This window comes from Rhineura floridana, chromosome 3, assembly GCF_030035675.1.
Source record: "Rhineura floridana isolate rRhiFlo1 chromosome 3, rRhiFlo1.hap2, whole genome shotgun sequence".
Classification (NCBI taxonomy): domain Eukaryota; kingdom Metazoa; phylum Chordata; class Lepidosauria; order Squamata; family Rhineuridae; genus Rhineura; species Rhineura floridana.
The window spans coordinates 10,302,223-10,446,401 of NC_084482.1; the positions used below are offsets into that span (position 1 = coordinate 10,302,223).

The 144,179-nt window shown below is 43.4% G+C and overlaps 4 protein-coding genes across 33 annotated transcripts in view; all 4 read right to left on the reverse strand.

The window, feature by feature from the left end:
* Positions 1-40,339, reverse strand: part of MBD1 (methyl-CpG binding domain protein 1) — a 98,354-nt gene extending 58,015 nt beyond the window's left edge. For 13 of the 20 annotated variants that reach the window (XM_061614384.1, XM_061614382.1, XM_061614381.1 and 10 more), the window contains exon 1: positions 3,451-3,532. Coding sequence is in view for 2 of the 20 variants with exons in the window: in XM_061614373.1 (XP_061470357.1) it covers positions 3,451-3,532; positions 33,478-33,495 (100 nt within the window). In the remaining 18 variants the exon portion in view is untranslated. The other 7 variants (XM_061614369.1, XM_061614373.1, XM_061614363.1 and 4 more) reach the window with 7 other exon arrangements.
* A 13,701-nt stretch (positions 40,340-54,040) lies between these two features.
* CXXC1 (CXXC finger protein 1) lies at positions 54,041-89,542 on the reverse strand. 5 transcript variants are annotated; one of them, XM_061614386.1, is made up of 16 exons: positions 89,151-89,542; positions 88,498-88,613; positions 87,233-87,333; positions 86,528-86,670; positions 73,936-74,091; positions 73,743-73,769; positions 72,635-72,784; positions 70,481-70,588; positions 60,743-60,927; positions 59,863-60,070; positions 58,200-58,310; positions 57,212-57,261; positions 55,635-55,731; positions 54,923-55,075; positions 54,612-54,762; positions 54,041-54,167 (listed from the first exon to the last, which is right to left on the reverse strand). In XM_061614386.1, exons 1-15 carry the CDS (start codon positions 89,151-89,153, stop codon positions 54,616-54,618), a joined length of 1,755 nt encoding a protein of 584 aa, XP_061470370.1. In that variant the 5' UTR covers positions 89,154-89,542; the 3' UTR covers positions 54,041-54,167; positions 54,612-54,615. The 5 variants fall into 5 exon arrangements, with proteins under 5 accessions (XP_061470370.1, XP_061470369.1, XP_061470372.1 ...); XM_061614385.1 differs by having other exon boundaries at positions 73,936-74,094; positions 89,151-89,541; XM_061614388.1 differs by lacking the exon at positions 72,635-72,784 and having other exon boundaries at positions 73,936-74,094; positions 89,151-89,541.
* Positions 89,543-93,596: 4,054 nt separating this feature from the next.
* Positions 93,597-114,686, reverse strand: SYCE1 (synaptonemal complex central element protein 1). The gene is made up of 12 exons (XM_061621738.1): positions 114,683-114,686; positions 113,021-113,083; positions 111,887-111,946; positions 106,826-106,900; positions 104,884-104,931; positions 103,383-103,437; positions 102,304-102,393; positions 100,804-100,867; positions 99,578-99,635; positions 98,443-98,557; positions 94,964-95,053; positions 93,597-94,225 (listed from the first exon to the last, which is right to left on the reverse strand). The coding sequence occupies exons 1-12, from the start codon at positions 114,684-114,686 to the stop codon at positions 94,174-94,176; spliced, it is 774 nt and encodes a 257-aa protein (XP_061477722.1). The 3' UTR covers positions 93,597-94,173.
* A 5,476-nt stretch (positions 114,687-120,162) lies between these two features.
* On the reverse strand, positions 120,163-137,099 carry MON1B (MON1 homolog B, secretory trafficking associated). Of its 7 annotated transcripts, none has more exons than XM_061614395.1 (6): positions 136,996-137,099; positions 132,306-132,410; positions 131,130-131,585; positions 126,701-127,499; positions 124,483-124,630; positions 120,163-122,412 (listed from the first exon to the last, which is right to left on the reverse strand). In XM_061614395.1, exons 2-6 carry the CDS (start codon positions 132,388-132,390, stop codon positions 122,194-122,196), a joined length of 1,707 nt encoding a protein of 568 aa, XP_061470379.1. In that variant the 5' UTR covers positions 132,391-132,410; positions 136,996-137,099; the 3' UTR covers positions 120,163-122,193. The 7 variants fall into 7 exon arrangements, with proteins under 7 accessions (XP_061470379.1, XP_061470375.1, XP_061470374.1 ...); XM_061614391.1 differs by lacking the exon at positions 136,996-137,099 and adding an exon at positions 136,734-136,832; XM_061614390.1 differs by lacking the exon at positions 136,996-137,099 and adding an exon at positions 136,712-136,809.
* Positions 137,100-144,179: the final 7,080 nt, after the last annotated feature.

Sequence of the window (144,179 nt, forward strand, 5' to 3'; positions counted from 1 at the left end):
AAAGATCAAATCTCCCCCTGACAACTTAGTCCTGGTTTGCCAACGTCCTCGCACCCAGTCACTGTTATCTCATGGAATGTTGCGGGTTGGGCAAATAAGTTGCTAGATGTTTCATTTCGGGACTTCTGTGTTCAACCACAGGTATTATGTCTCCAGGAAACCTGGGCAATTGATGTAGGTCCTTCCCTCCCGGGTTATGAGTCGTTTTTCTGTCCAGCAACTCCGTCGCCTAAGGGTGGCAGACCACTAGGTGGCTTGGTCACAATGATCTCTTCTGATTTAAACTTATCTATTACGCAGCTTTCATCCTCATCCATTAATAATATCCTGGTCATTCAGATGGTATGGCCATCAAATTTTAAATTATTCCTTATAAACATTTATGCCCCCCCTGTAAACAACAAGCAAAAAGCTGTGGCATTCTGGTCAGATTTAGACTCGACCCTTAGTGAAATTTTTCAGTCAGAGAGCGACCCTTTTATACTTATGACCGGGGATTTCAACACTCGACTGGGGGCAAATAATTTGGCCATTGGGGAGAAACTAGGCCTATCTCCAGAGGACCTGTCTTTTTCCCCACCAAGATTTTCCTGTGATTCAGTAATATCATCGTTGGGATGTTCACTTTTTGCTCTTCTTGTCAAATTTCTTTTTTTATTTGTAACAGTTTTTCTAAAAACATGGGTGCTGATTCATATACTTTCTTTGGCCCTAGAGGGCTGAGCGTTATTGATTTTACATTCCTTTCACCAGCATTATGTGGTTCCTTTGTGAACTTCACAGTTCTCTCTAGACCTGAAAGTGACCACATGCCCATATGCACTCTTCTTTCTCTCCCCACCCCTTTGAAAATTCCCAGTGGCATCCCTACGGGAAACCTTACTTTAGTTGGGCCCAGGAGGTTACGCTGGGATAGGAGGCTTCAAGACGGTTTGATAGCCTTTCTTTATTCCCCAGCATTACTCTCTTGGAGAGATCAACTCTTAAGTACAGGTGTTCCTCTTGCTTTATATGAGGACCTTATTGAGGTCTTGAGACCTCTGGTATCTTCTTCTCGACCCCACGCCAAGAGGCAGTATGGTTGGTTTGATGGTCAATGTGCGCAACTTAAAAGGTTGTTAGCTAGCGCCATTAGATCCCTGAGAAAAGTTGATTCCTCTGATAACTTTAGTCGCTTTATTTCTCTTCGTAGGATGTCCAAAAATCTGTTGCGCAAAAAGAAAGTATATTTTGCCCGCCAACAATGGTTGGATTTGACCCACTCTTTGGCTGATCACAACTCCACTAAATTTTGGGCCCTGATTTCTCGAGGGTTAAAAGGGGATTATTCTACAATAGACAACCAAATTATTCCTTCTCAATGGTGTCAACGTTTTAGGGATCTTTTTGCAGTGGCCCCTTCATTGGAAACCCCTTTTAGTACAGTGGAAGTGGCCTTGCGGGCTTGTAAAGAATGGACTCCTGTGAGTCCACATGAAGTCTCTTTGTTGATTAAGGCATTACCTCTTAAGAAAGCCCCGGGACAGGATATGATCCCTGCCGAACTTTTTAAAGCTGCCCCAGATTGGTGGGCTCCTATTTTTGCTGAACTATTTACCTTGATAAATCAGTTTGGCATTATCCCTAAGGGCTGGACGGAAAGTATTGTGATTCCAATTCACAAAAATGGATCCAAAGCTGACCCCAAAAACTATAGACCCATTAGTCTTATTGATATCGCTGCAAAATTGTACGCTAGATATTTACTAGGGAAACTACAGCATTGGGCCCGTGAAAACAAGAGCATTGCAGAGGAGCAAGCGGGTTTTGAGAAGGGTAAGTCTACTTTAGACCATTGTTTTACTCTTGCTCATTTAGTCCAGAAATATGCTCTCCGTAAGAGAAGAGAGCTGTTTGTAACGTTTGTGGACTTTTCGTCAGCATTCAACTTAATTGATAGAGCGAGACTTTGGCAAAAACTGGCCTCTACAAATATTGATCGCCGTCTCCTTTGCTTGCTTCAATTATTCCACCATAACACGTCCCTTAGAGTCAGAGTTGGTGCGCACGGGTTTCTTTCTGAATCAGTACCTGTAAGGAGAGGTGTACGGCAGGGGTGTCTTTTGGCGCCGTTGCTTTTTAACTTATATGTAAACAACATTGTTGATGTTCTGGCTGGACCAGATTTTTTTCCTCCCTCGATCTTAGATGTAAGGCTGTCAGTACTCCTCTATGCCGACGATTTAGCGTTGATTTCTACTACCCTAGTCGGCATGAGAAGATTACTGTGCACCCTTGGTTCCTTCTGTCAGAAGGAACAGCTTTCCATTAACTACTCCAAAACGGTTATAGTGGTTTTTGGTAAAAAGATCAAGCAACATGTCTGGAAATTAAACGGAAGGACCATCCAACAGCAACGCCAATTCCGTTATCTGGGTCTTACCTTTACTGCTCCCCTCTCCTGGAATCCCCATGTTTCAGCAACAAACTTAAAGACTTTTTACTCCATGCAACTACTTTTCCGCTTTTTTCAATTTAAAGGCAGAAGGTTAGTTCCCCCCGCGATTGAGGTTTTCCAAAAGAAACTTACCCCTATGTTACTTTATGGTGCTGAGATTTGGGGCTATGTGAAGATACCATCTTTAGAGAAACTTCAAAACGCCTTTATACGAAGGATCCTGGCCCTACCAAAGGGGACCCTGACGGTCTTTATGAGACTGGAAACTGGGTTACAGCCCTTAGAAGCATTGGCCCATGCGGCCCTTGCCTCTTACTGGCTAAGATTAGTGGCTATGGATGACTCTAGGTTGCCAAAGAAATGTTTTCTTGAGCAACTTCGAAATTCAGGGGAAAATAACTGGTTGAGTAGGACCAAAGGGATTTTAGCGTTCTATGGGATTAGCATTGAATCTGCCCCAATTTATGTCTCAGCTAGTGCAAAGGCTCGGCTGAGAGACAGAATATTTGCCCATGCTAAAAGGTGGGACTTGGTGGCTGCTACCCAATCCTCCTTCTCATATTGGTTTCCTATGTATAAAACTAACTCTCTATTGGAGCCCTACCTCTCTTCCTTACATCTGCCGTGGCTAAGAACTGTGTTTACTGCCCTGCGTTTCCAGACAATGCCTTTGGCACTCCTGGAGGGGAGATATAGACGTATTCTGTTACATCTCCGTTGCTGCTTGTGCAACTTGGGGGAAGTGGAGGATATTTCCCATTATATACTGAGTTGCTCCCTTTATAATGAGCCACGGATCAAATTTTTATCCCCTATCAGCAACCATATAAAGGATAGGCCCTTACTTGAGCAAGTTTGTTTCTTATTAACGGGAAACAATAATTTTATTATGCGTCAAGTCGCTAAGTTTGCTGTCGCTGCGGCGAAAATAAGAGCAAACCTTTTAAAACAGTCTCATCTTTTAGCTGTTTAAAATTGTTTATATTTCGTATGTATTCCTTTTTATGACTTACCTGTGTTTTCTTTTAATTTTGCACCGGTGGAATTCGTATTGTCTGGATGAACTTTTGATATGTATTTGCGGTGGTCTTTGGGCTGTGAGCAATAAAGTATAAATAAATCTATCTATCTTATCATACATACACAGCAGTGCACAGAAGAAAAAGGAGCAAACATGAAAAAAAAACTCCAGTGCTCCATGTTCATACCAGGCTCCACCACACATGCATCCCCCTCTCATCTGCACCCACTTACTACCAGACCACTATGGTAATGTGGTATATGACAGTACAATTTGGCAGCCTGACAACTCCAACTAATAGACCTTTTAAGGCAGCAGGTTTCTAGCCCTTATGCCTAAAAGACACACAGATATATTGGTGAAGTCTCAGAAATCTGAGGAATGAAAAGCTTCCAATGGACAAAGGGAAGGCTTTTAGAGCCTTCTGCAACTCCTTGTTCCTCCATCCTGGCTGCTACTCTTTGTCCATACAGCCCACCTGCTCCTTATGTATGTATTTTTGTAAACCAAGCATTTGCTCCTTAATGGTTGTTTGGCTGGAGTTATCTATAAGGTTTGTGGGAATTAATAAGAGTGGGGTTTGGACATGGAGGCCTGCTAAGGACATATTTGGGAAGGGTTGCAACTCCTATTTTACTTATTTTTAATCACTAACAATGCTGTTTCGTGGCGTTTGATGTGTTTTTGTATCTGATTTTTATTCATAATGTTTATGTTTAAAAGAATTTTTATTTTTTTCTGTTCGTTATGCTGTTTTGAATGTGTCTTTTACATTTGACCTGTATCTGTAATTTTAAAAAATATTTTGTGATGCTTTTGTTTGATGCTGTAATCTAGGTTGTAAACAGCTTTGAGATTCCCTCCCCCAACATATATAAGGTAGTACAGAAATTACTTAAATACATAATAAAATAAATATACGTTGCAGAGAAACAGCTCTAAAACTCAAGGCCCATGTAGTCTTAACTTAAATAAACATTATTCTATTCCCCTCCAAGTTGCAAACAGAACCCAAGAATTCTACATTTGGAATTTGTAACCTAGACTTTAAAGCTTTAAAGAAGGGAGGGAAGGCAAAGAAGCTGACTCTGAGACTATAGCAGAGCTGGATAGGAATGATTAGTCAGTCTTTTTTTCAATGTTTTTAAATTGAAAATGCAATTTCTCTTCACATAACCTATAACAAAGAAGGCAGTACGAGAGAATGAGAGAAAAAGAGGCCCTCCTCTTGCTAAGCTTCCCCTGCTTAGGACAGCTGACCAGACCATGTCAGTAAGGCTCCTATTCGCACTTGCATCCATGAAGGCAGGCAGGCAGATGAAGATCACAGGAGACTAGCAAGGGAAAAAGCCCTGTTCTCACTGGTACCATCTGATGCTTGCCTTCTCTCCCACCCTTCCTACTGAGGAATGTAAGCAGAAGAACACCAAAGGTGGTTACACCAGATTCATAAACTCATCTTAGTGAAAAACTAGACTCTTTCTCAAACCCACGTTTACTTTAACAGGACACAAATGTGGGGAAGAGGAACATTTTTAGAAGGAAACTGGCCAGGGGTGAGAAGAGTTAAGTACCCTCCCTTCCATCTTGCCCATTCTACCCTGTAAGTACATGCACACAGGGCACATTAGCCTACAAGACAAATATGGGTTTGAGAAGCCCACGTTTTCCTCTAATGCAGAATCCTTCCTAATATAGGAAGCTGTTTCAAGCAGTATGGAAGAAACGTTAGCAGAAGGAAGGGTTCCAGGGGCTCACAAGATCAGCAACTACACCTTCAACACTCATTTGCAGGGCTGAACTCTTATTCTACAAATGCAAATATGTCTTGGCCGGGGGGGGGTATTACTACCGTTCAGGAGTACATAATCCTGTGTGCTATAGCAACTCTACATGTAGAATACAGCGGAAAGGAGACAGGAGCACACATCAGGTTCCTGAGCTGGTGCTAGAAGGCCACAGCTGAGTGGATGGGTGAATCTGAAGACGATTGAGGCCATGCTGGCTGGTGATCATGGTAAATTGGAGGGGGTGGATTTGTCAAAATGGATGCCATCACCCCACCCCTGGTAAGACATACAAAGCCTTCTTCCACATCTTTGTGGAGCCTTTCAGGCCACCTATTATAGGGCATTCTGAGAGTGCAGCTGCCCTTGAAGACAGCCCGGAAGTCTGGTGCAAAAACTGCTGCTGTTCACCTCCTGACAAGCACAGGAAAGAGGGGGCACATTTTATTGACTGCACAAGGCAACTGGCAGTCAGTGCACCAAAATCTAATTCAATGTGCTATTCCTGACCTATATAAAGCCCAACAAAGCTAGGTCTGGCATATCTCAAGAATGTCTCCTCAATGCAAGCCCTCCATCCTTTGACATCTGCAGCAGCAGCGCAACTATTTTAACAATGCCTGGTGTTATTTTTTTTTAATTGCATTATTTTTTGCCTATAAGGATGCAAACCTATGATCCCTGGGGGGGCGTCCCATGGGCCAATGGACAAAGCAGCATTTCTTAAATGATGGAGGTGATGTACTTATTTTCCCCTCCATTGAGGCCAATGGGAGGAAAAATCTGGGAAAACCCCACAGCCAATGGGGGGAGACAAGAAAAGGTGAGGTGGAAACCACTGCCCCCACCTTCTGCCTTGCCAACGTGAGCCTATCAGAGTTTTGGAGTTGGTGGTTATTCCATTTTGGATTCTTCCTCTCATGCCTCTTTTGGATTGCTCTGCCCATTGGTTTGTGCACCAGCTGACAAGGCACCCAAGTAGTAAATAAAAATAAGGTCCCTTTGTAGAGAGATGTAACACTGGCAGGACTTCAGGGAAGCACTCTCTGAGCTATGGAATCAGTTTCATTAAAGCCATTCACGACAATTAAAATGGTGCCCAATTATTTTCTTAATTCTAGTACTTACAAAACCATGATTGTCAAGCGCCATCTTCGAAGAGGCACTCCTTCTCTCACACAGGAGGGAATGCAGTCTCTGAGATGGCACCTACTACAACACATGAATGCATCATACAAAACTAAAACACGTATTTTTCACCTCCCCAAAATTGTTTTTTTAATCTGCATTAACATACCTGTATAATTAAAATTACGATTTATTTTTTAATTGGATCCTAGCTTAAAGGCTGCAGTGTTTTGGTTTGTGTCTTAAATTGTATCTTATTTTTGCAAACATTCTCTCAAGTGCATGGCAAACAGGAAGTACTGTATTTGTTTTTGTTTGAATAATTCATATAAGTTGTCATGTTTATTAGTAACACGTGTTCTTGCCCTGGCCTTGCTCTGAAGAAATGGGGGGGGGGGAGTAGTAGTAAACAGATGCCTGCTCTGTAGCTGGCCATTGCCTGCTTTGATGAAACAATCGCGTGCACAAACAGCTGCAGAGCAAGCAGTACTTTGGCTCAAGGACAAAAACGCCCACACAAACCTTGTTCTCTACAGAAGGCAAGGGCTGCATTCAAATTTATTATTAAGCAGGGCTGTGTGTGCACTAGACTAGAAATATCTATATTTTGCAATCAAAATTAGATGGCAAACACACACTGGCATATATCTGCTTACAATTTAGCCTGCTTCCATCATCCAAAAATGTCAAAGGATGTAAATTTTTGGGAAAGAACTGTCTGGGGGGGGGGCAACAGAGACACAATGGGCAGAAACAAAGCAAGGTGTATTCAACCTAGATCTAGGACCTTCCAGGAGAGCCTAGATCTGCTCTGTTGGAAGGTACTATTTTGTTTAAAGACCTGCAAAAATGTGATGTCAGAAATACAACAGACATATGCTTATCTCCAAAAAAAGGCACAGAGAACAAAACAGTTATGGAATTCATATCTAGTCTCCTATATGATCCATACTGTTTTCATAGACTGTTAAGACACAGGTACAAGTTGAAATTATGCCTACACCTTTCACTGCAACTAAAGCATTATTTATGACGAAGGCTGAAGGCCACCCAAGAAATGTTTTTGTGTGTGCACACCTGGCAATAAATATCAAAACTACACTTCAGGCCTACCACTCTATACACCAAGGATGGGGAGCCTATGGCCCTCCAGATGCCTCCTTCATCCTTGGCCATTGGTCATGCTCATTGGAGTTCATGGGGGAGTTGGGGGTCCAACAACATCTGGTGCTTCACAGGTTCTCCATCCTAGCTGCAGTGGCAAACCTATCCAGCATAGCTCTATTTCCAAGGGATCATTTCCACATAATCCATCTTTTTGTGGAGGCCTGTCATACTTCTTCCCCAAAGGGCAGCACAACCACCTGCTAAACTAGGCCCAAGCCCAACAAGGCTGCCAAAAAGTTGGTCTTTCACAAACCACAACAGGCTTCATGAGTCCATCACTCTCAGGTTTCCACAAATGCCTTGCTCCTTAAAATACTGCAGACTTTTATCCATTTTAATCTCAATTCCATTTTCTAGCCCTCACAATTGGTGAAAATATTTTTAACACCATCTGATTTCAATACTGAGGGCACTTAGATAGAACTTCACCACCAAAACAAACATCTCCGCACTATAGCACTTCACTTTTTCAACTCTTTGCCTACAAAATGCCTTTTACCACAGCTGCAGCTGGTAAGACAGCTGTGGCCATTTCTGGACTGGGATAGCCTGACCACTATTGTCCATGCACTGATAACCTCCAGGCCGGACTGTAATGCGCTCTGTGTGGGGTTACCCTTGAGGTTGGTCCGGAAGCTGCAGCTGGTGCAAAATGCAGCAGTGAAACTGCTCATTGTGGCAGGGTATCGCCAACATGTCACCCTGCTGCTGAAATAATTGCACTGACTACCTATAAGCTACTGGGCTAAGTTCAAGGTTCTAGTTTTAGTGAACAAAGCCCTATGTAGCTTGGGACTAGGATACCTGAAAAACCATCTTATCCCTTATATACCCAGTCGATCATTGCGCTCTGCAGGTGAGGGCCTCCTGCAAACACCATCTTATCAGGAGGTCTGTTCTGCACAACATAGGAAATGGACCTTTAGTGTAGTGGCACCTACCCTTTGGAATTCCCTCCCCTTAAATAGTAGACAAGTGCCATCTCTGATATCTTTTCAGCACCTACTGAAGACCTTCCTCTTTCAACAAGCCTTTTAAGTAGAGACCTTATCCCAGTCTGCGTCTGTGTTGGAATTACGGTTTAAAAATATATTAATGTTTTTAAAGCTTTAAAAAAAATGTTTTTAAAGATGTTTTGTTTTAATATGTTTTTAATGGTTGTTTTGTTCTAATATATTTTAAAGTCAGTTTTTATGATGATTTAAAGTGTTTTTAGTGCTTTTGTTTGCCTCCCTGGGCTCCTATTGGGAGAAAGGGTGGGATATATTAAATAAGTAATAAATAAATAAAACCACAATGAAAAGTCCCAGACCAGGGATGAAAGTGGAGGCAATCCATCATTCAAATCCAACTGTTCTCACTCCATGTCTGACCCAGAAGTAAGACTTAACCTTCCTTCACCCAAATCAGAAACACATGCTTTTCCTCACCCAAGCAAGCTCCACCACTCAAACTGAAACCCTCCCCCACTATGGGGTGTTTTTTCTTGTTGGAAATGTTGAGATGAAATTCAGCTTCATAGGGTTTGCCTGGTCCTCCCTTCTTCTTCCCACCTTAGGAGAGGAAACCGCCCCTCTCTCTCCCTCTCCTGCAGAGATGAAAGAGCATGTGTAGCTCTTTGCATCTCCAACTCTAGTTGGGTAGAACTAGGATCTTTTCTACGAAGTATGTATTTCCTGAAATAAACACAAGCTCTCTTAGTTTCCTAAACCCACAGTCTCAGTAGGATTATATTCAGGGAAAGATGTGCTCCTTCAATCAAGATTTCACACCCAGCTCAGTTATTACTATCGTTTGTTGTTGTTTTGCTATTCTGCTAACGTTTCTTTCACTAGGTATATGTCCCGAAGACCAAAGCAGTTGACACTACACATGTTCTATAATCAAGTGGTTATTTTCAGTGGCATATTCCAAGAGAGGTAATCTGAAGAGCCAACTGAGGCCACCCTCCTTTACATAAGTTAATGTCTGAAATGATATGACACCAGCAGTGACTGGTTGGTTGTATGCTACTGATCCATTACCACCAATAGCATGCATGCAGATTGACCACAGGAATGTTCACCAAATAACAGGAGTTATTAGGAACAGTAATAACTACTGTGATCACATGTCTATTTCTAAAAAGAAGTTAATACTGGTGATTATGTACTACAAGTGACATGATAAAGGTTATATATTAGAGGCCTAGATGGCAGATACTGGTTATACCGACATTCCTATATTATACGCTAGTGTGCTGCTCTGAACACTACATAAAATGTCTTTCATTTTAAATCACCTCACTAGTTATTGGCAACTACTGTACACATCACAGCTCTGTGCTCCATGTTAATCCAAAATAATTATCACTTTCCGATTACATAAAATCATTAATAAGAATTAGCATACTTGGGGAAGGGGGGGAAGAAGAGAAGTCTGTGCACTTACTACTCTATCCACCATGACTGAACACACAACAGGATGATTAACAAAAAAGCTAAAACCCACTAAATGCTTGCCCAGCTTCTGTTCCAAAAATAAAAGCCGCTTTCTCTCTCTGTCAATGTAAACAGCAGCAGCTTGCAAAAGCCACACAATAAACAAACTGTACAACCTTGTGGGGTGGACTGAATGAACAGCATACGTTGGCAAACCACGCTGCTGTTCTCAGTACACTATCTCTCAAGACATTGCGATCTGACCAGTGGAAAAACAGGATGTGGTTAACTTTATGGCTGTAAACGATACTGACATCTGTAGTGGTTAAATAACTGCCTGCATATTGCCACGTAGATAATGCTGTTGTACTATGTATGTACGTGATGTTATACAATAGTTAAAGGTCATAGGCTGTTTATGGAGAGAAAATAATCCACGCCTCCAAGCGGAGGTAAAATAAAAGCGGAGACGAGAATTACGAGGGGGGCTCCGAAATTGAACTCTGGTCTCACCGTGTCTCACTGTGTCTGGCCACCAAAGAGGAGTGGCTGGCACAAGTGTTGTTTACCATTAATCATTTAAATTTGTCTCAATCTCCCAATACTCATTTTTCCTTTTCTACTCGAGCGCAGCGGCATTTTCAGCAGTCGGAGTCTCTACCTGCCCCGCGGGTGCAGTTTCGGCAACTACCAAATCCAGAGTGGAAAGGCCCAGTTCCGCTTATAACGTGGGGTCGAGGTTACGCGGCTGTGTCTACGCCTGACGGTCCTGTGTGGGTACCTGCTAGGTGTATCCGGCCCTGGAAAGACGATGTCCTGGCACGATAATCTTAAGAATCCCATCCCTAATTTTTCTCTGCAACTCCAGGATACTGGGATGTCTTCCAGGAAGCGTGGTCGGAATGTTCCGCAACCTCCCGTGACTTGGGGCCAAATAAAGAACTTAGCAACACAAGCAGAAAAAGCAATGGAACAAGCCGGGGTGGACAAGACAACTGAGAATACCATTCTTGCTTTAATTGCGTCTTTAAATACAAATTCTATTTTTGTACTTTGCATTTGTTGGATTTTAGGAAGCGCCGGGGCTGACAGGTTGGGGCAGGAGTTGGGGATGCGGTTTCAACACAATATCTGGGTTCAGTTAGCAAGAATGACAAATGTGAGTGACTTTTGCATGACTGAACATGTACAGGAAATGGGTATGTTGGGAACATGTTTAATACCCGTATGCAAAGCACCTGGGGATATTGGGAACATTACAGGACTTGGGCGGTTCATGAATACTTCAGAGATTAAATATCATACTGTTTCGAATTGGGGAACTCCAACCTTCCAGCTGCCTGTTAATGCTTTTCAATTATTTACATCACATGTTGCAAATTCCATTAATAATACGTGTGCTCGGATGGTTAATTGTAGTCGACATAAGGTGCAGAAGGGATGTCTAAAGGTTGGGAGACCCACATGGAATTGTACACAGCACATTAACATATCCAGTATGTACGGACACATTCCTTTACCAGGTGGATGGTTTTGGACATGTGGAGAAACCACTTTTAATTATGTTCCCGCTAATATTTCTGATACCATCTGTTGCCTGAGTCGACTGGTTCCCATTTTCCTTCATAAAAGGGAGTTGCTAGCCCAACGTAGGAAAAGAGAAGCTGTTGCCATGCCGGCTGATTGTAATGACAAGGTGGAATTGCTTAATAAAGCAGAAAGTGTATCACTAGCCATCTCCCTTGTTGGACTTCCTGCATTGGCAGTAAGTAACAGCAATCAATTACATAAATTAGCCTGTAATTATGTTAAGATGATAAATGCCACCTCTCGAGCCATTGCTTTGTTAAATGAAGAGCAGGGTATATTAAGACAAGCTATCTTGGATAATCGTGCAGCTATAGATTACCTGCTATTACAACATCAGTTGGGGTGCGAAACTATAAAGAATATGTGCTGTTTTAATTTAACTGACAACAGTTTTGAAATCAGAACACAGGTAAAAAACTTGAAGGATCTAGCTAATAACATTTTGCAGGACGCCCCTACAACTTGGTGGCAGTGGCTTTGGAGTTGGCTGCCCACTGGATGGCTAAGTCAGATTCTTAGATATGCTATTCTTTTACTCATTTTAAGTATAGGCTTATGCTGTTTTTTACAATACCTTTTCCAGACGTGTACACCTGTTGCTCCGCGACCATTACGTAGTAATTACTTTTTGCTAAAAAATAAAAAAGGGGGAGATGTGGGGTGGACTGAATGAACAGCATACGTTGGCAAACCACGCTGCTGTTCTCAGTACACTATCTCTCAAGACATTGCGATCTGACCAGTGGAAAAACAGGATGTGGTTAACTTTATGGCTGTAAACGATACTGACATCTGTAGTGGTTAAATAACTGCCTGCATATTGCCACGTAGATAATGCTGTTGTACTATGTATGTACGTGATGTTATACAATAGTTAAAGGTCATAGGCTGTTTATGGAGAGAAAATAATCCACGCCTCCAAGCGGAGGTAAAATAAAAGCGGAGACGAGAATTACGAGGGGGGCTCCGAAATTGAACTCTGGTCTCACCGTGTCTCACTGTGTCGTGATATCTACACAACCTAAATCAAGCTTCTTAAGAGACAGGATGCAAGAATTATTTCAGATGCAACACTAGCACTGCCCAACATCTCTACATTTAGGTACACCAAATAGTCGGTACAGATCCCTGTGGAAGAAAACAAGCCTTCACTCTTTGTTTTGGGTTGTAACCAAGCCAGAGACACTTCATTCGAGCAATGCAAGGGAAGACAGCAACCTGACAGAGTGTCCCCTGTCCTTGAGTAGATCTTCATCAATGTAATATTTTAGGCAAGTATTTATACATGTAGGTTATCATAGTTGCAGCATCAGCTGTGTGTGCCCTGGCTATGGGCTTCCAGGTTTTAGGGATACCAAGGAAACAATAAGCCAGATCCAGGTTTGCTTACAAGGAGAGTTTTATTGAGTAACTTACACACAGGTGTACCCAATAGCTGGATCAGACTGCAAGATCCTGCACAAACCGTTGACCAGTCTGAACCCCAAACTGGGCAACAAGAATGGTTTATATAGTAGTTTACAGGCACAGTGGTGATATTATATAAGTGATTAATTGCTACAAAGTGTTGTCATTGCTTTCTCAGCATAGCAACTTGATTGATTTTCTTATTAATAAGGCACTTTCTCAGAATGATACAGCATAGCAATAACTGATATCGCTAATAAGCAAAGCATCCTGGCGTCCTGGGGCTTGTTTTCTGGCACAGCATCAGACTGCTCCTTGGAATGTAAGCTCATTAGCCCTTTAGATAAGGTACCAGGTGCGCTATCAGCTAACTATTTACACTGAGCATTCTTTGACCTATCTTTCTGCCAGAAAGATGCTAAGTGCTAAAGGATGCCTGGAGGAGATACAGGCCTCCATGCCTAAAAGTGGCTATACATTTATCTGTCGTCCTGCTACATTGCTATACATTTGCCTGCCAGCCTACTACAAGCTGTTATTTCCTGTTAAACATGTACCTAACCAGGCGTTACTCACTATCTTCCTGAAACATAACTGAACAGCACACTCTGCAGTTTCTTTGACTCAAAAACAAGTTCTTTTTCATTGCACATACAAGTCATCCAACATCTACCTGTGTGAGTTTCTGCAAGACCTGCTCCCTGCATTTCTGGCTGATTTCCACCTGGCCTGGAAGGGCGGGGCCCTGTCTCTCTCCAGCTACAAAAGCAGCAACTGCTCGGGATGTCTATAGACTACTGGGGTTTTGTTTAGTATTATATGTTATATTTTACTCTATGTTATATTTTAGTCTATGTATGCCGCCTAGAGTGGCCGTTAATTCGGCCAGATAGGTGGCCTAGAAATAAAATTTTATTATTATTATTATTATAACATGGTTGCACTTAGGTCATTTCATTCTCTTCTAGTTCCACGCTTCCTTCTTCTGTATTTTTAGTACAACCACCACACTCAGACCTTTATTTCCACACCCCCATGTATAAACATACAGAAGTAGTCCAAATGCAATGCCAAGCCATGGCTTTGCACTATGGGAATGAGCCTTCAAAAAGCCTCAGACTTGCATGCTCCCTTCTTTTTCTACAGCTTGCTGTTTCACAAACCCAGAGAATCAGCATCAAACCTAGTCCCAGTTCGCAAGACTCACAAAAACAGTCATAGTTGAGACAAAACAGCAAACAACCATTTGCCTCAAACTAGGAAAGGGGAAAGGAGGGAGTGTCTTACTGTGCACAAGAGGAGACAGGAGCACACAAGTTGACTATGCTTTAATACTTCTTCACATTGCATCAAAACATCATTTTGTATTCCGTATGAATCACCCCATAGGTGGAGTTATTGTCGCGTACAAGCTTAAAAACATCTCCAAAAACAATGGTGTGGAGTGAGAAATTTGGAAAATGTTCCATTTCATAAGTTAATTAGTAACAATGAAAGGATGCCAACTGCAAATACAATAGTATGTGAGCTTGGCCGTTTCAAAGTTGTAATTAATGTTTTTCAGGTGATTATCCCTAGCAAGTATGTGAGTCACCATATTGTACAGAGTTGCTGAAATTTATTAGCATGTCAGCTTTCAGTGCCTTTTTTATTAAATTCAAAAATGAAAGGGAAGTAACATGCTATTGTCTTTAAATTTTTAGAAGAACAATATATATCATTCAAACCATATTAAATGTGAACTAATTTTCCCCTCAAATATTTCAGGTCAAATATTTGTCATGTATTGGAACAAAAAAGTAACATGGGGCACTTTTTACTTTGTTCACTAAATACAAGTAAACCAAACGTGCTGTTAAATCACTCTCCTTAGGGCATCAGAAAAAAATCCCCAATGCAAATTAACATAATTTGCATGAGAATTTTCAGAAAAACCACCATCCAAAACAGAAGGAAGAAACAGAGCAGATATAGTCCAACTTTATCCCACAGGACAAACATGCTTCCACGTAGAATTTGCTTTTAAGCACCTTAAATGTCAATTAGCAAAAATGACTAAAACTCCCCTTCTCACAAAGGTTCCAAACCAGAATGATTTTGTTTCAAGGATTTGGCTATTGTAAAGGTATATGTTTCCAACAATATTAGAAAACAAATTCATTTCAGAATTAGTAATTCCAAGTACACCTAAATCTCACAGGAGCATTTAGCTAGAAAGTTTAGATCACTTTCACTAACTTATTCTCAACACATCCTTAAACAAACCTTTACTTATGAGGATTTTCATGGTGTTCTGCACATATTCCTCACAAGTCTAAGAGATTAACTACAATGTATTTTTTTTTAAAAAAAAATCAAGAAATTTGAGAGCATCTTAAAATAAAGAGGTATTTGCCTCATCTTTTCAGGATGGTTTTGTCAACAGATATTGGGGATTCTTTTTAACATTATCAACTACTGGAGATGCAAGCATAAAACAACTGAGTCTTAACAGTACACCTTGGTAGGTATATGCTGGTACATTACTCACTTGGGTGAAAAAGTTACCTGTCTCCAACACAATGCAAAAGCCATGGCTTCCCTAATGAATAGCAATCCCTGTTTCCAAAGGCCTATGAAAACAACGCTCCCTTATTTACAAGTGTTCAAAAGTGGCCAATTCTACCCCAGATTGAACATGTTCCAGCTGTTTGTTTATCTACTGCATTTATATCCCACCTTGTCTCCAAGGAGCTCAAGGTGGTGTACATGGTTCTCCCCTTCCCCATTTAAACCCCACAACAACCCTGTGAGGTAGGTTAGGCTGAGAGGCAGTGACTGGCCCAATGTCACCCAGTGAGCTTCATGGGCGAGTGGGGATGCGAACCCTGGTCTCCCAGGCCGTAGTACGACACTCTAACCGCTACACCACACTGGCTCAAGGAGGAATGGGTGAAAGAGCCAGGAGACATCTTGTTAAGTTCCTGGATAATTCTACTGAAGGTACTCACAAGCTATCTGCATAACTTCAAGGAGATGAAAACTCCTTCCCGATTTTGTAGCAGCTTTTGTAGCCTCTACCCTTAACTGCTGCAATTAACCCAACAAGCCAGTTCCAGCAGCCTAACATTATACTCTGCTTAACAGTTCTTGAATAGACTGCAAGCAGCTGTCACAGGAAGTCACTTGGCTCAATGTGGAGGAGGGAAGTCCTTTTGTTTGCAAACCAGATTTCCAATTTACTACTCATTTAGAAGCATCATGTCCCTCCCACACACACACCTCCAAAACACAAAAAGAGCAAAGGCTAGAGATGTGAAGGCCAAGAAAAAAGGGGGGAAATCGGAAAACTGAGGGAGAGGGTGTGAAGTTCCTATATTAATGTATATATGGTAAGTGTTGTTTTAGAAGATACATGGTAAGTGGAGTGAAAGAGGAGGGGGAGTGAATGGGCAGTAGAATGCGAGATGATTGGCTGCGTGTTTAAAATGGCTGAACGTATAAAAGGAAGAGTGAGAATGGAATCGGGGGGGAGAAGAGAAAGAGTGGATTGCTTGGTGGGGTTTAGAGAGTTGTTTACCAGGAGGGAGGTGGAGTTCGGATTAGTATTGAGTAAAACCATTGCTTATGTGCCTTAAGAAGAAATCTTGTTAATCTTGTTAGCTTTGTTATCTTTAATAAATACTTAATTTGGTTTACCAAAGGCCTGATCCTTGGCTGGGGTTTCACAGACCAGAAGGGAGGGTAAGGTAATGACCAAGGCTGAAGGAGAACTGTAACAAATGGTGGCAGCGGTGAAGAGAATAACAATACCAGTATTCAGAGTCTCTGGGAATACTAGTATTGGGACGTTACTGGTGGTTGCCTAGCAGGGGGATCTGTTGAGATCTGTGCTAGAGCGGGGAGAGAAACCATAAGAGAGAGCGGTCCGGACTGGTGGAGTCCCTGGTGGTGCCTAGAGACAGGCAGTAACCACGAGCAGGTAGGAACCTGACAGGGAGAGCCAGGGAAGGACGCATCACATGTGGTGGTAGCGGTGGGATATGAACAACAGAGAATCCAGATACAGTGGTGTGGCAAACAGAAATAACAAAACAAGATTTCTTGTGAGAGTGACTGGCAAAGAGTGTATGGCAAAGAGTGAGTGAACTCAAACACCATGGCTGAATACATAAAAATGAAAAGAGAGGAGCTGGTGGAGAACTGCATAACATTCAATTTACCTCACGAGGGTAAAGGGGTAGATGAATTGAGGGTAGCACTTATAGGATTTGCAACTGCCCAGCAAAAACAACCTGTCAGGGAAGAGACCCCAGAAGGATATTTAAGCAATCCCGCTTATATAGAGTACTTGAGAGAGAAGTTAAGATGGGAGGCTGAGGAAAAAGACAAGCAGAGGGAGTTGGAAGCTGAGAGATTGAAGATGGAAGCTGAGAGATTGAGGATGGGAGCTGAGGAAAAAGACAAGCAGAGGGAGTTGGCAGCTGAGAGATTGAGGATGGAAGGTGCAGAGAAGGAAAAACAGAGGGAGTTGGAATTTGAGAGAATGAGAGTGGATGCGGAATTACAGGCAGAAAAGTTAAAATTTGAAAGAGAGAAGTTTCATTCTGATGAGACAAGGAAAGACAGAGATGGAGCAAACATAAAAATTACTCCAAAGGACTTTGCTGTCTATGAGCCTGGTCAAGATCCTCAAATTTATCTCACAACCTTTGAAAAGGCAGCTCAGTTGTGGGGGCTACCTGAAGATAAATACATGCAGTATTTATCAAACCTGATTAAAGGGGAATTGGCTGAGGTATACCAATATTTCCCCTCAGACAGGCCCGTCACCTATGCTGAATTCAAAGAAGCAGTGTTTAAAAGATTCAGACTGGGGCCTGATTATTTTAGAAAGCTTTTCAGAAACTGCCAGATACAGACAGGGGGGTCTTTTGTGGAACTGGGAGCAAAGTTGATGGATATATTTGGAAAGTGGATGAGTAGTGCCAAAGCTCAGTCAGTGGAAGAGGTGAAAAGCCTCATGATACTGGATCAATTATACCATCAGTTACCACCAGAAATAAGGCTCCTGGTCAAAGACCGTTCCCCTACATCTGTGCAGGAGGCCGCAGAGTTGGCGGATCACTTCGCCTCCAATAGAACTGGCTGGGTGGGGAAAGCATCAAGAGAGTTTAAACCCAGACCATATAACGCTGGCAGAAGGGATGTGGTACCACAGCGAGTGAGTCCTCCATTAAAATCTGAAGGGCACAGGACACCCCAGAGTGGATCTGTGTACCCTAAAAGTGAGAAGAAATTATGCTACAAATGTGGTAGACCGGGGCACCTACGTTTTCAATGTGAGGTTGCCAACCCCATTAGTAATCCTGCTCAGACAAGGACAGTGAAAACAGAGCCCAAGGCTTTAGAAACAGCGAAAACGGTTCAGTTCTGCCAGATAAACTGGACAGAAGTAACAGACCTTGATTCAAGTCTGAGAGAGGAAGTGAGTGTACAAGGGGCAAATGATTGGGCATTGCTTGATACTGGTGCCGCTCAGACATTACTGAGGCCAGATTTAATAAAATCTGAGGTAATATTACCTCAGGAAACTGTGACTATCCAAGGAGTGAGGGGTCAACCAGAAAGTTTGCCTGTGGCCCTGGTGGAAATGACTTGGAGAGGCCGAGAGGGCCGATATAAAGTAGGCATTAATGCCCAGCAACAAGAACCAGTAATACTGGGAAGGGATGTAATGGGCGCCCAAGGAAACATCTATGTAGTGACCAGACAGCAAATTGGCAGAGAGAAAGAAGCCATATTAAGGGGGGCTGAAACAAACAGGGTGAAATCTGTTAGCCAGCCTCAGGTCACCATAGCAACCACTAGCAGGCCTGGTGAAGGAGACAGACTGTATCAAGTGGTCTCTGGGAAAGAAGCAGATCAATTCAGGGAAGAGCTGCATAAAGATATAAGTTTGAAGCAGATAAAGGAACAAGCTCTGACCCAACAGATTCCTTTCACTGACAAACTGAGGAATCAAGTTGTGTGGGAGAATGGGATTTTATATAGACTGTGGATGCCTGCTGAGAGAAAGGATGAATGTGAACCAGTGAAGCAATTGATAGTACCTAGCAAATACAGAACCAGATTGCTAGAGGTAGCCCACGATGTCCCATGTGCAGGACATCTGGGAATAAAAAAGACCAAGAGGAGATTGGCTGCACATTATTATTGGCCAAATATCTCCAAGGATGTAAAACAACATTGTCTATCTTGTGGAATATGCCAAAAGGTGGGAAAGAGTGCAGTAAAGACCAAGGCACCCTTAAAGCCCCTTCCTATAATTGGACAACCCTTTTATAGAGTGGGAATAGATTTGGTGGGCCCTTTTTCCAAACCCACAAGGCATGGCAAGAAATATCTAGTGGTGGTGGTGGATTTTGCCACCAGGTACCCAGACGCAGAAGCACTGAGATCTGTAGAAGCCCCTGTAGTGGCAGAGGCTTTATTAAAAATCTTTATGAGGCTGGGTTTCCCTCATGAAGTGCTGACAGATCAAGGCAGTGTATTCATGGGAGAAGTGATGCAATGTATGTGGAAATGTTGTGGTCTAAAACATCTAAAGACCACTACTTACCATCCTGCCACTAATGGGCTAACTGAGAGATTCAATGGAGTTTTGAAGGGCATGATCAGAAGCTATGTTCAAGATCACCCACAAGACTGGGATGAACGGTTGGGATGCTTCTTATTTGCGTATAGAGAAGTCCCTCAAGAGTCAACAGGCTTCTCATCCTTTGAACTCATGTTCACTAGAAAAGTGAGGGGACCTTTGGAACTATTAAAAAATTCATGGGAAGGAACCCTGGGAGAGTACAAAACTTCTGTAGTAGATTTTGTATTGGAATTCCGCAATAAATTAACATCAATGATGGAAGTAGTGAAAGAGAATTTGAGTCATGCACAGGAGAAGCAAAGTTACTGGTATGACAGAACAGCCAGAGAACGTGTGTATGATGTGGGAGATATGGTTATGGCGTTCATACCCAGGAAACATGACAAATTACAGGCTAACTGGGAAGGACCATATACCATCAGAGAAAGGCTTGACACAGTGACATATGTAATCACCACAGACCAATTAAACAAAAGCAAAGTGGTTCATGTAAATGTGTTAAAGCCTTACCATACCAGGGATGCAAAGGTGTTGCAAGTTACCTTATTCCCTGAGGGAAGTGGGCCTGAACTTTCGGAGTTCTTTCTCTCTCACTAAGCACCCTGTCCAGACGGCGACTGGTTTGGAGTGTCTTCATCTTGTACTGGGCCAAGGAGACAGATTGGGAATACTATTGGTGTACCGCCCACCTTGCTGCCCAATGGCTTCCCTAGCTGAGCTGACGGAGATAGTCTCGGAGGTATTGTTGAGATCCCCCAGACTGTGGTACTGGGGGATGTCAACATTCATGCCGAGGCTGTCTTGTTCGGGGCAGCTCAGGACTTCATGGCCTCCATGACAACCATGGGGCTGTCTCAAGTTGCTACTGGCCCGACGCATGTATCAGGACATACTCTTGATTTGATCTTCGCCACTGGTCATGGAGATGGTGATCTGAGGGTGGGGTATTTTTCATCTACTCCATTGTCATGGACAGATCACCACTTGCTGAGCTTTAGACTCACGGCAACCCTTTCCCTCTGCAGAGGTGGGGGACCTATTAAGTTGGTCCGCTCCCGGAGGCTTATGGATCCTGTTGCTTTCCAGAGCGCTCTGGGAGTTTTTCCGGCTGATAGCACTGGCGCTCCTGTCGAGGCCATGGTTGATCTGTGGAATGCGGAGATGACCCGGGCCATTGACATGATCGCTCCCACGCGCCCCCTTCGGTGCAGAACTCAAACAGCACCGTGGTATACCCCGGAGCTGAGAGTGATGAAGCAAGAGAGAAGGAGGCTAGAGTGCAGGTGGAGGCGAACTCCTGACGGATGTAGTCATTCTTTGGTGAGTGCTTCCACTAAGTTGTATGTAAAAGCGGTTAGGGCGGCAAAAAAGTCATATTTTGCTGCCACCATTAGATCATCTCTTTGCCGCCCAGCGGAGCTTTTTAGGGTGGTACGAGGGCTTTTACATTCTGGCCCTCCTGATACTAAGGAAACATTGGAAGCTCGCTGCAACGAATTTGCGGAGCACTTCCAGGATAAGATTGCTTGCATCCGTCGGGACTTAGATTCTGATGTTATGACAGATGACTCCATTGAAGTGTCCAGAGCGCGGTCTTGTCCTTCATTGTTGGATGAGTTTCAGTTGGTGCAGCTCGAGGAAGTGGACAAGGTGCTTGGAATGGTGCGGGTGACCACGTCTGCCCTTGATCCTTGCCCATCTTGGCTGGTGAAGGCCAGCAGGGCTGTAACCACCGGCTGGGCCAAAGAGGTGATAAACGCCTCCTTGAAAGAGGGAGTAGTCCCTGGTAGTCTCAAGGAGGCAGTAGAGAGACCTCTTCTAAAGAAACCTTCTTTGGACCCAGATATTTTGAACAACTATAGACCGGTGGCAAATGTCCCTTTTTTGGGCAAGGTCCTGGAGCGGGTGGTCGCCGGCCAGCTCCAGGCGCTCTTGGATGAAACCGATTATCTGGATCCGTTTCAATCTGGTTTTAGGCCTGGTTTTGGCACTGAAACAGCGGCGTTTGATACCATCGACCATGGTATCCTTCTGGGGAGGCTCGCGGAGTTGGGAGTTGGGGGCACTGCTTGGCAGTGGCTCTGCTCCTACTTAGCGGATCGTCGCCAGAAGGTAGTGCTTGGGGAACATTGCTCGACACCCTGGACTCTCCATTGTGAAGTTTTAGGTTGTTAAAAAGATTTACAATATTTCCCTGGGGTAAGAAGGCATACCTAGCAGCCGAGGACGGAGTTAGGACTTCCAACAAGCTGGGCTGAAAAAAAGCGAGACGTTTTTTCTTTTAAACGATCCACAACGGGCGAGCTTTCTTCTGTCTAATCTTATCATTTGGCTTAAATTACTACAGTAAAAGAGATTTGTTTAAGAATCAGCAATTAAGATACCTGGGTGAGTTACACTTCTCTCTTTTATACAAGGAATTAAGGAGGAGGAAAGAAAATTTTAAAAGCTTATCTTATTTTTTATGGCAAAAAGCTGGCCTGAATTTGGAAACTATAAAGATTAAAACGGATGAGGGGCAACTTACCCGAAGAGAAAATCTGATTTAGATGATTATTTGATTGATATATGTCTGGAACTACTTTTTCTTGGAATACTTTCTTTAGACGAATCTGCTGTTCGTGTATGTTACTAATTGTTCGGCGCTGTGAACCAAATTTGTTTTGCATTCTTGGATGTGCGGGAGATAAGAACTGTGCTGGCCAGATGATGTCAACAGGCCTGGAATATTAACTCCCCTATTGCTGGAAAAAGAAGCAAATTACTCTTTGCTTGGGAATTGTGGCTATATTGGAAATTTGAAGGGTTTTTTTTTTTTTGGCTTTAAGAATGACAATCAAAGAAGTGGCAGAGACCCTGGATATACCCCTGGAAGGGTTTTCCCCTCTGGATATGTTTCAGAAGATAATGGATGAGATTAAGATAACAAAACAAGAACTGGGACAGAGTAGACAAGAGATGGCAACTGAATTGGGTAAAGTGAAACAGGAGCTGAAAGAAATAAAGGATTATATGAGAAAAAAAGCAGATGGACAAGCAATAGAAGATGAAAAAGAAATTAAAGGGAAGGAGCAAATTCTGGAGATTGGATCAGATATATCAAATGTGGAATTGGAAAAAGATTTGGACTTTATGGCAAAAATTGAAGGGAGGATGCAAGTCCTGGAGATTGGAACAGATATATCAAGTGTGGAACTGGAAAAATATTTGGAGTTTGTGGATCCTGGAGATAAAGATTACTGTTTGGAATTCGGCGTTGTCTCTGGAGAAATTGATGAAGATATCAGAGATAAAGCTATCAATGTTTCAATGGAATTTCTGGACTGGAATGATTTGATGGAACTTGAAATAGAGAAAATTTATAGAATTAATTCCAGATATGTGACAATGGAAAAACTCTCAAGAGATGTGCTAGTGCATTTCGTAAAAAAGAGGAACAGAGCTATGACCTTACAACAATATTTCAGCAACACATTCAGAATTGATGGCAAGGAAATATTTGTGATGAAGGAAATTCCCATCAGACTCTTACTATATGACTATGACTATGACAGCAAGATTATTACGGGTGCAAGGATGGAAGTTGGAAGATGGAATTAACACTGATAATGGAAAAATGGCTATTGAAATTATTGGACCTAGCAGACTTGATGAGATGGATTAATTGACATGTTTATTTGGAGAAAAATCGATGGATATATTTCTCAAGGAGTGGAAACCTCTCTTTGACTTTTTGCGGAAAGAATAAAGCGATGTTAATGACATTTGATGATTAATTAAGATAACTACTGGAGGAAAGTGATTTTGTAATATGTTAAGAGACAGGTTTGTTATATATCATAGACCTATGGCTGATCTGCGACAAATTTTATTGTTTGATTTGTTTCTTTTTTGTTTTGTTTTGTTTTGTGTTTGAAAATTTGAATAAAATTAATGATAAAAAAAAAGATTTACAATATTGAAAGCCCTTCAAAGGAGGGAAGAAACAAGTTGACAAATAAAGTTCTGGATCAAGGTCTTTTGCTATTGCTATCAGCTTGTTTGGGGGGATACCAACTCACAGACACACAGGACATCCTAAAGCCATCCCAAAAGAATACCCAAGTAGCACTAGCAGACTATGCAAACTTTTGTGGATAAGCACCAAAGCCCTGACTTTCTAAGCAAAAGTTTGATGATCAAAAACAAATTTACTGAGAAAAAGTGCACGCGTCTCTTTCCACCCCCACACACACCAAAAGAACAGGCCACAACCAAAGGTTAAGTGTCCTTTTCTTGCTAAGCAAGTGTACGTAAACAGGGGAATGGTGCTACTGTAAGTATGTTCGTACTCGCGAGTGTCCTTAAAGTGAAGGTCCGTATAGCGGAGTATTCCTGTACACAGCGGTGTGATTTTATAACAGCACAAGTCCCCCCCTTTTCTGCCAGAATGAAATCAAGGGCCATCCAATTCTGAAGAATCAAGGTCCTTATGGTCACCATTTCAGCATTTACCGCCTTAAGGGACTCAGCAGTATTATTTGCAATAGCCTCAGTGATGCTTGACAATTGCCTTAATTCGTGTAAAGCATATGGTACCCCAAAGTTCGGAAAGAAGAATCCAAACACATTCAGCCACAGAAGTAAATTTGGGTGCAAACCAATACCTAGCAATTTCCTTTGCCATTCCATTCTTACCCATGTGGGCAAGGCCATGGCTTATTCTGGCAAGGTAGGAGAGAAGCGACTCTGGAGCAACCAGGCGGCTGATCTGATCAAACCAGAGACCACCATTCTCTCCCACTGTACACCCTTCTCTGCTCCAAGCTTTCCTTTCATGATATGGGGCTGAATTCTGCATTTTGGCCAAATCTTGCATGTCTGCCACTGGCCACTGAGCAAGGCTAAGCGCTGCAGCACAAGTCATCAAAGGGACTGGTTTGAACTGTGCCACCACTCTCACAGCTGAATCAGCCAAGACATTCCCTTTGGAGACATCATCTTGACTCTTAGAATGCGCTTCACATTTTATAACTGCTATTTGTGCTGGCATCTGGATAGCGTCCAGCAAAGCTGCACTGTGTAGACAGTGTTTAATAGGACCTCCTGATGACATGAGACATCACCTGAACTTCCAGATTTGACCAAAATCATGTACAACCCCAAATGCATATGCTGAATCTGTGTAAATGTTAACCATCTTTTGTGTGGCTAAAATGCATGCTCTGGTGACAGCAGTCACCTTCAGCCAACTGTGCCAAATACACATCTGGAAGGACACCATTTCCCACTATTTCAAACTGTGTGCACACTGCATAAATAGCTACTAACTGTCCATTGTCATCTCTCCCACATGACCCATCCACATACAAAACCACGTCAGGATTCAAAAGAGGGTCATCCTTAAGATCTATCCACAACATGCACAAAAGTGAAGTTTCTAAAAGACAGTCATGAGGAATCGAGTGAGGCTGGCCCTCTGATGGATGAGGGAGCAAAGTGGCTGGATTTAAAGTTAAACACCTCTGCAAAGTGATATGGCTTGACACCAGCAGCAAGTTCTCATAATTTGTTAGCCTATGATTTGAAAGATGATGTGTTTTAGATTTCAAAATCAAAGAGGCCACCGCATGGGGAACTGAGACATTAGCACAAGAGATTCAGAAGCTTCCACAAAGGTGGCTGCTGCAGCCACTGCCCTCAAAGAAGGAGGAAACCCTGCTGCCACCGCATTCAATGCTTTGCTGTAATAGGCAACAGGACACTGTTTTGAGCCATGAACCTGTGTAAGAACACCAAGTGCGAATCCCCCCCTTCATGGCAAAACGGCGTAAAAAGTTTGTCATAATCTGGGAACCCAAGTGCTGGGGCAGAACGGAGAGCTTGTTTGATGGCAAGAAAGGCTTTTCACATTCCTCAGTCCATTCTACATGTTCAGGAGAGTTCTGAAGAGTAACATTTTTAAAGGTTTCAGTAATGGTGAATAACCCAACACCCAAGAACTACAATAAGAAGTCATACCCAGAAAAGATTGGACCTGAGTCTTTGTCTCAGGCTGAGGCATATTCAGGATGCTCTGCACTCTGTCTGCTGACAAAGACCTACTGTTAGCTGAGAAATCATGGCCTTTTCCGGAAACAACTGCAATTTTTCCTTAGAAGCTTTGTGGCCCTTGGATGCAAGGGCACACAAGAGGATGTCAGAGTCCTTTTTACACGCGTCTAAAGAGGAAGATGCTAATAAAAGATCATCAACATACTGAATCAACGTAGAGCCATGCACACATTTAATATCATCTAACTCTTTCTTCAATGTCTGGGAAAAGATGGAGAGGGAGTTTAAGAATCTCTGGGGGAGTCTCTGCCATGTATACTGACAGTCCCCATGAGAAAAAGCAAAAAGAAATTGGCTGTCTGGATGAATGGGGATAGAGAAGGCTGAGCACAAATCAATTACTGTGAAATGTGTTGTATTTGCAGGGATGTGACTCAAGATCGTGTTAGGATTGGGATCACTGGAAAAGTGGGCAAAACCACCTGTACAAGGCTTGTACAAACCTCCATTCGCCGTTCGGTTTCTGGACCCCCATGATAGGTGTATTGCAAGGACTCCTAGCTGCAGTAATGATGCTTTGCTCTAGAAGAAAATAAATGATTTCTCGCAAGCCTTTCTTTGCTTCAGGCCAAAGTGTATATTGTGGCACTCTGAGCAGAGGTTTGTTTGGATTCAATTGTATTTTAACAGGTTCTGCTGTTAGAATCTGCCCAACCTCATTAGGGTGTGTGGACCATAATGAAGTGGGGAACTGAGATATGATTTCTTCCTGAATGTCAGTCAAAGCTATAATGAAACATGGTACACTGGGGTCCGGGAGTGGTGATTCTGAAATGAAGAGTTTCATTTTGATTTTCTTGAGGCACATCAAGGAAAAACCCAAACAGGGTGCAATAGACGGTACTGCCAAGACAGCACAACAAATCCAGCCCCAAGAGATTTACAGGGGAACAGGAACTAAGAAGGAAAGCATGATCGACAGAAATGAGGCCAATGGAGATGTTCATGGGTTCAGAAACTGGGTGTCACACGGGGCGGTTAAAGACCCCAACGTGGATGAGCGTGGGGCAGAAGGAAAATCAGCCTGCCTAAGAAGGAATTTATATGCTTCAGTATCGACCAGGAAAGGCACAGGCCATCCCCCAACCATGCATTGAATATTTAATTCAGAGTCATCTAAAGCAAACATAGGGGCAAGCAAAGGGCCTTGCACCTTTCTGGGTCGGCCCTCATGTCACTTCATGTCCTCAAAGCCCATCAGGTTGTTAACTGTCTCTTCCCTGACAGGGTACAAAGGGCTCCGAGAGGCAGGCTGGGGCCATGAGATGTGTGGAACTAGTCATGGGTGCGCCAGCATCGGGTACAAAGCCAGCGCAGCCAGGCCTCCTTGAGGAGTCCGAGACAGTGAGGAAGAGGGAGCTCCATTCCAACCCTGTGCGAGTTGTTCCAAATGGAGATTCTGGTGTCAATGGCCAGCCTGCCTGCAATTATGGCAGACTGACCCTCAGCCCCCTTTGCCTCCTCCCTGGCTGTCCCTGAACCTGCCTCGGAGGCCCCCTGCACCTCACCCCTGCTGAGGCACATTCTGGATGTGTACATGGTTTCATTCATTTTCTTCAAAGCACCCATATAATGATTTGCTGCATCAATAATTTCATGCGTCTTCTTATTTTGCCAACCCAAAGTGTGAGTCCAGATGGGCTCACCCACTTTGGGAAGCAAACCCTGCACAAATGCTGACACAATGGCCTGTTCCACTGTGTTTTGAGCATCCGTTATGCCTGAATGGTGCTCAAAAACCCTTTTAGCCGTTCCATGTAATTGGCTGGGTTTTCATTATCTTCCTGTTTGCAACTATTTATTTTGATCCAGTCTGCTTTTCTGGGGCAGACAACTGGTATAGCATCCAAAAGCAGCTATCGTTTCTGCTGCAACTCTTCATCCATAGCTGGCTCAGTGTTCAACCGTTCAGTCTTAGCCTTAAACCATTCTCGCACCTCAGTGGGAAGAATCACTCTTAAAAGTTGATTCATGTCTGCCCATAGCATGTTATAGCCGTTTCTAATTCTTCCTGAAACTTCACTGGCTCTTCCCTGATGTTTGGGAAAGTCTTAGCCAAATTCGTAAGGTCCCGAGGGGACCAGGGGGCATGGATGGTGACTAAGCCCCCATTTGTCCCTGGCAGCTGCCGAAGCGGGGTCACCTAGACTCAGGCATATACTCTTGTCTCAAACTATTTGCCCACTCTGAAGCAGCCTAATCTCTCCAAACTCTCCAGGATCCCTGGAGAGGTCTGCAAGGCAGCATGGAGAGAAGCACTAGATGTCTCAGATGCCTGCCTAGGTACAGGGTGGGGAGCGCTGTCAGCAGGGATGGTGGAGGTGGAGAGGCTGGGTGCACGCTGTGGATTGTGGCAGCAGCCCCGGCAGCAGAAGGAAGATCCAATATATCCTCCGATGGCTCCGGCCCAACGTCTTGGAAAGCAGCTTTCGCCTCTTTCAGAGCCCTCAAAGGATATAAGGAGGAGTTGGTACCAGAAAAAGCTTGTGGTGTGTTTAATTTCTCTTGGGCTTGTCTCAATTTCAATTTTAACTTCCCCTGAGAGTCCTTCAGATTCCTAATACGAGATTAGTTTTTCGTCAATCTTATTTCATTCTCCCACATAGCGAAGGCATCCCACTGTTCCCTCAGAACTTGGGTGCCATCTGTTTTTTAAAATTTTCTAAGTTGTTCTAAGCACTCTGAGTCAAAGGTCCCATCCAAGGGAAACTGAAGTTTCCTCTGGGGCCACTTGTATGGGCATGCCAAAGTGGTAAAAATTTAATGGCCGCCATGCGGTACTTTTTGTACATGTGAAAAGCTGGGGTACCCCATTCTGGTGTTGTGGACAACTTTGAATTTTGAATTCCCATGTTTATTTTTCACAAGCATGTGCCCTCAACACTGCCCACTTTCTATGCCTGCTAAGGACTCTCTTTCTTCGGATTACCTTAGCCTAAGTCACCAGACCTCCTCAACTCACTGGTTTGTGCCAACAACACCAGGCATCACAGACAGACAGAACGGACTTAGACCACAGTTGTCCCCACCCGTACTTGGAGCCTGGCTTTACAATGCCTTGGTGCTACTCAATCACAGGAAATCAGTATCAGTAGTGTCGGACAGCACAGACCACATACAGCATGGACTTAGACCACAGTTGCCCACATGCAAGTCTCACCGCCAGCCACCAGCGCTGTACCAACAGAGCTGGACTTAGGCCACTCAGCTGCCATGCCACTCAGGACACAGTTTCCCCAAACAAGAAGTTCAGAAAGGGCAAAGGGAGGTGGGAAAGTCAAGACTCAAACATCCATGCAGGGTAACCTGAGAGCGAGGGTCTCTGCTAACTCCCTCAAGCACCCTGGAGCAATAAACACCAGAATGTGAGCTGATTAAGCCACTGGTTCAATCAGCCATGTTCAGATTAATACTGACAAGGGGGAAGAGTTTTGAGAAATCAGCACCACATTCCAGGGACTCTCCTTAATACATACACATTCAGTTCCCCACTCCCTACCGTTATTGGCACTGACCTCAGCTGTGTCCACCCGGACCTCCTGCCAGCATTCTCACGTTTCCTCTAGGCGCCTTCACACCTTTTCCTATATAAACAAAATACCTCCCTTCTTCTGTCCACGCAGTCTCTCTAACAAAGTTTCTGGATGGAGTCAACCAAAGCAGCCCTCCCTGCAACTCCAGGCCACACCTCAAGCTCCCTTTGGAATAGTTTGAATAGAGGCCTCCAACCTCCTTTGACAGCACCGGTAGGTTGGCCGCTGAGCCGAAAGTCACACAGAGGACTCACCAGGTTTTATCTATTCCACTGCACTGTCTTTCACACTCCAATCCACTTCCTGTGTAGCTTGGAAGAATTTGGTAACATGTGCCTCTGAGCATATGGTGAGTGGTGGCAACACCTGCAATCAGCCCACATGCTCATCTTGTTTTAACAGGGGGAAGCAACAATATTAAGACAGCTAATATAGTTCAGATAGTCACTTTAAATATGTTTGATTTACTTTGCAATTTTAGTAAAGTTTCCTATAGTAAATCATTTTCTTTTGCTTCTGTTTCTGTGAATATGTGAAGTACAGCAACACCTTGCAACCCTAAAAAAATTCCAAAAACAATTGTGCAATAATGGCACTGACTATTCTGCAGAATAATCTCCAATGGACATGAGGACTGTCTCAATTTGCGCAAGATAAAACAGTGGGAGATGAAATATATTCTATCAAAATTCTAGGTGTGCTCTATGTCTTTAATTGACCATACCAATCTTTCCTTCAGTGGAGAGATTTAAGCATAGCAGGCTGAACACATGCATCTCAGGCAGGCCAAGTTTTTTTTCCCCAACAGCTAGTCATTGCTTAAGCAGCAACATATCGTAATCAATCTAATTTTACATCAAACTGCAGTTTCAAATTCAACTGTTAATGCACCCAAAATAGAAATAGAACATAACCTCCAGTTTGAAACACAAAAGGCTGTCTTTACCATCATATGACTTTGACCAATAAAAAGGCTTTGATATTAATAAAAATTTGACACAGATTTCTAGGATGAATAACAACAGAAATATAATTTTCTAGGTTAGATTCTCTGTAGAAACAGTAGTAACATAGGAAAGAAGCAAAGTAAGAACACCAACAACAACCATACAAAAATGTAATTCTCCATCTTTGGAGATGGCAGGTGTTGCCACCGTTCACCATATGCCCAGAGGCATATGTTACCAAATTCTTCCAAGCTACACAGGAAGTGGATTGGATTGTCAAAGACCAACCCAAATGGTGTTTCCATTTTGACAAATTTGTAGGGCAGTACAATATCTCAGAGAGGAGTTCAGGTCTCCTACTCCCCTGGTGCATTCACTACAGCTGCCCAATTTCCCCGCTTTTTAAAGTTTGATAGAAATACCTGTTGGCTATAGGTATGTTCTTAAACCGCAAATCTGATTTGGATTTTTCCCCCAGAACGCCTTTATCTTATATTCAATAATCTGAGTTGCTGTGTTTGTTATATCAAAAATATATCAGTTGGTTGCAGTGTTTGGCATAAAAGAGGAAGCATATTCATTTGGATGCTGTTTGTATCTGTTTGTTGAGAAAGTAGTGGTTTGTGGTTGATGTGTTTCCTGAAATTCAATGTCAGGGTAACATTGTACTAAAAGAGGAACTAGTACAAAAAGAATGTTGTTTGCAGAGAAGTTGCATATTATAATTATATATTGGGTTTAGTTTGAAGCTTTTCAGAACTGTTTCTAGTCATCTCTTGTTGTACCTTGTGGGATGTCATAATAGGGGTCAAGAACGCATAAAGTCCTTCCTAAACCACTGGTATGAGCATGCCATAGAGGCAAAAACTTTACTGGGAGCATGCCATATTTTTCATACATTTTAGACACTGGCGTGCCCTTTTGTGGAGGCACAGTCAACTTTGAATTTACTTCTCCGATATCTGCGGTAAATACAGGATAGGGTGCCCAACAACAAGTGGGTAGAACTGACCACACTCTGGCACCCTTTACCCGTTTCTTCTCTAAATGTTCCCTTTCTCCACAACAGCAGATTCTTTGTAAATCATGCAACCCAAACATGGACCCTTTACAGGATCCACAAGAGGTGTTGTGGGGTATATATACGTATCTGAGGATAACTAGGGTGCAATACCTTTGGTCTAAAACCTAACTTTCTAATCTGTTGAAGGGCCCACCTCCTATGCTGGGTCCCCCTCTGCAAATCCCCCTGCCTTTCCAACAACTTTCTCCACCTTTCGGTATGGCATCTCTTGGGGCGCCTTCTCCTTTTCTACCGTGAATAGGACAGCTGAGGAATGAAATAATCGGCCGCCGTCCAAACGTTAGGAGGCGGTCTTAATTTCCACCTATAAAAGTAAAATGAATATACTGAAAGGCGGGAACCACCTTCTTCCAGGTCTATCGTATTCCTGCTTCCCTGACTTTCTATGGAACTTCCTGTGGCTGCGGACATTACCCAGGGATCCTGGACTTCATCCACCCTCCTTGGTTAGATTTCTCCGAAGGGATCCCCTAAATTTCTCTCCGACGGGACCTAGATCCTGGTCTGCTACTCCGAGAGGACCTAGATCCTAGACAAAAATTTTCTCTCCGACAGGACCTAGACCCCTGCCTATTACTCCGAGGGGATCTAGATCTTGGACAAATTATTCTCCGAATTATTCTTGGCCATTGGTCTGAATCCCGGTCTGTTTCCTCTAGAAGGGAACGTGGCCCTGGCCTATTTCTCTGACAGGGTCACCTCCCTGGTCCGTTTGTCCTTCACCACCCTTCCTACAGTTATCCACTTTCCTCTACGTCCTTTTATAACCAACACCAATCGCACCAGGCGAATATTCAAACCTGGATTTGCAGTGAGAACCCACTCAGTCTGTATTGTGAATCTCTGTTGAGGTCCCCCCCTGGCTTCTGAGGACACCACGAACTCAAGGTTCTGACCTCCTTCAAGGCTTACAGAATTCCGTGAGCCGGAGCCTTGAGGGCAACCCCAACAGCGACCCACAACCTCTTATTTCAACAGACAAGGGGAGAAAGGATGGGGAGACTGTTTCCCAGGCATGCAGGGCCATTTGACTGCTTGAGGGGTCTACAAACTCCTTCATTCACAGTAAGGTGGTATACGCCACTATGCAAACTTGCTGACCACTGAGTTCAATCGGCTGTGTTCATAATAGAAGCCTCCTTTCAGGGGTCTCCCAGGGCTGACACAGGGGAAGAGTCTTGAGAGCGAGTTCACATAGCAGGGACCCCTATGCCAACATTCACATGCACTCTTTCACTTGCTCTACATTTTTTACGATTGGAATTTTCCACTTAAAACCCTAATAAAATTTATACTCACCCGTTCCTCAGGAGCTCTTGAGCTCGAAGTTTTTATTGATGTCTAGGGAGAAGTTTTGGAAACACAGATATACACACAAGACAACACAAACAAAATTCTTATGTCCTAGGGAGCAATCAATCTGGTGATCTTTTTGGCAGGAGCCAACAGGCCAGCCCTTAGTGCCTCCCCTGAGGAGGCTACCAGGGCCTGGTCCTGTTTTTGTCCTGCCCACCCAGGGATGCCGAATTGTGGAAGGAAAAACTTTCCAGACAGATAGATTGTGCTCCAAAGGACAGAGTTTATTGATCAACAATAAAGGAAAACCAGTAGCGCTAGTGGGACAGCCAGTTCTCATGAACTTCACTCTGCCAATATCAGATAATACACAAACTTTTATAATAATCCATATGTCATACATACATTGGGCCTTGTGACCCTTGTATACCAATCCATACCCTGGTACCTTCCTTTGAGGGTGGACCTTTGGCACATGTATATCTAAATCTATTCATGTGCCAATCCAAAAAGAAGGACTTTATGCATTCTTGACCCCTATTATGACATCCCACAAGGTACAACAAGAGATAACTAGAAACAGTTCTGAAAAGCTTCAAACTAAACCCAATATATAATTATAATATGCAACTTCTCTGCAAACAACATCCTTTTTGTACTAGTTCCTCTTTTAGTACAATGTTACCCTGACACTGAATTTCAGGAAACACATCAACCACAAACCACTACTTTCTCAACAAACAGATACAAACAGCATCCAAATGAATATGCTTCCTCTTTTATGCCAAACACTGCAACCAACTGATATATTTTTGATATAACAAACACAGCAACTCAGATTATTGAATATAAGATAAAGGCGTTCTGGGGGGAAAATCCAAATCAGAAATCAACTTCCACACCTGTTACTGAATATTTACTGCTCACCTTTTTACCCCCTTGCATATCACAAAGGGGGGAGGGGAGAGGACGTCTCTGCTTTTGTTCAACCACACCATTGGTCCAACTTGTTCAGTATTGTTGACACTGACTATCAGTAGCTGTCCAGGATTTTAGGCAAGAGTGCTTCCAGCGCTATCTTGAGATTCAGGAAAACCTGGGACCTTTTCCACACAAAGCATATTTATTTATTTATTTATTTTATTTAATTAAGCTTATATACCGCCCGACTAGCAACAGCTCTCTGGGCGGTGAACATTAAAAATACAATAAAATTAACACAATACAGTATATCACAATACAAAACTGTACAAAAAACTGTACAGTCTAAAATCAAAATATAATAATTTAGAATTAACAGGAATTAAAATGCCTCAGAGAAGAGAAAGGTTTTAACCTGGCGCCGAAAAGATGATAGTGTCGGCGCCAGGCGCACCTCCTCGGAAAGACCATTCCATAGTTTGGGGACCACCACTGAGAAGGCCCTAGATCTTGTCACCACTCTCCGGGCTTCCCTATGAGTCGGAACCCGGAGGAGGGCCTTCGTAGTAGACCGTAGTGTACGGGCCGGTTGATATCGGGAGAGGCGTTCCGACAGATATTGTGGTCCCACGCCGTATAAGGCTTTATAGGTAAGTACCAACACTTTGAATCTGGCCCGGAAGCATATTGGAAGCCAGTACAAATGGGCTAGCACAGGTGTTATATGCTCAGACCGCTTAGTTCTTGTTAGCAGTCTGGCCGCTGCATTTTGCACTAGCTGTAGCTTCCAAATCGTCTTCAAAGGTAGCCCTACGTAAAGCGCATTGCAGTAGTCCAGACACAAGGTTACCATAGCATGTACCACTGATGTGAGGTCCTCCTTACTCAGATAGGGACGTAGCTGGGCTACCAACCGAAGTTGGTAGAACGCATTCCGGGCCACCGAGGCTACATGAGCCTCAAGTGTGAGGGAAGAATCTAAGATGACTCCCAGACTACGCACCTGTTCCTTTAGGGGGAGTGTAACCCCATCCAGGACAGGGTATATTATCCACCATCCGATCAGAGAAACCATCCACCAACAGCATCTCAGTCTTGTCAGGATTGAGTCTCAGTTTGTTAGTTCTCATCCAGTCCATTGTCGCAGCCAGGCAACGGTTCAGCACGTCAACTGCCTCACCTGAAGAAGATGTAAAGGAGAAGTAGAGCTGCTTGTCATCAGCATACTGATGACAACGCACTCCAAAACTCCTGATGACCGCCCCCAGCGGCTTCATATAAATGTTAAAAAGCATGGGAGACAGAACCGAACCCTGCGGGACCCCACATTGGAGTACCCACGGTGTCGAGCAATGTTCCCCAAGCACTATCTTCTGGAGACGACCCACCAAGTAGGAGCGGAACCACTGCCAAGCAGTGCCTCCAACTCCCAACTCCGCAAGCCTCTCCAGAAGGATACCATGGTCGATGGTATCAAAAGCCGCTGAGAGGTCAAGGAGAATCAACAGAGTTACACTCCCTCTGTCTCTCTCCCGACATAGGTCATCAAACAGGGCGACCAAGGCAGTCTCAGTGCCAAAACTAGGCCTGAACCCCGATTGAAATGGATCTAGATAATCAGTTTCATCCAATAGCGCCTGGGGCTGGTCAGCAACCACACGTTCCAGGATCTTGCCCAGGAACGGAACATTGGCTACTGGTCTGTAGCTGCTGAAATCCTCTGGGTCCAAGGAAGGTTTTTTCAGGAGTGGTCTCACTGCCACCTCTTTCAGACAGCCAGGGACCACTCCCTCTCGTAAAGAGGCATTAATCACTTCCTTGGCCCAGCCAACTGTTCCTTCCTTGCTAGTTTTAATTAGCCAAGAGGGGCAAGGATCCAGTACCGAAGTGGTCGCACGAACCTGTCCAAGCACCTTGTCCATGTCCTCGAACTGAACCAACTGAAACTCATCCAACAAAACATGACAAGACTGTGCTCCGGACACCTCAGTAGGATTAACTGCTATTAAATAGGAGTCTAAGTCCCGGCGAATGCATGAGATCTTATGCTGGAAGTGTTCAGCAAATTTATTACATCGAGCTACCAATGTATCTGCCGTATCTTGTAGGCCTGGATGGAGTAGGCCACGAACCACTTTAAAAAGCTCCTGTGGGCGTGAGAGAGATGACTGAATAGTGGCGGCGAAATGTTGTTTTTTTGCCGCCCTCACCGCTCCTACATAGAGCTTAGTAGAAGCACGAACCAGCTCATAATTGCATTCGTCGGGAGTTCATCTCCATCTCCACTCAAGCCGCCTCCTGTCTTGTTTCATCGCTCTCAGCTCCGGAGTATACCAAGGAGCTGTATGAGCTCTACATAGGAAAGGGCGTGCAGGAGCGATCGTGTCAACAGCCCGGGTCATCTCTGTATTCCACAGATCGGCCAGGGCTTTGACAGGAGCGCCAGTCTTATCAGCCGGAAAAAACCCCAGAGCCTTTTGAAAACCTTCAGAATTCATTAGTCTCCGGGGGTGGACCAATTTAATAGGTCCCCCACCCTTGCAGAGGGAAAAGGCTACTGACTGTCCATGACAACGGGAGAGATGTAAAACTCCCCACATCCAGATCACTATCCCCATGTCCGGTAGCAAAGACCAGGTCAAGAGTATGCCCCGATGTATGTGTTGGGCCACTAACATATTGAGACAGCCCCATGGTTGTCATGGCGGCCATGAAGTCCTGAGCTGCCCCAGACAAAGCAGCCTCAGCATGAATGTTGAGATCTCCCAGTACTAATAGTCTGGGGGATCTCAACAGTACCTCCGAGACCACTTCCGTCAGCTCAGTTAGGGAAGCCATTGGGCAGCAAGGTGGGCGGTACACCAAAAGGATTCCCAGTCTGTCCCTCTGGCCCAGCACAAGGTGCAAACACTCCAGACCAGTGATTGCATGGACATGGTGCTTGGTGAGTGAGATGGAACTCTTATAGACCACAGCAACCCCACCTCCCCGACCCTCAGATCTACCATGATGCTGAACCAGATACCCCGGTGGGCAGAGCTGGGAGAGACTAACTCCTCCCTGTTCGCCCACCCAGGTCTCGGTAATACATGCCAGATCGGCCACCTCGTCCACAATCAAATCATGGACGAGGGAGGTTTTATTATGTACCGATCTGGCATTAAAGAGCAGCAACTGGAGATCTGAGAGTTGGCTGATAGGACAACCAACAACCCTGCGGGTATGAGAAGGACCAGAACGCGGCACAGCCACTACATGTCTGGGCCGCGTTCTCCTTACCTGGCACGTCCCTCTCATATCACCATACCTCCCTCTACCCGTCACTACGGCAATTGGGGCCCCCTCAGGTCTCCCCTCTTGATGATAAAATCTCTTCCCGAGGCACATGATAAACTATAAATACATATGTTCTACCACTGAGCTGCAGCCCTTCAGTTCAAAGATTAAGCCCATCAAAACTTTATCCTACATCCATCTCTTTGATCACTTCAATATACACTACAAAAAGGAATGCCATAATGTTCTTCACCTTTCTGGGGGAGAAAGACACAAAGTTAAACGAAGTTTCCCCTGTGACATATAATGTAATATTCAACAGATGAAGCATTTAAGTTGAGGCATCATACAACAGAAGATTAGGCTCTTTGGAACCATCAAAAGTTTTACCAACAAGGCCAAGAATCAGGTAATGTAGTATCCTATCAAAGTTGAAATGTGAAGGCCCAGGGGAAAAAAACAGGGTGAGGAAATGTTTTTCCCCAAATCCTTCCACACCTTCACATCTCTGTAGCAGAGAACTCACTTAAACCCATGAACTCTACTCAAAGGTTAGACTGCTAAAACAATAGCCTAACTTGCCTGAGAAAGACAGAAATGGGAAGTTAACAACACTGCTATCCTTTCAAAACCAGGCTGAGAATATCTGTTTAGCAATAGATGTTCAGCATCTTTTCCCTTCAGCCATCACTGCTCCCAGCATCTCAACACATATGCTAAATGTGGAATAATCAAAGCCTACCCAGAGGGCTATTGTGAAGGTGGGGGAGGGAGAAATACTGCGGTGCTCCCCCCCCCCCTTTCAGCAAACCAAAGATTTTGAGTCACAACTTGCATGTACTGTATGTTGCATGGCTAATTCCACAGGAAGAACTTTCATATTTCCCCATCTCGCCTCAACTGCAGTGTGGAACCAATTCACACATTCAGCTGTAGATTCAAAGACCTCATTTGCACATACATAGATCACTCACTTTCTCTACACCTGAGAATGAGACCTGAATACACAAAACAGCCCCATTAAAGAGCACTGAGCTTAAGGTACTGCAAACATTCCCTCAGTGCTGAGATGGTCAGTGCACAGACTGCATATTACTTGATGTCACAGTCATCAAGTGAATGAATAATGTCAAGATCTAAATGAAAGTAATACATTTCTATCACATATGCATGTAAAAATTTAAAAACATTACAAATATAGATCTATGGCTGATAGCTAACAGAATGTACAATAATGACTCAAAACATCTTACATACCTTACAACACTGTAATGAAAATGCCCTGTGTAATACAACATAAATATGTTCTGAAATATCTAGCTGTGTTGATTTAATATGTATATCAAATAATTATACCACAGCAATGGAATACAAAGGAGTGATAACCTTGAAGTCCAACAGATGAAAAATGGTTACAAAAACGTATTTCAAATAACCTGTCAAATATATTTTGACTTCAACAGTCTTCATCAGTGGCATCTAGTTGAAGGGCATCTCCTTGCGCATGGACTCAGAAAATCAGTTCGAGTAATATACTTTGCTGCTGCAGATTCAAAAGTTGAGAAAAGTGATCTAAAGCTCTTCTGCAATACAGCAAAACACATGTCCCAATAACTCTCAGTCTTCACATATACACTATATGCTGCTCTATACACAGATTGTACATCACTTGATGTCACAGTTATCAAGTGACAATTATGCAAGCGTGAACCAGCTCCAGATACATAGCAGTGAAATGTAGAAAATTCCAAGTAAGTTCTCTCCATCCAAGGAATCGACCCCCAGGGGTGTAGTCGTCCAGGGTCTTAGGGGGTCTTAGACCCTTTACTTTTTTGGGAGCAGACTCCCAATATCTTCAGCATCTTATGAGACAATCAGCATGAAAGGGGATTGTGCTAGCTGCCGATAAGAGTCTTCTAACATGCTTCCTTGTCCTTTTCTGCTGATTGGAGCCAATCAGAGTGAAAGGAGGTGGATCTGCCATTGAAAATACTCTTCTCAGCAGTTAACACTCTCCCCTTTCATGCTTATTGGCTCCTAGGGATATCTGTTCTTGTGGGAGAAGACACTAAGAAAGATCTCATTCTCAACCCACCAGCAAAATATGGGGGCGTGACTATGACTAACATGAAGGGACCCTGCACTTCTGAATTTGCCATTATACTATTGTCAACCCCTCAACAATAAGAGTTAACATCCAGCAAATAAAGATAGTAATAATGTTGATCACCCCCCCTTATAAGACTGTTATCGACATGACCACTTTGTTTTGAGTTCAGCCTTGATGCTTTGTCACATACACCGTATACATAATATACTCAAGTGCAGAAAACTCACACCTAGAACAGTGTTCTACAATCATAAGAACACAAGAGCCTGCTGGATCAGGCCAGTAGCACATTTAGTGCAGCATCCCTTTCTCACAGTGGCCAACCATATGCCTACGGGAAGCCCACAATCTTCCAATAAAGGAGGCACATCTCACACACACAAAAAAGAGGTGCACTTTATTCTTACAGAGAAACTCTTACAGTGCAAGCAAATTAGTAACTCAAAGGGTAATTACCGTAATCAGATCCTCTCCGTAAATATAACAAATTTACCTACCCACCCACCAGCAGAGACTGGCAAGGAAGGGTCAGAGAGGTGCATAATACAGAGGCGCAACAGGCACCCTTCGCTGGAGATAGGGATGAGGTATCAGGAGCCTATAATAAAGTTTAATCCTTATGCAGCCCACTAGCGAGCCTCAACAGCTCGGGAATGACGGGCTAAAGAAGAAGAACCTCCAAAACATATAGTCCAGCCACCGTCACCTCATGTAACCACGTCAGTCATGATTCTCGCCAACCCAAAGGCCTGTCTTCTTCATCCCGCGTCGTAAAAGGCCCAGCTACCGCCCCAGCTCGTGGTGTCACCAGGCGCGTCACTTACCGGCGTCTCCCTCCCTGCCTCTCTCGGGCGCGACGGAAACCGGACCAGGCCTCGCCGCAGAGACTCTGCATGCGTCAACAAGAAAGTACCCGCGCCCCTTTCCTCGCCTCACAGACGGAAGAGGGGAACACCCCCCTTTCAGACGCAAACGACTCCTCGCGAGATGACCCGGAAGCAGAAGCGATTTCTTAGACGATGGCGAAAGAACAGCCCTAACGTCCGAGAGAGCACTCACACCCCGCACGTGATAGAGGCCAGAAAGGCATGCGTTAAAAACAAGGAAGACCCAACCAGAGATAGAAAGTATAGAGCCACACAAAATTTTGCAGTGCGAGCTAAATAGCGTCTACTCAGATGGAAGTCCCTCCTTATTTCTGTAGTCTTACTCCCAGGTAAGTGAATTAGGATCGCAGCATCGGTTTTATGCTTGGCGGGAGGAGGACGCATCTTCACGCAAGTGAATGAAACCCCACATTTCTGTATGCAGCTGAACTCTAATATTTGGGCTGAGCTTTAACTGTACTGAGCTTTGCAGCAGCAACCTGCAGTGGGGATGGGCGGCGGGAAGGTTTTTTCTCTCGTTTGTATCCAAAATGGATGTGCCTCGAACTTCATATGACGCCGGAAGAGCCGGGGTCGATCTGCTGGCGTTTCGGAATGCGCGCGGGAGAAGGCAGGTGTCTGTAAAATTGATTGCAGCAACGGAGGAGGAGGGGTGAAGTTAAACATCTCCTGGTGGGCTGTTTTTGACGGGACGGTGTAAAAGTCGGAACGGAACGGGCCCTTCATAAAAGAAATTGATGCCAAAAACACTGGAATGTGTTAGAGACACTTGAGAACAACATTTAGGAACAAAAACCTTTCCGATAGGAATTTTATTAACCCTTTAACAACCAAAGTGCCCTCCGAAACGGAATGAAACAGCCCGGAATGGCGACTTCCCAGCGAGCCAGACCTCCGAAATTCACCAGTCCCACATGACTACATGGGGTGCATGCAATAAGACACAAAACTTCCACAAAAACCATGTTCCGATACCCATTCTGGGCTATAATATGCTTTTACATAAAACAGCCCGGAACAGCAACTTCCCAATGAGCCAGACCCACCAAATTCACCAGTCCAACATGTCTCCATGGGATTCATGCAAAAAGTCACAAAACTTCCACATAAGCCGCGTTCCATGCAGTAATACATCTTTCTGAATAGAGCCCAGAACAATATCTGAACCAGCCAAGTCAATCAAATGCACCAGTCATGCATAACTGTATGAGTCAATGCTCTGGGCCACAAGCTTTCACAGCAACCACATTACAAGGCCCATTTTCATTGGGAAAATGGCCCAGAATGGCAACTTTCTAGGTAGGCAGGCCAACTAAATTCACAGAAGACTTTGAGTTAGCCAAAGCAACAAAATACGTCTGTTACAATATGGCACAAAATGTCTGCAAAAACCATGATCTATTTCAAGCAAGAAACTGTATTTTTGAAAAATGGACTGGAATGCCCACTTCCCAAGATGGAAAAGCAATGAAATTCACACATTGGACTAGGCTGAAAAGAATGTTGTTGTTATCTCCCATTTCCCAACAAAAGGAGAGGCAGCAACATGTGTGGTTGGTGAATTTGGTAGGTCTGGCTCATTGGGAAGTCACTGTTCTGGGCTGTTTTACATAAAAGTGTATTATAGCCCAGAACAGGTATCAGAACGTGGTTTGCGTGGAGGTTTTGTGGCTTACTGCATGAATCCCATGTAGTCATGTGGGACTGGAGAATTTCAGAGGTCTGACTCACTGGGAAGTCGCCGTTCCGGGCTGTTCCGGAGGGCATTTTGGTTGTTAAAGGGTTAATAAAATCCTATCGGAATGGTTTTTGTTCCTAAATGTTGTTCTCAAGTGTTTCTAACATATCCCAGTGTTTTTGGCATCAATTTCTTTTATGAAGGGCCCGTTCCAGCCTGTTCCGTTCCAGCTTTTACACCGTCCTGTTTTTGCCATCATAATCACAGCCTTAACTTCCCAGCGCCTCCCCCCACCCATGCATAGGTGTAAACTTCAGAGGTGGGGTTGAGGGGCTCAACCAACCAACCCCCCCTCGGTAGCCAGTGCCAAGCAGTATTGACAGGCTAGTTACAACAGCAGTTGCAGCACAGGACCTACCTATCCCTCTGTTGTGTCAACTACAAATTCCATGATTGTTTGGGGCTTTGTTCCTCTTTGCCAGTGTTTGTTTGTGTGCAGCAGCTTGGTGGCAAATTTGGAAGTGCGAGGTCCCTTCATGGTAGTCACGCCATGCCCCCCTTTTCCACTTTCCTTTGGCACCCTTTGAATTGTCTCCAAGTGCACACTGCTACAACAGACGCCCCTAGGAGCCAATCAGCATGAAAGGGGTGCCCGTATGTTCACTACTGAGAAGTCTTCTCAGTGGCTGACTCCTTTTACTCTGATTGGCTTCAATCAGCACGACAGGACAAGGATTCTTCTTAGTGGCTAACGCACTTCCCTTTCATGCTGATTTGCTCGTACATGCAGACCTGGTTGGGACCCTATTCCCAAAAAAGTAAGGGGTCCTCTTCCCTTCTCAACCCTGGATGATTACACTCCTATTTGTATGTGTTTATTAAGAATTTATAACCTGGTTAAAAGGGCCTATGGCCCTCATAAAGTGGATTAGGGCTCATCTCCATGGGGATTTACTATGTGTCTGATGCTACTCAAAGCCCCTTTTAATTCTCATGGTTCACATAACATTACTGGCAAACAGAAGTTATCACAGAGTTTCCCTCTTGTAAACAGAAACTATCACACATTTCCCCCCAATCCCCTGATAATCTGAAAAGGGAAGGAAAAAACATCTTCACTCCGTATCTCTCATGCTTGCAGATGCTGTGCTCTGATGCTTTTAATTGTCAATCATCCCCTGTCCACGCCCACTCCCTCCTCTTCCCTTCATTCATTTCATTTCCTGTGGGCTCAAGAGAAACTTTCAGCTGCTGTCTCCTATTTTTCAAGCCTTTTTTATGTTGTTGCAATTGGTGCTTTATTTTTATTTTTCCCCTAACTTGTGCACAAAAACATAACACTGTTTGAACAAAGATTTGTATTTCAGCTACACTGCACCAGTGAAAATACAAATAATTGCACTTCTGTTTTGTTTTAAATGAAACTTACTGGTAGAACAAACTGAGCGTGTTTGGTTGCCAGGTAACCAGAGGGAGTGGAAATGTCCCAGGCTATGGTCTGAAGACACATAAAGCCAGCTCCCTGCTGAAGCTAAGCAGGGTCAGGTCTGGTCAGTGCCTGGATGGGAGACTGCCTGGGAACCATATGTAAGCCGCCTTGGGTTTCTATCGTGAAAAGAAAGGCAGAGTATAAATGTAATAAATAAAGAAATGATAAATGAGAAGGCGTGGTCATTCGGAAGCTGCGTGATTGATCCTTCCCTTCAGTGTGAATAGAAAACACAGTGTTTGCAGCTGGTATTGAGCCTTTATTCTGGACGGTGCAAACAGAAAATGGAGGTAAAAGCAGGATCTTTAACATGAAGTTATGCTTCCATGTGGATAAGCCCTTAGTCCTTAACCCTAGCTCCACCCACTTTTTTGGAGCAACAGACTGCAAAGACCCAGTGGGGTCCAGCAGACTGCAAATCTGTAAAAAAGACTGAACTAGGTAAGTCGAGAGCCGTCATAATATTAAGAATAAATAAAATCTTCAACATACCTTACAGGGACAATAACCATTTGTCACAGTTGGAGGGGTGTCTCAATCACCATGAAAAACAACAAAGAGTTTAACTACTTTAAACAACTTTAACAACTGCTTTTATTCTGGCGTAAGCTTTTGTAGGCAAGAGCCTACTATCATATTGAGTTTTAAATAATAACATTTTACAATAAACAAAGAAACAATAATAAACAATCATCCAGAAATCTAGAGTATGTTGCCAGCAATATGCAATATTGCAATACGACTTTCTCCTTTCCATCTCCAGGTGTGGCAGTGGATGTGCTAAACCGATGTCTGGCCTCGGTAACAGATTGGATGAGAATCAATGAACTGAAGCTCAGTTCAGACAAGATTGAGGCACTCTTAGTGGGTGGTTCGCTTGACCAGATGGAAAAGATGTGACTTGCTCTTGACTGGATCCATTACTGTTGCTTGAGACTCAAGTGGCTTCGGTAACAGCTACAACCCCATCTGAACAGGGATAGCCTGACTTCTGTTGTCTACACCATGGTAACCTCTAAGCTAATTACTGCAATGTGTTATATTTGGGGCTGCCTTTGAAGACAGTATGGAACATTGTAACATCATAACCAGTGGAGCATACATAGATGAGATTCACCAAGGCAATCAGTAGTGAAAGTACAGGTTTGCCACTGATCGTACAAATGAATGCCACCTGGTGGGGTTAAGGGAAATTGGGAAGGATAGATGGGGTATGGTAGGGGGGCTAGGGATGGATACAGAGGTTTGGGGGTATAAGGGAGGAGAAGGATGCTTATAGGAGGAGGGGAGGACATAGGCAATTTGTTTGACTTTGTTGTAATTTTTAAAAAAATAAATAGAAGATGGTTTGCATTGTTAATTAAAAATGAAAGACTATTTCAGCTCTCTGAAGATCTTTTGTTAAAGCCGTATGTGTTTTACAAATTGAACCTATACAGCAGGAATAAGCTCCACTTATTTCAATGGTACTTACTCCCAGATAACTATACACATCCAAATAGAAAATTTCTGTACTTCCGAAGACTCAAGAATTCTTGAGTGGGATCTCCTCTATTCTCCACCTACACTAGACAGCTGCTGTTGATAACCTGGAAGTTTAGGTGATGTAATGTTAGACATACAAGGATTCTATGTAGACACAGAGGAAGGGACAAAGCTGATGGGGAATTTTGGGATCCGTTGGACCGGGGGTCCTTGAGGAAACTGAAGACACAAGCTTGCAGCAAAGGTAGGCCTTTGTTGCTGACATGCACACAGTCAGTCTCCCTTGAGTGTGGTGGAGCACTGCAACATGGCACTGTTCACCTGGGGTTTCTATACATTCCAGGACAAAGACATTTGCATTTCCCAATCATGGAGTTACACATAAGCATTACATAGAGGTTACACTGTCTACATAATTTTCTAGCCAATCAGGTAATGTTAAGCAATTATAATACCAGCACATTTCTACTGTGAGCTAATACATTCCAGCAGTAATTCCTGTCATGACTTGGGGAGGACAGAGACTTTCAGTACCAGTGTTCTGTTCCCCTTATCGTCTTGAGCTAGGCTGTACCTAGCATACCATGCATACCAGTTACCATAGATACATTTGCATCACAGGCAGAGATGTCAGTACCAAGGAGAGGATCACATCTCTGGCCTGCTGCTCCTTTATAAAGTTATTATCCTTATACTTTCTAAAAGAATATATTTTGCCTACTTTTTGTATATTATTTAGTTAGTTAGTTTAATTTATATACCGCCCTAAGCCCGAAGGCTCTCTGGGCGGTGTACAAAAAGATAAAAACAAGCACAATATATAAATACAATAAATACAATAAATAATAATAAAAAACAAACAAACAATAACGAACCAAACAACATCCAAAATACGGAAATGCTGTTTAAAATACACTTTAAAATGCCTGGGAGTATAAAAAGGTTTTCACCTGGCGCCGAAAAGATAGTAGCGTCGGCGCCAGGCGCACCTCATCAAGGACACTGTTCCACAGTTCGGGGGCCACTACTGAAAAGGCCCTGGTTCTAGTCATCACCCTCCGAGCATCTCGATGGGATGGTACTCAGAGGAGGGCCTTAGATGTTGAGCGTAGTGTACGGGTAGGTTCATATTGGGAGAGGCGTTCCACCAGGTATTGCGGTCCCATGCCGTATAGGGCTTTATAGGTCAAAACCAGCACTGAATCTAGCCCGGAAACAAATAGGAAGCCAGTGCAGACGGGCCAGAACAGGTGTTATATGAGCGGACCTTCTGGTCCGCGTCAACAATCTGGCCGCTGCATTCTGGACTAGCTGTAGTTTCCGAACAGTCTTCAAGGGCAGCCCCACGTAGAGCGCGTTGCAGTAGTCCAATCTAGAAGTTACCAGAGCATGAACAACTGAAGCGAGGTCGTCACTGTCCAGATAGGGACGTAGCTGGGCTACCAATCGAAGATGGTAAAAAGCATTCCGTGCCACCGAGGCCACCTGGGCCTCAAGAGACAGGGAAGGATCGAAAAGAACTCCCAAGCTACGAACCTGTTCCTTCAAGGGGAGTGTAACCCCATCAAGAACAGGATGAACATCCACGATCTGAGCAGAGAAGGCACTCACCAACAGCGTCTCAGTCTTGTCTGGATTGAGCTTCAGTCTGTTAGCTCCCATCCAGTCCATTATCGCGGTCAGGCAACGGTTTAGCACGTTAACAGCCTCACCTGAGGAGGATGAAAAGGAGAAATAGAGCTGCGTGTCATCAGCGTACTGATGACAACGCAGCCCAAAACTCCTGATGACCGCACCCAGCGGCTTCATGTAGATGTTGAAAAGCATGGGGGACAGTACCGATCCCTGCGGGACTCCACAATGGAGAGTCCAGGGTATCGAGCAATGTTCCCCAAGCACTACCTTCTGGTGGCGACCCACCAAGTAGGAGCGGAGCCACTGCCAAGCAGTACCCCCAACTCCGTGAGTCTTCCCAGAAGGATACCATGGTCGATGGTATCAAAAGCAGCTGAGAGATCAAGGAGAATCAACAGAGTCACACTCCCCCTGTCCCTCTCCCGACAAAGGTCATCGTACAGGGCGACCAAGGCTGTTTCCCATTAAAATTAAAAATTCCCCATTAAAGCAAGAACCCTCGACCCTGTGCATTCACTGGCAAGGGGGCTAGTCTCGCCGGTAACATGACGTTTTATTGTTCCTCACCAACCTGGAGGGCACTACTCCAGAGTTAAAGATTGTCCTTGGAGAGTTTCAGACTACATCAGATCTTGAAGTACCAGAAATTCTCATTATTGTATCTGGCCACCCCCTTTGAAATCCCACATCAACTCACACAAGACACTGGTCTATCATTGCAGCCCAGCAGTATCTGGTATCTAGGCATCACATTCAGAAAGGACTTACCGCAGCTGAAGATGAGTTTTGTTTTGTTAATGAAAGGCATGAAGCAGGAACTACAAGGCTCGTCTAAACTCCATCTCTTGTGGCTTGGTAGAGTTGCAGGGGTGAAAATTACTGTTCTGCCGTGCTTCCTTTATTTGTTCAAGATGCTTCCAATATTGCTGAACTCTAAAGACCTTGCTAATCAGCAGCGTTTATTAAATGGATTCATTAATTATGGGAGGAGGGCTAGAGTTTATAATACTGTTTTGCATAAACTGCAAGCAGAGGGGCACCTGGGGGTTCTCCACCTCCAATATTATGATGATGCTTGTAATTTGAAACAGTTGCTCCAGGTTATAAAAAGTAATTATGACGTGGCTTGGATGGGAATGGAAGTTCCTAAATCTTGATCCTCAGACAGAGGTATCCTTTTTTGTAAGCTGACCTCAGCAGGTCTACAAAAGGTCCAGAAACTGTACTATAGGACAGCCCTGACAGTCTGGAGGCGGTGGGTTACTAAATTAGCCATGTCTGATTTGCCTCTTTCCCCCTCTTTAGAGCACCCTCATTTTCCTGATTCTGATCAATATAACCAATACAAGAAATGGGAAGCAAGGGATCTATAGGTTGCTGGATTTGTTAGATGTACTGCCTTCAAGTCGATTCCGACTTATGGCAACCCTATGAATAGGGTTTTCATGAGGCTGAGAGGTAGTGACTGGCCCAAGGTCACCCAGTGAGTTTCATGGCTGTGTGGGGATTCGAACCGTGGTCTCCCGGGTTGTAGTGCAACACCTTAACCACTACACCACACTGGCTCTCATTTGTTAGAAGATGGTGTTTCTCTCTCAGTAGAGCAGAGCAGTTACAAGCTCGACTGGGTGATGTACAATTTATATGGTTACAGACTATGCAAATTCTTTCATTTAGTAAACATGTTTTGTGTTCACAGTTGACATTGTATGAAAGTATTTGTGCTAAGTCAGATGAGAATCTCAAGGGCATGGTCTCAATCATTTATAAATGTCTTCTTTCTGCCCAATATGAGTTGATGGTAGGGTTAAAATCAGTATGGGAAGATGATCTTGGAGAGCAAATTGATTTGGCAGTTGGAATGGGCAATGGCGCAGGCCCGCTTCCTGCTCTGCCCTTCAGCATGTGTAAAGGAATCGCTTATGAAAATAACATTTTGTTGGTATTGCACTCCTGTGAAATTGAATAGAATTAATCTTGCTTTATTGGCCAACTGCTGGAGGGATTGACAGGAGTGGGGGACATATTTCCACATGTGGTGGGCATGCCTAGTGGTGATGGCCTTTTGCCTTACAATATTTCAGGAAATCTCTGCTATAATTGCTCAAATTCTCCCCCCAAAACCAAGAATGGTGTTGTCTATAGTGCCTGCAGAACTACGGGGTCTGTTGTACAAAGACCTTATTTATCTCCTGTTGCTTGTGGCAAAACTAGAGACAGCACAGTATTGGCATTCTAACCAGCCCTTTATAACTGATGTGGTTATGAATGGTTTGGCAGCTTGCCTTGATGGAAAGGCTGACTGATGAATGTCACATTGCTAAGGTATACCAGTGAAGGTTTCATTTGAGGAGACTTGGTGGCCGCTCTTACAATTTGTCAGTACTCCACAATGTATTTACAAACCTCAGGGACTATCAGCTGCCTTTTGAACTGGTTATATTCAAAGGTGATATACAATCTAACAGTTGTGCTTGCCTATACAGTGTGACTGTTTTAACCTGCCGTGCCTGACGTCTTTCAACCATATATGTGCTTATTATAATTATGCACCAGATGAATGGGATTTTTTTTCTTTCCATTCCTGGGGTTTTTTTGTGTTTAGTTCTGCTGTTACAATTTGAAAAACACACAGATTTTTTTAAAAATGGAGTTAGAAATAGCACCTGGTTCGTACTCTACATTGGCTCAGAGACTACAACTATGCCTTTACCAAATAAAGGCATCCATGATGCTATAATGTAGTCAATTTCATATTGCTAAGTCACCCTTCTGAATGGAGAAAAAGGATTCCTGCAACTGAATGACCAAGATTAAAATCTACAGACTTTTCAGTGTTACCTTTTTTAATGTTAAATTTGTGTCCATTCTCTAGTGTAGACTGTCCACTTTGTCCTATGTATATTTGCAGATCTTAAAGTGACTATCCTAAAAGTGAATTTCAAAGCCCCCCCCCGTTGAATTGCAAGTCTACATCCCTGCCTCCATGCTATGTTGTCCTAATTAATAAAACCATATGCATCATAAGTCTTTTGAACCTGATTCTAATACAAAATGAGTTATGGTGTGTTGTAAGTTGCTAAGTACGTAATATACTGTAGGGTTGCCATAAACTATTCTCTCATCCTTACTTCAAACCTGCACTATTAGGTTATGTGGCTACATTACAGGACTGTTGTAACTCAGCTGCAGTCTTGCACCCACCCTCTTAACAATGTTAAGGACAGTGGAGGACTTTAGTGCTGGACTGTGACCACAGTTTACTGAATATGACAACTGTGGCCCGTGTTTGCAGTAGAAAAGCATTTAGTGTTTAGCAACTGCTATACAAGAAATGGCTTAAGCTGAAAGATTGTGTGCTTCAGTCTTTGCTTCTGCCTTTAATTTGGGGGATAGACATGCTGTTACCCAATCACAGCAACACTAAAATAATGGTTTTGGGACTTGTTTCATATGAATAGCTGACACAAGCAAATGGTGTCAAAAGGAGCCAAGAATAGTCCTACCTGCTGACATTGGAATTGGGAAGCTTGTTTTTAAAGTCTCATAAATGAACTTTGTTTTGGAAATTAGAGTGGAACATAATAAATTTAAAACACCTCTAGCCTGACAATTTCGACAATGCTGTAGATTCTCCTCAACAGGGAGAACCAAATTCAGTTTCAAATTCAGAGAAAAGCAAGGGTGACCAACTCTAAAAAGGGAAGTGGCAATAGAATGTGATCCAGTTGGAGTCATGACTATATAGGGGTCTTTGGGAGCAATTAGTTTTGAACATATTAAAATTTCTTCCTACCATACCCTTAAAAAGAATTCAAGGAGTGGGAGATCAGTCCGGTTGCACTACACAAACTTTTGCATTTGCATGGGAGGGAGTAACTGAATTTAGTGGAATTTATTTCTGAGTAAACATGGCTACAGCACCTTGTTAATTATAAAGGGTAATATCCAATATTTGTCATACTCATTATTATTTCAGTGGGTTAGCTGAATATCATTCAAATTATTTTACAACTGAAAAAATTGTACACAAAGCTTTTATAATTTTGAATGATGGGACACAAATATATTAATAAATAAAATGAGCCCCCAAAACTGTTTGACAGCAACAGCATGCTATCTGTCCCAAAACCTGATAGGTGCTGCAGGAAGCACACTTATTATGAGGAAAACAACTAGTAATAAGGTTTAGGTTTTTTATTGGACATGGGGCTAACCCTATCACCAAATATGCTATAAGAAAATTTCCACCCAGAAAGTGCTAGTATCCAAGTCACAAGAAACAAAGAGAAGTGTTTTTGGGTAGAGAAGCCTACCCAAACTTCTCTGGAAACCTATCAACTTTCATAACAGGGCTTGCTTTCCAAAATGACTATATCCTGTCAAACTAATCTCATCTCTTTTTTTGATCGGGTCACTAGCTTAGTAGATGGTGGAAATGCTATAGATGTCATCTATCTAGATTTCAGCAAAGCGTTTGACAAAGTCTCCCACGACCTTTTGATTAGCAAACTGGTTAAATGCGGACTACATGGAAATACTGTCAGGTGGATTAACAACTGGTTGGAAAACTGTACTCAAAGAGTGGTCGTCGGTGGCTCTGCTTCGGACTGGAAGGAGGTTTCGAGTGGAGTGCCACAGGGTTCTGTCCTGGGGCCGATACTCTTCAACATTTTTATCAGTGACTTAGATGATGGGGTGGAGGGAAGCCTTATGAAGTTTGCGGATGATACGAAACTGGGAGGGATAGCTAACACAAAGGAATAAAATCCAAAGGGACCTGGATAGACTAGAAAATTGGGCTGAAATTAATAAAATGACATTCAATAAAGACAAATGCAAGATTCTGCATTTAGGCCACAAAAACAAAATGCACGGGTACAGGATGGGAAATACCCGGCTTAGCAGTAGTGCATGTGAGAAGGACCTTGGAATTGTAGTGGATCGCAAGTTGAACATGACCCAGTAGTGTGATGCTGCGGCAAAAAAGGCAAACGCGGTTTTGGGCTGCATAAACAGAGCTACAGTTTCCAGGTCGAGGGAAGTAATAGTCCCACTATATTCTGCATTAGTCAGGCCTCATCTGGAATACTGCATTCAGTTCTGGGCGCCTCATTTTAAGAAAGATATAGACAAGTTAGAGCGGGTTCAGAAGAGGGCGACGAGGATGATAGCTGGTATGGAGAACAAGTCTTATGAGGAAAGGTTGAAGGAACTTGGCATGTTCAGTCTGGTGAAGAGAAGGCTGAGGGTGACATGATTCCACCCTTTAAGTACCTGAAGGGCTGTCACATAGAGGAAGGTACAGATTTGTTCTCTGCTGCCCCAGAGGGTAGGACTAGGTCTAATGGTTTTAAGTTGCAGGAGCGTAGATTCAGACTGGACATTAGAAGGAACTTCTTGACAGTAAGGGCAGTTCGGCAATGGAACCGACTGCCTAGGGAGGTGGTGGGATCCCCTTCGCTGGATGTCTTCAAGCAGAGGCTGGACAGCTACTGCGGGAGATGCTCTAGCTGTGGATTTCCTGCTGTGAGCAGGGGGTTGGACTCGATGGCCTACAAGGCCCCTGCCAACTCTATGATTCTATGATTCAGTTGCTTATGAGCAAAGAAGAACAAGTGATTGAGCAATAAGCCTGATGCTATAGGAAGGCAAAGAGGGGGAACTCATCCTCATAGGAGGGTAAGAAGGGAGGCTGTAGCAACAGATGGTAAGTGTTCATAGGCATTTAGCCCATCAAACCCAGGCCAAAGCTCAATTTGTAATGGGGTGGAGAATCAAGATATATCAAATGCCCTGTCCCTCCTCTCAAATACCTAACTGACAAGTAGAACAGAAGGGCACTCTCTATTCAGGAGACTATTCCAGAAATATTTTTTTAAAATCCTTTAGGCGCTACCAGAGTGGAGAGAAGAGCACAGAACAGAGCTGAGGAATTAGGGTTAGCAATCTTATGCATGCATTCAATAGGGCTATTTATTCAGAATACATACATCCTGTTGTGTAGCCTTGAAAGACAGCCAAAAGTGGTTTACAAAAGATTCTCAAAATCAAACTCTATTCTAGTACAGGAACAGAAGTTGCATGGCGTCCATATGCAGGCAGAATTATTCAGGCTCTCATCCTCTCCCCCCCCCCCCAACTAGCAGCTGTTCCTACCCAAAATCCTCTAAGGAGGTGGGGCTGAGTATTTATTTATTTATTTATTAAATTTATTAGTCGTCCATCTGGCTGGTTATCCAGCCACTCTGGGCGACATACAACATAAAAACATACAAATTACAATTGAGCATTAAAAATCTCAAAACGATAATAAAACCTAACCCACCCCAAAAGCCTGCCTGAAGAGCCAGGTCTTCAAGGCCCGGCAGAAGCTCATCATAGAGGGGGCATGGCAGAGATCATTTGAGAGGGAATTCCAGAGTGGGGCCACGACTGAAAAAGCCCTGTCACTCAGGGTCTCACTCAGCCCATGATCCAGTGCTGTTAGGTATCAAGTGCTAAATTAAAGTGCTGTATTATATTACTATTATTTACACTCAAGCAAATGCAAACACATTTGTAGAATTAATGTAGCTAGATACGAGGAAGAAACCAAGAGGCAGCACAAGCCTATTATTACCTCTAAGCTTCCTCCTGAATGCCAGCTAGTTTTAACCATCAAAAGTGAAAGGAATAACTTAGAAGATCCTACTTCAAAGAAGAAACAGAAATGGAGAATTCTGGGTAACAGGCACAAGTAGACTTCACAAGACACAGCCATTGCATCTAAACATGAAGACCCAACATGAAGATACCTGCTACATGCATGAAGCGGTAGTAGAGAGCTGTTTCTATAGAGAAGGTATAAGCAGTGTGGTATCCTCCAGATGTTGTTGGACTATAACTTCCATCATTCTTGACTACTCACCATGCTGGGTCGTGCTGATGGGAGTTGTAATCCAAAAACATCTTGGGAGGGCACCACGTTGATTACCTCTGCAATATTATGGTAGTGACACTTCTCAGTTCAAAGTTACTTTACTTAAGACTAGCTGGATACTATTGAGATGGACTTTGGAGAATTAACTAGACATAACTTCTCAAAATCAGAATGGAGAAAGGAAGCATGACAGTAGTTTGATTCTTAGATGCAATGCAGAGATTGCACATGTGTACACAGATAGAAATCATTCTCCAATGAAGTTAAGCTTGGATCACTGCCCTTGTACTTTCTGGGGTTGACTTTCACTGACGTCTTTTTTTCTTGTGGTGGGATGGGGAGACAGACAACGCAAGGAAGGGAAGAGACGCACATGGACAGGCTTCACAAATAAGGACTATAGAAGGTTGATAAATCAGGCACTCTAGCAGTATTCAGGCAAGGATGGATGGTAGACAGCATACCTCTAGCACCTCTTGCAAACATAAAAGGAGAAGGTTGCGCTGCTAGGAGAGATCTGGGTTAGCAGCAAGGACAGAGAGAGGGAGGAAGCAGCAGCAGATGAAATAGTAATTCACACTTTCAAGACATCAGCCCTAACTAACACACACACACAGAACATTTCAAGGTACTTTTTATTCGATTATTTTCTGCCTCCAGGCAGCAGCACACAATGAAATGGTATGTTTGTGCATGGCTGTCTCCCTTGCCCTGATTCAACAGCCTTTTCTCCCTACTTCCCAAGTCTCTTAGCCAACAGCAGCTATGTGGAAAGGCGATGGGTACTTAATGCCTAGAAAGGTCTTTGCTGCAATACAGCATCACAAATCTAATCAATATCCTGCTTACAGAAGTAGGTGCTGTCCTAAGTCAGTAGCAGGGAAAACAGATTTCCTTTTTTTGGGGGGGGGAGAACAGGAAAGAAGAACCATCACTAATTTCCCTACTCCCAAACCCTATTGCCAGGTCTCACCTAGAACCACATGAATATTTTTCAAAAGACTATATACAGACAAGGCTAACAGCCACTGGCACAGGGGTTAGGTCAAAGGCATCTAGATTCTACAGGATCAAGAAGGGGCTCACAGCCAAAACAACAAACCACTTTAATTAATAAAAAAGAAAGAGCATATGAAAAATCATTTCTTAAAAAAGATTCTGGTTCAAATTGGCACTGAATCATGAAGGTCTCATAATCAGCAGTCAGGAAGCACCTGCAGAGGGAAAAAAGATGAGCATTAGGAAAGGGAAGATACAACACAGGGCTCTACCAATCTTTCCCTTAAGTGAGCCAGACATTCCATCTCATGCTCTTCTATAGAAAAGAGCAGGCCCACTTGCAGGTGAGCTGTTCAATGTCTTGATCAGGCCCAGGGAAAAATCCACTTTGTGGCCACAGCAACCAAGAAAAGCTTCTACCCTCCACCTCAGCAGTGGATGTGCACTGGTGCATCCCTACAAGGAAAGGCACCACAGCATGTTCCCAGAGCCCATGGTCAGTGCCAGACACTGGCAGAGGTTCATTAACTGAAGAAATGGAGTCCTTCTTGGTCAAATTAACCAAGATCCCCAAGAAGCTGGAGCCTGCCCTGTATGAACCTTCTTTCCCAACCCAGAGCCAGCAGGGTCCTGGATCAACACTGGCCCCACAAACTCACCAGCTCAGCGATCAGTGGTTGTGCGCAGATCTGTGGTTAGCGGATCATGCTGGATCGTCTGATGCAACATGAGGGCGAGCAGCCCAGCACGGTTGGTCATGGCCATACGGACATTTCGCTCCTGCTCAAACAGCTCATCTAGCTTGTACCACTGCCAAAGGATTAAGATGAAAGTAATCACACCCACCCATAGCCAAAGGATTTCCATCAGCTGCAACTCCTCCTGAAATCAACCAGCCTATTTCATATGCAACATGACAGGTCCTTTGCTGTTCACCCACCCCAGCCAAATTTGAGTTCCTGGTTCATACCACGCGCACTCGCTCTAGGTCCACTTCAGCCCGGCGTAGTTTCTCCCAGCAGTAGTGTCTGTTGCATTTGCGCTTGGGCACACGGCAGAATTCCCCAGTGAGCTCAAACACATCTTTTACCATGGGGCAGCCACATACCTCATCTGCTGACACCTAGGGAAAAGTCACAGTCAAGACTGAGATTGAAGCCAGAGTTCTCTGTGTGTACTCTGGCTAAAAAAAAATAATATTCTGCACCAAGATAATCAAAATGCAGCACAACAAAAGGGCAATTCTACAATCTGTAAAAATTATGCACATGTGTTCATTTTGTATATGTCATTCTGGCTTCACTAGTCAGAGGGAAGTGGGAAGATGTCATGCAGGACAATGAAGTCCTTTCCCCTCTGGAAATCTTATTTAGCTATGCTCCTGGACTGTGATACTTCAGCAAGCATTCCCCACAAGCTTTCAAGTGTATCCTTGCGGTCATATTGGCTAGAAACTTGCTTTTATTCTTAAAATGATAGCCATTTTAAGATAGCCATGATAGTTCAGTGTCACATGCCATGCTTTTTCTGTGCTCTTACCAAAGCACACAGCCCTCGATGAGTAGTATATCATATTCCAAATAATGGCCATTCCCCTCATAGATCTGAAAGATAGCCTGTCCTAGCCTCTTCCTAAACTAGAGTGCGGCAGGACCTCAAGGGAATGCCATTCTATTTCTTACCTTAGGATCACGGGAATGCTCTGGGCACAGGACCTGCAAGCGTTTGCAGTAGGTCTTGCTTTGTGGGTTGTAGACATCACAGAAAAGACGGGTTGCCCTGAAGAAAGAACACACGTAGGCAAGGGAAAAAGTCACGGCATTGTCCTCAGTGAACTGGATGAGTAAGAAATGGATTTAAATTTAAAATGTCAGTTAAACTTAAAACATTAAAGAAGAGCCAGTTCTGGTTAAATGCTAGGAAAGTGAGGTTACTTGCTTGTAAGCAGTGCTGGACAGATCAAGCTGACTCGTATAGTCAGACCACTGGTCCATCTAACTTAGTACTTGCTAACTGGCAACAGCTCTCCAGGGTTTCAGACAGGAGTCAATGACAGCAATGCTACCCAAGATCGTTTCAACTGGAGATACTGGGTGGAATTGTGGACTTCCTAGATTCAGAACTGGGAAGGGTAGAGCACATGCTTTGCAAGTTAAATAAGTACTGCCATGTTTCTCTAACTGAGAAGATCAGAGTTACCTAATCAGGCATGCCGGCAGTTGAGAGTTCCCTTTCCCATATACAGACATTCTGAGGTGAGGGAGGATTCCCTCCATAAGCCTCACTCCCACTCTGTTTTCCAGAAGATCCCATCCAGTGCAATGTCAAGTAGCCCAGAACACAGCTCCACCTCGATAACACCCAGAGGTCAACAATGGGCCAAGCTGCTTAGGAAGACTGTGAAAATGAAGATTTTGCAGGCTTTCAAAACAAGATTATGGCCCAAGATTACGGCCCAATTCAGAAAAAGGTAGTCTGAACTGTACCACTTCAGACTACGGGCAGGGGTTCACATGGCCACAAAAAGTTTTCATATAAATTCCCCAGACGTAAGCTTAACACTAGACAGCAGGGAGGATTCTAGCCTAGCTTTCTTCCCAACATTTAGTTTTCCACATGAAGCAGTTTTAACATTTTCTGTAAGAAGGAGCATTCATGTAAGCCCACCTGAAGTATGAAATTGTACAGCCCATAGATGTTTACCACCGTTGTTCCCTCCTGCGTACCTGCTAATAGCAGGAGTAAAAAGGGTGAGTATCAATTTCTCAAAGTTACTGAATAGACCAAAGGCACTCCCACTCACGTGGCATCTAAGACCAACATCAAATTCAGGACTGTATATTCCAAGCAGCCTGCACTAATACCAACCAGCCTCTAATTTTTTTAACCATTTATAGTCATCTTTCTCTGCCTCCCTCACTTTTCCTTTCCCCTTCCCCGCTTTCCTCCAAAAACCCTCTCAAAAATAGTAGAAGTGGTGATGCAGCTTGTACCACCAGCATTGCTACATTAGGATTTATGTCTGGGAGTAGAAAGCCACACTCACACAGCCCCCATGGAAAGTACAGTACAGGAGAACACAGGCTGACAGATTTGGAAAGGGCTACTAGATTGCTTCACAGCCTGTTGTTCATCAGGGTAACTATGGAACAAAGGAGCAGATTTGCAAGACAGACGTCACCAGTGCAAGGAGCCCTAGTGACTAAGGTTTGATAAATATCTCCCAGCAGCAAGGAGCTCAAGGACTGAGATATCTTACCCTTCAATGCGTGTTGGATACATAGACCCAAAGGATGTCTGGCTCTCGTACTGCAGGAGAGAAGACAAGAAAAGAAGAGCCATGAAGTCTCAGCAGAACAAAAGCATTATCAACACCATCAAGTGAAATAACTATCGTCCCCCTAAGTTCAACGAGCTGTTCACAGATGTAGTCGTATGCCTCGTTCCACCCCCTTATTCTTCCAAAATTCTAGAAAGAGGGGTGAGGAACTGGATTTGGCTAGTGAGTTACATCTAAACCTCCCCCAACCCCTACAGGCCACTTTGACAGATGGCCAGGGCCACTATAGAAAAGAGTAGGCTTCCTGTCTCCAACTACAGAAGTTGAGCGTCTAGTTTCTATGGCACATGCAGGTAGATATCAAAAGACCTATCCCCACATATTTATTCAACACATTGGATAAAAATATTTATGGTAATCATAGCATCATGTGACACTCAGTTCCAAAATCATCAACTATGCAGGCTATAGGTTAAGCATGACTGATGTCAAGCTACAGTGAATGACGTCTTGCATTTCAACAACACCCTTCATTCAGAAATGCTTTTCAAGCCAAAGGGGGTAGTGTGTGGGAAGAAGAGTCAGCTCTTGAAAACTTGCATTATTTATTCAGCTTCCAGAATTCAACATTCTTTGTGCAGAATTTACATTCTTTTTGTAGTGCAGTCCTGTGTACAGCTGTAAAGGCTTTGACGAGCAAGTCAGGAAGTTGCTCCACAATCCAGCAGAAGATGCTGTTCAGCTGAGACTTGCATTCCACAACCTGGAGTTACCTATCATTTCTGTAGCACCTTGCCATCTTCATCCACACTCATGCCAGTTTGGAGGCATGCCAGAAACATTCCTGTTTCAGAGGCTGAGCAGCAGCAACTCACTCAAGACGACTCTGAAAGCCTACCCTATGTTCAAACATAGCAGCTGAAATCCAACACCAAGGTCACCCACAGCACAGAGAAGGCAAGAATACCTTGGCGTAGCATCGCTCCATGTGGCGCAGGGCCACCTTAGGGTTGATGGGGTGTCCGCAGGAGACACAGAATATCTGCAAGTCTGTGTCATCGCTGTCTCCTTCGCTGGTCTGAGACAGAGAATAGAGGAAAGGAGGTATCAGGATGTAGTAGCCAGATTTTTAAGGCAAGCAGCATCTCATCCCTGCAACACCAAGAGGGTAGGGCAAGCCTGCAGAGCTTACAGCCCGCCAAGCCCACACACACGAACAGGGCCTGCCAATGCTTGACAATCCCACCACCAGTTTTTGCAGTTCCAGGTAGGCTACAGTACCAGGAGGTTTATTAAGCATTTGGTAGGCCACAAGAGGATGATTGACAGACTGTGTTGGATGAGTAGATCACAAGCTGTATGGGCTTGGGGAACATTTCACTCCAAACACCACTTCTCAGGCTGCACTGAACAATCCTGGCTAGAAGTCAGCCTGGAGGGAGAGTTGTAAAGGTTTCCCTTTGCCTCTCTCTCTCCACGATGCATCCTTTGCCATGTCAGCAAGGAATCCCACTTGGCCCAGCCCACTTTTCTCACCCCTCTTGGAGAGGGAGAAGGGCTTAAGCATTGCACACAACACTGTATGGACACATGGAAAGCTCCAGTCATCATTCACAATGTAACAGTGCCATGTACAGGGCCAGCAGAATATAGCCTACTTGCTGAGATAGGATTATTCAGGGTCCACACCTGTGGTAGAGTTCCTGTAGGCTGACACTAACATAGTTTTAGGAACTCCCAAGTGTTTGCTTACTTAATAAATAAAGGGAAGGGTGCCCTGCTACTTGCCCAAGAAAGCCCTAAGAACAGTTCTAACATGACCTGTCACTGTTATAAAAGAGAACTATATCATTGCTTTGTTTTCTTGCCATAACTCCTAATGGAGATTATAACTTCTTTGTCATACCAAGGACGATTTAAGCAAGCTTTAGCATCAACTGAAATCAGCAAATGATGCCAAGCTAAACACTGTCAGGCAAAAGCAAGCTGGATCAGCTGAATAGGTTATAGCTTATTTATGATAAAGGATTTATACCCTACACTTTTCAAAATATTCCTAGAGCAGTTTAAGCCAATATCATCTTCTTGATTCATTTTGTTCATCAGAAATAAATTGCTGTGGACTAGAGGATCAGGTTTACATATTGCCATGCAGACAATGAATAAGTCACAAGTAAAACATACCCATGAGATTATGGATGCAAGCCCTCTGCTTAATCTGGGAACTGACCCATGCTATTAACAGTCAAAGAACTCTGTGAATTTACATCCAAATTATGAAATAAAACACACAGGGACACAGAAAGATCCCTTAAACAGTGTCAGAACATTGGGTACATCAAGCTCAGTAATGTCTATGCTGATGAAGCAGCTGTCCAGGGTTTCAGACCAGACACACTCCCAGTCCCACCTGAAGATGCCAGGGAAAGAACCTGGGACCTTATGCATACACAGCAGATGGTCTACTGAACAATGGCCCTTCCCAAGTGTATACAACTGGGTGGATTAGACTAGAGCCCTTTTGCAATCCAAGCTCCCGTGTTCTCTCTTGAACGTTAGGAACCTGCTGTTCACAACCAATCAGAAGAGGACGCAGGAGGCCTGGCCCACCAGCAGCACTTTCCCAGCACCTCTTCATCTTCCTTGATGGCTTGCTGCTTGGCCCGGACAATGACAGCTTCCAATTCATGGAATTTGCGCTCCATTTCCTGTAGCTTGAGGCGGGCCTGCTGCTGCTCCCGCCGTATCCGCTCCAACAGCTTCTTGCCGTGCTCTTCTGCCACACATGGGCTTTGCTGCCATTGCTGGATGCGCTGGGGGAGGATCTCATAGATGCGGCTGTGAGTGGAGAGAGACAGCATGCATGTGCACAACTGGAAACTGGCCAATACACTAATATCAGGGTACATCAAACAACAGGCAGCGTCACACAGCACAATGAACGCCTTTGCCACACGAGATCCTGCAACAGCTGATGTCTGAAGGGGCTGGTACGGTGTTACCTTTTCCTTAATAAAGGTACTGCTTACAAGAGTTGGCTGCTTGTAAGGGAACAAAAAAGATAGCATGCAGAGCCCAAAATAGCCTTCCCTTGCACTGGGACAATGTAAGTAAGGAGAAAATGGAGAATCTTCAGATCATAATCATATAGGACTCTCACAACCTCTAACTCAGACTGATCTACTTGCTCCCTTGTTTGGGCCATTACGGGATTCACTATACCTGCTACTGTATAATGGCATTCATCTTCAAAAGTGTCCTTTAAGTTACATCAGAATTACTCCTTTTGTGCAGCTGAAGAATTGAGGCTGAGAGATGGTTAAATGACCAAAGGCCAATGAATGTGTCCATATTTTTGCAGCCCCAAAATCAGCACTCTGGCCCACCACACCAGCTCCATGAAACATACCCATTTGTCACCCAGCTTATTCTGGAAAACAGAGACAAAGCTGATCGGAAAATAAATAGAAAGTAGGGGAGAGGTGGTAACAAGGAGGGTTCACCACTTACTTTGCTGCCAGCTTCATGCCACATTCATCAGAACAGTACTTGGAGTTGGCCCGGGCAGCCTGGATGCAGCCAGGGCCAAGACATTGGTGTAATGAGGATGGGTCTTTGGCATCCACCCGTTCAGCATGCTTTGACCTGTCCCGGTGCTTTTGCTTCTGCTTGTGACGCTTGTATTTCTCCTCCTTCTGCAGGGCAAGAACCACAGCAGACACTAGTTAGAATCAGCACACATGACGGCAGAAGAGACATTAGTTTTTACTCAGGGTCTTCACATGAAGGAAATCCTACTTACTGTCCCTATTTTCTCCTTCTATGATAAAGCCAGTTTGCTCACAGGGCCAATGGTAGATTTTTCCAGCACTGACACTCAGGCAACAGTGAATGGCCAGCTGCCCATTGCCTCCACTCCTTCTGTTACCACCTCCACCACCCTAAGATCCCCTCTGGCAAATATAGGAGGAAGATCGACAAATTAATTCCTATTGTGTGATCTAATTCTTCCTTTAAAGAACATGGGTTCCCCACCTACCCACCCATCCACATGATCCTCACCGCAACCCTGTGAGGAAGATTAGGCTGAGAGAAAGTGACTGCCCCAAGGGTATCCAGTCAGCTTCATAGCTCTGTCTCTCTGTTCCTCAACGAGTGCTATCAGCCACTATACCACCCTGGTTTTGTCACCATCATCATCTAATAAAAGCCATTAACAACATAAGCAATTGCTGAAATGGGTTACTAGACCAGTTACCAGTTTCTTGTATTACTTGTATAACTGCCTGTTATCTATGTGCTTAATATTCTGTTACAACAACAATGCAATAACTCTTGTCTTTCATATATCATTTTGTATCTCCATTCAATCTATTATTGAATACTTTCATAATAAACAAATGTAAATGTACTGCCTTCAAGTCGATTCCGACTTATGGGAGACCCAATGAATAGGGTGTTCATGGTAAGCGGTATTCAGAGGGGGTATACCATTGCCTTCCTCTGAGGCTGAGAGGCAGTGACTGGCTCAAGGTCACCCAGTGAGCTTCATGGCTGTGTGGGGAATCGAACCCTGGTCTCCCAGGTCACAGTCCAACACCTTAACCACTACACCACACTGGCTCTAAATATATAATAATTCAAGACTGTAGCTCAGTGGTAGAGCACATGCTTTGCATGCAATAGGTCCAAGGTTCAATTCCTGGCATCTCCAGTTAAAAGGATCAGGTAGCAGGTGATAGGAAAGGTTTTTTTTTCTGCCTAAGACCTTGGGATATTCACTGCCTGTCAGAGTAGACCACCCAACCTGGTGCCCTCCAGATGTTTTGAACTGTAACTCACAACAGCCCTGGTTACTGACCATGCTGAGTGGTAATGATGGGAGTTGTAGTCCAACAACATCTGGCGGGCACCTGGTTGGGGAAAGCTAGAGTACATAATGCTGGGCTAGATGGATCAATGGTCTGAGCTTGTTTAAGGCAAGCTGCTATAGTTGAATAATAGATCTGCCACAGTGTGCTTTTTTCTTCTCTAGGCGATTCACAGAATCAGAATAGTAGAGTTGGAAAGGACCAATAAGGTCATTGAGTCCAACCCCCTGCTCAATGCAGGAATCCAAATTAAAGCATACCCGACAGGTGGCTCAATCTCTAGACCACCTTTTGTTTAGAATCAACTGTTGATGGTGTTGGAATGTATGAGGTTCAACTCCAACTTGGTGGGTTGAGGCTGCATGGGGTTAATAAGGGTAGCTAGAGAGCTAGACCTCTTGCTGGTTGAGGCTATACCTATCCCTTTGATCCTCTGCCGTCTCTTCCCTTCCTGCTAGACTGATGAGCAACAGGATGTTTGGTCCCAGTTCCTTCCCGCCTCTCTCTGTGTTCTTTTTCTCTCAAGAGGGGAGCAGACATCTTCTCTTTGTCTCTCCTCTCAGCCAGGATGAGGGCGAGTACTGGGACCAGTGCTCGTTGCTCCAGCATAGCTAGTTAGCTAAATATACAACTCTTTCCTATCAAGCACGTACTTCCAGAATAAAGTAGTTGTTTCTTATTTTAAAGCTTAAAGTCTCTGTCTAACTAATTTGCAGGGAAGGTAGAATCTTAGCAAAGATTCAAACACACGCACTAAGCTTGCACTACGCAACTCTGCTATGCAGGTTCTGGGCACCAGCTATGCAAATGGAGATTTGAGCAATTAAAGGAGCTATTGTGTTTGAATCAAGGAAGCTATTAGAGACCTTCAGAGTTTTAGTCAGTGAAGAGTTGAGGCTTTTACTTCAGGATGGCCAGCATGACGGAGGAGCAGCTAGGTCTCCAGAGACTGGAACCCGGAGGATGGAAGCTGTGGGAATTTCGCATGCTAAAACATCTGAAGCAACAGAAGCTGTTAGAAGTGATTACAGGATAGGAACCAGGAGAAGGTGCTTCTCGGGAGGAACAAAGAGTTTGGACTGAGAAAGACGAGAAAGTACAAGACCTCATCACTAAATGCATAAGTGACTCTCAGATTCCACTGATCATAACTTGTAAAAATGCCAGACAGATGTGATCTGCGCTGGAATCGAGCCTTCAGCCCAGAGGCCAGGCACATCTGATTGCAATGTTAAGAAGTCTTATTAATTTGCAAATGAGGGATGATTTTTTTTGAGGAACATCTTACAAAATTCATGGTGCTAGCCAAGGGATAGAGGAAGCAGGAACAGAGCTACATGAACCAGTTAAAATAGCTTTATTTCTGGACTCTCTTCCAAAATATATGGAGACTTTTGTACTTATAATGCAACAACAGAACAAAACTCTAAACGAGATTATTTCAGAAGTGAGAGAGCAGTTCTCTCAGAAAGCAGCTAGGAAAAAGGACAGCTCTCCTCTTTCCTAAGTAAAGAAGCTAGCAAAGAAGCTGCTGGACAGGCAGTCAAATGCAGATTTCGGGAACAAAGAGAATCCAAAGGTGTGAAAGCCAAGCATTGCTATCTATGCAATTCAGAAAAACACCTTAAAGACCAATGTGACAAGAAAGGGAAGCCCGAAAGAAATAAAGAATTTAAAGGGACAGAAAAGAAAAGTGCAAAGGGCTTTCAAGTAACTCATGCTGAAAAATGTTACAATGAAAATAAATTCTATATTGATTCAGGGGCAAGCGCTCATTTAATAAATGAAAAAAGTATGTTTGAGAAATTAACCCCACGTGGAGGATCAGTCAAGATGGCAGATTCGAGGGGGGTGCCCATAAAAGTGCAAGGGGATGCTAAGCTGTTTTGCCAGACTCCAAGCAGCACTGAGGAAATTTATCTCAAGAATGCGCTCTGGACCCCAGGAATCTCAAACAACTTAGTGTCTGTTAGTGAAGCAACAAATAATGGATGCAAAGCGCTATTTGAACAAGATTCTTGCATAATTTCTAGAGATGGTGAAATTTTATGCACAGCTACCAAGAGAAAAGGCATGTATGAAGTGGATCAGGAAAGTCCACAAGCTAATGTTGTGAAAGAATGCTGTAACAAGTCTTGTTTACATTTATGGCATTGGAGATTAGGGCATAGAGACATTGCAAAGATAAATACCCTTCAAAATAATAATTTAGTAAGAGGCATGAAAGTTGAACCCTGCCAAGAAAAAGGGAGATGTACTTGCTGTGTTATGTGATATGTGGCAATGGTGACCACTAAATTTCAGAGAAAACCACAGATTCTACATTCTGATAATGGGGGAGAGTACATGTCACATGCTACCCAGCAGTTTCTGCTTGAAAATGGGATTGAGCATCAAAGCACTGTACCCCACAACCCAGAGCAGAACAGAGTCTCGGAGAGAAAATTCAGAACCCTAATTGAGATGGTGAGATCCATGCTGGAAGATGCCAATCTCCCACAGAAACATTGGGGAGAGGCAGTGTATACTGCCACCTATCTACAAAATCGTTTGCCAACAAAGGTGAATGGTAACAAGACTCCATTCGAATTATGGTATGGGCGCATACCCAGTTTGGCTCATATAAAGGTGTTTGGATCAAAAGCATATGGTCACATTCCACACCAGAAGAGAACCAAACTGGACAACACTACAAAGGAAGGAATCTTCGTTGGATATTCTTCAAAACAAAAGGGATACAGAATCCTAAATCCCAAAACAGAAAGGATTGAAATCCAAAGAGCTGTCTACTTTGATGAAGGTCATGGTGCATTCCAACCAGAAGGGGCACCATTCCAAGACCACAACAGTGAAGAAGATGAAGTAGAAATACCATACAGCACTACAGATTACAGCAACATACCAGCACTGGAGGACAGTGAGGAATCAGAGCAAGAAGGGGAACCTGCACAGCCAGAAGGGGCAGCAGAGAGTCCTGTACCAAGACGCTCTAACTGCACCAACAGAGGTGTACCTCCACTGAAACTGCCCTACCTGGCGAGAGCTGATGAACCTCCAGAGCCTGAGACCTGGAAAGATATTGAAGCCTTACCCAAAGCTGGAGGTGGAGGCAGGCAGCCAAGGAAGAGCTGGAAGCTCTACACAAGAACAAAACCTGGACACTTACCAAGCTTCCTCAAGGAAGGAAAGCTGTAGTTTGCAAGTGGGTATTCAAGAAAAAGCCAGATGCTGAAGGGAACATTGAGAGATACAAGGCAAGACTAGTGGCCAAAGGATACTCTCAAAAGTATGGACAAGACTACTATGAAACCTTTGCTCCTGTAGTCAAACATACAACAATCAGAACTCTCCTAAGTGTTGCTGCTAACAAGAAAATGCAGGTGGAACACATGGATATAAAAACAGTGTTCTTGCATGGGGAAATAGAAGATGAAATCTACATGCAACAACCACCAGGCTTTGAAATACCAGGAAAAGAAACCCTAGTATGCAAACTGCAAAAGAGCATCTATGGACTGAAACCAGCTGCAAGAGCATGGAATGACAAACTGAACCAAATGCTCTTTAAACAAGGCTATAAAAGAGGCAAAGCAGACCAATGCCTGTATAGCAGATTCAAGAACAACAAATGGACTTATATTTTGATTTATGTAGATGATTTACTATTGGCTTATGAGACTCCACAAGACAAGCAAGAGTTATTAAATAATCTAAGCAAGGAAGTTAAAGTGAAATGTCTAGGCGACATCACATACTACCTTGGAATACAAATTGAAAGAGAGGACGATGGATCCTTTCTTCTAAACCAAAAACAAAAGATTCAAGACCTACTTGAGAGTCTAGGACTGAAGGATGCACATCCAGCACCTACACCAATGGAAGTAGGATACTTGAAACCAGACCAGAACAATCAACCCTGGGAAGACAACGAAAGGTACAGACAAGCTATAGGGAGACTCCTGTACATCAGCACAATAACCAGACCAAATGTGGCGGTAGCAGTGGGATACCTTTGCAGAAAAAACAGCTTGCCAAACAAGAAAGACTGGGAAGCAGTCAAGAGAGTGGCAAGATATCCGAAAGGCACTGCAAACTTAAAACTAAAGCTATCAGCTACTCGAGATCCTAACCTTCTAGGATATGCTGATGCTGACTGGGCTGGAGACACCAAAGATCGCAAGTCAACCAGTGGAAACTTGTTCTACTATGGGCAGTCACTTATCTGCTGGACAAGTCGAAAGCAAGAGACTGCAGCACATTCATCTACTGAGGCTGAGTACGTATCCGCTGATGATGCAAGGAAATGCTGTGGCTACGCAAGCTTCTGGGAGACTTGGGCATATCTGAACCATATCTGAATCAGAATACTTGAGGACAATCAAGCCTGCATAAGACACGCAGAATCAGAAGGGCAACGTTCTTGCATGAAGCACATTGATGTGAAGTTCCACTACCTCAAGGACATAAGGGGGAAAGGACTTCTAGAGATGGCCTACTGTCCAACAGAAGAGATGACAGCTGATGTCATCTGACCAAACCACTGGGCAAAGTCCAACACCAGAAACCACGAGGCAAGATGCACCTTGTAGAATAAACCAAGTTCTTGTTGAGAAGGGGTGTTGGAATGTATGAGGTTCAACTCCAACTTGGTGGGTTGAGGCTGCATGGGGGTTAATAAGGGTAGCTAGAGAGCTAGACCTCTTGCTGGTTGAGGCTATCCCTATCCCTTTGATCCTCTGCCGTCTCTCCCCTTCCTGCTAGACTGATAAGCAAAGGAATGTTGATCCCAGTTTCTTCCCACCTTTCTCAGTGTTCTCTTTCTCTCGAGAGGGGAGCAGACATCTTCTCTTTGTCTCTCCTCTCAACCAGGATGAAGGCAAGTACTGGGACCAGTGCTCGTTGCTCCAGCATAGCTAGTTAGCTAGATATAGAACTCTTTCCTATCAAGCATGTACTTCCAGAATAAAGTAGTTGTTTCTTATTTTAAAACTTAAAGTCTCTGTCTGACTAATTTGCAGGAAAGGTAGAATCTTAGCAAAGACTCAAACGCACACACACTAAGCTTGGTCAATACTCTCCATTCCGCAGTGCTATGCAACTCTGCTACGCATCTCAATAGAGAAATTCCGATAGATGGTTTGGTTCTGCAGATTTAGTGGCATCTGGCTGACTGCAGGTGGAAGCCAGAATGCCGGACTACACAGACCTTGATCTGCTCCCTTGAGGAAATGTTTGTGTGCTAATGGCAGCTGACTTGGACTGCCTTGCCCAGTTCAAAATAATGAGAAAGAGAGGACCAATCACTTCTTTCACACATCTTAAACATTATTTAGGTACGGCAATAGGAGATGGTTGGGTCAGGTAAGGAGAAGTGGAAGGCAGTTCAGGACGGTCACCTTTTCTAGGCCATCCCTCAGCCATCATGATCCAGGTAGCCATGCCAATCTGACTTCCTCCCTTGTGCTGCTGTTACTGAACGCCAGATCAGTGTGCAATAAATCAGCCACAATTTGATAACGAATGAGGCAGTCAGCCAGTCATGCATCACAGAGACCTAGGCAGATAATTTGAGTGGGCCAGATCTGTCCTAGCTCTCCCATATAGGTTAGAGAGCCAAGGTGGGTAGGAGTCACTGTCATTTACAAAGCTTCCATTTCTCCTGCCAGGAAGCCAATGTTTTTTGGTGCCAGATCAGAGAGTATGTATGTGGTGTTGGGCCACAGAATCAGAAACGGGATCCCATTGATGTCCCTCATGTTGGAAGTGGGGCAAGAGCAACTCCTGTTTGGGTTCTTTTGTTTGTATTCCAGAAGGAAGATATTAGGGTCCTCCAGCTGGCTAGCCTTGCCTACCTTTACCTGCACTGTTCTCTACCTAGCTTCCTTCCATTGTAAACTGATATGCTCAGGGAAGCTGACCTGCCCCTCCTTCCTATGTCTTCTTTTTTGACTATCCAAGGAGAGAGGAAACATCTCTGTCTTTGCTCGCTCTCTCTTGGGCCATGAGGGCAATACCCAAGTCTGGGCACTGTGCCTCCAACTTAGTTAGTTAGAACTAGGTATGCCTTTCCTATCTACCATGTATTTCTATAAATAAAGTAGCTTTTCTTATTTTACTAAGTCTTAAGTCTCAGTGATCTAAATGCAGGGTAAAAGCCTCCTACTTAGGTAAATACACACATTGGCACACACACAGCTCAGACATTGAGTATCTCTGCATATTTCCATAACAAAGGGTTATGGCGGCCCACTAAGCTAAATTAAACTGCAAGTTGTGCCTGAAAGAGAAAAAGATTAAGTACTGTGTGTGATTTACAAAAGAGATCAAAAGGAGACACCTCACTGCCCCACAGCCTCCCTAGCTGAGGTGGGGGAGGGGACTTCTAATATTCACACAGAGGCTGCCATATAAGGGCTGGCTCGGGACTTCACAGCCTCCATGGCAAATTTTGGGCTGTCTCAAGACATCGTTAGTCCAACCCATGTTGTTGGACACATCCTTGATTTGGTTTTTGCTATTGAGCATGCAGGTTTTGAGACCTTAGTAGGAAGTGTTCAACTTAGGCCTTAGTCATGGATGGACTGGAATACCTGGACAAGACACTTGAGGGAGTACAGCCCATTATGTGCTCCTTCGACCTTTCCCTTCCTTGGCTTGAAATAGCTGGAAGGGATTGGCAAGATGGGTCCAGGGAGTGGTTAATGCCTCTGTGCAAGAATAGATTGTCCCAGCCATCTTGGAAATAGTAATGGCGCACCTCTAGAGGCCCTTCCCTGGACCCCAAGGTTGTTGATAATTCCCACACAATTGCTAACATCCACATTTTGGGCAAGGTGCACAAGATGGTTGTGGTCATACAACTTCAGACATACTTGGATGAAGCAGATTATCTCAATCCATTTCAGTTCAGGTCTGGTTTTGGTTGATGATCTGCTCTCGGACAGAGATGGGGCAAATGTGACCCTGTTGGTCTCCTCAGTCTCTCATTAGCTTTTGATATCATTGACTTCAGTTTCCTTCTGGAGTGGCTCTGTAGGTTGGGGGCAGCAGTTCCACTCCTACCTGCAAGGCTGTTTTTACAAAGTAGCACTGGATGATTTTTGCTCAGTCCCACAACAGTTACACTGTGGAGTCCTGCAAGGTTCCATTCGGTCCTCAATGCTATTTAACATCTATATGAAGCTGCTGGGTGTGGTCATCAGGAGGTTTGGAGCTCAGTGCCATCAATATGCCAATGGCACCCATCATTGCCATTAGAACCAGATATAGCTGTTTCTGTGCTGAACCAATGCCTAGAGGCTGTGATGGGCTGTGGGCTGACTGAGTGCCAATAAATTGAAACTGAATCCTAGCAAGACAGAATCACTTTTGGTGGGCTGTTCTCATGTCCAGGAATTGGCTGTTTGGCTTGTTCTGGATAGAGCTGCAATGTCCCTGAAGGAATAGGTTCATAGTCTGAGGTGCTCCTAGATCCATCCTTATCACGAGAGGATCAGGTGGCATCAGTGGCAAGGAGTGCCCACAACAAGATACGGCTGGTTTGATAGCTACAGCCACTTCTAGATTGGGATAGCCTGGACCCAGTTTTGCATGCTCTGGTAACCTCACATCTTGATTATGTAATGCACTTTATGTAGGATTACCCTGGAAGACTGTTCAGAAACCGTGGCTAGTGCAAAACACTGCTGCTATAGTTTTAATGAGTGCTCCAATGAGAAGCCACATTACATCTATTTTGAAGGATGGCTACCAATATGTTACTGGGCCCAATTCGAAAGTGTTACTGTTAGAATATAAAACCCTGAATTACTTGGGACTCGATTCCTGATGGAGTGTCTCTCTCCTATCAACCAAGCCCAGAGAGATAAGCTGAAGGGGGGGGGGGAGCTTGCCTGCTGAGCCGAGTACTGCTCTCTGGACTGCAGTGTGAGACAGGATCTTCTCATTGCCCTGAATTTGGAACTCTCTCCCCCTGTAGATGTGGACAGCAATGTAGTTGTTGGCCTTCTATTATCTAGTCAAGACCTTTCTGTCCTTCCAGGCATTTGGAGGAATTGTTGAGGCTGCCCCGAGGTTTTAATGTGCCCTTTTATGTACAGTTTATACTGTATCATCTGATCTTAAATTGTATTTGGTTTCAATTTGTATTTTTCTTATTGGTGGAAGCCACTTTAGGACCCTTGGTAAAAAGGAGTCTAAAAATCTTAAATAAATATTCTGATTATACTTGGACACGTGATTTGTCTTGTTGCATAGCTAAAAAGGATTGTAGCTTTGACACAGGTCCTGGACACTAAAAACCAGCCAGATACCCTTACACAATTGTTTCAACATCTCCCACCCACCACTTAGGCGTCCCACCATACCAGGATCGTACCTTTTTCTCAGACTTCTTCTCTCTCCGTTTGACATGCTTCACTTTCACAGCTCGTTTTCGCAACACAGGATCAAGGAAGGGTGCATCATCAGTGTCACTCAGCCATGGCTAAGAAGAGGAAGGAGAGAAAAGTCAAAGGAGCCAATATACAAAAGCCACTAAACCTGGATGTGCTAAAGAAGGAATCTGTGGCCCTCCAGCTATTATTGGACAACTTCCATCAGCCCCAGTCAGCACGGCCAATGGCCAGGGGTTATGGCAGTAGTAGTCCAGCAACATCCAGAGAACCACATGTTCCCAATGCTCATGCTAAAGGGATCTGGAGGTTGTCTAGCAGCGTAGCTTGACTTAAGAAGAGCATAACCACTCTGGCTAATTACTACAATGAGAACACTGTCCTATATCCACTCAGACCAAAACTGAGAGAGCTGTAGAGCACTTCCTCTGAAGACAGCGAGTTGCCTAGCATTTAGCTGCAGCAACCTCTAGGTGAAGAACGGCCACAAAGTAAAATGTTGAGAGGAAAAATCTGTTTTGCTTCTAGGTCACTGTACTCCCCACTAGAAAGAACTGAGTGCAATCTGAACTTCTACAACCTGGCCCAACAAACTAATTTTGTGGGATAACCACTGGCAATAAGGGAGTTAAGAAGTTCCGGACCAAAGCCATATACCCCAACCCCTACAATGTCCCCTACTGTCAAATCCTATTGTCACAGATGCTGCCCATTCCCGTCCCTACTGTCATCCTGGCAGTCAGAGAGCAGAGCAGATCTGGCCCAAGTCATCAGCTGCTGCCATTCTATGGGTTAACTTCATAAGGCAGTCTCAAGTCTAGTTTTGGCAACTGTCTCATTTGTAGGACAGGAAAGAACCACTTTGCAGAGAGATGCTCCACAAGGCAAGACAGCAAAATTTGTACTGGGCTTACTTCATAAATCAGATTAAATATGCAATTGTGCCATGGCATATGGAGAGCTGCCACAAAGAAGTATTTCTTTGCCAATCTCTACACCGGGGTGAGAGAACACAATGACGGAACCAGTCCCAAGCAATCAGAAGCAAAAGTGGCAGAGATTCTGATCAACAAGAAATGGTTCTTCAATGCCCTATATTGCCACTAATGCCTGTCCCATGGTTACTATAATTCCCATTTCAATTTCCTTTTAGTTTCACCATTCCATCTTTGCTGAACGACTACACATTTTTAAAAAAAAGATCTTGTGGTTTTGGAAGCAAAGTTGTATTATTAAAATACATGCAATTATTTTCAGACAGGCTACAAAGCAACGGTTGCATGCCTATCTGCAAGCCGCTACCTAGCAAGAGGCTGAGCAGCAACACTGAATGTTCACACAGGATTGTATCCAACACTGAATGCATAGAGTTCTGCTCATGCAATGGGACTTGCCCTTCCTCTCACCGCATGCTCCAAAAATTTGCTTGAAGGATCCCCCAACCTCTGGACCAGATTTTGAGGGTGTGAGAGGAGCTGCAAGGGAGGGGAAAGTTCACGGTGTAAGCAGAAGTCTGCACAAGTGGAACAATATGAATGGATACAATCCAAACTTCCAACTGCTTGGGGGGAGGGGCAGAATGTCAGCTGTAGAACACTGATAAACAGTGCACCTTCTGTGAGAGAAGTGAAAGGTTCACAGGCAGACCTATATGGTGTTAAACAAGACGTGCTAGGCAAACAAAGAAGCTAAGGGGCTTGCAATCTGAGCAGGAAGAGGAGTAGTGTAAGTAGTCAGCTAAGTCAGAAAAGAAGAGAAAACAGAAGGCTGCTGAATTTACAGACCTTGGGGAAAGACAGCTGAAAGTGAGGAAAGAAGGTGAGCCAAACAAAAAACAGCAGGCCCGAGATTCAATTTTATATACAGTATTCTAGGAAAAGTCGAAAGTAGACAAGCAGGGAGCGCTAAAAGCTGGGGAACTATGTCAAGTCACATATTAATATGAAGTATTTAGCCAAATGTTTGGCTATATTTCTCTAGTGTACTTGATCTGAACAATTTCAGAGCACAGAATAAGAGATGGGGGGAGTGGGAACCAAGAATGCACACTATCCTAAGACAGAGTTTTTCTACCCCAGCATGAGTCCTGCCAACATGACCAAGGAATCCCAAGGGAATAGGTCCATCACAGGTCTCACCAGGTTCTGATCATCGAAGGCCCCTGAACAAAGCTCCTGATACAAATCGGGATCTATGTGCAGATCATCATCCGACAGAGGTTCGGGTGTGGTAGCCGATTCTAGCTGTTCCTTTAGCATTTGCAGATCATCCTCCCGCCCCCGTAACATCTATTGAGCATTTGGGAAGTGGAGAGAGGGAGGGAGAAAGCAATGAGAGAGAAAGGGAGAAGAAGAAAGAGAGGAAAGCATTAAAGAAGCCACTTATCTGGCTTCATAAGCACAAAGCATCAAAACAGCACACACATGAGCACACCCCTCCCTTCCCGGGCACAGCAGCAGTAAATAGAGAGAATAGGACTCACTGAATATCAAGCAGCAAAGCACAAGCAGGGAAAGCGAGAATCCTAACACCTGCTTATTTCCCAAGATCGAGAACAGAATAGGAGAAAGAGTAATTTCAAAGAAGCAGGGCCAAATTGCTCAGCAAAAACCTACAACTGACAATACATCAAAACTGGACTCTGAGATTGCAACCCTATTCCTGCTTTCCTGGAAGTTAAGCCACACTGAACTCAGTGGAGGCTTACCTCCAAGCAAACCTGGACAGGAATGCACTGCCAGGTATCCAGTCCTCTCAACTCCAACCCACTAAATTTCAGACTGCATCTACACATACAGCAGAACAAGGTGGGAATGAAGTGGTACAGTGCACCATATCACTTCAAGTGAGAAGGTGAGGGATATCATTTTTGAATGCTCCCCTAAACTGGGGGAGGGGCACGCGAGAACATACGCCCCAGAAGTAAAAAGCTAACTAGCACAACACAGAGTAAGCCAGATCAGAATTTTTCTCTGTGCTGTGCTTCCTTTCTTCTGAAAGGGAGGAGGGTTTTTTTACATGTTAAATTGATACACTCCACCAGCAATCTGAAGTTCATACAGTTCATACAACCATTCCCAAATTTTTGCCACCTTGTTTTCCTGTGTGTATAGACCAGGTCTCATTCTGCTCCCCTATCTAGGGAAAAAAAACCCAGGAGTCCCAACTTAACACTCATCTATTTTCAATCCCAAGGTTTAAAGAAAAAAGAAAAAAGAAAAAACTGGAGGGAAAAAGGAAACTTACCGAAGCTGGAAAATATTTATAGGACTCCTAGGAAGAAAAGAACGGGAAAAAAAAAATCACGTGTGAGCTACACACAAATCAACAGCTTGAATTTGAGGTGGCTGCTCCTCTGGGGTGGAGCAGCCAAGAAAGTGCCCCACAGAGAAAAACATGCAATGATCTCAGGGCAGAAAGTGCCCACTGGAACACTCACCCGAGCCCGAACCTGGCACTGCCTCAGGCGGCACTTCTGGCGGATTTTGTTGGGGCCCCCAAATTTCTTCATGTCACGGCAGAAATCACACTGCCCACAATCCTCTGTGCGCCGGCAAGCTTCGCATTCACCACACATGCGTGCTGAGCGCTTGATCTGCTGCGGAAAAAATGAAAGAAAGTAGAAGAGAGCAGAATTTGAGTCTCTTGTCTCCGTTGTGCCTAGTCCCAACCCCTGCTTCAGACTCTCTAAACAATAAGGATTAATAAAGCAAGCATTCAGACTAATGAGGTTGGATCTTTCAGTTCTTCAGATTTAAAAACACCACAAAGAAACAGCAAAGATCTTGACCAGGGATGGGGAACCTGTGGCCCTCCAGATATTGTTGGACTGCAACTCCTATCAGTCCCAGTCAACATGGCCAAAAACTCAGGGATGAGGGGAACTGTAGTCCAGCAACACCTGCAAGGCCACAGGTTTCCCATGCCTGATCTAGTCCTTAGCAGCTCTGTAGATTAAAATCAACATCGTGAATTGACAATAAGGTGAGCAAATAAAAAAATGTACTCCTGTTGACAGGTGGGCTGCCTCATTCTGAGCAGCATTTTTATAGAGATTTTTTTTCTCTTTTACTGTCACATCCCCCAGAAAACATAGTTGTTGTTATGTGCCTTCAAGTCGATTACGACATATGGCGACCCTATGAATCAGCGACCTCCAAGAGCATCTGTCATGAACCACCCTGCTCAGATCTTGTAAGTTCAGGTTTGTGGCCTCCTTTATGGAATCAATCCATCGCTTGTTTGGTCTTCCTCTTTTTCTACTCCCTTCTGTTTTTCCCAGCATTATTGTCTTTTCTAGTGAATTATGTCTTCTCATTATGTGTCCAAAGTATGATAACCTCAGTTTCATCATTTTAGCTTCTAGTGACAGTTCTGGTTTAATTTGTTCTAACACCCAAGTATTTGTCTTTTTCGCAGTCCATGGTATCCGCAAAGCGCTTCTCCAACACCACATTTCAAATGAGTTGATTTTTCTCTTATCCGCCTTTTTCACTGTCCAACTTTCACATCCATACATAGAAATCGGGAATACCATGGTCTGAATGATCCTGACTTTAGCGTTCAGTGATACATCTTTGCATTTGAGGACCTTTCCTAGTTCTCTCATGGCTGTCCTCCCCAGACCTAGCCTTCTTCTGATTTCTTGACTATGGTCTCCATTTTGGTTAATGACTGTGCCAAGGTATTGATAATCCTTGACAAGTTCAATGTCCTCATTGTCAACTTTAAAGTTACATAACTCTTCTGTTGTCATTATTTTGGTCTTTTTGTCGTTCAGCTGTAGTCCTGCTTTTGTGCTTTCCTCTTTAACTTTCATCAGCATTCTTTTCAAATCATTACTGGTTTCTGCTAGTAGCATGGTATCGTCTGCATATCTTAAATTATTGATGTTTCTCCCTCCAATTTTCACACCTCCTTCATCGTGGTCCAATCCCGCTTTCCGTATGATATGTTCTGCGTACAGATTAAGCAAATAGGGTGATAAAATACAACCCTGTCTCACACCCTTTCCGATGGGAAACCAATCGGTTTCTCCATATTCTGTCCTTACAGTAGCCTCTTTTCCAGAATATAGGTTGCGCATCAGGACAATCAGATGCTGTGGCACCCCCATTTCTTTTAAAGCATTCCATAGTTTTTCATGATCTATACAGTCAAAGGCTTTGCTGTAATCCAGTGGTTCCCAGCCTGGGGGCCGGGACCCCTAGGGGGGCCGCAAAGTAATCCAGAGGGGGCCGTGAACAGTAAAGAAATGAATTATTTATTAATTTTTTAAAAAAGGCTTCACTCCTTCTACACTGTCTGCTTCCCACTGCCACTGCAGATGACACCTCCCCCTTACTCCAAACGAGAGAGGAGGCCTTTTGCTGAAGTGCCAGAGTGTCTTTCAGGCACACTAAGGGCAGGCATCTGCCTATAAAATACATGGCAGATGCCAAAGGAGGCTGAGGGTGGAGGTACCAGGAAGAAGAGGGGATTACAGTAGGGCCCCGCTTTACGGCATTCTGCTGATGTAGCGCCTTTCATTTTCAATTTTAAAGGGTTTTTTTTCCCTTTTGCGCCGTTTTGCGCCGTTTTTGCACCATTTTTGCGCGACGCGGCCCATTAAAGTCAATGGGGTTCCGTTTTATGGCATTTTCCGCTTTACGGTGGGGGTCCAGAATGGAACCCGCCATATAAGCGGGGCCCTACTGTACTATCACTGATTCCCGTCTCCTTGCACTGCCACTACTGGCAACGTAGTTGCATCCCAGCTCCAGGCTCTCTTGGATGAGACCGATTATCTGGATCCATTTCAATCAGGTTTCCGGCCCGGTTTTGGCACAGAGAAGGCCTTGGTTGCCCTGTATGATGACCTTTGTCGGGAGAAAGACAGAGGGAGTGTAACCCTGTTGATTCTCCTTGATCTCTCAGCAGCTTTTGATACCATCGACCATGGTATCCTTCTGGAGAGGCTTGCGGATTTGGGAGTTGGAGGTACTGCTTGGCAGTGGTTCCGCTCCTATCTAGCAGGTTGCCTCCAGAAAGTAGTGCTTGGGAGCACTACTCAACGCCCTGGGCGCTCCAATATGGAGTTCCACAGGGATCAGTTCTGTCCCCCATGCTCTTTAACATCTATATGAAGCCGCTGGGTGCTGTCATCCGGAGTTTTGGAGTGCGTTCGCTTCAGTATGCTGATGATACGCAGCTCTACTTCTCCTTTTCATATTCTTCAGGTGAGGCCGTCAAGGTGCTAAACCGATGCTTGGCCGCGATAATGGACTGGATGAGAGCGAACAAATTGAAGCTCAATCCAGACAAGACTGAGATGCTGTTAGTGAATGGATCCCCTGACCAGATGATGGATGTTCGACCTGTTCTGGATGAGGTTACACTCCCCCTGAAGGAGCAGGTGCGCAGCTTGGGAGTCCTTTTGGACCCGTCCTTGTCACTTGAGGTGCAGGTGGCCTCGGTGGCACAGAGTGCTTTTTACCAACTTAGGCTGGTGGCCCAGCTACGCCCATATCTGGACAGGGAACATCTTACTTCAGTTGTTCATGCTCTGGTAACCTCAAAATTGGACTATTGCAATGCACTTTATGTGGGGCTGCCCTTGAAGACGGTTCGGAAACTGCAGCTCGTGCAGAATGCAGCAGCCAGATTAATAACTGGGACCAAGCGGTCGGAGCACATAATACCGAATCTGGCCCGCTTGGACTGGCTGCCTATATGTTTCCGGGCCCGATTCAAAGTGCTGGTTTTAACCTATAAAGCCTTACACGGCATGGGCCCGCAATACCTGATGAAACGTCTCTCCCGATATGAACCTACCCGTACACTGCGCTCAACAGCGAAGGCCCTCCTCCGGGTGCCTACTTATAGAGACGCCCAGAAGGCGATTACAAGAAAGAGGGCCTTCTCGGTGGTGGCCCCCGAACTTTGGAACACCCTTCCTGACGAGGTTCGCCTGGCGCCTACACTACTATCCTTTCGGCGCCAGGTGAAAACCTTCCTCTTTGCCCAGGCATTTTAACATGTTAACATTTTTTTAACATTTTTAATATTTTAGTATTTTGTACTTAATCTTCTAACAGACAGTTAAATTGTAATCTGATGACCAGGTCGTTTTTAAATTGTATTTGCTGTGTTTTTACTTGATGTGCACCGCCCAGAGAGCTTGCTATGGGCGGTATAGAAATTGAATCAAATAAATAAATAAATGCCCTTACTTAGAATGAGAGGAGAGGGCTTTTTGTGAAGCAAAAAGAAGCAAGCCTGCAAAGAAAGGCTGCTTTCCCCCTTCCTTCCTCGCAGCCAGCCTGCCTCCCTGGGGGGAGGGGGTCACAAAACATTTTCAGCTTATAAAGGGGGTCCCGTGCTCATAAAGGTTGGGAACCACTGCCGTAATCTATAAAGCACAGGGTGATATTCTTCTGAAATTCCTTGCTCCGTTCCATTAAAGTATGTTTGTGATATGATCTCTGGTACCTCTTCCCTTTCTAAATCCAGCTTGGACGTCTGGCATTTCTCGCTCCAAAGAGCCTTTGTTGTAGAATCTTGAGCATTACTTCACTTGCATGGGATATTAAGGCAATTGTTCAGTAATTACTGCATTCTCTGGGATCCCCTTTCTTTGGAAGTGGGATATATATTGAACACTTCCAGTCTGTGGGCCATTGTTTAGTTTTCCATATTTCTTGACAAATCTTTGTCAAAATTTGGACAGATTCAGTCTCAGTAGCTTGTAGCAACTCTATTGGTATGCCGTCTATTCCTGGTGATTTGTTACTTCCAAGAATTTTAAGAGCAGCTTTCACCTCACATTCTAAAATTTCTGGTTCTTCCTCATATGGTTCCTCCGTGAATGAATCGGTCATCCTGTCATCTCTTTTATAGAGTTCTTCCATCTTCCTTTTATTTCATCTTAGTCCATCAGTGTGTTCCCATTGAATTATTCAACATCCCTACTCTTGCTTTAAATTTCCCTTTCATTTCTCTAATCTTTTGGAATAGGGCTCTTGTTCTTCCCATTTTGTTGTCCTTTTCTATTTCTATACAATAACTATTGTAATAGTTTTCTTTGTCCCTATGTACTAGTCATTGTATAGTTGTATTTAGGGTTCTGACCGTGTTTCTATCTCCTTTTGCTTTTGCTTTCCTTCTCTCTTTAACCATTTTAAGAGTTTCTTCAGTCATCCATTGAGGTCTTTCTCTCTTTTTAACAAGAGGTATTGTCTTTTTGCATTCTTCCCTGATAATGTCCCTGACTTCAGTCCATAGTTCTTCTGGTTCTCTGTCAACTAAGTTTAAAGCCTCAAACCTGGCCCTTATTTGATCTTTATATGCTTCTGGGATGTTATTTAAATTGTATTTTGGCATTATGATTGCTTTGTTCTTCCTCTTTAGCTTTACTCTGATTTTCGATATGATCAGTTCATGATCTGTACCGCAGTCTGCTCCTGGTCTTGTTTTTGCAGAAAGTATGGAACTTCTCCATCTTCTGTTTCCAATTATATAATCAATTTTATTTCTATATTGACCATCTGGTGATGTCCACGTGTACAGTCGTCTTTTTGGTTGCTCAAAAAATGTGTTCGCAAGAAACAAATGATTGGCTTCACAGAATTCTGCTTCATTTCTGTCACCTAAGCCCCATTTCCCCACAATTCCTAGTTCTTCTCTGTTCCCTACTTTTGCATTCCAGTCCCCCATGATTATCATCATATCTTGTTTTGGTGTGTGATCAATTTCCTCCTGTACTTCTGCGTAAAATCTCTCAAATTCTTCTTCTTCTGCGTTTGATGTTGGGAGTGTAGACTTGGATGATGATTATGTTAATAGGTTTCCTGTTTAATCTCATTAAACAACTCGCTCAGACCTTGCATTGTAGCTCCTAATTGCTTTTGCTACATCACTTCTCACTATTAAAGCAACCCCATTTCTTCCTGATTTCTCATTTCCGGCATAAAATATTTTGTAGTTGCCTGATTGAAAATGTCCCATTCCAGTCCATTTTAATTCACTCACGCCAAGTATTGTAATGTTGATATGCTCCATTTCTTGCTTGACAATTTCTAACTTTCCCTGGTTCACGCTTCTCACATTCCATGTTCCTGTTGTGTGCATCATACAACTCCAGACTCTCCTTTCACATCTGTGCACATCAGCCTCTGGGCTTCCTTTTGGCTTTGACCCAGCTGCGTCATTAGTCACAGCGCTACTCATACTTGTCCTTTGTTCTTCCCCAGTAGCTCGGTGAGTGCCTTCTGACCTGGGGGAATCATCTTCCAGCAGTATCTTGTGTTGCATTTTGGATACTCTGTTCATAGGGTTTTCGTGGTAAGAGGTATTCAGAGGTGGTTTACCATTGCCTTCCTCTGAGTTTGGATGCATCTTAGTCTGGTGTCTCAGCTTTGACCATTCCGCCATGGGTGCCCCTGCTAGGAGTCTAGCCTCTTGGTCTAGACTCCTGACTGCATTGCTCTCAGCTTCTTCAACACTCTCAAACCCCCTCACCACGTTAAGGTATGCATCCTAAAGGGGGAGAAAACATAGTAGCACTACCTATTAAGCTACATCTGGATATACTTATCTGTCATTAAACAGAGCTCTGAATGAATTCTCTGCTCATTTCTTCCTTTCCTCCAAATGTCTGATTTTTATTTATTGTTTGATTTCCTACTGCTCCTAAAAGATTCTAGACACTGGGTATTATCAGACCTCTGGAAGCCAAGTTGTCAAGTAGCTACCAAGAGCATCTCTCATTATCAGAATGCTGCATGAAGATCATCACCAGGAGGCAGAGTCAAAGAGGCCCAGGACGTGTGGTTGGGTTTATTTTTGCTGGAGAGCTACTTTGCAGCAGAAGCCCTGACAGCCTAGTCACCCATGGCTTAGAGGTAGAAGAAACAACTGTATGCAGAAGGTCCCAAGTTCAACCCCTGACATCTCCACTTAAAAAGAGTCCAGGTAGCAGGGCTGAGGAAGACATTTACTCAAGGCCTTCAAAAGACACTGCCACTCAGAATAAACAGTACTGGGAAAGATGAGCTAATAGGTCGACTCAGTATAAGGGGAGGCCAATGTAAGCATATGCTAGACGTGTCAATGGCCTAGATGTATTTATTGTTTATCTGCTCCTTTGAGTGCTTAGCTTTCCAAACCCTCTGAATACAATATAAATAAACTTATTGTGTTTTTTTAAAAAAAATATATTATCGATGCCAATTCCATAGTACTCTTTTTTTAAAAAAGAATTTAAAAATAGCATTTTATCCAGGTTTCTTTAATAGTCCTTCAAGGGGTCAAGAACGGAGATCTGGCAAAAAAGGCGGTTCTTCTGACAGAGGTCATCTTCGCCTCTCTCTGTGGTGGGACATTATAGAATAAGGACTGACTACCTGATGCCAATAAGGTGGTGGTCCTGTGGGAGAAGAGATTATCTCATGCCACACAGCCCACTCCACATAACTGAGGCAAAAAGGTGGCAGCTGAGGGCAAAGAAGGATCTTCCCAGGGGAGCAGATTTGAACAGAGTATCTCCAGTTGCCTGTAGCTCCTCAAGAGCAGCCCCATGTGGAAAGGTCATCGCTCAGATCATCTGCTTTGCATGCAGAAGGCCCCAGGTTCAATCCCAGCATCTCCAGATAGGGCTGGGAGTGTAGCCCGTGTAGATAACACTGAAGTAGATGGACAAATGGTCTGACTCAGTATAAGGCAGCATCCTACATTTCTATGCTTTGGAGCATGTTACAATAATCTAGCTAGCTAATGCAGCTAAGGCAGCCCAAATTGTCACAAGATCAAATAGGGGCACTGAGAATGCCCATCTTCTGGGCACAGAAACATTAGGGGCCCATGGCAATGTCCTTAACCTGGGCACATAGCAGTACTTACTACTTACTCAGCTCTATCAAACACGCCTCACATTTCTAAAGCCAGATACTGCCAGCCATGAAAGCTGTAAATGAATTTAAGAGCTCCCTTTTCAATATGCACATCACTCAGAAACCTGAACCAACAGCAATATCAGAGGCAACAAACAGATCATAAGAAGATCCCTGCTGCATCAGACAAAGAAGTCCTTCAACTCTGTTCTACCATCTATTCTAGTGCAGCATTCCTATCTCCAACAGCAGCCAGCCAGATGCCTCCAGAAGCTCACAGCAGGGGTATATTTATTTGTTTATTCCTGGCATCTGGTCATTAGGAAGGATACTGCCTTCTGCACATGGAGATTCAGTTCAGCTATCATGGCTACCAGCCACTGATAAACATATTTTGTATTACAGCAGAATCCCATACCCAGTTCAAAGTGGCTTACTTCCAGGTAACTTAGAACAGGATTGCAGCTTTAATCCACCTGCTTTTAACACTAATGGCTCTCATCAATGTGCATGTTTAACCTTTGGATTTAATCACTGTGAAGGGCGGATCTGGCATGCATTACGGAAACCTGGCTGGATGAGGCCGCGGCTCCCATCTTAGCGGCCATATGCCCAGCCGGGTTCCTGTATGCGCAGCAGCCGAGAATTGGAGGCCAGGGGGGGAGGAGTGGCAGTTATTTATCGTAGATCCCTGCTTTTCACCAGGCCTCCCCTTCGTGAGACTAAGATAGCTGACTGCCTGTATTGGTGGTTAGGCCCAAGGGTAGTCTCGGGTTCTTACTGGTATACCGTCCACCACGCTGCACGTCGGACTCTCTAGCCGAGGTGTTGGAGGTGGTCTCAGATGTACGTGCGCAATCCCCAAATTTATTATTTCTGGGGGATTTTAATGTGCATTCTGAGGCCTCCCTTTCAGGAGTGGCCCAAGATTTCATGGACACCATGGCTGCTTGGAAGCTACAACCCATTCAAACAGGGCCTACACATGCAGCTGATCATGCTCTCGACCTGGTGTTTTTGCCAGCAGAGGTGGGAAATGACTTGGAAGTTGGGGGTCTGGCCACCACTACCCTGTCCTGGTCGGATCATTACCTAGTTAGAATAGACCTTCAAGTGTCGCAAACCCCTCGTAGGGGTAGCAGACTCACGAGGATGATTCGCCCTAGACGGTTGATGAACCCTGACGGATTCTTACACGAGCTGGGGGATTCTTTAAAAACTACACACGGCCATTCAGCTGAGACCTTGGTGTCAAGGTGGAACGTTGGGATCACCGAGGCGTTAGACCAGTTGGCTCCGCAACGCCCCCTCCCACTAGATAGAGCCTTGATGGTGCCTTGGTATACTCCACAGTTGTGTGGCTTACGGCGGGAGGTGAGACAGCTAGAGCACTGATGGCGGAAATCACGCGCAGAGGACGACTGAGCATGGATTAGAGTGGCAGCGGCAACCTATCGGTTGGCAATGGAGACAGCAAAGAGGGAGTTTTTTGCTGCCTCTATTGCATCCACAGAGTGCTGCCCTAGGAGACTGTTCTAGATGGTCCGTAGTTTGGTTGGTCCAGCTGCCCCGACCCGACAGAACATGCCAAGGCCTCCTGTGATGATTTTGCAAAATACTTTGCGGACAAAATCAATCACATCAAGAGCACCATTCCGCCTGCCACAGCCTTAGTAATTGAACCAGAGATAGCCATCGGGTCCTTGGTGACGTGGGATTGATTCCAGCTTCTCTCTGCCAAGGAAGTAGTTAAGGTTCTTTCCTCACTTAAACCAACCACCTGCATACTTGACCCTTGCCCAGCATGGCTCATTATGAGCTGCAAGGATACACTGGGTGAGAGGATCAAGGCGGTGGTTAATGCGTCCCTCGACGAAGGTCATCTGCCATTAAGGAGGCAGTAATTACACCAATTCTAAAAAAATCCTCCTTAGACCCCCTGAACCTAAACAACTTCCGCCCAGTCTCAAATATACCATTCCTGGGTAAGTTGGTTGAGCGGGTGGTGGCGAACTAGCTACAAGTGTATTTAGAAGTGAGTTACCTTGACCCATTTCAATCAGGTTTCAGACCCAGACATGAGACAGAAACAGCGGTGGTTGCTCTGGTGGATGATATGAGAAGGGCGCTGGACAGAGGTGATTACACTCTCCTTGTTCTCCTGGATCTCTCAGAGGCCTTTGACACTGTTGACCACGGTATCCTGCTAGATCGCCTAGAGAGGCTAGGTATAGGAGGCATCGTTTTACAGTGGTTCCGTTCCTTCCTCTCTGGGAGATACCAGAGAGTGGTGCTGGGAGAAGAGGTTTCTGACCCTTGGCCCTCTCCTGTGGGGTGCCGCAGGGCTCTATTCTCTCCCCGATGTTATTCAACGTCTACATAAAGCCGCTGGGAGATATCATTAGGAGATCCGGTCTGCAATGCCATCAACATGCAGACGACACACAGATTTACCTCTCATTCAAATCCTCCCCACTGGCAGCGATAGAAATGCTATCCAACTGCCTGGATTCGGGGAGTGATTGGATGGGCAGGAATAAGCTTAAGCTGAATCCTGATAAAACTGAGGTTCTGCTGGTGGGAGACAAGGGAAGATTGGGGATCACCGATCTAGTGCTCAACAGGGTACATCTGTCCCTGAGAGACCAGGTCCGTAGCCTGGGAGTCATTCTTGACTCTCAGTTATCTATGGAGGCACAGGTTTCTGCCGTAAGTCGGGCGGCGCTATATCAACTTCATCTCATACGAAGGATACGCCCCTACCTCCCTAGCCGTCTGCTCCCTTTGGTGGTGCATGCTTTGGTTTCGTCTCGCTTAGATTATTGTAATGCACTATATGTGGGTCTACCCTTGAAAACGGCCCATAAGCTGCAATTAGTGCAGAATGCGGCGGCTCGCCTGATTAAAGGCAGCCGCCGCAGAGATCATATCACTCCAGTGCTCAAGGAGTTGCACTGGTTACCGGTGGTTGCTCGGACCAAATTCAAGGTATTGACTTTAACTTTTAAGACCCCGGCCGTTAAGGTGTTGGACTACGACCTGGGAGACCAGGGTTCGAATCCCCACATAGCCATGAAGCTCACTGGGTGACCTTGGGCCAGTCAATGCCTCCCAGCCTCATGAAAACCCTATTCATAGGGTCACCATAAGTCGGAATCACTTGAAGGCAGTACACACACATACCATTATCACCAGGGGTGCCGTTTAACAAGATCGACCACAAAGGGTCTACTCCATATTCCTCCAGTTAAAACAGCTAGATTGGCGAGGACTAGGATGAGAGCCTTCTCAGTTGTGGCCCCCTCTCTATGGAATTCCTTACCAACCAACCTCCGCCAGGCCCCCTCCTTGATGTGTTTCTGCCGGGCCTTGAAGACCTGGCTCTTCAATCAGGCTGGGGAGGTGGGTTAGGTTTTTCAGGTTTTGTAATCATTAGTTTGTGGTTTTAATTTTCGTGTATATATTTTATTGTACAAATATATTTTATTGTACGTTGCCCAGAGTGGCAGGACAACCTGCCAGATGGGCGTCTAACAAATACAATAAACAAACAAACAAACAAACAAATACATTAGTCTGTTTTAGTCCAGGTAGTAGGGGGTAATATCCATGATTTAAATCAGGAGTGAGGAGCCTGTGGTCCTCCAGATGTTGCTGGTCTCTTATTAGCCCCAGCCAGCATGGCCAATGGTCAAGGATGATGTGAGTTGTAGCCCAACACCTGGAGGGCCACAGACTCCTGACCCCTGACCTAAACAGGGCATCAGATGCCGAGAGTGATTAATGCACCGTATTTCTTTTGCAATATTAAATTGAACACCCAAGACCATCCTCAGCTACAGGGGAGATGGAATGCCTACTTTCAGCCCAGGATCTCTGGGCAAACGCTACTTGCTCAGTTAGTAGACCCATAGCTACCCACCCCCCCAGTTCTGTGCAAAACATTTCTGTGTCAAAAGAAATATTGAAAGGGATGCTGGAAGGGAAGAGAGGGGAAAAATACACTTGCCCAGCATTTAATATGTGCTGCTTTGAAATGTTATTAGACTACCATGCTGCTAGCTCTTTGTTGAATTTTTAGCTTGTTGTATTATAATTTTATGGATTGTTTTTAATGCTTTGAATTTTATACACCAGTTTATAAGATTTTCTTTCAGAAAAGCTGCATATAAGTAACTAGCAGCCTCATACCTAGAGTTGGTCAACAATTCTAAAAAACCAAAAAATCAGTGCAGTTTTGAAAGGTTCATTCCACCATCTTGACTCAAGCTGGCATCTGATGGGTCTCCAAACATCAGCCAAAACCTGCTCCTTGATCTCAGGAACCATCATGCAAAATGTAGTTACAGTGTCTTGAGAAGTGTCCAAATGCAGAGTGAACAAACAACTTTCTAAAATATCATTTCTAGATAATGATAAGAAACAAAACTCCAAGATTCCTTCTCGGGGCAGGCAAACTATAGGAGTCCAATTCTAAAGCGACATGGTGGTGTCAGTTATCTATGGCTGATAATCTCAGGTTTCAGTAAAAGGATGCAGTCAGAAGAAGGCAGAAAGGACAAAAAACAAAGATGTTTTGGACACAAGGTATGAAGATCATTGCTGATCTATAGTGCAAGATTTGCTGCAAAGTAAATGTTGGTTAGTTATTAGGGTGTTACTCTTAGTGGGTTGTATCTAATGTTAGTCCTACTCAGATTAGACTCATTGAAATTAACAGACATAACTAACCATTAATTTCAATGGGTCTACTCTAATTTAGTTCAATACAACCCAGTGGAGGGAAAGTCCCAAGGAAGTTTGAAGTGTCTATTAGAGCAAACACACCAGATAAACAGCTCCAAGGAACTGTATGGACTCTACATGCAATTTGCTACAAGAGTCCTCTTACAGTCCTATGATCTTCTATAATGATGTCACCTTCATACGGTCCCATTAGGAATAGGCACAGCTGGACTAACGGTGGCAGAAACTGGGCAGGGGTATTTACCTGAACTACATCACTCCAAGTATGACGGTTGGGACTAGGCAGTTCCCCAAGAATTCCAAAGGATGCTTAGAATCCAAGAGCTCAACTCACATAGCAACATTCTGGAGTTAGAATGCCAGGCCCCACACTGATAAGATTGAACTCTTGCCACCTATCAATGCTAGAACACTTACTTTTGAGCTGCGACTCTGCTCTAATGCCAGCTCCTGGGTCTTTGCACGCATCTCATCCTTATCGGCACGTTCCCGCTCACCCTCACGGTCCTTCTCCTTGGACTTTTTGTGCCTGTACCGAATCTCAAGAGATGGGTCTCTCTCTGTAGAACACAAAACAAGTTAAAGAGACCCCATAGGGCTCCACCCCGATCTAGAGAGCAGTCTGAACATTCTGGAGGATATAGTCCTCTCTCTGAAGCTAAGTTACCCTGGTCCATCAAATAATTTGACAGGATGGCTCCACTGGAAGTGTATCAGAGGTAGCTAATATAATTTCCATATCAACAATTTATTTTGATGAACAATTAAAAAACAGCAACCTACAGCTTACAGCCATGTTATACCTATTCAACAGTGGCCTTAATAAGGAATTATCACTCTTAAAACGTTTAACAAAAATAGTCCGTCTTCCTGTTCAGCCTCAGAGAGATCGTAACAGCTTGGGCTTTCTTTTACTGACTCCTCCATTACTGATTCTGAAGCACTTTTTCCCTTTCGTACTTGCAAACATCAGTATGGGTAAAAAATGTATGGCTTTGTTTTGTAAACACAACCAAGGATTTCCAAGTTTCTAGCATGCTATCTGAAGGACACACATGCAAGGTTTTGCCAACAATGCCAGGCATACCACCAGCCCTAATAACACCTGGTTTCTAAACTTACCTCGGCACTGCATGCAGTACCACTCCCGAATGGCCTTTGCCATCTTTTCAGTAATGTTAATGCAATGGCCATGGAACCATTCATTGCAGTGATCACAGCCTCTGGGGGAGGGGAAAAAGGAAAGTGAAAGGTGAGGATTCCCTAAATGGGCTTCTTCTGCTGTCAAGTATCAGGACAGTACAACTTCCTGCACACCCTCCCACTTATCTCTTCCTGTCAACACAATTGGCAGACCTCAGAAAGTACAGACTCCCCTATCACACAATCTGACACTTTGTTGTTGTTGTTATGTGCCTTCAAGTCAATTACAACTTATGGCGACCCTATGAATCAGTGACCTCCAATAGCATCTGTCATGAACCACCCTGTTCAGATCTTGTAAGTTCAGGTCTGTGGCTTCCTTTATGGAATCAATCCATCTCTTGTTTCGCCTTCCTCTTTTCCTACTTCCTTCTGTTTTCCCCAGCATTATGGTCTTTTCTAGGGAATCATGTCTTCTCATTATGTGTCCAAAGTATGATAACCTCAGTTTCATCATTTTAGCTTCTAGTGACAGTTCTGGTTTAATTTGTTCTAACACCCAAGTATTTGTCTGTTTTGCAGTCCATGGTATGCACAAAGCTCTCCTCCAACACCACATTTCAAACGAGTTGATTTTTCTCTTATCCACTTTTTTTACTGTCCAACTTTCACATGCATACATAGAGATCGGGAATACCATGGTCTGAATGATCCTAACTTTAGTGTTCAGTGATACATCTTTGCATTTGAGGACCTTTTCTAGTTCTCTCATAGCTGCCCTCCCCAGTCCTAGCCTTCTTCTGATTTCTTGGCTATTGTCTCCATTTTGGTTAATGACTGTGCCGAGGTATTGATAATCCTCGACAAGTTCAATGTCCTCATTGTCAACTTTAAAGTTACATAACTCTTCTGTTGTCATTACTTTAGTCTTTTTGACTGTAGTCCTGCTTTTGTGCTTTCCTCTTTAACTTTCATCAGCATTCTTTTCAAATCATTACTGGTTTCTGCTAAGAGCATGGTATCGTCTGCATATCTTAAATTCCTCCCAAAAAAGTCTAGAGCCTTAAACTCTCTGCAGGTTAACAAGACCCAGATAAACTAGACTGCAGCTTGCAAAGGCTAAACAATACAAAAGACACTGTCAGCCAATTTTTAAACTCCTAAACCACATCCTTCTACAACATCAAAGTGCATAAATTATCAGGATTATCCACAGCTCTTTGGTCTCCTCCAATGACACTCACATCATGAAACAGTTGATGTCAGGTTTACGGCAGATGCAGTAGACAGGGGCATTTTCTCCGTTCTCTGATTTGGACTCCTCACCCAAAACAGCCAGATCAGGATCAGAAAACTCATCCTAGATTGCAGAGTATAAAATAAGAGATTAACTGTAGCAAATGGTGTCAAAAGGGGTGTGTGTAAGAATTTCCTCCTCACTCTTATAACAACATTCCCATATTTCGAAGTGGTCTGGAAACCCGGTAGTAGCTCTACAAAATGTCAGGCAGAAGAGGGTGGTGGGCGTGGTGGGGGCTGAAAAACTTGCAGATCCACTGGTGCCAGTCAGAGTGGACATCATTGGGCTACGATGGACAAGGCATCTAACTCTGTAAACAGCAGCTTCATATGTTTTTTTAAAAAATCCCATTTTATTTACAAAACAGGAATCAAGACACAGCAAGCCTGTACTGGACCCACCACCTGCCAGCCCACTGACCCCCCACACTAAACGAGAAATTAGGAACAGAACTCAGACGTCCCGACTCCTCCCCCCACCTCTTTCCCTTTGTGCTTCTCCAGTTCCCGTCCACTAGACATTTCTCCCTTCCCAATTCCCAGAGGCCGAGCTAGAACGCGCGAGTCGTGGTTCCCTGCTCTTTTCCCCTTGCCTCACCATGATGTCTTCCACTGGATCAGCCAGCTCCCTTGTTCTAAAACAAGATAACAACAGGCCTGGGAATAGGAAGTCGAATCGCCTGCCCGTTTCGATTTCCGTTTCCGCTAAAAAAGGGAAATAGCATCAATGTCTCTAAGCCTCCTCTGCCCTTTACAAAAATGGCCGCCTGCTCCACTCTGTCCAAAGCAAGACACCTCCACCGGTAGTCTCTCGCTCGCTCACTCAGGACTCAGGAGAGTAGCCCTTTTTGTCCGATGCCGAAGGAGCTGCAAGCGGTGGAAACTGGATCGCTATACCTTCTGTGTGTCATTGATAAAAAAAAGTCTGTCATCACGTCAAAGGGTTTGTACTGTGGAACTTTGAACAGGATGTTGCCATCTTTGATGCTGGCTTCAGCCAGTCTAGGCTACTCGAACCAATCGTTACAGATAAAAGAGTCCGATAAGAAAAGGCTGGTGAATGGATGGACGAGTAGATTAGAGATAGATCGTAAAATGGATGCTGCAGTAGGCGTGTAAGTGTAAAAATACTGAGTTGCTGTGACTTTAAAATACTCTTGCTCTTCTTGGATATTTGTCAGTACCAAGGTAACATTGGCATTTCCAGCCCTGATTGCTAGAAATTTTGAAACTGTACGGACTACCTTGGAATAAGAAAGCCCACCCTGGGGTAATTTAATTGTCAGACTGTAGTTCGTTTTTAGGTAAATGAATTTTTCCCCAGGAGTTGAGAAAGTGGGTTCTACCCAAAAAACTGAAGAAGCCCATGGGAGCTTGTCAAACCCCAGAAGTACACAAACTCCGCAACTTGTCCCTTATTTGTTGTCTCAAATTAGGCTAAACTTATCCTTTCATGTGAACTGTAGAAAAGTCTGGTTACGGTTGATGCATTCTTTCTTAAATGGTATGTATCCTTCAGTGGAGGTGGATCCTTTAGATTTATGTCTGCTATTTTGGATTTATTAAAACTTCCGCAAAGAGCCTTGAGGCATCTTATAGGCAACACTTTTATTTTGCCATAAGCTTTCGTGGATCAGCACCTGCATCATCAGCTATCTGTGCCACAGTCAATCTGCTTCTGACAAAACTCTTAACTGCTTTTGCTGCAACTGACTAACACAGCTGTCCTTTTGGAATACATGCATAAATGACTGAAAAAGATTGGATTGGAGGATTAAAGCAATGGCCATTTTTGTTTTATCACATTGTTTCCAGCTTAGGAAGCTGCTTTATACTTCGTCAGACCATTGGTCCATCTAGCTTAGCACTATTTACACTGACTGGCTACGTCTCTCCAGGATTTCAGACAGAGGTCTTATCTGGCCCTACCTGGAGATGCCGTGGATTTCATCTGAGATCTTCTGCATACAAAACAAATGCTCTACCACTGAGCTACAGAGCTTCACCTTAGACCCAGTCCTCCTAAGAATTAGTTTCCTGACCTGGATTCTATCCAGCCTACCCACTGGTTTCTTGACAGAACACAAAAATCCCATGTAGATTTTACTACTCCCCTTATCTTTGTATTACAGTGTCTCTTTATACTGAAAAGGAAGTTGGGACTATCTAACACTCCAATTTGCTGAATCAAGGAATGTGGGAAATGCTGCACATGACCCATTCTATAATTTCAAATATAATTGAAATTCTGAGCTTGGACATCATATTGTTTCTACCCTAGGGGCTATCAAGAATGAAAGCATGAAGATTCACAAATTGATAGCTGATCTTCACACACTTAGCTGGGAATAAGCCCCATTGCATCGGGACTTACTTTTCAGTAGGTATGCATCAGCTTGCATTGTAAGTCTTTATTTGTAAATGCTATAGGTCAGGGTGGGACTTTGGGCTGAACTAGATACGGCATGAAGTACACTCAAGGGCTGTGCCAGTTGAACAAGTTCTGATTATCCTAGGCCAATCCTTTGCACACATGCTTTGCTACGTGTTCACATTACCACTGAACATGCAGCCTACTTGGCAATGGAAAGAACACTCATCACTGCTAGGGCTAGCCAGCATATACTTTCAAGGATGCCCGGAGGATTGTTATTAGATCTAGGGCCTTTTCTGTGGTGGCCCCTGAACTGTGGAACAGCCTACCTGTGGAGATACGCCTGGCGCCTTCGGTACTTTCTTTTAGGCGCCAGGTTAAGACCTGGCTATACTCCCAGGCATTTTAATGTTCAATGTGTTTCATTTAATTTTTTTTTTTCGTTTAACTTGTTGCTGATTTTATTGTAATTTTATTGTAATATTGTATTTTAATCTTGTTTTGTTCACCGCCCAGAGAGCTATTCGCTATGGGCGGTTTAAAAATGAAATAAATAAATAAATAAATGTAACAGGGAGTTTATGTGAACCATCCTGTATCCATATTTATGGGAGTTATCCATATTTATATCATGACTAGTCACTGCTCTATACAGAACATATCTCAAATCTTATATGGGTGTCTGAAACAGATAATTATGCCTCCAGGTAGGAGCACAGAGCCTGTTACAGGGAACTGCCTAAGAAAAGGCTCATATTACACAGTGTGCAAATCATGATTAACTGATTTTTTTTGCATATTTGTGGCAGCATCAACTGAAAAGGTTTCCTCTCTGAAAACAGACAGAATGGGGGGTGGGCTCTCTGTCAGCCACTTCTGTTGAATCAGTTATAGAAACCCAGCGTGCTGTGGCCTTTAAACTTCAGTTATGCCATCTGTGACAAAAGAGCCCCTTTTGTAGATTAGGAGAACCCCACACCACAACAGAAGAAAACAGGTTAAAGATCTTTGGGAATTGGAAAGAGGGGGCTTACTGTTAGGTAAGAACATAAGAGCAGCCCTGCTGATACTGACCAAACCTGTTTAGACCAGCATTTTGTTATCACACTGGCATGTGGGAAACCCATGGAGTTATTCAAGAAAGATAGCAGGACATTTGACTTGTTGGTTACCTACCTAGAGACCTTGCAATTCCAAGATTTTATGGGCAATGGTTTTTAAACATCTTCAAATGGTTCCCCATTTCCATTGATACTATCCATCACAAATATTATGAGCTAGATTTTGAGCAGGTAATGTTTATGCAAGACATGAATGAACTAACATTTTCACCTCACCTTCCCTTGGCACACTTGGTTCCTTGTTGATCTCTGAGGCTTGGAACCAAGATTTCTGGCTTGAGCTACACAGGAGGCAGCCATAATATTCTAGGAATCCTAATCACTACATTCTCAGCCAAAACTGCATCAAGGACAAAAGTATTGCAGCGGAGAAGCAGTGGGTGTGGGAGGATGCCTTAGACAGAATCAAAGTAAATTAATTTCATTAAAAAATTGAGCTTAGAATTTCAAATATTGAAATTTATATTTCAAACTCGATTTTCCCCCCATGAGTGGAGTTGTATGGATTTCTTAAGGATTTTACACAAGACAGGTGTTGGAAGTTTGTTTTTTGAGACAGTTGATATAAGCATCAGTATCTATTATGTGCACATTCATTTTTCTGTCCTACTATTTCACTGTTCAAACAGGTTTTGCAAGATTTGCAGTGCTTCAAAATGCTACTGAAATTTGTTTGATCAATGATAACAGTGAAACAAAAGAAACGAGCACCCTTCAGAATGATTGCCCAATTCACACACAACAGTAAGGTATAAACAATGGCATGCTGTAAGCAAGCAGCATGCTGCTCAGTTGTGCCCACAGGATGAAAAAAACCATAGTACTGGCTTAGCATCATATACAAACCAGCACTCATAATTGATTTCTCTCCAAACAAACCATTAGCGCTAAGTACAAAACTTGTAGTTTATTTCTGTCCAAAGAAGACAAGTGCTGATTTGCAAATAACACTATGCCAGTGCTCTGGTTTGCTTCCTCCTGGCACAGCACAAGGAGGTGGGTGACTGAGGAACATGCACTAGCATGTTGGTCATTTGCAGCAAGCCATGGTTTGTTTTAGATCATGGCTTACCATTACATGTAAAGTGGGCTGAAGGCATACAGATGAGGAGCAGGATGTGGCAGGCCTGAACAGATACTATGGATGTAGGCTTAATTTGTCTCTCCCTGTTCCTCTGCAGCTCAAATTTGGAAGTATATCAAGAAGTTGTCACTCTTAGCCTGACAAGTACAACAAACTCAGTTACCACCTGCATTGGGAGCTAGGCAGGAAGGAATGGAAGGGTGCTGTCCTCCTGGTGAGTGTGCTTAATTTACATAATCCTGCATAGTAGAGCAAGTGGGAGGGACAATCCAGCTGATCCCCTTCTCCACTGCAGGAAAACACGTTTTTCCTGTAGATGAGGATCATACCTAAAGTGTTTTTGCAGCAATGAGCATTAAGAGGTCAACAAAGATTCCATCAAACCACTTTATTAACAACAGAGATAATAAATTCCTAGTAACAACAAATGGCTTGCCGAAGTTGAGAGTGAAACAAGGCACCTAGCATTCCTCAGGGATATTTTTTTTATATACTAAAAGCAAGATTTCTTCTGCTCGCATGAACCTGCCATGGGGGAGGGGGGAAGGGTGAAATGAGAGAATTAGCTCTGAAATGCCCTATAGCATTTCTTCCCATCCAGTGAGAAGAGTTGCAACATTCAGAAAGCCAAGTCCTGCCTAAGAAGAACTACCATATTCCCTATAATCCACTTTGATCAAGAAACCCACATCTTTTACCTGGCTCCTTTCTTTTCCTCAGTCCTTGACATCACCAACACAGCCATCCCACATCCTACCAATTTCTTGGCCCTTTTGCAGTGACCAGCAGTACACACATGATCCACTTTGGCATCTCAGAGTTCATTCAAGCCCTTATTTTGCACAGCTTTTCTCTTTCATCATCTGTTCTCTCGCTTGCCATTCAGAATGCCAGACGCTGGCTGCTCCCACTAGAGTTTGTCTCTGCTTTACTTACAGCTTCCTATGGGGAAGTGTCTAACCAGCCTTAAAGTAAAAGCCTTAAAGACTCCATAAAAATTAACCTATACTCCAACCTGTGCTGAACCATTCAGCATCTCAATTTAGTCCTCATAGATGATGCTATCCTCCATCTCCTCCAGCTCTGTTTTTAGTCTGAAAAAAAGATGAAACAGTTATACAAGCAAGCAGAAGAGGACAGAAAGCCTCAAAAATTGCTGAGTTATATAGGAAATTCTTATCAAAGATACAAAATGAACGATGTGCTTTGGTTCAGCCTTCTTCAGAGACAAATAATATAAATGATTAGAGTGCTTCAGAAATTATATTTTTATTTATTAAATTTATATCCTGACCTTCTTCCCTGTAGGAGCCCAGGAATTAGTCATGTCTTTAAAAACTTAATCTTAATGGCATCATTCCAATGATGATGTGGACAGAATCAGTGTCACTGGGAACACAGATCCAAAAGGCATAGTGAGAGGAGTCACAGCTGTTACTTTCTATAGAGTAGAAGCTGAAATGTTATGACAGAAGCAGCCCACATCACTTTTCCAGACATAAAGACCCATCAGAACAAGAGATAGGAAAAATCACATTGGAAAAACTTGGAGAGAAACATAGAATCCAGCACTGAGTTTTGCACATATACTATTGGATCCCAAATATTTCAAACAAATGTGGTATAGTGTCTAGAGTTTCTACAGAGTCTAGAGTTTGTATTGCATTTTACATAAAAAACCTTCAACATCAAGTGCCATGTTCCAGGGACAGAGAATTAAGCTAGAAGCCCTGAATTCCACCAGTCCGCTGGCCTGGAATCTTCCAGAGTTGAATCCCAGAGCTGAACCCTCAATTCACTCATGCTGAGTGCACACCCATCCTTCTACTCACCTACCGCATCTTTGCTGCAAATCAGAATTGCACTTGGAGGCTACTTCCAGATACTCGTTTGCTTTCTTGTTTTCCTCTTGAAATAGCTGCCTGAGGATGAAGAAGGCAGTGAGAGGGTCAGTTCCCACAGTGAAGTGGCTGTCCATCTTCTGCGTGAAAGACTGGGCAAGAAGCAGCTCTCTTCCACTAATTCACATGACAAAGTTTTCTCCTATGTAAATTGAGGTCTAGTTATTAGACCTGCAATGGGGAATCTCTGACCTGCAGGCCTAATTTTTCATTTGAGTTAAAGACACATTACAAAAGAAGATCCTAGCCAATCTAAAGGGGGCTTGAAGTAATCACTGATCAGTTGATCAGCGGCAAATTCAAGTCCCACTGGGATCAGCCACACTACAGAATTCTTTATCAGGAACTCCAGAGTGTAACTAGTCCCTGCCAAAAGTGGGGCTTGAAGTCACTGCTGAACTGAAACATCACTCCTATAGGCAGGTCCAGTACAGCTTTGAGAGGCACATCCTGGGTGGGAGAGCAGCCACTCCCAGTTACAATCCTGCCTCACTCTCAAAACCAGGATGTTTGGTTGAGATCTGCCAATTCTTCTTGTGCTACCATTTTTTCTATTTCCATTCCTTCAGTGTATAAGGTCTTGGATCTTAAGAACCAAGCTCTAATGTTACTCTTCAGATTCTTCCAGCTGGAGTGTCTGAGTTTTTCCCTAGGGCTGACTCAATATAAAGATTGGTTCCACAGTATAAAGACTGCCAATTGCCCTGCTCTGCAGAGTTAGACAGGACCTGCCTGTATTGAGCCCTGCCTATGGGAGCAGATGGGAGGAGAAATCCAGAGTCAGATACCCTCTTCCACTGCAGGAAAAATATCTGTTCTCCTTGTGACATGACACCAGAAACTCAAGGATGACCTAATAATATTAACAGATGGCAGCTTTCATGTTAAATGGAAATTCCGTAAGGCCAACCAATTCTATGCTACAAGATACTAGAATTGGATTTTACAAAATGGAACTAACGAATCTTGGGTTTCCCAATGAAAAGATCAGCAATGGCAGACAAACTTCCCTCCTGAAAGACAGTTTGCCTACCACTACCAGTCTTACCCAGCTTAGTGGAGAGGACATTGGCTATGTTTTAGGGTGTACTTACACTTCCTGTGAAGGAATATTGAGACCCGACAGCCCCGGCCAGCACCCATATGAACATAATGTGCACTCTAAAACATGGGTGGCCAACCTGTGACATGAGTGCTGCAAGTGGCAGAGGCAACTAAAGACTGAGGCATTCCTATCCAAGAACAAGAAAACCTCTAGGCTTTACAATAGCAGAGGAATCCAGTTACACTCTTGCTTTCCTCTCCAAGGCTTCCATACTGTCTCTTCCCTGGCTCAGTTACCACGTATCGTATCAAGTTAATACACAGCCAAAAAGCAGAACTATTTCTTGTAACTTTTTATACTGGGACAATAAGGAGAACAAGACAGGGAAATGTGTTTAAGTGAGCACAATCTACCATGTTCTTTTGTGGACACCCCACTGAAATGAACAGAAGGCTATCAGATGATGTTGCGTTTTGAAGCCCCAGTTGTCAGGACTTCAAAGCATAGCACCAGCTATTTGAAATCCCTTTGTAAGGCTGCTTGCAAATGGCTTTCAAGCAACCCCCCACTGCTCCTTTAAAATCTCCAGTTTTCAGAGATTTAAAATATACACAAGTGATACTTTAATTTTTTTAGAGTTGACTTGTGATATACTGCCAACATTTCTCCAGAATGCTCTACAACAGTGGTTCCCAACCTTTATGAGCACGGGACCCCCTTTATAAGCTGAAAATGTTTTGTGACCCCCTCCCCCTAGGGAGGCAGGCTGGCTGCCAGGAAGGAAGGGGGAAAGCAGCCTTTCTTTGCAGACTTGCTTCTTTTTGCTTCACAAAAAGCCCTCCTCTCATTCTAAGAAAGGGCGTTGCCAGTAGCGGCAGTGCAAGGAGACGAGAATCAGTGATAGTAATCCCCTCTTCTTCCTGGTGGCTCCACCCTCAGCCTCCTTTGGCATCTGCCATGTATTTTATAGGCAGATGCCTGCCCTTAGTGCGCCTGAAAGACACACTGGCACTTCAGCAAAAGGCCTCCCCTCTCGTTTGGACCAAGGGGGAGGTGTCATCTGCAATGGCAGTGGGAAGCAGACAGTGTAGAAGGAGTGAAGCCTTTTTTTAAAAATTAATAAATAATTCATTTCTTTACTGTTCACGGCCCCCTCTGGATTACTTTGTGGCCCCCCTAGGGGTCCCGGCCCCCAGGCTGGGAACCACTGCTCTACAGTAAGCCGAACATCCTTTGCGGGAAAGTTGTGGGAAGGGCTTCTGTGCTGAATGCTTGAAAACCCTGGATCAGGTGAATTTACGGAGGACATCAATATTATTATTAGATTACTAAGCCACATTTATCAGGGCATGGCTTACTTTCTGGATGAAGGGTGTCTGTGGTTCATATGTATTTGTTTTTTTAAAGGTAATTTCCTTTCTAATTTAGCAAACTTCGCAATACTTTATGGGTGGTATTCAGCGAACATGTCCCATCAGCCCAAGGATTTCTTCTTGAGCAACAGAACTTTCCCCCCTCTCCTACCCCCATGTGCGACCTGTACCCTCCCCACATCTGCCCCAGAGTGTTGGGGGAAACCTTAGAACAGTTTTAAGGGGGGAGGAGAGGGGGGAATACTTTGTCATACCAGCAGAAATCCTTGTGCTGCTGGAACATTCACTTAGCGCTACACTGGATACAACCCTATAAAAATAGTGCATGGTTAGTTGAGGTCTTACAAGTATTACCAGAAAGGATAATCCAGGTTGGTCTATACCAGGGGTGGGGAACCTTTGTTGGCTGGCAAGCCAAATCATTAACTCCCAACACTTAGTGGGCCAAATTTAACAGGTTGGCAGGGCTGCCCACCTGTCAATCACCTGACATCAGGGAATGTTGGGTTTTGAAGCCCCACTGGTCAGGACTTCAAAGCACAGCACTAGCTATTTGAAATCCTTTTGCAAGGCTGCTTGCAAATGGCTTTCAAACAGCCCTGCATACTCCTTTAAACCTCCAATTTTCAGAGATTTCAAATAACAGTGCAAAGCTGCTTCAAAGAGCAGCACTGGGAGGGTGAAGTGGTTTCCACTGAATGGCAACCGCTTCCCTGTCCTTAAGCAAGGTGTGCCCCTACCACCCATCAGTTGATGGGTGGGTGGGAGTACACTGTGCTCCAGCAAAGGAACAATTTGGCCCACTTTACGCTCCCAATTGTTTCTTTGAAATCCTGCCCTTTCCTGCCCCACTCCTGACATCATATATGATGTCAGGTGTAGTGTGGGTAGGTGTGACTTTCCCAAAATGGCCTTGTGAGCCAAATGGGGATGCCTGGCAGGCCAAGTTTGGCCCATAGTCCAGAGGTTCCCCACCTCTGGTCTATACTCACAGGGCTGTTACAGCCTCCTGGCTCTTCAGGAACTTCCTCTCCTCACCAAAGGCAGACTGGCTGAGAAAATCTAATTCATCTTGGGTATTGGCCAGTTTCTCCTGGATCATCTTCTCTGAGGGTATAGTAGAGAGAGATCTTTTAAGACACACCAAGATAAAGAAGTCCAATTTGTCTCAAAAATTGAGGGATCTTCCAGACAAAACTAACCAAAGTAAGATTTTTGGAAAAGCTGCATTAGTGCAGCCCTATTCAGTACTGTTACACAGAATGTACTTTCCCAAGCAATGGGTAGCCTCCTTCTACTGCTGCTCTGGGAACTTCACTTTCTCTTTAAAGTGCTCAACACCTCTGCCGCTTCTCCAAGGAAAGCAAACTCTTTTTGCTCCTCAAGTGCATGTATGTGCACACCAGCACTAATGTACCCAGTATATTTAATTTTTAAAAAGAGTGCCTCTCTGCTTAACTAGTTCAATGTTAGGGGAAATGATACTCTTACTGTGCTACTCCAGTGTAATCCAACCAATCTAAATTGCTGCATCCAGCCTTTGTGTGGACTGAAGTATATAATCTTTATGCAGAGAAAATGATGTTATACTTCTATTTGCTGCAAAAAAAATGTCAGGGAGAATATGCGCTCCAGGCACAAAAAATAAGGAGCTCATCATTTTCAAAGTTGTAGTATTCTTTATTTTAAGCAGCAAAAGTTCCCATATATAAATGGTACATATATTTGAATGCTCAGCCTATAAATGAATGAATGAAGTGTTTTTGTTAAGATCACAAAATGGTGTTGATATGGGGGGAAATGAGGAGTTCTGTCACTTCTCATATCAATAGTTTCACAAGAACATCCCATAAGTAAAACATGTTAACTCACATTCCACATAGCGTACATAGATACAACGGTCATGCTATCTAAGGGGATAGGATGGGAATCGGCTATTAGCAGCAGTAAGAAAGTGAATTTTAAGTACTAAAAAAATCCATATCACACACATAGCACAATCTCGAAAAAAGGTGCTTGAATCTCATACAAGTAAATAAGTAACAACTACACAATTATGGTTTTAAAATAGCTTTGAAATAACTCATGAATCAGAGGGTTATCTTACAAATTGCTGCAGGCTCTCACCTTCACTAAGCAAGCTCTCTTTCCTTTCTCTCATGTCAGCCACTGGCTTCTCATTGGCCTGAAATACAGCAAACAGAATTCAGTGGAGAGAAACAAGACATTTTTTTCTTAAGTAGGTGCTTCCAGATGCAAGCTGCCTTGTGCATAAGGCCATTGCTTTTATGTTTTTTGTTGCTTGCAGAATTGGCAACAGATCTTCCATACCATCATAATACTTTAATTTCTTTCTTAGGTTCAGTCCTGCCATTTCTGATCCACACCAGTGGGCAGATTGTGACGGATGTGTCCCGAGTTCAAAGTGTTTATCTCCACAGCTCCCTTCGTGTTTTCTGAGAATGCACGTAAGTTTTCACAGCCCTGCACACCCTTGTTCTTTCAAAAAAGAGAAACTTTTTTTCTCATGGGAAGTACAGAATTCCAAGATCTCTAAGGTTTCATTATCCAATATGGGAATTGATCCATCCTTCTCCTTTTCCACTTCTATTCACTCCATTTGTTCCTTGTCAGTGCAAGAAGGTAATTGAAGTTTCTGCACACGCATTTTTTTTTTTAAAAAATCCACTGGAAGCGTGGAAGAAGCACCCTGTTTTCACCATTCTGATAGATGAAGCCTTGTGTTTTGCTTAAATTATATATCAAGGTGTTGCTTGCTGAACTGAACTTTATGGTTTGGCAATATAATGCATTTTGTTCTGAATATGAGAATGTGGCACGTCTAGCCTGGACATTTCTAATAGTTCTGTGCAAGAATTGGACTTTCTGCCATTTTGTGTTGGGTTTTGGGTTGTGAAACAAGTTGTAAAATGAATTTTTTTTTTGCTTTGAAAGGCAATCTTTGGCCCTCCAGATGTTGTTGGATTCTATCATCTCTGAGCTCTGGCCTTTTTGGTTGGGGTTGATGGGAAACTCCAACAACATTTGGAGGGCGCCAGGTTTCCCAACTCTGCTTTAAAACTCTTCTGCATAAGAGGGCAAAACTTCACAGGAAGGTTATGGGCTGTTCATGAACAAGAAAACATTTTGCTCAGGAAGTTGTTTACTGGAGGGTCAAGGGTTCAGCACAGGAATCTGGAAATTAAGGCGAAATAGCCTCTTAAACCAAGACACTCCTCTTTTGAACTATTCAGTTCGTTTTGAACTGAAAAATAAACTCTCCAAAGGTCGGTCATACTGCAGAAGCACTATAACAATTTAATTCATGCTAAAGACAAGGACTTGACCCTTACATAAAGCTCCCAGAGACTCTTATGCTTCTCCATCAGCTCATCAAGTAGTTGCTCAAACTCCAATCTGAAGGTATGAAAAATAAAAGCAGGACAAGATAGAACAAAGTACAATAGTTGCAGTGTAGAGAACAGAATATTCCTAAGGCAAGGAACCTAAGAATTGCCTATGCTAGATCACACCAAAGGCCCTTCTAGTCTAGCACTCAGTATTCAAGAACAGCCATTCAAATGTCCCTGGGAAGCAACCTGACAAGTAAAGCAAAAATGGAAGTAGCCACTCCCTTTTGTTTTTCCCATATGTATAATAATCACAGTATTATACTGACTCTGTATATGAAGGTTGCATACAGTTGCCATGACCAATAGCAACTGTTAGACTGTCCTGCAAAAAAATTGTCTACTCCCATTTTTAAACTAGAGGCTATTACTACCTCTTATGGTAATGAATTCCATACACTATACACTGTGTGAAGGACTGTGTCATGACTTCATCCAGTGTATTAGGCCAAGCCTAGTCTGTTAGGCTTCCCCTCTTATTTTATTATTTATTACATTTGTATCCCACCCTGCATCCCTCAGACCAATGCCCTTTTCCTAGTGGAACCATCACCTGGAGCAGAACACCAGTACCACCAGTGCCCAAGAAGAAGCACCATGGGCAGGGTCCAAAAGAGCTGCATCACCATAATAACCTCCACCACCGTGGGTATGTGCCAACTGTCACCATTTTGCAGGAGGAATTCAAGTGCATGTTGGAACTTTAGCACATGTCAGAACGGGAAAAACAAGCAGAGGGATTAAGAAACAGTTTGATTTGTACTGTATGCTAGCTGAGAGGCCAAGTTGTTTTCCTTTGAAATGGAAGCATCTGATCACCTTAGGAAAGGACAAACTCTTCTTGCACAGCTTTGCTGTAACAAATGCCTGTTGCCCTTCTGCCTCTTGGGAGCTGCCGCCCCCGCTAACACCACCTCCTCTTTCTTGGTGGTGCCAATAATGATAATGTTATTTGTTATTTAATTTTATTTGTTATTATAATGTTATTTGTTATTTAATTTAATTTTTGTAAATTGTATTGCTTTTATTGTATTTTTATATTGTATTTTTATACCTATGTTTATTTTTCTTTGTAAGCCGCCTTGAGGGCCTTTGGCTGAAAGGCGGGGTATAAATAAAATTTAATAACAACAACAACAACAACAAAAGTGGCACTTTTTGACAGTCCTAAATCTATCAGCAATCAGTGTAATTGAATGTCCCCAAGTATTTAAATGTGACCAGACCATTAATTTTTACAATTTCATTATGATACATGCCCACAAGCATTGCAACTTTATTCCACAGAAAGTAATTTGCTAGAGGAGTGAGGATGGATAACCTGCAATATAATTTGATGAAACTCAATTTTGTAGCATTCTTGCTAAAACAATACATACATTGATTAATTGAAATTGGAAGATGGTGCAGCATAAAACTCTTGTGACAAGGTTGTAGAATTACCTCTGGCCTCTTTGCTTCAGTCTCTCTTCCTGGATCTTGGCCGTGAGTTCTTCAGTTCGTTGCTTACACTCCAGGTTCAGTTTCTGCTGCCTGATAAACAAGACAACGGTAAAATGCAGAACTAGGCTTACTCTTAAATGTTGTGATGATTATCTCTCTGAACTGTGGTCATGCAATAGAATTTGATTATGCAAAATATATGATAGCAGCTCTAGCCTGGGACTAGTGTCATCCAGGCTGGCCTTAAAGTTGTCCATTGGATTCCCAGCTACAGCTCTAATTACAATGTGTAGTAGTCATGAACCATCATTTCAAAAGGATACATTTTGATTCATAATTCTTTAGCTAAAGCAGCCTCTGATATGCTAAAAGGTTAGTGTCTCTTCTCATTAAATGACAAATTCTAAACAGACCAACCAGAAAGTGAAGCTAATTGAACTCAAAATCTGAGTAAATATGCATAGGATCAGGCTGTCAGAATATTTATTAACCCAATTCACATGTAACACTAAGCCAAATTATGGCTTAGCACAAATGCAGAGCTTGGAAAAGTTATGTTTTTGAACTACACCTCCCATCAACCCCAGCCAACATGGCCACTGGATTGGGCTGATGGGAGTTGTAGTTCAAAAAAGTAACTTTTCCAAGCTCTGTAAGCATACAGGTTCCTGGAGAAGAGATTGTGGCTGCTGTGCTTCTTCCCTGGTCTTCCTGTTGCCATAGGCTTACAGCTAAGCCATAGGCTTGTGGCTTGTCTTGCTCCAGACAAACCACAAGCTGAAAACCAAGAACAAGCCTTGGTTCCAGCTCGTGGTTTGTCTGGAGCAAACTAATGGATCCATCTGGTTACAACTGCAACTTTAAAATCTAGGTGTATACCTCTTTCCTTTGCATATAAACCCTTCAATGTTTAATTTTATTTCCTCTCAAACAGTTTCTATTGATGACAGTATGTTTATTAGGAATTCCTGGGATGAGGGAATAAAAGTAAAACATTAAGAAATCTGACACACAAAATAATGATAGAATAAAGAAGCAAGATGTATGTCTCATTCTAACCCACTTGAAGCACGGATCACCTCTGCATCTCTTTTTCTGTCTCTTCACAGTGCAGCTGCATGATTTGCCGAGTTGCTACAAAGAAGATGAGTGCTAGTGTTTAGGACTTTGGTTACGCTTTTTATGCACAGCTTTTCTATCACAGCCATATACATATCCCCTAACTCTCAACTGGCTTATTATTCTTAGTGTACAAGGAACTGAAAATATTTTATGCATCTCATCCAACAGACTATGCTCAGCAGCAGCATGTTTTACTTTTGTGAGGACTTTTGAACTAACAATAAGCATTATAGTTTTACATGAAAGCCATTTTGAGGAGTGAATGAGGATATCTTTCCTCAGCTCCTGATCCAGCACTAATGTGATTATCCCAAATTCCCAAATGGATGGGAAAGGGGGAGAGCAGTGAGGGGCTCAATCTTGCTCCATAGGATAACCCTGCTCTTTTTCATTGCTGCTAAAAAAAAATATGGCTGCTGTTGAGCACCGCACTACCACCATTGTCTGAAAGATTTTTTATTTTCTTGATCTCAGTAAACCACTGAGAAATACATCATATTGAAGGGCAGGGTTTTTTATTACAGCAATTAATTACAACAATGAAGAAGGACATAGTTATTGAAAACAACCTTTTTTTAAAAAAGGAAACAGAACAAGGTTACAAAATACATAGCAATGTTGAAGCAGTTGTTTCTGCTCTTTATAACTTTTTGAAAAGAAGCTGAGTGTTCCACCACAAGGGTTTCAGCATAGAGGAACACATAGCCACGTATATTTTAAAAAAAATAAAAGCCCCTACAAAATGGTATAGGCACTGATTAAAAGGGGGAATCATATTGCTTTTTATCAGGGGCCGCCAAATGTTTTGGACCAGTGGGCATATCTATAATCTTGAGAAAGTGCCACAGGGTGTGTGAAATAATAGCTGCCACACTTAAAAGAAAAAGAGAAATTGTGTAGGCATCAGTGGGGGAAAAGCCACCAACATCCGCTATTGTTTTACGTGTTTTTAGAAAGAATTCATTTGCACCACTCCTATGTTTAGAACAGATGGGGGGGCTGTCAAACCTGGCATCCAATGAAATGCAGGCATGTTTAAGGGGATGTGTTCAGTGTAGGAGAGGCTGAGCCAGTGCAAACAAGAATTTAGGAGGAAGAACAGTCTCTTGTGCATTGTGGATTTCTGAAGGAATATATACTGAGATTTGGGGGGGCACCATAGGGAGGTACTGGTGAGCACACAATGTGGGCACCACATTGTCAACCCCTGCTCTTCACTAATAATGACACAGACAACATACAATAGATATCCACGTCATTCTTGAAGACACATTCCACACTACAGTCACATTAATAATAGTTAATGGGCTGAGGGAAAGTTTTCACATTTACTCAGATTAAAAAATATATATAATCAGACCCAGTGCTGAGAAAATTGACTGTATCCCTGTTTTGGATGTGTGCTAAAACTTGATCATGCTGAAAACCTCAAATAAGCACTCCCACTCTTGCTGTCACCTTTCTTCTCATTCCATATTTCTTCAAGGCTTGACTTCTCAGCATTCACTACACACACAAAAAAAGAAGAACTGACTTAGCTGCTGTCTTATTGATTCATTCATTTATTATAATCTGCCCTTCACCTGAAGTTCCCAGAAAATACATCGTTAAAACATATTTAACAGTAAAAAAGCTAAAACAAAATACTGCAGCGTCAATAGAATTCATCAAAAGCTCAAAAAGCAGCAGCAGCAAAGACATTTTCAATACTTAATGCACCTCATCCATCCCCAAAGGCCTGCACACACACATTAAAAGAGGTGTGCCTTCACCAGCTGAGGAAAAGAAAACAGTTGTGGTAAGATGTGCCTCAGAGGGGAGGTGATTGCCACAGATCCCTACATGGATCCCTGCCTCACGGACCTCACTGAGCACTGGGACTACAAAAAGGATATCCCCATCAGATCTTTCAGATATTTGAGGCCTAAGTTATTTAGGGCTTTAAATGTCATCATAAACACTTCCCAGAAGACAATTAACAACCAGTGCAATAGTTTCAGAACAGACATAAGAGAATGACCAGTTGCGCCCACTAACAGCCTGGCCATCACGTTTTGTGCCTGTTGCAGTCTCCAGACACCATGTAAAGCACATTACAATAGTACAATCTGGAAGTTACCAGAGTATGCATGACTAGCCAGGCTATCCATGTCTAGAAAACAGCACAGCTAGCAAACCAGCCGGAAATGGGAATAGGCACTCCTAGCCAGTAAAACCACTTCTAATGGCAAAGATGCCTCCAGGAGCTCCACTATATATAAACCTGATCCTTCAAGGGGAGTGCAGCTCTGTCTAGAACAAGTCATACCTGGACCTGGGAACCACCCACCCACAGCACTTGTTTGGATTCAGTTTCAGTTTGTTGCCTCACATGTGTTCAAGAAACAACAAAGAGGTAAAATTTCTAGATACTGTTCTAGGGCACAGTCATTTAGAATAAGTCATGGAACCAACCAGAGGGGCCAAGACCATGGACTAAATTATAGTTGGCACCCAAGACTGGTGCGAGATGTAAGTGTTATGGGACTGATTAAAAACAATAACCACAGAACTATCAAACTATCCCCAAACCCGCTGCTGGCATTGTTATCAACTCCAGGGGAACTGCGGTTGCACCACAAAGAGTCAGTTATGCATTTATTAGCGGCTGCAAGGTTGGAAATTGCACAATATTGGAAACAGCCTGGAGGATGCACCTTGGCTACCTGGTTCACACAGGTTTGGCAAGTAGCACTCTCTGAACATTTGATTCATCAAACCCGGAGAGAAAGGGTACAAGGGAAGGAGGATTTGTTTTTGGAGACATGGTTCCTCTTTTTTACATATATCAATGGGTGAGAGTTGGATCATCAGCCCCCAAGCTCTCAAAGGAGATTCTGGGAGGAAGGATGGGTGCTTGACTTTTGTAATGATGGAGGGGAGGGAAGATGCAGAGCATTGTACAGTATTCATTGTTTATTGTTTTACTGCTTTAAAAAAACAAAAATAATTGGGGGGAAGAACCACAGAACTATCAAATTCAACATGTATGTCAATGGACAATTGCCAGTAAAGTCCAACACAATCACAGCTGACTTCATAATGAGGACATTTCACAATAATGTCTGGATTGGAAAAAAGGAAACTGACAAGGAAAGTCAAAAGGATGAAATCTCTCCAAAGTGATTGAGTTACTCAAAACCACAATAATAGAAACTCAGAATGTATACTACAGATCAGAAAAGGTGCCGCCAAGGTACGTAAGGGGCAAGGGAACATGACAGAGGTGTATTAAAATTATGAATGGATACAAACAGCAACAAGAGAAGCATATGAATTGTTCAAATCAAGCAATTTCAGTGAATAGCCATTCTATTCTTTGTGTAGTCCATGTTTGTCACATGGTGCTAACGTTACCTACATTTTTCCAGTTCCCTTTGCAATGTCTTGCTGTGCTCATTCGCCTCAGAGAGCTCCTCACTTAATATCTTCTTGGCTGGAGGAAAAAAATACACAGACACATTACAAGGACTAAGAATAGACAGAAGGACAGTGAGGAGTAAATAATGACAGGAGGACAGCTAAATGACTGGATGATTCTGGACAAGTTTAGTTGCTGTTGTAAATAGCAACAATCTCTAACTGATACTGTTGATCTTGGTCTTTGTAGCTCTCTTCTCCTTTTTTAAATATCCCATAATTAGCACCATCATCTTTGGCTCTTCCCAACATAATAGCCAATTTAAATGAAACATAATTATAAAAATCCATTCATTATTACACCCATTTTGGCCTCCAAAATTTTCTTACCCACACACACCATCCATCTATTATTCTCACACATACCTCTCAGGTCCTCTAAAACTAGGGTGACCAGATGCCAAAGAGGACAGAATTCCTGAACCTTTCATAATTGTGTAGAAAAGGGAAATTCAACAGGTGTAGTTTGTCATGCAAGCCCAGACGCATTCTGGGAAAGGAAGAGGGCAGGGTGCTGGAGGCCTGCAATTCATAGCGCAGTCACCCAAGGTAAAAAATAAAAAAGCAATTAATTTGTAAAAATTGGGAAAGAGCAGGGGATCTCAGTGGGCATCAAGGGAGGTGTCAGAGGGAACTGTGGCACTTGCAGGCACCACCATAAGACCCCCAGGAACAGGTGACAGGAGTCAAATATTCAGAAATAGGATTGGGACAAAGGCTGAAAAACAGCTTTCAAAATGTTGAAATGGCCTTTGTACCTTATATGGCAATTTCTCCCTCATTCAAATGGGAGATAGGCATGACAAGCTGTATACAACTCTTGCCTTTTTCCTCTCTGTTTGAGACCACACCTGGGAAAATTCTGCCTTTTAAGTCACAGGAACGTTCTCAACATCTAGACCAATGATTCCCAACCTAGGGGCCAAGATTCCCAGGGGGTCCATGAAGTAATCCAGGGGGGGCGCGAACACTAAAGAAATGAATTATTTATATATTTATTTTTTAAAAGTCTTCATTCCTTGGATGCTATCTGCTCCCCACTACTGCTGCAGACTATACCTCCCCCTTGCTCCACATTTCCTCCCTTCCTGGCAGCCAGCCTGCCTGCCTTTCTTGGCTACAGCTTTGCTGCCATCTCCTTTTAAAAATTATTATTATGTTATTATTCTTAAAAATTGTCCCCTATTTGTGAGGCCACCCAGATCTCATCTTTGGCCCAGATGGAGCCAAGTAATAATAATAATAATAAATTTTTATTTCTGTGTCGCCTATCTGGCCGGGTCAGAGGATGCTCAGAACTTGTTCACCCCCCATCTGAGGCTAAATGTGTGTGTCACAATCCCCCCTTTCTTCCACCTACACTTCACCACCACCACCCAATCTCTCTCTCCAAGACGCTGTGGCAGTTGAGGGCTTCCCTCCTCCCATGTGCCTGAATGCATGCACGCTCGTGGATGCTTTCAGAAGAGTCAGGTGTGTTTGTGCCCGCTGATCTGTCTTCTGTTCCTCTTTCATTTCCCAAGTGCGCTGTAACCAAGTCATCCGTTCTGATGATCATCCCAAGGCCTAAAAGCACTAACCCCCCTCAACCTATCCACCCTTTTGTCTTCACAATCTAGCATCCCCACCAGTATCACATTACTGCTTCTTTATTATTATTACTGTTTTTAAAAAGCTCAGCAGGTTGGCTGAGGTTGGGGTCCACATACAGCAGCTGAAATTTATTTATTTATTATTGCATTTATATCCCACCTTTTCTCCAAGTTTCTCCAGGTGGTACACATAGTTCCCCCCTCCCACTTTCCATTTGATCCTTACACCAACCCTGTGAGATAGGTCAGGCTGAGAGACTGTGTCTAGTCCAAGGTCACCCAGTGGGCTTCATGACTGGGTGGGGATTTGAACCTGGATCTTAGTCCAATACTGTAACTGTGTTGGGAGACAGGACTGTACATCTTCAGACTATGTGTGTGTGGGAGGGGGGTACCAATTTGAGGACCGCCCGCCCCGCTGCACGGCAGACTCCCTAACCGAGGTGCTTGAGGTGGTCTCAGATGTACGAACGCTGTCCCCAGAATTGTTAGTATTGGGAGACTTCAACGTGCATGCCGAGACCACTCTCATTGGAGCCCCTCGGGATTTCCTAGAAACCATGGCTTCTTGGGAACTGTGCCTTAGTAATACTGAGCCCACACATGTAGCCGGTCATGCTCTCGACCTTGCATTTGTCCTGGGAGTGGAGGGGAGTGGTCTGAAGTTGGGGGCTATTTCTTCGACCCCCATGTCATGGTCAGACCACTGTCTGGTGAACTTTGTTCTCTCGATGCCACACACCCTCCGCAGGGGTAAAGGACCCATTAAAATGGTCCACCCCAGGCGCCTGATGGATCCTGATGGATTCCTGACTGCCCTTGGGGAATTGGAACCTGCTGAAAGTCGCCCGGTCGAAACACTGGTGATGGAATGGAACGAGGGAATCACCAGCGCATTAGACCGGGTGGCTCCGAAACGTCCTCTCCCCCTGAATAGAACTCAGACAGCACCGTGGTACACACCCCGGCTGCATAGTCTGAGACAGGAGGTGAGACGACTAGAACGCCGGTGGCGGAAATCCCGTTCTGAAGATGTCCGAACACAGGTTAGAGCAGCAATAGCTGCCTACCAGGTGGCAATAAAGGCAATAAAGAAGGATTTCTTTGCTGCCTCTATTGCATCCGCAGAGTGCTGTCCCAGGAAGCTGTTCCAGGTGGTCCGAAGCCTGGTCGGTCCAGTCGCTCAGGAACCCCTGGAACATTCTAAGGCTTCCTGTGACAAATTGGCAAAGCACTTTGCGGATAAAGTCGAACATCTAAAGAACTCGATTCCGTGCGCCGTGGATGCAGTAGATGATCCTGAGTTGGCCAGCTGCAATCCGGTTTCATGGGATCGGTTTCGGCCTCTTCCTTCTGAGGATGTGGACAAGGTACTTTCAACTGTAAAGCCTACCACCTGTCTGATTGATCCAGGCCCATCATGGTTCCTTGTGAACTGTAAAGAAAGATTGGGCGAAGGGATTAGGGCGGTGGTAAATGCATCCTTGAAGGAGGGTGTAATGCCACCGGCCCTCAAGGAGGCAATTGTAAGACCTATGTTGAAAAAGTCCTCCTTGGATCCCCAAGTTTTGAACAACTTTCGCCCTATTTCGAATTTACCATTCTTGGGCAAGATCATTGAGCGAGTGGTAGCAAATCAGCTGTCAGCACACTTGGAGGAAACGGATTATTTGGATCCATACCAATCGGGTTTCAGGACTGGACATGGTACTGAAATAGCCTTGGTCGCTTTGGTTGATGATATGAGGAGGGCTATGGATAGGGGAGAATTCACCTTCCTTGTCCTCCTGGATCTCTCAGCGGCTTTTGATACCGTTGACCACGGTATCCTGTTAGATTGCCTGGGAGGGTTGGGAATAGGAGGCACTGTTTTACAGTGGTTCCGTTCCTTTCTCTCTGACAGGCATCAACAGGTAGCATGGGGGGATGAGATTTCAGACCCTTGGCCTCTCACTTGTGGAGTGCCACAGGGTTCTTAGTCTCTCTCCCATGCTATTTAACATCTATTTAAAACCGCTGGGTGGCATCATCAGGAGATTTGGGCTGCGGTGTCACCAATATGCTGATGACACGCAGCTCTATCTCTCATTTAAATCTTCACCAGAGTTGGCTGTGGAGACCTTGTCCAAGTGCCTGGAATCCGTGAGTGGATGGATGGGAAAAAACAGGCTGAAGCTCAATCCTGATAAAACCGAGGTACTGGTTGTGGGTGACAGGGGAAAGTTGGGTATTGTTGACCTGGAACTCAGTGGGGTAAGATTGCCCCTGAAGGATCAGGTCCGCAGCCTCGGGGTTATTCTTGATTCCAAGCTGTCCATGGAGGCTCAGATTTCGGCAGTGAGCCGGGCAGCTTGGTATCAGCTACACCTGATACGGAGGCTGCAACCCTACCTCCCTGCTCATCAGCTCCCACTGGTAGTGCATGCCCTGGTCACCTCTCGACTGGACTACTGCAATGCGCTCTACGTGGGGCTACCCTTGAAAACGACCCAGAAATTACAGCTGGTACAAAATGCGGCGGCCCGTCTGCTTACAAATAGCCGCCGCTGTGATCACATTACGCCGGTGTTAGTTCATCTACACTGGCTTCCAGTTGCTTTCCGGGCCCAATTCAAGGTGTTGGTATTAACCTTTAAAGCCCTATACGGTCTCGGCCCAGTTTACCTGAAGGAGCACCTCCAGTACCACCAATTTAGCTGCCTGACTAGATCAGCCACGCAGGGCCTTCTCTCAGTACCACCAACGAAAACAGCTAGGTTGGTGGGAACTAGGGAGAGGGCATTTTCAGTGGTGGCCCCCACTCTCTGGAACTCCCTCCCGTTTGATCTTCGACATGCCCCTTCCCTGGATACATTTCGCCGAGCATTAAAAACCTGGCTCTTTGGACAGGCCTTCGGGACCTCCGGGGTGGGCTAAGCTTCCTATCACTATTACTGAATGCCCGTTGTTTACATACTGTTTTATGCTGTAACTTAATCCTTTATTGTCGACTGTATTGTATTGCTATGTATTTTAAATTGTATTTTAAATTGTATTTTACTGGAATTTGTGTACGTCGCCTAGAGTGGCTTTGGCCAGATAGGCGACACAAAAATTAAATTATTATTATTATTATTATTATTATTATAACCTTTGCGTTAAGAAAAGAAAGTAACACCTCCCTGTCTCCAGGGAGCTTTTTATGGAAAGGGATTTTTGGAGATGCAATTTTGCCACACACCATTTTTTTCAATTAACAGAGACTAAAATTACAATTAACATGGGGGGGATCACAAATTTTTTTGAGCTTACAAAGGGGATCCTGTACTCATAAAGATTGGGAAGCACTGGACTAGACTTTGCCCAGGAGTACATCCTGCTCACTAAAAGATTTGGCGTAAACAATGCTAACCTTTCTGCATTCTTCTTACCTTGCTGCAATTTATTGATCCTTTTTACTAGGTCTTCAACTTTTGGCTCCAGTTTTTCCACTACAAAAAGTAGAAATCTAATTTCAGCTTAATTCTTAACACTGTGCTAATTTCTAATAGAACAGTGAATTCCTTATAATAGTTTACATTTCCCATGACTACTCCATATATCATCATATGATTATATTGAGATGACAGAACATAGGAGCTCACAAGTCTTGATACCATGCTTGATGTTTCTCATATACAGCCTCTTCTACAGCAGATTTCTTCCTCGCCAAAACTCCCCACCGCAAACATCCCTCCATCACATTTTTCCTCCCAAACAAACCATCTACTTTTCTCCTGCAGCTTGAGATCAGGCCAATACTGCCTCTAGGTGATCATGTATCCTACTATTGGGAACAGTCCTCTGTTTGGTTCTCTGGTCAATGTCCAGTTGAAGGGAGAGAAGAGCCTAAAAGATGGCCATCAACAGTTAGCACCTGGACAGCCAACTGAGCAGACACACAGGTCACCTAGACACCATCTTTCTCACTATGGCAAGTTATACTATAATTCTATGTAAACCTTAGTAATTATTTAATCAATTGCCATCTATACGTATTAATTAGCATACGCAAATTAGTATCCTCTTTTCCTTTATTTTTTGACCATGTGTAAGTGGCCACCCTATGCCTTCCTCTCTGATTATGCCCCTCAACTCTCACTCAGTTTCTATTTCCCATACACAATGTTTTTATATCCCACCAAAAAGCACAGAACACAAGAAGCACAATGTCCCGTCTCTCTCCTGGAAGACATGAAGACATATGTGGCCAGTGAACAGTCACACAGTTCTATGGCATAAGAATAGATGTACTTGATTACATTTCCCTCACAAATTTTGAACTCATTCTGGAGTCGTGACTAGATAACAAACATAAACCTCATTTGCTACAATGAAAAATCAAATCCCAACTCTAAAAAGTGTTCCCCAGCTTTCTGGTACCAGGAAGTGAGGGGAAGGGAATAACTGCTCAAATGTTCCAGTTCCCAGCAACCCTCTCCACACTTTGCTGTTATCCCTACTCTCAACTATGATGCATAATTCCTAGTATTTCCCTCTAACCATTGTCTATAGTGTCAAAATACCATTCTGCATTTGTTTCACAAGTGCCAATATCTCCTCCATTTTCGTTGCAAAGTCCCAGGGCTCTGGAGAGATAACAAAAGAAAACACAGAATTGTCTGGATGTTGCCATAACTCAGCATCCACCACCACTTTAAGTTAGTCACACAAGAATATTTCAGGCTAGGCATATGAAAAGCCAGGGACCATATAAGCCTACTGTAACTTGCTTAGTATGGAATAGTTGTTCTCTCAATCTCAGTTCTCCATCTCTGAAGGGAATAGTAGTGATCTATCTCACATGGTTATTAAGAGGAGGAAAATAAGATTATACAGCATTTTTCAAATGAAAAGGGTGATTTTTTTTACAATTTTTATTTACATATTTCACAATAAAATGAAAGAAAAGTAAAAATGAAATAAAATTAAGTTATTAAAGTTAGAAACATTTTAAAAGATACAATATATGAATATTACAACAACAAATCACCATCAAGTCTACATTATACGTACAATAGCCATCAGTACATGCATCTTGAGTTAAGCATATAAATTAACATAAGCCCTCCAGATAGGTCCAAATAGGTCCAATTCCACTCAGATTTGACATCTGTATGAAGTATGTTCAAATGTAGCCAGGGCATTCAGTCCTCACTCCATTGTGTGATAGATGGCCGGTATTTATCCTTTCAGGCTTAAAGTACAAGTCTCTTAGCTTCCATGAAATGGAAATGGACTACCTTCAAGTCGATCCCAACCTATGGCTACCCGATGAATAAGGTTTTCATGGTAAGCGGTATTCAGAGGGGGTTTACCATTGCCTCCCTCTGAGGCTTATCCTCCCCAGCTGGCTAGGGCCTCCTCAGCTTGCCACAGCTGCATAAGCCAGCCCCTTCCCTGCCCGCAACTGCCAGCTGGGGGGCAACTGGGCTTCTTGGGACTATGCCGCTTGCCTACGGCTGCGCAGGTGGCAGGGCATGTAACCCCTGAGCCACTCACTGTGGGGGTGATCTTTAGCTGGCCCTTGACACCCAGGAGACAGGAGCAGGGATTTGAACTCACAGATTCTGGACTTCCAGCCAAGCTCTCCTCCCCACTGTGCTATACCAGCTGTCTTAAGGGCTTACAAAATCAATTTTTGTTCTCCAGCTGTTAACCCCCATTCTGCAGCAATATAGAAACTTAATAGCAAGTTCTCAGATTTACTAGAATGCCAAAGTTCTCATTTTCAGAGACCTTTCTGTATGTGTCTGTGAAATGCCCTCCAAAGTTAGGCAGATGAATACCAGGGAATTTGTTTTTCTGTGGTAGTACCAAACTGTCAAAGTCCCTCCCTAGATATATTTACCTGGCTGGCGCCATTATTATTTTCCAGATGCTAAATGAAGTCTGTCCCATTCATTCGGGCTTTTAAAAGTATTTAGGATACCTCTAATCTTTACTAGTTTTATTATGGTTATTCTTTTGCTTTTCTGATTTTATTATGTTGCTTGCGGCTTTATTTCATTATTTTATTTGTTCTATATAAATTTGTTTTAAAAGAGTCCTGGCTACTCACTTACTGGGAGTAAGCCCTATTGAATCCAATGAAAGTTACTTCTGCATAGATTGCACCATTAGAAGGCAGGATATATATTTATTGGCAGGTCATATGCTCAGAAGTCGATTATTTACTACATATTTACCCATTACTACATGATGTTGGTGAGCGAATCCTTTACAACAGCTGCTCAATGTTTGAGGACTAAAATTCTTGAAGTGGCAGTACTACATTTTAAGGACAGATTATCTCCAGGCCTGTAAAGAACCTTTTTTAAAAAAAAAAAAGTTAATATTTTGTTGTTTAAATTTTTGTGAACTGTATTTTCTGATGTGCATTTTGTATTTGTGTTTTGTTTTTTGTGAGCCGCCTTGAGGGCCTTTTTGCCAAAAGGCAGCATAGAAATAGAATTAATAAATAAAATAAAATATTCTTCCACAACTGCCTATTTACCCACTATGTGAGTAACTGCTATGATCTGCATTTGTGGGACATATCTGACAATTTCACCTATTTAGCTGCAAAATACAGTATTTTACTTTGAAATTAATTAACGAGAGATGGTTGAACACCTCCTCCTTCCTGCTGCTTCTTTCAAGAAGCACCCCTTGCCAGTGTTGTTTTTCTTCAGAAAAAGATGTGCTGTTCATAGTTGAAGAGATACTTACCCTTTCCTTTGGGCCCTGTTAAAAGGCAATAGTAAGAAAGTGTGTTAATTGTCTGTATCCCATCCTGTTTGTTGTTGTTCTGTACATTTGTGTAGTTTTGCTTTTTTTGACATAATAAAATATTTCTTCAAATGTGCTGTTTGTTGCTCACATGAACGCAATATGCAGTTTGTACCTTAGTTGATGACTTTTGGGTGAGGCCTGTATTGGCCATGGTTTTGCACCTGTTTTTTCTTGCTTTCAGAGAGGTAAATCTGACTAAACAAATATATTAAGTGTACCAAATATTGCCCTAACCTATTTTCCAGCTGCCACTTCCAGCTGGGCTTACCATCTTTCCCACAGCTCAGGAGGGGAAAGATTATGGTTTATCTCCATGTGTTAACCAACTTCTCATTGCCCAAGTTTTTACTTATTTTTTAAAAAAAGGAAAACTGAGGAAAGAAAACTATAAAAGTTTAATTGAACTGTTGAGTTTTGTCAGGGAAATGAGACCATTTAGATCTGGGGTATCCAACATGGTATCTGTGAGCACCACATCACCCTCAGCCATTGCCCCCCAGAACCTGACAAGGCCCCCTGCCCTTCCCAATTTTTAGGGCCTTTGAAGGGGTTGCCTGATTTATTTGGGGGTGGCCTTTTGTCTGTTTGGGGGAGGGTTCTCAAGTTTGCCAGTTTTTCTTGGGCACCCCCAGTTTAGATCATGCTGAGGGTACTGTGCCTTCTTTGTTCTTGTACCTTTTTTCAGTCCCACCCACATCTTCTCACCCCAATTTAGAGGTCTCCTAGCCTTCCCTCTGTGTTCAAGTTATCAAAATTTTGGGGGGATTTTTGTCTTCCTTCTCGCACACACGCACATTCTCTCTCACCCAGATTATTTTCCTCCATGGCATATGGTAACTAGTTTCTCTCCTCCACCACCCTCCCCAAGTTCCCTGCCTTGTAGCTCCACCCTCTTTTACTTTTCCCGCCTTTTCTCAACTGTCAATTTTCACTCCTCCATGCTGTTCAGAAACACCCAAACCCACCCCAACGGGAAATTGAGTTTTAAGTTCACATCAGCTGTTATTCTCTGCAGCCTGAAGGGACATCGTTCAGGCAGTTATGCCACCTCAGCAAGAACTAGGCCTAATCATACTGCTGCTTAAATATGGTAGTTTAGAAAGTGCATACACAAGGACTAGTAAATGTGACTGGTTTGTGGTATATTTTGGACAGTCCTCAGCGTAGGGCTCTCATCAGGAAATAGAAGTGTAGTATAAAAGTAGCAGAGTATTTTTCTCATTGCCAGTATTGGGCATTACCTTCACAATACATGACCAAATTGAAATGGGCTGCTATTTGTACACCCTTTTAGCAAAATGTGTAAATACAAAGTGTTATGAAAGCAAACACAAGCCCAGGTCTCCAATGGTTCATTAGGCTCCTTAAACTGTACCAGCCCAACACAGCTTTGTTATTTTCAACAGTTCAGCTCTTCCTTCAAGTCACAAGAGCCTGCCAATGTGAAATGATGTGATGTGGCTAGCAGGATTTGAGTTTACAACACTCAAATCACTCAAACAGCTTTCTCAAGCTTTCTAAATCAGTGAATGGGTGGTAATAGTAATGAGCTGGTCAACAGCAACAGTACTAAGACATTAATAGATATTTAATGCTAGGGAAGATTACACAATTAAAGAAATGGGGAAACTGTGTCTTAGTAACAGGATGTGTTGGACTTGTAGGTCTTACCTTCCCAGTGGCTCTGAGCAGGTCACAGTAAACAAGGGCTACAGTCCTAGCCCCACTGACCTGGGAGAAAGCCCCATTGAACTCAGTAGGACTTATCTCTGAGGAGACATAGTTAGGAATACCCTGTAAGTTATCCTATTTCACCTCTCTATCCTTCCTCAAAGCCAGTTTGAATACAAAAAAAGGCCGTATGCTGCTTCCAGAAAGGTCCAGATTTGAGGGGCTGCCACTAAAAACAACAACATCCTCGTTGTGCACATTCACATACCTGATTTGGAGCATAGATGGTATTATTTTAGCTCAAGTTGGAATTTTTCTTAAAATTCATGGTGGAATACAGGGATGAAGATAGGTTGCAGGTTCAGGCTCCTAGACACTTGCTCCTTGAGTTGTGCTTGCTAAATAGAAAAGTGCCAGGGCTGACACTGGAATACTAGTGTAAGCCTATTTCAGAAGGTGGGATGAAAGCTCCACACTGTCAGCAAAGGCAACCCCACATAAAGCACATTATAGTAGCCTAGCCTTGAAGTTCTGAAGGCACGGAGGATCTTTACTGGATCAGCATGTGAGAAAAGGTCACAGCTTCTTCACCAAGTCAGATTGGTAGAAAGCACCACCACAGATATCTAGATATCGCAGCTCAGCGATAAATCCACAAGCACCTCAAGGCTAAGAGTTTGAGTGACAAGAATAGGCCAAATCTCATCAGTTATTGGAGGCCAGTACCCCTCCAAGTCACAAGACCTGCCAATATAATTACTTTAGTCTTATCTGGATTTAATAATGATTGGCTTGTCTTTGTCCAGTCCCCAAAATAAAGTTAGATAGGTTGCATTTGATCAGATACAATACAGTATTTATTTTGTCAATACCAACACAATTAATTTTGTTACCAGTTATCCTGTTGAACTTCTGTGCAAGAGGCTCTGTAGCAAAGGAGTGAGGGGACATTCCTATCTATTACCTTTGTGGTCATATTGAGGGAGGTAAAAAAAAGTACAATCCGAAGCTAGCTCATCCCTCTGAATTATATATTTAGGGCACATCAAGGATACAGCCTCTTAAAGTATACAGCAACGAGTATTGAGAGAGGTTCCAGGAGCAGACGTGTCCTACAGTGTGGAGATATCAGCCATGCAGACAGATATCACGCACTGGTCTGGCTACACAGACCATCATAGGCTGAAGTGTATCTCATTTCTGGACTACCAAAATCAGAACTGTCGCAACTATATCGCATCCCCCCCAAGATTGGTGTGTAGGCAACAGTTTAAGACTGCGGTCTCTCAAAACATTTTTAGAAGAACTACAATCAGCTCCCTTTGCATAAGCTTACTGACATGACCAACAGGGCATCTGAAAGTTTCTTGGACAATGTGAAGAAAAAGGAGTAAGAAACTGTATTGCTATCTTAGCGAGGGAAGCCATATAGATGAATTACATGGGGGGGGGGCTTTTCTGCAGTTTACATGCTGCCTCAGGGCTTTTGGTGTAATATATTAATAGAGACAGATCCAGCTTGTAGGGTGCTTAGGGCGAAAGCCATTGCTCCATTTCTAGGCCATTGAAAAACACAAGTTAGGTCGTCTACACAGCAGCTTAGCCTTGCCCAGTGCTGCTCCACATACTGGCATTGTTTTTGTACCTGATCATCCACCCTTAAAATTACTTAGGTTTATTGAATGTTTGCATAGCAACCAGCTATCCCATTGTACGGCATGGGACCACAATATCTGATGGAACGCCTCTCCCGATATGAACCTACCCGCACACTGCACTCAACATCGAAGGCCCTCCTTCGGGTGCCTACCGGAAGGTGACAACAAGAAAAAGGGCCTTCTCAGTGGTGGCCCCCGAACTATGGAATATTCTTCCTGATGAGATACGCCTGGCGCCAACATTGTTATCTTTTGGGCGTCAGATCCTCTTCTCCCAGGCATTTTCAGCATTTTAGTAGTATTTAATATGCATTTCAGTGTGTGTTTAATTATGTTTTAATTCCTGATATTTTTAACTTATTTTTAAACTGCTTAATATGAGGTTTTAATTGTATGACAGATTTTTTTTTAACCTGTTGTGAACCACCCAGAGAGCTTCAGCTATGGGGCGGTATATAAATTGAATTAATAAATAAATATAATATTAATAAATAAATAAATAAAAATGCTGTTCATTGTTAGCTTTGATCTACTCCTTGGTCATTTTTTAAAAGAAAGAATTATATAGACTTCTTAAACAGTGACTCAAACATAAATAAAATTAAAATAACGAAGTACACATTATAACCCTACCCACAACCCACGTAAACACAATAATCTTTTGTGCTAGGCATAATAGACAACTACAGAAAAGTCATAGGAGGATATCAAGGAAGACCCAGCTTGGCCAACATGTAGCAACCACAATGGCCAAGTATTTGGTCTCCAATGTCAATATCTACAGTAGTGATTTCCACACATTTTTGTGCTTTTAAGGTGTTTTTTTGCAAGTTTTAAATTTCACCGCACTTGAATACAATGCAAGTTGGTGAGCAAATAAAAAGTTTACAGTCGTACCCATGCAAATTCTCAGATATTGTTTTGATAACAGATGCTCCAAGTCAGCTGCAATTCAGCACTGACCTGAGGTAAGCTCAGCATAGACTCCTTCATTTGGTTGCCTGTGGATGCAACAATCTTTTCCAGGTTACCAGGCAAGGGAGTTCTAGAAAAGCTGGTTCAATAAATCACTAACCCAGGTATATGTAAGCGGACAAACCAGAAAAACAAAAACTGTTGTAAGCTGATATATTTTTTGGACTTGTTTGTAGGGCTCCAATGTTTAATCAGTTAGTTATGATTATGGATTGAAAGAACATTACATAGATTAAACAGGTGATCCTAATTAAGTGGTCCAGCAGATTTTTAAAAGCTCTCTTTTTCATACAAGTATTTATACAAACCGCAGATGGCAATGTGAAAAGACATTCCCTTCCGTGTGAGAGAAGGGGGAATGGCGCTTCTAAGACGATGCCTGGCAAGACACGTCTTTACAGAACTACTTTTCTTCAGAACTATTAATAACCTCTTATGCAAATCAACGACCTCAACAGCCCTACTTATTTGCAAGGCTACTGCAGTGGATCCCTGGAAATAAATGAACGCAATTGATCCTAATTAAAACAGAAGATCTTTTGCTAAACACACTGGCAGATGGAGAAAGAAACAGACATGCCAAGATGGAATTGATTTTAAAATGGGTTGTGTTTGTATTTAATAAGATGCTTCCAGTTCTCAGTACAACAGTTCAGCCAGAAATATAAACCCTCATTGTCAGTAAACCACATGATGCATGGGATCACTGCTGTTCTTTTACCAGGGCAGGAAAAAATGCCAGCCAAAAGCAAGCTGAGCAAGAAGCATGCACCATGAGGGATCCAATAGCAACAGATACACCCTGTAAAATAGTATAGCTTCTTCAATCACTGCAGTATTGGCAACGAGGGTAGAATCCAGTTCAGTGCTTAGCCCACATAAAAACTGGCAACAATCAATACACTTACACAAACATCCCAGGTTAAATCAAGCTTTACTACTCCCCACCCCATCATGAGAAGTCACAGGGTAGCAGGAATGCCCACTGAAGGAGATCCGAGGCTCCTTCATGCTCCCCTTTGGACAAAAATAAGACATTTTTTTAGCAAACAGGAAAGACAGGGAAACAAAACAGACCCAGGGGAGCAGCAGGAAATTCATAAGAGCACGTATTTGCACAGCACAGCAGCACCTGCTAAGGGAGGGAAAGGATACAACTGTTAATTGCATGTAAATGAGATGCTCAACTTCTCCTTCTGAGAAGAGCAGCTACAGGACGGGGTGGTACATCCAGGCAAAATATGGGAGTTGACAAGAATGGAAAAAGAATTATTTGTCAGTACCAAGCCCAAGGAGGAACTTTACCACAGATCTGATTGTTCTTCTATAGCTCCAAATCTACCAAAAAATTAACATTGTTATGGGGGGGACTCATGGCACCCCAGCACAGGAAGAGTCTCACAAGGTTATTCAAGCAGCTAAAAACAAAAATTCCCCATCTCTGAATTTTTGCCAGCACCTGTTTCAATCTAAGATGGGGCTTCATTTTAAAACAGGAGAAGGGAGTGTGAGTTATGAAGGACAGTGAGACCATTTTTCAAAGCCAGTTAGGTTCCAACATAATACATTAAAAAATTCCATAATTAATTACGTAGTACAAACTGAGCTATCATGTAGACATCAAATATACCTGAAGGACTGCCAAATACCTTTTACACATATTTACTTTCTTGTGGTGTCAGAACAAAGATAATTATAGCCCGAAGAAGAAGGAGGACAATATTCTAATAAAAATACCAATTGTCCCAGGATACAAGATTCTTTGGAATTAGGCATCCTCACTTGCACTGCTCTTAGATCAACATTAACCTGATCCAAGTCAGCTACATTTGCAGTAAACATTCATCTCTCCAGGTTATGTATCCCTTGAAAGTATAACCATCCAGCACCTACTAGATTTGATCCTGGGCAGCCATTCTTGAAAGACATCAACTACAGACAATCAAGTAGCTTATTGAAGGGCAAGCATTTTCAGACACTGCCAAGACCACCTTTGTTGCTGATCTCTGGGGTATCCCACTTGGGCTCATATTTGCACATTTGAACCTAATATTAGAAAAACAGAGCAAGCCACATGCCCTACTTCCTGATTTTTATCCGGAGGATGGAACTGGCTATCATAGCCATTCATGAGGAAGAGGAAACAATGTGATAAACAATGCAGTTCCCCAGTGATAATATCAGTGGTGTGAGCAGTTACTAACTGAAAACTCTAATCTGCTGGACTCCAGGGTAGGTCTCAGCATAAAGCATATTTAAGTAGGATCTATATGAAATCCTCTATCTTCCAATTATATGCCATTTCCATAGAAAGTAAGAGCCACACCTTCTTAGTGATCTCCAGTCTACCTGTGGGTCTCTGCCAGACTCAATCCCTCTCTACAGGCATGGTGCCAAAGAATCACAAATAAAATAAAATTTAAAAATAGCAGGCCAAAACCTTATAGATTTATCACCAAAAGGACAGCTTGGCCTGAAAACTGAAATTCTTCTCATGCTCACATGAGTGCTCAGCGTGCAGAGAACAAAATCAGATATTCTTCCCTCCCAGAATTTCCTCTGTCAAGAGTTATCTGTGAGATGGTGCACGTGGGATACAGTTCAGGATTAAAGTCCTAGGCCTACAGACCTCCAAAGAAGCCATTCTCAGCACCATCAGTTCGGCCCCCTTTGCTTCCTTTACTAGGGTTGGGTGTGGTGGAGTATTTGGGTGGGTAGCGGATGAAGAGCCGGTCTTCTTCCTTCTTTATCCAGCGCAGAAGCTTAGTCAGGACATTGATGGCACCAGCTTTGGTCACTAAAGGACTGAAGCAGGTATACAATTCAAATTTACTTGTGACCTAGAGGACAGAGAGAAAGAAGAAACCCTTTTGGTAACTAGGCCAGGGACTCTCTGCAGGTGACTATCAGACAACAGATAAGGTCAAGTTATTATATGGGGAATGGCTGGGAAGCCAAAGGCTGCAGCTATGCAAGATAGGAAATAACTGTTCTACACTGGTACCTTGTGGATCACAAACTACTTAAGCCAACAGAGTCCACCAATTTTGAGAACCGAGAAAAGTTCCCAACCATCCTACCCAACAGTATGAATCCACTGGGTGGTAGAAAGCAGATCTGTGGGTCCTAAAACTGTGATGAGAGGTGCTGTCTGCAACACCGTTTCCATCACTCACCAAAGCCATTTACTCCAGTTACTTCAATTTATAGGATGGCAATAATAAAAAGTAAATTATTAGTGAGCATCTAAGGCAGGGGCGAGAAACCTCCAGATGTTGCTCAACCACAACTCCCATCATCCCTGATCATTGGCTATGCTGGCTCGGGCTGATGGGAGTTGAGTCCAGCAATATCTGGAGGGCACCAGGTTGGGGAAGGATGGCTAAACAGAACTACCCAACATATGGATAGATGAAATACCAAACCATAGTTTGTCAGTATGTGAATCAGCAAAGAACTTTTCGCTTGTGCATTTCCTCCATTCCTTCTCAAGTTCAAATCCTAGTTTCAAATCCTAGTTTCCAATCCTGGTTTGTGGTGCAAGCACAGTTTGCTGGTTTGGATGAAGTAGCAAATTATGGTTTGCCTCTTAAGCAGAAAAAGAGGGAGAGAATCGCCACACACAAGGTAAGGAGAGGTAACAGAGATGCCTGCGAGTCCTCAACTGCTTGTTAACACAGCACCAAATCATAGTTGGTATTATGCCTGAACTGCCTCACTGAGGAGCTGCCCTTCAGAAAAACAGATCCTTCCCACTTAAAATATGCAAGGAAGAATTTTTTAAATCCTTTTTAAAAAAAGCAATCCTCATTACAAATCAAAAATATTTCTGGCTAGCATCCCTTTGTTGTCATGGGGTCCAAGGCTCTTCCTTAGGTAACATTTTTTACAAATCTGCTGAACTCAAGCACTTCTGATAGGATTGAGGGAGACTATCTTCTACAGTAGTAGTTTTAAAACCCCAGAGACCAACGTCTCTCAAAATATAATGAATTTGCAGGTTGGTGGTTCTTTTTTATGATGAAAAGTGTTGCTTTTCATATCAATCCAGTTCTAGGAACAATATGTAGCTTCACATTCACCCACGTTATCCTTAGTTAGCTGCTGTCTGGATTTTTTACCTTCATTCAGCATGCTAAAAGCATTATATTGAAGGCCAAATCTTGATGTGTTGCACTATATGAAACTTTGAAAGATGGCTATGTGAGATGCTTCCCTTAGCAGTCCAAGTACTTCCTTGGTGTTTATTTCTAGAACTTTCTTTTGCTTGCTGGGGCAAGGAGAGGTACAGCATGCCTATCTATTGCACTCTCTGCCCCCCTCCACCTTCTTTATTCTTTTAAAAGCTCTATGTTTCCAGAAAAAAACAGCAAAGGGAGTAGTGGAACATTACTATTAAAATTAAAAATTGTTTAAATTTACAGTGTTGAACTCCTGGTTTGAAAACCTACTGATAAGTGAGAAGAAAAAAAACTCTTAAAATTGAAGAATCTCAAAAAATGGGGAAGACCTCCCTACTGACACATGGACAGTTTCTGAACCCTTCTAGCCATGAACTAACACTCATGCCTGGCAGCCACAGGCCCTCCCCTGCACTGATCTTCGGCAACCCGATTAAAACTCAATCAATCAGTCTTCCATCCTGTCACTTCCTTTACTGCTGCTTATTAGAGAGACCAAGACTTTTCTGCTTACAGGATAGCTGAAAGAGGGAGAGGGAGAGAGTTAGCAAAACCTGACTCTAATTCACATCTACCTGCTGGTCTTCTGCTTCTCCTCCTTCTACCACTGAACGTTACCTCCTTCAAGTTTCAAAGCCTCTCTCTCTCTCTCTCTCTCTCTCACACACACACACACACACACACACACAATTGCCTATTTGAAGCAGCTGTTGCAGTCCCATTTCTCACCCAAGCCAAGAGGGTCTCCTTTTCAGCTACATGGTAGATGAGACGCAGAGGGCGTGAGGTACTGTGGATACGACTGTGTAGGTAGTGATAGAGATCGAAGAGTCGGTGATGTTCATTCTCACTGCAATAAGGCCCCTCCAGTTCTGGGCTGAAGTCAGTAAAAAAAAAAGTGACATATCAGGAAATCAAAGAGCTTGAAGTTCATCTATACAATTTCTCACTATGGACCAGTCTGGAGAACTCATGTATAGTCAAGGACAGCCAGGATTTGTTCACATCTACCACTGAGCAATTCTCCAGAAAGGCTAGGAAAGGACAAAAATATAACCCCAGAGCAAGCTTATAAGAAATATCTTGCAATCAGAAAATGTTTAGCTGCTCCAGAGACCCACCAGACAAGCAGAAGCTATAGGAAAGGTGTTAGAATGCCACCATATTCCAGCTCCCAGCTTCCCAGTCAGTCATCTGAATCCAGTGCCCTGCATAGGACTTGGCCTTTGGCACTGCACAGCAAAATGTCATTTTCAAGCAATTAGCTTTCTGAATCAGATTCTGTGCATAGCAATATCTGTGACATGATGCCCACAGACTAGGGACCAGCACATGCATAGGCCCCACCCACTCACCAACTTACAATGCACTAAAGTGAACGGATGAACAGGCCTCTCAAAACTTGGCAGGTCTTTAGGGGAAGCAAGCTGCAGAAAGGGCACACTCCAGAACAAGTCACATGCCCATTTCATGTGTCATTTCAGATGCAGATGCGACTGTTTCTAATGTGCTTTTCCCCAAGGAAATGTAAGTGCTTCTGACCAGTCAAGTCTTGATTTAGAGCACCAAGGTGCATTAGTCAGTTTCATTTTCTGTCAAAAATCACTTCCAGATTTGTGTGTACTTTTCACAAGATTTAGCCAGCAACCTAGGATCTCATTATGTCCACCCTCACGTTCTCCTTTGCAGCCTAGTAGTTCCATGAGCAGCTCCTGCTTCTACACAAGGATTCTTGTTGATAAGGAAAAAACTCATGACTTGCCCTATTTAAAGCTGTAATTGAATAAGGCCAGCTTAGCTCTTCCCACAACCTCTAACTCAGTCATGAGGAGGGGGAAGGGAGAGGAGAGAGGAGGCGTGCCATCTGTCTAGGTTTGTCTACCGCAATAGCCAAGTCCAGCTGCATCAGCTTAGCAAATTTAAGAGCAAAACAAAGAAAGAAAGAAACAGAATGGCCCACTCAATCCTGGGATGGAGCTTCTTCTAGGGATAGAACTGGGTAGCAAGTTAACACTTGCATGAGAGATAATCTCCACTGGTCTGACTTTATTACCCAACTAATGTTGCAGGACAGGCCCATGCCACCCATGAATCAGCAGCAAATCCAGGTTCACCACTCAAGATGCCGTAAGTGTTTACAAACACACTTGTATATAGATCCATGGATGTCTGAATGAAACATTAAGGGTTACACCTAGGACCATTACATGTGCAAAGTCACACAAACACCAAGTGAGATTTGCTGGGGTGGGGGAACAGGGTGACTAGTGCTATTACATCTACATGAAGAGTCAGATTGGTTCATTCCTTAAACAAATAGCCTTGCAATATTCGGAATATTCAAAAACATTCACATTTTATTTTATTTTTAAACAATCTAGATTCACTTCCAAAGAATCCTACACACAATCATTTTTAAAAATCTGCATAGCATGTTCCAATATTGATTTTGGAATTATTAGAAATTATTTGAATAATTCAAAAATGTTTTCCTGGCAAGAGAAGTGTGTGGTAGAAGGGCAGGTTTAAACAAAACAGTAGAACAGAGGAGGCATCTGAAAAGGCAGATCTGCGCGTTTTGAAAACTCATCCCCCCCGAGACTAGTAATTTTTTCTTTCCAGATTAAGTCTTGAGGTTCGCAAGACTCCTTTCCAGGGCAGATACTATGCAACACTGCATCCAAGCAGAACTGCAGGGCCTAAAAACAAGCCCAATCATATCTTCCAGAAAAAGGTGGATGTTTGACTAAATATCAGGAGGCAATATGCCATACTAAGACCCCACCCCCATGATAATCCAAGGAAATCCAGTAAGTGCCAAATTACAAACAGCTGAAACCATCCCCTGTTGCATTTCCATCCTTCTGTTTTCAAAGAGCCTCCTTGCTACAAGGAGATCTCTCACCATGCTCAGAGCAAATCCCAAACCACCAACTCCTCTCATTACCTGGTGAACTGGGGAAGCTGACGGTAATTATCAGGTATATCCAGAGGCTTGTATATAAAGTGCCGGAGGTCTGGCACCCCCACCAGCCCCACACTATAGGAAGGGCTTCTGAGGCCACTTGAGAGTGCCTGCAGGTAGTTCTGAGTCCTCATGCCATCCTCAATGCGTTTCTTGCAGTCTGAGACAGAATAGAAAGACTCTTTGTCCGTGGAGAGAAGAATGAGGCAGACAGTACATTCTGCATCCAAGTAGGAAATATAAGCATAAAAGTAACAATCCGGGTTGAAGCGTGGCAAGCAAATAGGTGTCCAGATCTCCCCTGTTTGGAAGGCAGAGGTTGCCCCAATGAGGTTAAGCAAGAGGTGCAAGTCAGTGGGTTCTAAACGGCAGTCTTCAATGACCGTTTTCTCCTGCACTGTGGTGACCAGCTGACTACGGGCAACCAGAATGGAGAAGACCAGATTGGGTGTGATAGCCTTCTGGAGCAAAGTACCCAAGGAATCACGCAGGGAGGCTGGGAGGGGCAAGCAGCGCACAGCGCCAAGCAGAAAACAAGGGTCCGACTCCACCAGGTTCAGCAGGCGGTTAAGGATCTTCTCTGAGCCGGTGAGTAAGCGCCGGAGATCATAGTTCTTTTTCCGCTCAAAGATGCGGGTGATGCTGGCCTGGGTGAGCATGCTGATGATCTGGTAGTAGACATACAAAAGCTCCTGGCGCAACTGCTGCTCCGACTGCAGGGTACGTGACACAGACACCAGCACCAGTGGGCCCTGCTGCACAAAAACCAGTTTGTGATCATCTGTGGTGGAAAGCAGTCAGGAGAGAACCAGTCAGCAGATTGAGCTCCCCACAAATATGACAGAACCAGATGGAACACTAGGCCTCATTTCCCTCCCAATCAAGCCCACCCAACCCTTTGTAAAAAAAAAAAGTAGAGTTGTGTAAACCATGCAATTATATGGGAATACAGGAAACCAATAGAATGTAGAATTAGGAACAAAATTAACATCCCAAGAATCTATCTTTTTTAAAGCAAGTTTCTTGCCCTTATGTTTGCAAAGATGCACTTGAAAGCACTCTAAACAGCATCAGCTAAATCTCAGACATCAGAAGTATGGCTGAACAAGATCTCCATTGGCCAGAGGTAGGATTTTAATGTTCTGTATAGATTCATGTCTGCCCCTACCTTCTAAATAGTAAACAGAAGTAAAATAATATATGCGAAGAGTGAAAGTGGTAGAACTGACTATGCCAAACAAGAGAAAATAACTACACTTGATTAATTTGCATAAATTATACAGGTTGCAATATTAGGCTTTCCTTAGCATGGAATTGAAGTAGATATATTTAAACCCAGAATACACACTGCTCTGAAAAAGAGACCCATTAGACTAATAGAAATCTTAGTCTTATATTGCTATATTTACAAAATCTAACTCATGTCTTCACTATATTATTATTCCATATGTTATTTAACTAAAGTGAATTTCTATCCCCAAGGGCTCACAGTCTCATATTTAGTTTGGTGGACAGCATAGACTGATATATATCATACCTCAAGGCTTGTTTAGCAGAATGTGGGGTATAAATTGAATAAATGCTATAAAACCCAACTCCAGATACTAAGAAGCCGAGCACAACAGGCTTTCAATCCAAACAGCTCTTTTGAAAGGTACCTAGACACAAAAAGAGCTCAACTCAAGCTGTAGCCCTGGGCAGAGCAATCCAACTCAGGGGAAGCTGGCAGAACGGGTGCCAGCGGGAAGGTCTGCAGCATCCATTTGCCATTTAGGATCCACTGGGCCACTGAAATGTCAGCTCAGCCAGGAGCTGCATGTATGTATGGAAAAGGAAAAACCAGCTCTCACAAATACCCCTACTGGTGAGTAAGCGCTCCCTATTGACTTCCAGTAGAATTATTTTCTTAGACTGACCTTTTTCTTGGCATAACTTTGACCTGGATCAGGACCCACAGGAGCACTCTGAACAGGAGTTGGATGTTGCATAATTCCCCCCCTGGCCCCTCCTCTGACATGCCCCGGAACGCTCCTTTTTCAGGCCTTATGCTAACTTTCACCAGTGCTCCTTCCACTGGGCTGAGCATCTCTGGCAGACCCCCGGCCGAGACAGCAGGGTCCCAGCTCCGCTGCAGCTGAGCCAGGGCAAGGGGCTTCTGCTGGGTCCTCCACATCCAACTCCTCTCAGCCCAATGTAAATACAAATTGATTACATATTCTAACAGGTCCTGCATGATAGCACAATTCTATACATGCTTTCTACTCAGAAGTAAAGTACCATGTCAGAAGTAAGTCCAACTGAACGCTTACTTCAATGGTAAGTGGGTATAGGGTAGTAGCCTGCAAAGCTATCAATTGAGGTGGAGTTACCAGATAACAATGGGCACATAAATTTGCTTCCCAAGGATTAATGTTGTACTTATTAAATAAGATAGCACTATTGCATTAGCTGCTGCACCCAAGCACACTGCTCCAATAGTTAGTTACATGTACATATTAGACCACAGTTCCAACCATACCAAAATTAATTATAGTAAAATTACATAAAGATAAAAATCTGCAGAAGAGCATAGATCAAGATATAATAACATCCCATGGCCATCTTGCAATCAACAACATGGCTATTGTAAGCAAACTTTCAAATTTTCATTGATTTGACTAGTTTTGTCTATTGTTGGATGGAGCAGGGAAAGAAGATTATTTTGCATCTTTTTAGAAACATTACAACAGAACATTTCCCCAAGCTAAATCCCTTACTCCACTGAGAAGGAATATCTTTATCCAGGAGGTGAAGAAATGGGAGAGAAAAAACATGCCTATGCTATGAGGGCATAGACAAGCATAGATGCTAGTCACAAGCCACAGCTCAGTGGTACAGCACACACTGTGCACTGCAGAAGGTCTGAGGTTCAATCCCTGGAATCTCCAGATAGGGAAAGGCTCCTGTCTGAAACTCACAAGCATCACTGCCAGTCAACGTAAACAATACAGTACTGAACTAGACAGATCAACAGTCTGAATTAGTATAAGGCAACTTCTTGCATTTTCATGTTCACATTCCACCTCAGCCTCTTTGCAAGGATTGTTCTCTGCAAGGTGGATGGAAATGGTTGAATATCTCTCTTTAAGATTTGACTACATAACCCTTTCCTCAGCTCCAGTTAGGCCATGTAGGTAGGAGTAAGGTAGAAGTTTGTTTTTAACTATAATACCTTCAAATTTGGTCCCTGACAGACATGTGCACCAGCACCAACTAGGTGCCTTGTTGCATAATATTAAAGGAGACAGGAGCATAGAATTAGCACATCAAACCCTAAAAAATTAATGAGTGTCTAGGCACACTGTTACTATTGGGTTTTGGACTTTCCCCTCTGGGGAGACAGCTGTCCTTAAAACCTTTTTCCAACCATAATGTAGTGTAGAAGTCTGTGGTCTCTACTGAAAGAAAAGCCAGAACTCACACTTTGAACTAGAATCAAACAGCAAGCATTTATTTTTGTGCACTGTCAAAACAACCTTTTGTTCTTCAAATAGTAATCCTCTTAAGCTTTTCTTTGAACACCATGCAATATCATACACAAGTCACTTTGTAGCAATTTTGTGTCTTTAGACTGAAAAGCAAGATTAAAAACAAATCAAATATACCATGCCAGAGCATTCTGCATTTTTAAGAAGAGTACTACCTCTAATCATCATAATAAAATTCTGCACCAAAAAAAGGTAAATTCTGCTCTTTGTATTAGCTATGCAAATTAAATACCTTTATATCATTTCTATTATTTTGCAGAATTCATTCTGCATTTTTTATTATTTTGCTTCTGCTAATCATAGGGAAAGATAACAAGCTATGCAGAGCAGCAACTCTCTACAACCACAAGAGCTAGAAAGAGACACAAAGACAGACAACATTCTTAGGAAGCTGGATTTTGAAGCCAGCACATTTGTATTTTTCTGTGCTTGCATGAAATCACAACACATACATAGCCCTGCAGTCCACATTAGAGCTTTCTTCATCACACAGAACAGAACTATAACAACAAAAACAACCTAATATCCGTCTGCTGCCCAAGAATTGCAACAGTATTACATGACATATACTGCTAACTATCAGTTTCCAAAATAGTCAGACATCAGTCATAGTTCTAAGGACTAGTCCTGCTGAAAGGAGACCTAGAAATTTAAGCCAAACCACCACCACAACAACAAAGATACCGCTTGAATCTGAATAAAACCATGCCTACAAACTCGCATTCCAGTGCTTGAAATATGGGGGTAAAGTAGGGGGCCCTTGATCAAGTCTACAAGCCTCACCCCCAACTTTAGTGAAATCATGAGCCCCATAGTCTTCTAAAAACAAATTGTTAAGGAGTTGGTAATTAAAGCACTGTCCCATTCCCAACCTTTTGCCATACCAGAATAAATGGAACGGATAGAGTTATCCCCACTCTGGATGAACGACACTAGTGCCATCATTACACCCATGGTGGAACTGAGGGCTTCCTCATTGCCATAGCGTGAGTAAATGGGTTTGCCAGCTTCACTTAAAACAAAGACATGTTTTCTATGTGCCCGCCAACTCTCAGCCGTCACATCTTCATCCCGGTGTGCAGCTGGGCGTGGCTGTGCCACCTCCTCCTCTCCTGGTGGCCCGTCACCCATAATCATAGGTCGGCTAAATTCACTGGAGTCCTCCAAGGTGTTGTCAGTGGAGGCAGAGTCAGACAGATCCTTTTCACTTGATTCCTCCCGAGCTTCACTCAACTCCTCCTGCATATCCACTTTGCCATCTGCCACACTCAAGGGTCCATTATTTTGGGTATCAGGTAGCTCTACCTGCTCATCCAATACAGAACAGGGCCCATCCTCACCTGAAAAAATATATTTAGAAGTCACAGCATGAGTAAAGGAATTCAGAAGACCTAGCTAATTTTCACTCTCCCCCCTTTCTTCCACAAACTTTACCTACTGAAAAGGCAGCTTGACTACTAAAGGTTGTAACACTTCATGATCAACTTTGCAGCAAGCTTCAGCATGTTCTGCTGCAAATGCTCAGCCACCTCAAAGTCTCTTACTCTCCTAAATCAGATGGCACAGATTCCCTTGTTTTCCCTCATGTTGAGAACTGGTTCCTAGAACAGGAATGTAGTACTTCAGTGCTTTTTCTCTAAATCCCTCTTCAAAACCCAACTGTACCACTTTAGCCACTGGGCTCCTGCTACGAGGAAGGGCAGGATATAAATCAAATAAATAAATAAATAAATAAAAGCCACTACTTCATTGAAACAAAGCATAAGTACATACAAACACATTGGTTCACATACATATTGTGTTATGTTTAATCTGAGCAGAGCAAAGGGAAAGCAGACTGTAAGCTCCTCTCTTTTTCTGTTCATGTCACTATATACAGCACTGTATACATTGATGGTACTTTACTGATGCCAAGCAGTGATCTCACTACAAGCCTTGCCAGCTTGATCTGGTTAGTGACCACAAAGTTTAAAAGCCCCATTGTCAACAAACAAGACTTCCTTCAGCCTCAGTAGAAAAAGTGAACCACAACTACAAACACAAGCACTTGAGCCACTCACTTGTCTCCGTAGAGGCCAGCCCAGCCTTCTGCTCAGGGAGGTCCATCTCACCCTTAGAGGGTAAGCTAGAGTCTTTCGTCTCCATCTCTACATCTCAAACAGCACCTGTAAAGGCAAGAGGCAAATATGAAAAAACTCCCAGAGTGTAACAAAAAAGAACACAGGATGCAGGTGCTATGCCGCCTGTTCACCAGGCCCAACCTGTTCTCAGTTTAAGGGCAAAACTTAGAACACTAACTTCAAAGCACCATTAACACCCTAACTCTATCCTTCACCCCAAAAAAACAAGCAGCAGAGACAACCTAATCCTTTGGTTTAGAAGGTATGAACACAAATCAGGGAAAAGGGCATAGACTGTTCTGAGTTCTCGAAGGCAAAACCTTTACAGAATGCAAAAGTCAGTCTGTCAGACTTGCCTGCCCTCCCAGCTGTAATCTCAGTCACATGCCCAGGCAGGGATGCCTCAGAGGAGACAGCAGGAAATGCCCTGGTTACTAATCACCACACACAGAGAGAGAGTTACTGGAGCTTAACTCCTAGAGGGGAGGAATTTGTTTTATTTTATTTTACAAAAATAGTGGGGGCTATCACTTAGATCATTGACCTTCAGCTGGTGGAGCAAGACCCAAAGTGACACCAATAATAGCATCACTTTTTTCCTTGCTAAGTTTTACTTAAAAAGTGAAGAACAACAAAATGAGAAACACTGAGTGAAGTGAGTAGGTAACCAGTTGCAAAAAAAAAAGAGACAGTTGTACAGAAGAGTGTATTTTGGCAGGTACAGCTCATCATGCAGTAGCAAGAAAAGCGGCATCTGTTGCCAGCGAAAAGGTAAGGCAACCTGTCATCCTTTCCCACATTCCAGGTTGAAGATAAAGTTCTGTCTCATAGTTAGAAAGGCTGACAGCTAGTGACACTAGGTGAAGGCAGAAATATCCCTGTACAGCTGCGGGGTCAATTTGCAAGTACCATTGCTATGTTCAGTCCAAACATCTTTCCTCTTGCACACTTGGGAGTAAGTTGCATTAAATTTGGTGGAACTTCTTTCCACGTAGACATGCACCTAAACCAGCTAGTGAATATTTGGGGCCAACCCCTAAAAAACCCAGTTTCTCCAAGTTTGCAGCTGAAGGTGGCTGTGCACACTACTGACTGGTTAGTGCCTGTGATGCCACCAAGAACTCACCTCACCTCCATCAATGTGTTTTGTTAAAAAACTTGCTTTAAAAACAATATTATTAAGAAGAAAAGGGACAGATAAATTTAAGTAGTGGGGGGAAAGCAACACACTGCCTACCTGAAGCTTGGGAGAATGGCCATGATTGACAGCTGAGCAAGCTTTCAGTTTGCTGCTGTACACTCCTGTAATTTCAATTACAAAGTGGGGAGAATGTCAGGGTCTCTGCACAGCTGAACTATCTGCTGTGAGCTCTGTCTGTATATTGTATGTGCCTTCACCCTCAGATGATCGTTTGGCCTTTCTCCCAAGCTTCAAGCGGGCAGTTTGTTTCTTTACATATATATATATACTACCATAAAGCTTGTAAAAAAACATTAATTTGATTGCCTGAGGCAGGTATGAAATGCCTTCAGGTAGCCAGCACGAAAATGTTTTGGGGGTCAGCACAAAGAAAAGAGCTGGGTGTGTCTTGTTTTTCCGAGTTTTCAGGCCATCAGTGTGCCACAACTACCATACTTATGCATGGGCAGCTAGTAAAATGTTTATATGCCAGTAACTTTTGTGAACAATTGCAAAGCTTATTTATGGGGCTCCAGCTTTGCAAATGCTTCTTTTGCCATCTCAAACTGTGAGGTCAGCAAGGCAACTGGCCTAGACGCTTTAGAGGTGGCTGCATTTTAGAACTGCACCAGCCATCTCTGGGAAATTACATTCTATGCAGCGATTCTGAACTTCTTCAGCAGTAAAGCAATTCCTGAGGCTACCAAATGCATTCATGATAAATCTAGTAAAAGCAACTTCCTCCATGTCATGGAATTCTGGCATAGATGTCTGTTGCTCTTCCAACCTTTAAGCCTTAATGTCCAGGAGAACAGAACAACCATACGGAACAGTACTACAATGGTGTTCCTGGCCCAGGAATTCTTATTCCTGGCAGTTCCGAGACTGGCGAAAGCAGTCTTGACACAGAAACAGCACTGCTATCATTGTCACATCTACTCCCTTCCTCATCTTCAAAGAAAGGACAAAGCAAGTTTTTAAAAGTTATTTGCAAGATTACATTATCATATGAAGATTAAAATTATTACACTGGTATACCCCTGGCATGCTAAACTCCTCCAAGAAAGAAACAGTTGAACAGACACCAAATCTATAATAGTTATAACTATTGCAGTACACATTGCTACAGTCCTATCTGATAAGAGAATAGTGAACCAAATTATGTTAGGTCATCCTTGGCACAAGTTCCTGAAAGGGTGGGCTCCAACAAGCAACTATTTCCAAACAGTAATTACTTCTGCAGTCCCTCCAGAGCCAAGCAGAAGCAGGCTATCTGAAGAGCAACTGTCACCATCGTTTCAGAAAGCTAGTCCAAAATTCGGTGGCAAAAGTAGAGTCTGTTATTACCGTTATCATTTTTGACCACTCTTCACCCTGCGATCCATGAGCGGGTAACAACAGTTTAAAATACATCATTAAAAACAACTTAGAATCACAGCATCACAAAAAATAGGATGGGTCCTAAAATATACATCTCAGGCATCAAAGGCCAGGGTAAAGAGGTGCATCTTCAGCATTCACTGAAAACTGTTGAGTGAAATTGCCAGATACTTAACTTAGGGAATGCAACAGAAAAAGTCTTCTCCTGGGTCATGCCCCACCCCTGAGCTTCTGAGGGTGGTAGAACTATCAAGAGGACCCACCTCTACTGATCTTAACACCCAAGAGGGTCTGTAGGGAAGGATGTGATCTTTCAGATATTTGGGGCCTAAGTCATTTAGGGCTTTAAAATCAGTGTGAACACCTTGAATTGGTCCCAGAAATAAACTGTTTTAAAATAGGAGTTATATGAGATCTAAATGGAATCTCAGGAGGTAATCTGGCTGCTGCAGTTTGAACCAGTTGCAGTTTCTGAGTTGTCTTCAAGGGCAGCCCCACACAGAATGCATTCCAATAATGTCCTGGACCTCCTTACAGAACCAGGTGCCACTGGAGCCTCATTGTAAGAGTCATTAGGTAACTGATTGCCCAGATCAATTTCAAGTGTCCAAGCAACTCAAACTGGGCAAGAAGTCCATTGCCACTTTTCTGTATGGCCCTGTGAGAGATGCCACTGAAGGCCAGTTTACAGTGTGCCAGAAAAGGTTGCTTATTTGGGGACAAACAGGCCCATCTGGACATAAGAGACCACAAACAAATGTATTCCGTACCAGAGGAATAGTCATGACATGTTAGTTTTCAGTAATGTGTCAAAAGCACCCTTACATTAGCTTCCTAACAGATGTAGCAGGACTTTTAAAAAAATCTGATCTAGCCATTACTTGTTATAAATCTCTATCTTTGTGCATAACTCCAGAGACCTACATGTATGTACATCAACCCCAAGAATTAGTCAGATACCCAACCCAGAAAGCTCGCCAATCTTATATCTTCAAAAGATCATTGCAACTCTCCCTTCCCCTCACGAGGATAGATCCACCCTGTTGACAATCTCTCCTCTCTTATAATATTAGAATTCGGAGTCATCCAATTAAGCCGATTGAGAGACAGTGCTGGGGTTTTTCTTCCCACGGTGCATAATCCCATCACTGTCGCTACCCTCTTCAATATCTTTGATAGTTGCCAAATCCAGTCCTCCATGCTTCCATAAATAATCATTTCCCACAGGATGACAGCTATATTTACTATAAATTTGTGATGACCTGTTACAACTCTCTTGTGCAATAGTGGATTTTGTCAGACACCTCCTAGAGCACATCAATGGAAGCCCAACAGATATGGCAATGGGACACCGACTTAGGCAATTTTTTTAGACAAACTCCCACTATCTATCTGTCTATCAACAGCTACAAGCCATGAGACCTAAACAGAGCTAGAACCTCCAGATACAAAAGCAGTATACCTCTGAATATCAGATGTTGGAGGCAAAAAGGGAAAGGCCAACACCTTCATACATGGTTTCTTATGAGCTTCCCAAAGAGCACTTGATACGCTGCGTGCCGTCAAAAAAAGACTGCTGGACTAGATGGACTTTTGATCTGATCCTACAGGGGATCTGACCTTATGCCCCTGCCTGACCCAAAGGAATTCCAGTCCAGCCAAGGAAAACACCTGAGACCATCTCATCTGGAAAGGAGGAAACCCCGCAAGTACGTTACAAGTCGCCACACCCCTCCGATGACCCCCCTCCCCTCTTTCCTTGAAATACCGCCGGTTTCCCTCTCACCATCTGCACGAGAGCTACTCGCCTCCCATCGTAGCACAGACCCTCCCGAGCTCCGCCAGCCACACTTCCTGACCCAAACTGGGGGAAGGAAAAAATTGACAAGCGCCTCTACTAATCACAGAATGAGCGGCGGAGAGGGGGCGTGGCTTTGGAAGTACGAACGCGAATCATGGCCCGCAAAGTCCTAGCGTGGAGCCGAACACCAATAGCATACCCAACTGATTGTAGCGTCGTGTAGGAAAAGGGGGGAACCTAAGAAGCCGGGAGAGCGACAGAGAACTTACCTAATCAAAACTCTAAGAAGGAAGGCAAGGGGCCGGGACAATTATATCTGACAAAATCAATCATTCAGTCGTAGAATACCCGAGGCGAGTCTGGAAAGGACTGGATTATGTAGAATTTCAGCCAATCGCAATAGGCCTTTTCTAGGTTTCTACCAACCATAGAGGAAAAATTGCTCTGGAAACCGATTGGTGTGAAGCTGAGAGGAGGGGTGTCGTACTGTCTTGAACCGTTCTGTGAAAGTGTTGAGAGTGACATCATCATCTCTGTTTGGATGTCAGTTGCGTGTGGGATTACGTTGGAATTTGGTTATTTGGCCGTGATGTGAGCTGTTGTTTCCGCCAGGAAGGGGTTCTTCTCCACCTGGATGGCATTATTTTATAACATTATACTATCATGAAATCAAAATCAGGGGTTATTTATAATACCACTCTTGAGCCAACTGATTCCCAGGGCGGTTTTACTGTTTGAAAGTAAAAGCAATACAAACTCACATTTTTTTAAAAAAAACAAACTAAGAGGAGCAGTTAAAAACAGACGATTTAAACTCCACACTACTACCTATCATTGATTCCTGTCAGTGATTCCACATCATTTGTTTTGCCATTTCATTTTTGTGACAGGCTGCAGAAAAGGCATTTCACGATGGTGACGTGATGTAACTATGTGGTGGCACCATTTCTGTCACGGTTAAGCAAAGTGATTTTAAAAAGATGAAATGTTTGAAGACGATGCTATGGATTGTGAAGGAAACCCTCTTCAGGATTAGATTCAAAGGGCAACATAACTGACATCTGTAGTATAGTAGGCTATGACAGAAGGAAAACTGCAGTACAGACATAAACCGCTTCCTTTTGACTACGACAGAAATAGGGTAAAAAAAACCCCAAACCCAGCATAGCCCATTGTGCCCCTCCCTGCTTCTTCCCAAGCTAAGATACATGTGAAGGGCTCTTTTACCTGCCTCCATTACGCCACCATGAGTTCAACAGAAGAGACTTGGGCAGAACTTGAAGCCCTATGCAGATGACATTCTTTGATGTGCTATTTGCATGTTCCCCCCTATTATAAACTTCTCTGGGCAGCTTATAATAAATAAAATCAATTTAAATACAAAATAAAACGTAAAAGCATAACATAAGAACATAAGAAGAGCCTGCTGGATCAGGCCAGTGGCCCATCTAGTCCAGCATCCTGTTCTCACAGTGGCCAACCAGGTGCCTGGGGGAAGCCCGCAAGCAGGACCCGAGTGCAGAACACTCTCCCCTCCTGAGGCTTCCGGCAACTGGTTTTCAGAAGCATGCTGCCTCTGACTAGGGTGGCAGAGCACAGCCATCACGGCTAGTAGCCATTGATAGCCCTGTCCTCCATGAATTTGTCTAATCTTCTTTTAAAGCCATCCAAGCTGGTGGCCATTACTGCATCTTGTGGGAGCAAATTCCATAGTTTAACTATGCGCTGAGTAAAGAAGTACTTCCTTTTGTCTGTCCTGAATCTTCCAACATTCAGCTTCTTTGAATGTCCACGAGTTCTAGTATGACATCTGAGATGGGGGGAAGAGTGTTTCCGGGGAGGGCAAGATACCCAAAACTGCCACTGACAATGAGGGAGGAGGGTATCTCCATCATGCCCCTTCCTGAGAGGATTCTAACTGCCATCCAGTCAGCTGTCTGTGGGAAGAACTGCGTGGCAGGAGCTGCCCTATCCTCCTGGAAGGTACATATGAGAAAACGTGGTCTTTCAGGCAACCTGGTCCGAAGCCATTTAGAGCCCTTGGATGTTTGCTATGACTTTTTGCTAAGCAGTTTGAAGATAAAATCACTCACATCCACAGCAACCATTTGCCCATAGCACCACGGGCCTGTAACTCTGGAAGGCAGCAGTGGTCTCAAACCAAGGCAGCTCTCAGGAGAAATTCTTTAGAGAATCCCAAGCATCTTGGAGGAAGAGTGAAATAAAAATGTAATATAATGTGATTCACCAAAATTAAATTTCCTAAAACAAGCTATAAGGAGCTACCATTCAAGCCTGTCAAAGCGGTTTTGGCATCTAAAAGCTACATAGAAGCAAACCAAACCAAAACCAACAAGAAGAACAGAAGCAAAGAGAAAAATGCAGCAAAAAGCTTACTGTGTCTCTGTCAGCTGCTTGCAGGATTGGAGAGATCCCCCCCTTTTTTGGACCTGAAAGAGCTGAACATGGTCGGAGTCCTGGTAACATTAGTTAATTTTAGAGTCTAAAATGTAGACATGACTTCCATCATTTTACTGGGTGGGGGGAGGCTCTTTAGATATTAGTGGGTATTTCTTCCCTTATTTCAGAATGTGGTAATTCAGCCCTGATGCATTTATAGACCCTCCAATTGTTCTGCTAAGCAGGGCCCTCAACTTCTACTCTAGAGTCCTGCCCTGATGGCACCACTGCTAGTCAATACACAGGGGAGAATTTCCAGCACCTCCTCATAGGTTTCTGTCCACAGTAGATGCCACAAAGTATGATAACTAACTGCAGTTACTTATTACTACACTATTTACATACTTTAAACCAAGGTACCCAAGGAAGTTTAGTTTTAAAATACTAATAAATAAATAAATGTTGAAAGATATAAAACACCAGAGTTCTCTGGGCCATTGATGATCTTTTCAGAAAGCAAAGGCACCAGCTCTCTTTCGGTGGCCTCAGGGCTGCAGGTTGCCCACTCCTACTTGAATGCAAACTATAGAAGTGGGGGGGAGGGGTGTCCATGAGAGAGAAAGGGCACAAGAGAGGAAGGAGAGTGCGACTCTGTGATGCATTTCCTATTCATGATTGAAGAGAGCTAGCTCCCCAGGGCTTAGTGTAAACAGTAACGCAAACAATTTTGCAACGAGTTACATGTGTAACATTTCAGCAGTGGAAAGGAGGGATAATAAGATAAAATGCATAACAATATACATCAAACAGATTACAACAGACACAGCTTTGTAAGATGATGCTTTAATTCTTCCTGCAGATCTGGCTCCTCACAGAATGAATGCTTTCAGTGCTAGAGAACAGCAAACTCGCTTTGTTCAAACAAGAGAACATTCCTCATTGAGGACAAGGAATAAAACCCCCCAAGAACTTACTTGCTGTTAAGAGCCTACTTGGCTGTTCTTCCTGCAGCTCATTCCTTTGGCCAGAAGATGGCGGTGGAGCACATGGCAAATTTCCCACCTAACACACCACTGGTCTCTGATTATGATATGCACAGGGCAAGATGTTATTTATTTATTTGTAAAATAATAATAATAAACAAGGGGGCACTGTGGTGACTGCCTGGGAACAAGATGTACACCACCTTGGATTCCATAATGAAAGAAAATGGGATTATAGATATCAGAAAACGAATGAATGATCAATCAATTAATCTGATGCTTTGGCTCTGCTCACCACTGGCAAAGGGTTTTATTGAAGGGAATTTAGAACTGCCCTGTGGTATATGATTCCTACAACACACCCATGCTTTTTCCTCAACAGTGCATAATGCTTTCTTGCTTAGTGCCCTATTCCATGACAGAAAGGGTCCATCCTTTTTATTGTGCATTCATGATTTGTGCTCATCATGCTATTTGGACCGTTAATACGCAGTCTCACTCTTTCAATACTATCTGCACTTGCAAAAGGTTTGAGGCTTCATTCCAGTCGGTACATGTCCTGCAACTTCCTGCTGAAAACCCATAACATAGCACAAATGTTCTGGGGGTATTTTTGACCTTGCTTTTGTTGCACTATAGCCCTTGCAGACAGCAATAATGTGGTAGCATTGGAGAAGAATCGCAGTACAACTGAGTAAAGCAGAATAAATCCACCACTAATTATGATATTGGCAGTTTTATTTTCAGTCTTTAACATGGAGTTTGGTGCACACTGGGTTAACATTTTCATCGAGCTATCCACCATCACCACCACCCCAAGTTCTCTTTCTAGGTCAGTCACTCTCAGTTCAGACCTCATGAGTGCATATGGGAATTTAGGATTTTCTGCCCAATGTCCATCACTTTCCACTTGCTTACACTGGAACACATTTGCAATTTTACTGTCCATTCATCCAGCTCAATCCAGCCACAATCTGCAACCAGTGGTGCAGTAAAGCAATGATGACCCCCCCCTTTCAGACAGTTGTTATTGAGCCTGTGTCTCCCCCTGGTGGACAGGCACCCCACAGCTACCTTGCTATATAAAGGACCTCTTTCCTAGATACGAATCCCCTCCAGCTTCTCTTTCTGTAATTACCACACCCACCCACCTACCTACCCATCCAAACCTTTTCCAGACCCTTCTTCTTACATCACACATATTCAGCAGCCAGGAAATGTAATTCTCTAAACTGAATCATCTTTTGGGGACCCTGCCACCAGTACTTCAGGGGATCCAGTAGTTCAAAATATGCTAAGCCACCAGCCCACATGCACATAGGGGGCCCTCCTGTTAATAACTCAGACAACAGCTTTGGAGTGCAAGTAATTTGGTTCAATGGAGATTGTAAGAAATGATAAATGCAGACTCAGAGCTAACTGTTCATAAACATAATTATATAAAATGCAGTGTATATACATGATAAACTAGCAACGTACACAAAAACCTCAAAACAAAAAACACACAAACATAAAAGATGCACAGCATCCCTCCATCACTGCTGTCCACAAAATGCTTGGATCCAGATTCAAGAAGAGGAATTAATCTCTGGAGATGCACGTCATCTTACTTGAAATCTTCAATCAGCAGTTCCTCTGAATGGGAGGGAAAGGAAAAGAAGTAAAGCCTTAATTACAGCTGCTTTATTTCACCTTTAATTTTATTAATTAATTATTAATTGCAAATTTAACAAGAAAAAAGAAAAGAAAGGAAGGAGAAAGAGAAAGCACACATCATCCGCTCACATTAAAGATGTCGTAGAGTGGAGAAATTGGGAATGAAGAGACTGAGCCTTTATGTGTTTGAAACTTTGCTAAAGATTACACCTTCCCTGCAAATTAGTCAGACAGAGACTTTAAGCTTTAAAATAAGAAATAACTGCTTTATTCTGGAAGTACATACTTGATAGGAAAGAGTTCTACATCTAGCTAACTAGCTAAGTTGGAGATGCAAACACTAAGCCTAGTGTTCGCCCTCATGCTTGGAGGAAAGGGAGAGACAAAGAGAATATGTTTGCTCTCCCTCTCAAGAGAAAGAAGGAGGAAGGTGGTCAACATCCTTTGCATATCAGTTTAGCAGGAAGGGAGAGACAGCAGGAGATCAAAGGATAGGGATTAGCCTAGCAATCAGGAGGTCTCCTCTCTAGCTACTCTTTTTAACCCCATGCAGCCTCAACCCACAAGTTGGAGTTGAACCACATATTCCAACAAAAGATACAATAATCATCACTACAATAATAATCACTACAGCTATCCTTTCTTTATTTTGCAGTCAATGACCCATCATAGAATACAACATTACAAAAGGGTAAAAAAAGGTTAACAAAGAACTTTAAAAGGAAGGTATATCTTAAACAGCTAAAGTGATATACTGGTTACTCAGGATGAACTTTAGAGCGTAAACTTTGTGCAGCATGCAGGAATTTAGCAACTCCATTTGTTATTCCCCTGTTAGTGCCTGAAATGAGGTAACGTATTTTATTATCAGGCGACATCCAGGAGACAGTTTCCATTGGTTTTTTAAAAAATTTATGACGTATATAGTTATACATAGGACACAATAATATAACATGTTCAAGTGTTTCAATACCGCCAGATTCGCAAGGGCATAAGCGACGGTCAGGGGGAATCCCCTTGTATCTCCCTGTCAAAAGTGCAGAATTAAGAGAATTAAATCTGGCCCTTGTGAAGGCCAGACGGAGATTGGGTACTTCAAGGTAATCTAGGTAGGGAGCCTGCTTATGAGATTTGAAATCCAGTTTAAAATATGCTGGAGAGCAAGTTTTGGTGGCCTCGTTGTTGGCAATTTGGAAGTCGATATCATTAAGACGGTTGCAAATGGATATTCTGGCCGAGGAAAAGGTTTGAGATGACAGATAGTCATAGGATAGACCAATCTGGGAAAGTTTATTCCTAATGTTGTTATTCCAACAGGAAATATGGGTATCATTCCACATGTGTGCTAGATAACCCAGGGGGGTTCATAAGAAACTTTGGTCCAATATTTTAGGGCAAGCAGCCACGCTTGGCATGCTAATGATGGCAGGCCAGCTTCTAGTCTGAGGGCCGCTGCTGGAGCACATCTTGGTAAGCCCATAATTTGGCGCAGAAAGGAAGATAGGACAGATTCTACTGATTTATTGAATGCCTGGACCAAATTTGCACACCAAATAATAGTTGTGGTATAATTTTCAGTTGGAATATCTGGATTGCTGCCGGCAGATACCTCCCCCCTTTATGGTAAAAAAAAGTAGAAGTTTTTTAACGTTGTTGCGCACAAGTGCAACAGCGGCTTTTATATGTATGACCCATTTCAAAGATGAGTGGAAAATGATACCCAAGTATTTGTATTGAGAAACTAGGGAAATCTGCTGCCCATTAACCATCCAAGTGCCTACATTTCGACGTCTTGAAAAAACTAGAATTTTGGTTTTTTGATAGTTGATTATTAGGCGGTTCGAGGTGCAATAAGTCATGAAAGTGCGTATTAACCTTTTGAGTCCGATCTTTGAAAGGGATAAAAGAACTGCATCATCGGCACATAGGAGGAGAGGGCAGGATTGGTTCCCAATTTTTGGGAGGTGGTACTCCCTAGACAAGCACAATGGGTTGAGGTCATTTAAAAATAAATTAAAAAGGAGAGGGGCTAGGGTGCAACCTTGTCTTACCCCTTTGTTAGTATAAATTGGGTTCGTTAGACCTCCCTCCTTTCCACAGCAAACTCGAAAAGAGGTACGTTGATGTAAATTATAGATTAAAAATAGTAATCTTTTATCTATGGAAGATTGTGCTAATTTATTCCAGAGGAGGTCTCTAGGGATAGTGTCGAAAGCAGATTTCAGGTCTATAAATGCTACGTACAGTCCGTTACCCCTAGGTTTCATATACTTCGATGCGAGATGGGTTAAAAGGAGGCAGTGGTCTAGTGCTGAATGTCCTTTCCTAAATCCAGCTTGTTCGTCTCCTAATATACTTTCTTCTTCTAGCCAGCTGTTTAGTTTTATCTTTAAGTACGATGTATATAATTTGCC

Excerpts from the sequence above, each read along its gene's own strand:
- CXXC1 (XM_061614385.1), bottom strand. Across the intron at positions 74,095-86,527 it reads AGCAGAGTCGCAGCTCAAAA|CAGATCAAGCGCTCAGCACG; the intron begins GTAAGTGTTCTA and ends TTTTTTCCGCAG. Across the intron at positions 70,589-72,634 it reads CCTTCGATGATCAGAACCTG|CCATGGCTGAGTGACACTGA; the intron begins GTGAGACCTGTG and ends TCCTCTTCTTAG.
- SYCE1 (XM_061621738.1), bottom strand. Across the intron at positions 104,932-106,825 it reads GCAAAGGGAACTGGAAAAAT|TGAATGCTGAGAAGTCAAGC; the intron begins GTAGGTAACGTT and ends TTGTGTGTGTAG. Across the intron at positions 102,394-103,382 it reads ACAGAAAAAGAGATGCAGAG|GCAGCAGAAACTGAACCTGG; the intron begins GTGATCCGTGCT and ends CTTGTTTATCAG.
- MON1B (XM_061614395.1), bottom strand. The coding sequence starts at position 132,390 with ATGGAGACGAAAGACTCTAGCTTACCCTCTAAGGGTGAGATGGACCTC. Across the intron at positions 127,500-131,129 it reads TATCCGTTCCATTTATTCTG|ATGATCACAAACTGGTTTTT; the intron begins GTATGGCAAAAG and ends TTTCCACCACAG. Across the intron at positions 122,413-124,482 it reads AGGAGACCCTCTTGGCTTGG|GTCACAAGTAAATTTGAATT; the intron begins GTGAGAAATGGG and ends TCTGTCCTCTAG.